The sequence below is a fragment of the Hevea brasiliensis genome, chromosome 2, assembly GCF_030052815.1.
Source record: "Hevea brasiliensis isolate MT/VB/25A 57/8 chromosome 2, ASM3005281v1, whole genome shotgun sequence".
Taxonomy (NCBI): Eukaryota; Viridiplantae; Streptophyta; class Magnoliopsida; order Malpighiales; family Euphorbiaceae; genus Hevea; species Hevea brasiliensis.
The window spans coordinates 106,976,536-107,098,431 of record NC_079494.1 but is presented as its reverse complement, the minus strand read 5'-3'; the positions used below and the strand labels follow the sequence as shown (position 1 = coordinate 107,098,431).

At 32.5% G+C, this 121,896-nt stretch overlaps 6 protein-coding genes and 1 pseudogene across 7 annotated transcripts; 2 read left to right on the top strand and 5 right to left on the bottom strand.

The window, feature by feature from the left end:
- Nucleotides 1–7,165: 7,165 nt before the first annotated feature.
- Nucleotides 7,166–16,094, bottom strand: LOC110648560 (uncharacterized). The gene is made up of 4 exons (XM_058137880.1): nt 15,227–16,094; nt 14,945–15,141; nt 8,019–8,093; nt 7,166–7,922 (listed from the first exon to the last, which is right to left on the bottom strand). Exons 1-4 carry the CDS (start codon nt 15,909–15,911, stop codon nt 7,524–7,526), a joined length of 1,356 nt encoding a protein of 451 aa, XP_057993863.1. The 5' UTR covers nt 15,912–16,094; the 3' UTR covers nt 7,166–7,523.
- Nucleotides 16,095–18,884: 2,790 nt separating this feature from the next.
- LOC110648535 (probable AMP deaminase) lies at nt 18,885–40,908 on the bottom strand. Of its 2 annotated transcripts, XR_009144766.1 has the most exons (21): nt 40,244–40,908; nt 34,273–34,466; nt 33,710–33,920; nt 33,069–33,244; nt 32,857–32,908; nt 30,361–30,488; nt 30,107–30,286; nt 29,908–29,975; nt 29,680–29,822; nt 28,663–28,724; nt 27,903–28,016; nt 26,889–27,029; nt 22,855–23,007; nt 22,215–22,268; nt 22,019–22,129; nt 20,867–21,040; nt 20,709–20,789; nt 20,415–20,513; nt 20,119–20,330; nt 19,532–19,592; nt 18,885–19,421 (listed from the first exon to the last, which is right to left on the bottom strand). XR_009144766.1 is itself a non-coding variant. In XM_021802809.2 (19 exons), exons 1-19 carry the CDS (start codon nt 40,731–40,733, stop codon nt 20,262–20,264), a joined length of 2,700 nt encoding a protein of 899 aa, XP_021658501.2. In that variant the 5' UTR covers nt 40,734–40,908; the 3' UTR covers nt 19,973–20,261. The 2 variants fall into 2 exon arrangements, 1 of the variants encoding a protein (XP_021658501.2); XM_021802809.2 differs by lacking the exons at nt 18,885–19,421; nt 19,532–19,592 and having other exon boundaries at nt 19,973–20,330.
- Nucleotides 40,909–48,134: 7,226 nt separating this feature from the next.
- Nucleotides 48,135–52,163, bottom strand: LOC110648544 (protein NRT1/ PTR FAMILY 2.12). Its single transcript, XM_021802823.2, has 4 exons — nt 51,632–52,163; nt 51,310–51,527; nt 49,795–50,375; nt 48,135–49,203 (listed from the first exon to the last, which is right to left on the bottom strand). Exons 1-4 carry the CDS (start codon nt 51,810–51,812, stop codon nt 48,324–48,326), a joined length of 1,860 nt encoding a protein of 619 aa, XP_021658515.2. The 5' UTR covers nt 51,813–52,163; the 3' UTR covers nt 48,135–48,323.
- Nucleotides 52,164–55,581: 3,418 nt separating this feature from the next.
- Nucleotides 55,582–70,244, top strand: LOC131177966 (protein PTST homolog 2, chloroplastic-like; annotated as a pseudogene).
- Nucleotides 70,245–82,988: 12,744 nt separating this feature from the next.
- LOC110645043 (uncharacterized protein At1g27050) lies at nt 82,989–84,512 on the bottom strand. Its single transcript, XM_021798043.2, has 2 exons — nt 84,015–84,512; nt 82,989–83,707 (listed from the first exon to the last, which is right to left on the bottom strand). Exons 1-2 carry the CDS (start codon nt 84,351–84,353, stop codon nt 83,465–83,467), a joined length of 582 nt encoding a protein of 193 aa, XP_021653735.2. The 5' UTR covers nt 84,354–84,512; the 3' UTR covers nt 82,989–83,464.
- Nucleotides 84,513–89,516: 5,004 nt separating this feature from the next.
- Nucleotides 89,517–91,436, top strand: LOC110645051 (uncharacterized). Its single transcript, XM_021798053.2, has 2 exons — nt 89,517–90,362; nt 90,701–91,436. The coding sequence occupies exons 1-2, from the start codon at nt 89,821–89,823 to the stop codon at nt 91,113–91,115; spliced, it is 957 nt and encodes a 318-aa protein (XP_021653745.2). The 5' UTR covers nt 89,517–89,820; the 3' UTR covers nt 91,116–91,436.
- An 11,616-nt stretch (nt 91,437–103,052) lies between these two features.
- Nucleotides 103,053–105,545, bottom strand: LOC110651691 (homeobox-leucine zipper protein HAT5). Its single transcript, XM_021807082.2, has 3 exons — nt 105,063–105,545; nt 103,984–104,381; nt 103,053–103,891 (listed from the first exon to the last, which is right to left on the bottom strand). Exons 1-3 carry the CDS (start codon nt 105,169–105,171, stop codon nt 103,484–103,486), a joined length of 915 nt encoding a protein of 304 aa, XP_021662774.2. The 5' UTR covers nt 105,172–105,545; the 3' UTR covers nt 103,053–103,483.
- Between the last annotated feature and the right edge of the window lie 16,351 nt (nt 105,546–121,896).

Sequence of the window (121,896 nt, the reverse complement as noted above, 5' to 3'; positions counted from 1 at the left end):
GAGATCGGAGGAGGGTTCTTATCCGGTTATCATTTAAAAATCTTAATAAATATTTTAAAGAGATCGAAGGAGAGTTCTTATCCGATTTCCAAATTAAATTTTAACAAATACGTAAGACGATCCCCCCAAAATAAAACAAATACGCAATAGCAACTCACTAAGGTTGTCTCATATACTTATGTATCTGGGTAATCCGGATTAGTGAAAAATCAAATATTCCTTTTGTCAAAAGGATTAACATTTCCAGTCAAACCCTCCTAACTATAAAGAACGTGAAGTTAAATCTGCTTACCCTCGTTGAGGGACGAGGTGGGGTGCCTAACACCTTCCCCGCCCGTTTACGGACCCCGAACCTAGAATCTCTGTTTTTGAAGTGGTTTCATTTTAATTTACTTTCACAAATGGTTTTCTTTAATTTCCCTCAAAATTAAAGTGGCGACTCCTCACTTTTCCCACTTCGATGAGTGTTCGTCCAAGCGACCGCAAAACACCTTGCGACAACACCTATAGAGTAAGACCATCTAGTCTTCGGTACGTTTTGCTTAGAGCTTAGTGAGAATAGTATATCTTGTTTGTATCAACAAGGTGTAAAGTACAACCCTACTACCTAGGGAAGGTCGGAACTATGAATTGATGATTTACAGAGCTATGATATGATAAGAGAGTTATTAATCTGACATGGTTTTGGCAAGTGGTAAATATAGTACCTTTGTTGCAGTAAGTTAGGGTATAATCCTATCTTTTCAGAAGGGATAGAAGGTTATTAATGATAATGATGACTTATGGAATAGTGTCCTAAATGGGACTATTGCGTGAGATAGAGAGTTGTTAGCTCAGGTATTTTGGAGATTGATACAAGTTCCATTATAGGAATCATATATAATCAGATCATGATGGATGTAAATCCTTTGAATTGGATGACGGGTTTAGGTGCCCGATATCTTAAGTTTTGGCTAATTGAGTAAACATGGAAAGAAATAATAATAATAATAATAATAATAATAATAATAATAATAATAATAATAATAATAATAATAATAATAATAAATTGCTGCAGAATCAGTTCTCGAGGTAGTAAGGGTATTATGTAAGCTAAAGGATAAAAATAGAGATCATACAATAAAAGTATAACTGCAATTTCCTGAGTTCCTTTCTAACTTCATATTGTTCAAAACAATAGTATAATATAATTATAATAGTGTTAAGAGTAATAAATTAGCAAAGATAAATCACAGAAGGTCAATGGATAGAGAAAGTGCAGAATGAAAGTTTGGACAACTGATTGCAGATGCAATATAATCTAAACGCCAGTAGAAGTACTAGCTAGAGTGGTCAAAGGACCGAATCTGAGTAGCACGGACATATGATAACGCAATAGAGACTCTGAAAGATATAGTTAGCAAGTACAGCTGTCATGTTAGGAAGAAGAATAGAACCAAGGATAGAATAGTCAAGTTCTATTTTGGGTAAGACAAAGGAAATAAATGAAAGGATAACCTAAAGGGCACAATATAAAAGATGATAGATATGAATCATAGGTCGAGTATAAGTAAAGTTAATAAATTATAAAAATATTATGTCAAGAAGGACAATGGTATGGTAAAGGGTTCATGCAGATGATATCTTATAGGTATAGCACAATTGTGCTAGGAGATGATGAAATTTGAAGAGAAAGACCAAAAAAACATAGGTTAAACGTTATTATATGGACAATCGGGTATAGTTGAATATAAAAGGATATTTTTCTTTCTTTTCAAGTTTAGCTCGTGCTATTGGTTCTAGAGGGTTATATAAGAAACAGAGACTGAGTCAAGAAGACTTAGTTATTTGAGAGTTTGGTAGTCACCAATTCATACACAATTTCCTGATATGAGAATGACAGTAAGTGCATACCTAGTGTAAGTATGAAAGGACGATTAGAGTAATGACAGGAGTTAAATTGAGTTAGCTACTAAGGCTTGCAACTGTTTTAAACTATGAGCTGGAGGGAATACTAATTATGGATGAGTTTTAATAGATGAAATTGTTGCTAATGGGAAAAGTTGAGGCTGAAGTTTGGAAAGCTATAGGCAGTATTATATTAAGGAGAATGAACACATGAAGTATTTTGTTTAGAATTAAGGCATGGCACACATTTTCCACAGCCGTGTTAATTTAGATGGAACTTATAGTTTCAAGGGCTCCTATCCATCCAGGATGAGCAATTTCCTACTGAGGCTGGTGGGGAATGATAATGTTCTAATAGTTAAGTTGGAAAAAGGGGATACAAAAAGAATTTTCTATGGGTAATTATAAGTGTTACATAAGGTGAAGAATGTGCTGGTAGGAGTAAATCGTAAGGTTAAAATTCCTGAAGTAATGGAACTAGTAATCAAGATAGGACTAAGGAACGAAAGAAAGGCAAAAAATTGATGATAGGATGGACATCCTTGAAAGAAAAGGAATAAGGGTGAGACAGGACTAAGATTAAAGAATAGGTACAGCAGGTTGAAAGGATATCAATAATAGCAAAAATAGGAAAAGGAAGTGGATAAGATCTAAAGGACAGGAAGAAAGCTCGATAGAGCTAGTTATAATGATGAGGATAAGAAGGAATAGGTATGCTGGGAACACACTAAGAGGTGTTTAAAACAAGTTATTATGAGATGATAGACTAAAGGAGTAGTGGAGCCTCGATCTAAGTGCCAATGTGTCAGAAGTAGGCCACATACTAAGAAGCTATAGGAAGAAGTCTAAATATTTCCATTCCAAAGAAGGAGTGGGAAACGATAAAGTTGCATTAATTAAGTTGTCAGGGAACCTAAACACTTTTGTCACCTAGGAGAGACCCAGTTCACTTTCCAATGTTGATAAATGATACACTTGGCCCTTAGAGGGGACTCTACCTGACTGGTTATATAAGATGGACAGAGGTTAGTCTAAGTACCTTAGCAATGACACAAATAGATTGGAAATTTAAAGTATCAAGAAAGTGAGAAGATGCATTGGTACTAGCCGTTAAGGTCAAAGGATAAGTAAAGGTTTCGAACGAGATGTATATGATAGGTGCTACAGGAAAGCTACTCATAGGATGCCTTAAGATAAGGAGCATAAGTCATGTTTTGGGGAAACAGAGATTATTGAAACAAAGGAATGAGGACTGAAGTCACCAAGAGACACGTTAGGGCGTAATAAAAGTGAGGTAAGTGCCAAAATTGATTAAAGTTATCAGATATCAAGTCGAGAGTAGTGGAATTATAATGAATACTTGAGATGTCAGAAAAATGGTCAATGAATAGCTAAAAGATAAGAGCATCTCTAGAAAGAGATGATGACAAATAGGACACTATAGTAGAATCAGAGAGCAGTAGAATATCATATATAATATACGAGGAGTTTGAAGAATAAATATTTTACTAATCTCTGCATAGCTGGAGGAGTAATGATTACACTTGTTCTAACAATCTTCTTTTCCTTATCTCTTGTTTATTTGAAAATTCGAGGACAAATTTTTCTTAAAGGGAAAAGAATGTAACAACCTAAAAAAAAAAAAAAAAACTTAAAACGCTGTAGCCGCCCCCCCCCCCCAATTTCTCTCTCCCCAACTCCACTCTCCCCCTCACTTTCTCCCTCCCATTTTCGTCCGGCGTGTGACATCGATCTTAGATAAGGTACAGTGGCCTTCCTCGTGTCGGAACAACCACCAAGCGGCATGAGGTGAGGCAATGAGAGAGAGAAGGAGAGAGGAAAGAGAGGAGAGAGGGAGAGCGCTCGACCAGGGCCCGACTTTGCGGCGTCGCCCCAGCAGACTCCAGTGGCCATTCCCGGTGATTTCAATTGCCACGAACTCCCAAGATGATAAACTTTCAGATGAGACCAGTGGCACCCCGTTTGGTGGCCGGAGGAAAGAGAACCGACGAGGAAAATTTAGAAGAAAATCATATGGGTTTCTCGGTTCCGATCACTTTTTCGGCGATCCGAGGCCACCGATGGACTCAGGACGATGAGATCTTCGAGATAGGTTTGGTCCCACTCCGATTGGACAACGTTTGAAAAAGGCGATAATCGGACGGTCCAGATCGTTTGGTGAGATTTTCGAACTTTTTCGATTTTCAAAATTTAAAATAACTTTACGATAATTATTAACAAAATTTGGACTTAATTTAGGTGCGATCGGATCGATGATAGCTCACTGGCATCGGGACTGCATTTTCAGCCAGATCTAGCTGCCCGATGGCCCGTCTCAGAACATAGTCAATATTATAGTCAATCCTAGCATTTTCAGACATTTTGGATGAGTTTCAGGTGTCAGAATTGGCATAGGTAAACCCAAACTCCAAGTTGCTCATTTTCGGCTAATATCGATTTAGAATAAAATTCATAAAATATTCGTAGATGATCGAAAAATTATAATTCCTTTTGCAATAGCCTTATGATATTATTAAGGACCGCGGGGCAAAATTTTAGAATTTTTAGAGCTCATTTGGATAGTTTTTGCAAAAGGGCTAGTTATAGGGACTAAAACGTAATTTTTCAAGTTTATGACTATTGTCTGATTTGGAGGGCCCAGGAGGGGCCATGTGATGTTGATGAGATGTGATTGTGGAAATTTAGAATTTAGAAGTGTTATTTGAATCTTTTTACAGGTTGGGTAGGTTCCAGGTATGGAGAAAACTCTGCTGGATTTCCGGCATGAATTAGGCTGTCTATTGCTTTTTTAGAGTTTTATTTTGACTGAGTACTAATAAATTTATAATTTAATTATTAGGTGATCGATGTCAGCTATTCTCCTCCATCTAGCAGCCACAATAGTCCTCGGTGTATTGTGAGTAAAATATTAATTTTAATTATAATTTCAATATTATTATATATTCAAGCATGCCCATGCATCACTTATATGTATATATTTATGTAGTTAAACTCTAGGCACGTTTTATGTTGCATTCACAACTATTAAAGTGCCATAGATGTTGTTGTGGGAATTTGGAGCAATGTGCGTGCGTTGGCGTGCGTGTGATGTGTTGTTGGCTATGAATAGGACGGGTAGACACGACTTGAGATCTTCGCTAGGACCCGGTCCTTCGGGGTAGGCACGGCTTGAGTTCTTCACTGGGACCCCGATTTGGTTTATTAAGCGAAAGTTCGGCTTGAGTTCTTCGCTGGCACAGGTTGGATTAAAGAGAGCTGTATAGGGGATCAGCTCCTATATATTTATGATTTAACATTATTGAGTGTGTTTGTGCTCCAAATTACCTTTTTGCTGTTATGATGTGAAAATATTGCTGATGTTGCATTTCACTCTATAGGGTGCATTAGCTTTAGATAGTTATAGAGATTATGGTTAAAATTGATATTTTACTCTCTGAGTCGAACGCTCACTCCTTTTCATTATTTTCAGGCTACAGGAGGATTTTGTTGTGGTTAACCTGCTTTTCTCCTTTGCAGGTTTTTTTATTAATGTTTGTGTAATTCTATTAACTCCTAGAATTTTTGCATGTGTTAGAAATATTTATTTGTTTTGGGGACTATAATATAATTGTCATGTTGGGCCTATAAACTTATTATTATATGCATGTTTGTTGGACTGGATGAGGGAGCTAAGCTCCCATTTATTTTTATGACATTTGAGTATGTGGAGGGTGAGCTGAGCTCCCCAATTGATTATATATTGTGTTTACAGGTCGGGTGAGTCAAAAACTCTCCGTTGAAAGGTCCACTTTATGGCCGGACTCGGTGCAGTTGAATTCTTGAAATTGGACCCAAATGAGCCTTAGAGTTGGGTTAAGGAATAGTTAGGCTTACTACGGGCCTCGAGGGCTTTAGGCTGGCCCAGGTCCTAGTGTCGATCCGGCCCATAGGTTGGGTCGTGACACACCAAACATTTTTAAATTATTTGATTAATCCCATTTTAATCCAAATATTTTTTTTTTCTTGTTCGTTTAATAAATGTTAAAGGCAGACAGAATCAGATTGATTAGAAATCAATTGCATCATGCGGTGGCTGAGGCTATTGAGATTTGAGAGGCCTCCATTTTCAGCCTTTGTTAATAAACAAGGTTGGCACATTAGGACATTAAAATTAAAATTAAAATTAAAATTACCCTCTAATAGCTTAGATTAATTGGTTAATTAGAGTGCTTTAAACAATTATTTTTCGATTGGATAAAAATTTTAAATTAAAAATTGTAATTCTTTCCAATATTTAAGATCTTAGAGATTGTAATTTTTGCTGACTAAAATTATGGAATGACATTGATGTTTAAAGGTATTTTTAACCTAATAAATCTTGACAGAAAGAATTATTATTTTCCAACTTCTCAAAACAAAAATCTTTAATGAAGATTGGTGATATGTGATCATCATGTTAATAATCAAAGGTTACAGAAGATTTTTTGTGGACCAATGTGATGCCATTTCCGCAATCACAAGGTCAAATATCAGTGACTATTGGTAGCTGTTGTCCATGGCTGGATAGAAGCCTGCCTTCGACAACCTTTTAAAGCTAATTTCCTCAAATCCCCTTTCTAGAACTGTCTCTTTTTTTTTTTCATGAAAATTAAATAAAGAAAGAAACATAATGCTTATCTGAATAAGACCCTTTTATTTTTGGGGAAAATTCAATCGTATAGCTTTATTGTAATGAGTAAATTCTTTTTTTTTTTTTTTAACAAAAGAATAAATTCCAATTTTACCAACAACAATCATCGATATTTTAATTTTTATAAATAATAAAACAAATACAAGTGAACAGAAGAAGCTGATGCCTACAACACACTAATAATGATTTATTTCAAACTCACAATCATAATCATATCCAGAGAAATGGCAGCAAAAAATGAGTTGTTATTGAACTTCAAAGACTGTTATTAATTTGTTAGTGCCTAAAAACACTCCCAACCATTTAGTAATGAATAAAGAAAGAAGCTGCCGTGGCCTCTCAGAGACATCCAGTTCCATTCAACTATTTAAAATTAAATAAAAACACTCAACTTAAAGACATACAGTATATAGCACATTTTACGAGCTAGGGAATCCCTTGTTACACTAGCTGGCTTATCGAGCAGTATCACCCCCTTTGGTTCATCACAATTTTTTTTTTTTTTTATATTTCTGAACGAGTTTGCTTATATGAGTTTCTATATTACAATCATCACCATTACAACCAAGCATTCAATAAGAACTCTCATATCACAATTAAGCATTCATTATTGAATATCATCGTAATGGCCAACCAGTCTTCAACTTAAATGCACCTTGTTTTGATCCAGGTTTGGCAAGTTAACCAGAGAGCAAAAAAAATCAATGAAAGACATGTTTTCTTTTTTTCTTTTTTTTGGGGGATTTTCAACGGAAAATATTTCATTGAACGAACTACAATTAGAAAAAAAAAAAAAAGAGCCTAGACTAGGATGGTGCGTTCATCAACAGTAAACCACATTCATGACAAGTTTCTCATGCCAAAAAGAGGAGAGAGAGAACATTTTCACTACCCACCTAGAAAACTAGTAACACGACACCCTATAAACACCCAATAAGTAATGACGTCATGAGGCCACCCCAACATCAACTGGGCCATGACCACCCTGAACTGCTGAACCATGGTTATTATAAGGGTGCCCACCACCACCCCTGCCACCCCTTCCTCGATTATTATAGTAATTCCTCGGATAATAGTTTCCAGACTGCTCATAATATTGGCTGCGCCCATTTTGGTAGCCACCACCTCCTCTGCCGCCGCCTCCTCTGCCACGGCCATTTGAAAAACCTCTGCGTCCCCCGCCACCACCACTACGACTGCCTCTTTGGTTTTGGTAGTTCCTTCGAGCAAAATGTTGTTGCTCCTTGGGGTCTACCTCTTTTTGATTATGGTCAATTTCTGAAGATCTAGCCTGTTCCTGTTCACCATAGACCTCTTCTACTATAATTTCAGTCTCCAGTTCATCCTGCATTCGAAAAATGAGCCACTTATATCAATTCCAGAAGTAACATGTCATAGCCAGCCAAGGAAAAATGTTTATAGTATGACAAGAAAAAAGCACCTTCTGAAGTTCCTCATCAGGGCTGGACAGATTATCGCTAGTTTCATGTCCTAATAATTTTGCTGTGTCTTCGTCCTATAGAAAAGGTAGAATTTTAAACTAGACACTTCAAGCTTCAACAAATATCAAGATTCAACAAAATAAAGAAATAATTTAAATGTCATCAGGAAAGAAACTCAAACAGCATTAAAATTATGGAGAAAAATGAAACAATTAGCAAAAAGCTCCTCAAATGAAAATCCAATTACCCACATACAAAAATGTTGAAGAGAGATGTAAAAGTTCAAAAAGCAAAGCGAGTGACTTTTGCCCAATGACATGCCACCAATATAATAGAAAGGATTATTTGATTGATTTCTGAAAAATTGCAATCTAAATCCAAGTACATCCAAATGTGAATTACATCGCTCAAACAAATATAGCTTGACAGGGAGCACATCACTTTTAGAGTAACAAAGGATAGCCAACTAAGTTAAACAGAAATTGTAAGAGTCATGCGTTAGTCACTACTCACAGAACCACAGGGATTGAAAAATTGAGCATGAAGTAGCAATATTTACTTTTTTAAGAAAAAAAAAACCAACAGATTCAGAATTAGGTCAAAAGATTTCTTCTTTATGGAAGGAAACTTATGTAGCTTAGATAATGTAAACCTTATAATCAAGGTTAACTTCAAAAACTGAAGATACATAACCAATTCATCTGATGTGGTAGAATAAAACATGAGCAACACCTTATATCCTCCTGATGTCCTAGTTTAAAACTTTCATGCTCCTCCCATTCGAGGCAGGAAGTCTCTAGCACAAAACTACATGAAACTCCACTTGTGACATTTCATGAAACATAAATGTAGGTGCTACTTGGTATACATGATTTGCTCTCTTAAATACAAACATAGTTATTAAAGGCGTGCCTCACGCTTGAGGCTCACCAAGCTCCAACCCTAGTACCTCTACGGGAGAAAGGTAGGCGACATTCACTAGGCCCTCACTTAAGTGCCTAGGCATGCACCTTATTACAAGCGCAAGGCTCTAGAAAGGTGCGCCTTCTTTATTTTCACCTTCGACGAGCACTTTCAGTGACAAAAAGCACTAACACATAACTTGAAATTTGTCGATCTACTAGAATCCAATATTGACACACTAAGAGTAGGAAGTTTTCGAAATTAGTATTGCTAGTGATAACTAGTTGCCAAAATCTCATGATACCACCACACCCAGGATCACAAAGCTCTCATATTTCCATTTCAACACTACCACTCTCATTATTTTTTCAAAAAAAAAAAAAAAAAATTGTAGCATCTATACATATTTCAAGATCTATGCCAAATTAAAAAGAAAAAAAATCCACCACTAACTTGAGAACTAAATAGTACTCCTTCAATTCTTAAAAAGATGAGGAAGATGATGAAGAGATTGATTTTAAATATGAGTATTAAGAGGATGAAGGTGTAGAAGAAGATGAAAGATTATAATGCTACTCTTGATGAAGATTGAAGAATAGTTATTTTATTATTGACTTTAGTTTTGAGGCATTAAAAGACTATTCAATTTTTAATATATTAGTACTTAAATGCTTATTAGTTATTATTGATATTTTTAGTTTTATATTATTTGAAATTTGATGGAATATTTACATTTACTTTTTTTTTTTTTCCGGCCTCTCACCTTGCTCAAGCGCGCCTGCGTCTGCACCTTGCACCTAGGCTCTAGGACCCCTTGGTGCCTTAATGCGTCTTGAGCATTCAATAACTATGAATACAAATACACCAACATTCCTTAGTTTTCATGCCCCTGATTCATCTAGACAGAATAAACAAAACATTTCCCATTCTTTTCTTTCTTCAATGAAAGCCAGACCTTAATGGTCTCCGTATAAAAGAATTATTCAAAAAAAATGAAAGAACAAGACCACTGAAGTAAATCTGGTTGCCTACCAATAGAAATGACATGCAAAACAGATTTCCTCCGGAGAAGTCCAAAACAAACACAGAAAAACATGAGGCACATTTTCCCAGAGCACATTAATCCAATAAAAATTTTTGACAGGGGTAATATGCACATATCCCAAAAAATGTGCAAATGGCTGGATACAAAATAAACTCCTCACAACTTAGAGACCCACCTAATTTTTAACAGAGCTAGTAAGATTATTCTACCAGTTATAAATGCCTCGCAACTTATAAAAAAGAAGGGCTCCAACAGGTTCCATTATACAACACCTAAGCCCTCTTGAGTAAACTGAGTTTATACTCAACTTATGGTTAGAATGAAGGGAAAGGTAATGCAAAAAATGCTGACATCAACGATCAGGCATCAAATGAATTGATGCCACTATCTGCCAACCAATACCAGTTAATACAAGCCAATTTGTTCTCAAAGAAAGATAACAGAGATAGAGACAACATAAAATTTTTGGGAGTGATGAAGTCAGAAGTAGATGAAAAATGGAAGGACAAAGGCTGCTTTTTGATCCATGGCAACCACAACACCCCATACATCTTACAAAGTCACAGTACTTTACCTCATGTACCAATGTTTGACAGTGTAAAAAAATAGCATGCAAATAAAAGGCAGTCTCACAAAATCAGACCAATGAGGAAAAAAGTCACTGAACACAAACCAGTGTTGTTAAAGGTGACGATAGGCGCTGGATAAGGTGAGCCGATGACACCTCACCTGGCTGAGGCAAGTCCAATTGAAAGAGGCCAACAGCCAACACAGGTAAGGCGAGAGGCGCAGGGTGACCAAGGTGACTATTGAGCTAAATAACATACACTTTCCCTCCCTTTAATTTTTTTTTAAACAGCATAAAAAAAATTAAAAAAAAAAAAACCTAAGCTAAGTCTTCAACTCACGCCACCAGCAGCACTTTGAGTACGCCACCAGTTGGAGAAGACAGCCAAACCAGGTATTTCTTCCTTCATCTCTCTCTCTCTCTCCCCCCTCTTCACCTTCTTTCCTCTTTCTCCTCTACTCTTCTTATATATTTCTTCTCCTCTCTCATCTGCTCAGCCTAACAGCACCTGCATATCCAGGGTTTTTTTTTTTTTCTTTTCTCTCCTTCTCCTTCTCTTCTTCTCTCAGTCCATCTTCACTCCAGAAGTTCCACCACTTTGTTTTTATTTTTTTTTTTTGTTTCTTTTTAATTTTTTTTGTTAGATTTGTTAAATGGGTAGTGTGATATGCTTTCTATTAAATGGGTATAGTGATATGCTTTTTATTATATGGGTATTGTGTATTTGCATTTTGCAAATGGTTTTTTCATTTTGAAATGGTTTAGATTAAGGTTTCATTAAGTTCAGATCAAGAACCCTGTTGCCTTTCAACATGGATATAGGTTTTTGGCACAATAAATTTAAGTGAAGACATTTACAAGTATTGATTATGAAAATGATGACCGCCTTATACATGTCTCATTAAACTGTGACATGGATCCTTCTAAATGTTGCCTAATTGTATAGCAAAACCATTAATATATCATTCATAATTCTGCCAATGAAATTTAGTGATCTTGAATTTAGTCCCAAACAACCTGACCACATCTGCATAAAAACATGTAGGTCTTCAATTTAGCATCAAGTATTTCTATGCATATTATGAATTAAAATCTACAGATCCTCAATTAAACTAGTTAAAAGTAGGGGTCAGCACTCAACGGTTTTAACTGAAAAACCGAATTGAACTGATTTAATTCGGTTTTACAGTTCGGTTATTCGGTTAAACGGTTCGGTTTCAGTTAGTGATTTCAAAAAATTTTGGTTTTTCAGTTTGATTCAGTTATTAAGATTAAAAAACTGAAATAACCAAACTGAACCGAAAATATATATATACCCAATGATGCTGCATTGTTTTTCACATGCCATATATACACATTTCTTTTTTGCTTTGATGGTCTGCATCAGTGTTGTTAAAGGAGCCGGAGACACCGAGGTAAGGCACCAGGCAAGGCGACCCTCTAGCGCCTCGCCTGGCTTCGAAGAGGTGGCCGGCCCAGCAACAAAGGCAAGCGGCATTGAGGCATTGAGGCAACGCTTTTTAAAAGGAGCATTATTTTTTTTTTCTTTTTTTTTTAACCCAACTAAAATTAAAACCCTAGTTACCCTACCTCAATCTCTGTCACGCAAAACAGCCGCAACTCTCCTCTCTCCCACAGCAGCTCCTCTCTCTTACAGTAGCTCTCTCAATCGGGTATGTCTTCTCCTCTCTCTCTCTCTTTCTCTCCTCTTCTTCTTCTTCTTCTTTTTCTTTCCTCTCTTTCTTTTCCTCTTCTCCTATTTTGTTCTTCCTTCACAGCAGTATCATCATTTTGCCCTTTTTTATTTCTTTTTTGCTTATTTTCTTCTTTTTCTCTCTTCCTTCCTTTCCTTTCTTCAATTCTTCTGATCTTATTGTTCGGGTATTCTTTTTATTCTGTTCATTTTTTTTTTTAATTTTTTTTATTTTAATTATTTTGTAAGACATGTTTCTTCTTAATTTGTTGTTTAATTTACGTGGGTCTTTTCCTCTTCTTCTATTTTGTTCTTCCTTCACACAGTAGTATCATTGTTTTGCCCTTCTTTCTATTTTCTTTTTTACTTATTTTCTTCTTTTTCTCTCCTTTCTCTCTCTTCTTCAATTCTTCAGACCTGCTGTTTGGGTATTCTTCTATTCTGTTCAATTTTTTTATTTTAATTAATTTATTAGATATGTTTCTTATTAATTTGTGTTTAATTTACATGGGTATTGTGATATGCATTTTGTTAGATGTGGAATGTGAATGTTATATCATTTTTTTTAGCTAATATAATAACAATTTTATTTTAATTCTTCCCTAATTGTTTAGGCTACTTGTTGAAGATAAGCTAATTTTGATAAGAGTAATCTGCTGCAACAAACTTACTGTAACAAATAGCTAAGTTTAGTTTGCTGTGTGTTTATCCTTATCATGATGTAACTATAAATATCATTATTTGCACAACAATACAGATCAGTTAAAGGTGTATAGGTCACTTTTTTCAGTTTTGTGATATGCAATTTGTTTGATTTATGAAGATGATTGAGTTGATGATTTGATGTGGTCTTCCTTGCAATTACTTTATACGTTTCTTATTAGTGTACTAGTTTCTCAATATAGACATGGTGCAATATATATATACATATAGTTATTTTAGGCTATGGCGCCTTGCTTCAAAAAGGCCTCGCCTCGCCTCTCGCCTAAGGCCATAGGGTAACTTGTCGCCTTAGTGTCGTCTTTCGCCTTGATAACACTGGTCTCCGTTTTCTCTCTATTTCTCAACAAAATATCTGCTTTTTTCCTCAACACTTCAAAGCTCATAGACCCACAGATCTCCCTCACTCATGCATATCCTTCCTCACACCTCACAAATCTCTCTTCATCTCCCTTCCTCAGCCTGTTGCTCATCTTCTTCCCAGCAAGGCAGTCACAAGTTCCTCCCATCTTGCCTTGTTGTCATCCACTGAGATTGTTTCTTTGATTCTTCCTTGGCTGGTCTTCGTTCACTGAGATTGTTTCCTCAATTCTTCCTGCAACTATCGTCAACCTAACTCACTAAAATTGGGGTTTTGTTTTTAATTTGCAGAACACTAAAGCAATGGGTATTGTTGATTTCAATTTCTTCCTTTTGGGTATTGTTTATTTCAATTGAAGATTCAATTTCAAACTTGGAATTTTACTTGCATGGATCTGTTTTTGTGTTGAATGTACACCTATTTATGAATTGGGATGTTTGTTTGTTAATGATTCAATAGATTTTTTGGTTTGATGAATGAATTGGGATGATTGTTGAATTTGAGTTGAAAACATTATGAGTTTAGGCTTTCTTAAAAACCGATGGTTTATGACCGAACCAATTCGGTTCACTCAGTTCTTCTTTCAAATCGGTTTGGTTTTTAATTTTCAAGAGTTTAGTAATTCGGTTTTTACTGTTCAGTTCGGTTCAGAACCAAACCGACTAATTGCACAACCGTAGTTAAAAAAAGTATGTTATATATATATATATATATATATATATATATATATATTAGGCAATTTAGGCTATGGCACCTCGCCACACCTTGTGCCTAAGTCCATAGGGTACCCCATCACCTTTCGCCTTACTAACATTGACATGAACTAGCAACCACATCAGGAACTTATAAAAAGCTGGTTGCCAAAGGTTACCCAAGATAGTTAACATTTCTCCTTTCTTGAGGATAGGGGTTCCATTGATATCCACTGATCTAATGCCAAAAAATGAATGATGTTCATTTTATATTGGCATAAAAAGAATAATTTTATATTTTATTTCTCAAGCACACAGATGCAGAGAAGTCATAGCACACCCACAGCTTCTTTCCACCTCACTATTTTCAGAAAATCTAAGGGCCAGTTTTGGAATATCAATACATATACTGAAATAAGGATAATAATTCAGATGTTTGAAACATAACAAGTTGCAATGATGAGTAAGATGGTTTCATCCAGCACATCAATTCTGAGACCAATCTTGGCAATAACACAAGCAATCTTCTTAGATTTTGACCCCTACCCTAAAAAGAAAGAACAAAGGCACAAAAAAAAAATAGAGAGAGAGAAGAAGAACAAGTAAACTAAAGGGTCTTCATTCTTCACAAGAGACCATGTGAAAGAATTGTTTATGTTCTATGGTGTCAAGCACACGACAGACTCCTTAAAACCTCATCCTGCCAAAACATCCTTCAGACCAAATCTGACTTTATCTCCATTAAGTATACCAATAAAATTAAACGAGCTATAGCTATTAAGCTCAAGCCAAATGCCATAAGATGACAACAATATACATACATCAAACAAAAGAAATATCGGTCAAAAAAATGCGTAAAGAGCAAATGTGCAAGGCACAGTTCACATAGCTGCAAGCAAAATCATATTTTTGATATTTAAGTATACAAGAAATGAAGTTGTACCTTCGCTTCATACTGCTCAACAGAGCCTTCCACTTGGACTGGCACAGAGATAGGAACTCTATGAACAGGAACCTGGAAAGACGCATAATTTCCAGCCGCAGCAGCTGCAGCCACTTCCACTGGAGCTTTCATCTCTGGTGTGGTTGTGAAGTAATCAGAAGCCATAATCTTGTTCAGCCTCTCCCTCAGTTGTGCATCTGCAAAATCAACAAATCCAAAACATCAGTGAAAACACCCACACAAAAATACAAAACCAAACCCACAAATAAATAGAGAAATTACAAGTAGCGTTAGCATTGGGCTCAATTGGCTGGTCGGAGTTAGCGAGCCACAACTTGGCGTGCTCGATGCACCGATGCAACGCATTCTTATGAGATAAGCTAGAATCGACGGGGCGCGAAATCAGTAACCCGCCAAGCTTCGAAATCATGTCCAAATCCCTCTCTCCAAGCAAATCCGTAGCATCATCAGTCACATAATCGTAAGTCAAGCAGCAACCTCTCTCATGTGTCCGAGTCAACAAGGTGGCGGTGAAGTCATTCTGCGACTTCACATCGAACATCGTCCCAAAATACAACAAATTCAACAGATCCTCGACCGCGTAACCACAGTCACCAGGAGTGCCTTTATCGGACTCGCAGTTGCTTTTCTCGCTATCATCCTTATCCGGAATTGCATTGTCGGAAATGGAAGATTGTTGCTGGTGACTTTGGAGGGCGAGGGCGATTTCTTCAGAGACGGCTGTAGCGAGAGGCTGGCGAAGCTTCTCGAGCTCTTCAATTGCGGCGTAGACGGAGGGTTTAGAACGCAGAACGTCCTCTTGTTCTTTGTTGATGGGCTTGCCTTGGGAGATGGACTCTTCCATCTGGAGGATTCGGTTGTACTTCTTGCGGAGAGCACGGAGGCGTTTGTTAATAAAGCTGAGGACAGGTCCTTCTGTGACTTCTGAGGCAGCAGTGGCCGCCATTTTTTAGGAGGTTTGGGCGGGTTTTGTAGATGATCGGAAAAACACCACCGGGTGGGCGGTGATGGTGAGGGTTTTTGGGGTTTTGGAGCGGAGGTTAATGACGGAGGGCAGAGGAAGCGGCGAGGTGAGATTTTATTGAGAGAGAGAGAGCAAGAGCTGCAAAGGGAAGATTGGAAATGGTTAGTGTGGCTTAAATAATGGGTGCGTGAACGAGTATTGAGTCGGATTGCTGGATGGATAGTTTTGCGGGTTAACTTATTTTTCACCCAAATCCACATTTGGATGGGTCGGATGAGACGCCTATGTAAGTAGCAGGTTATGTATATAAAACTGTCCGAACTTATAGCACTAATTCAACCCATCATTTGAGTTATATTGATTATGAATTGAAAATTATATAAATTGATATATTTGATTTAGTTTTAATTTTGAAAATTAATAAATATATGCAACCTGATTATATATTTATTAAAGATAAGGATAAATTTTTTCAGTAATTACTCAACTTTATTAATTATTTCATTTCACTCATTACATTTTAATATATTTTAATAAAATATCTGATCTTTTATTTTTGTTCACTACCAATCACTCAGACAAAATTTTAATAGAATATTTGGTGAATTTCTCATATGACATGACTTATGTGATTTTAAATCATAAAAAATTTATTTTTTTATCATATTATATTAAAAAATTAAAGAAATAAATAAATTTAATCTTCATGCTTCTTATTACATTTACTAATCCTTATTTTTAGACCTAAAAAAATCAAAGAAATAATAAATTTTAACTTGACTTAACAAAGATATATATATTTTTTATGATTTAAAGTTAAGACATTTCAAATAAGAGTTTTACCAAAAATTCTATTGGATTAAGGCCCGAATGATTGTCGATAAACAAAAAATAAAAGATAAGTAATTTTATTGAAGCAAATTAAAATATAATAACTAAAATAAAACAAATAGCAAAATTGAGTGATTGTTGATAAAATTTATCTATAAAACAGTGAAAAAAAGAATCATAAATATCCTACTGTAAGTAAATATTTTATATAATGTATAAAGGAATTTATAAATACTTTATCAAGAAGTCTAATTTGATTTGAATGTGTTAAATTTATTTTTTATAATTCATAAATGACAATAATTTTAATTATTCAATTTAATATTTGCATGAGTAAAAGTTAAGCTAGAAAAAATCTTAAAGAAGTGTTGCATAAATTCAGATTTAAATATATATATAATTATCAAACAAAACCTAACTCAAATCCAACTCATTTTATTTTAAAACTTGAAGATATTAGTTTTCTAATTCAGTTTGTTGGTTTCGGTTCCAACACTTTTTCAAATCAACTTAATCTTTTTGATTTGGGTAAATATATTAAACCCAACTAAACTGATCCATCTATACCCCTAATAACTAGGGACGACAATTATTACTTTAATTAAAGATTGAGGGGATGGATTATAAAACTTTGGCCTTTAGTGTTTTTATTAAGATGAAAAAGACAATACTATTAGCTAATCTAACAAATTTTTTTTTATCAAAAATTTATACTTTAAATAATTATAAAAATAATTAATTATTAATAATTAATATATAATAATTAATCACTAATAAAACAGTTAATAATCAATATTATCGAATTCACTTTTAAACTCTATTTTTCTTGCTTCTCTCAATTAAATTTTATTAATTAACATGAACTCTTGTAATTGATTTTAATAATAATATATTATTATTTTTATTAAAAATTATTTTTATATATTTATATATTTAAATATCTTATATATTTTAAATTATAACTTATTTTCAATAAATAAATATATTATACAATAATAAATTAAAATAAAATCTTCTATGTAATGAAGGTAGAGAGTGATCTCCGCCGATTGCTATTCCTAGCTACGGCTGCACTTGCATGCATGCGCTATTGAAATTAATTAATTAATTAATTGATTCAACACGTTCTCTAAATGTTTGAAAAGACGGCTGACTCTAAGAAAAAAAAACTTTTTCTATGAAATTTTGAATTTAATAGCAATCAAAGTAAATTATTAAAAAAAGGTTTTTTTTTTTAATTTTAATTTTGTAAAAAATCAATTTTAATCCTTAAAGTATTTGTTACATTCTAAAATATATTAATAAATTATTATTTACTAAATAATTCAAAAAAATTTTCTATAAATTCATTATCTTTGTCATAGTTTAGAGAAATTTTTTAAACTATTTAATAAAAAATAACTTACCATTTTATTACAATTATTAATGAGAATCCATACATTAAAATATTTTTGTACATAGTTTAATTGAATTTAAATTAAAAATAAATTATAATTTAATATATTTTTATTTACTTTTAAAAATTAAAAAACTTATTTATCTCTAAAAAATTATTTGATATGTTTTTTTAAAATTTAAAAAATTTATTTTATTTTTTTCCAAAAATTGAACGACTTAATTGAAAATAAAATACTAAGAAGTTATACGATTATTTGGCCTAATTTTAATAAGCTTTTTTTTTATTATTTTTTTAATACACTTTTTAACCCCACCTTTCAACAGATACACTGAAATTCCAAGCAATGCAGAAACGTGTTGCACTAAAAAAATTGGAATAATTTTAATCCGACGTTTTTAAACTTAAAATGTTATAATAACCTCGGTTAACATAAAATCCTTTCAATTTAATAAATATAAAAGTCATTTTAACTTATAATAATCAATTCATTAGTTATAAAGCCGTTCTAAACTCAACAAAAAAATAAAAATAAAAGTCTTAAAATGACTTAATCGAATCATCTTCACCATGCCCTCTCCCCTTCTCTCTCTTCACCACTCATTGATCCAATAAAGCTTCTCGCACCTGTCCAACTCTTGTGCATCAAATGATTAATTGAAGGTTAAAAAAAAAAAAAAAACATGAAGCGAACATAAACAGAAACATGTACCTACAGAGAGCTCAACTTCATTCACCACAAATTGGTGATCTACATTATAATTTAAGGGAAGCAATAGGCAACACATTAGTTTAATATATGTTTATAAAAGTGATAATTTCTTCTCATAATACACGCACTATTATCATCAAACAATTCAGAAACTACAAGCTGTTGGTTATTGGCTCAAATATGCCAGAGTCACTAACCAGAATTTCACTCAAATCCCATTCCATATAATCCAAAGATTTCACTCTGCAAACGCAAGGCTCCAGCAGAGCAGCTAAATAATTTCTTGCATTATTGTGTGTTTGTTCAAGTGCTTGCCTCACAGAAGTGGATATCATAGTTCACACAATCTCTAGATCGAAGCAAACCAACTTGAATTTTAATCGAGGGACAGTGAACCTCACGAGGTATTCCATATTGGTCTCGACACCAAAAGTAGAAAAAAGCAAAAGATGAGATGAATTTATAGTCAATGGTGGTAAGATGAGCAAATATGATCATCCTCACTTGATAACCCATGCATCCTCTTTTGTCATTACTACTTGAACCCTCAATACTGAACCAACGCAAGAATTCCAAAATAAACCATTTTTCCAGCAAAGCAACAAACAACAATTAGAAATTTAGAATTACCTGATGTCAAGAACAATTAAAATTTAGAATTGCCTGATGCCAAGAAAACTATTGAGAAGGTGGGCTTTGGGTTCTTGGAAAAATCCACTGCCACCTGTGAAAGAGTGAAGCCGATTGAGATTGAAAACTGAGAAGGTAGAGGAGAAGTGAAGTGCAGACCGAAAAAACAAGAAAACATCAATTGAAGTGTGGATGAGAACGCAATCCAGGAATTAAAGGGCAATAATAAAAGCACAAGGAGGAGCAACAACAGCACCAGGAACAAAAATGGTTATTACTTTTAATGTACATTGTGAAGGAGACAATGAGCAATGATTTGGGAAGCAGTCACTATTCTTGAAAGGAATGAGTGACAATACTGTGAACTGTGAAGGAGACGGAGAGCAATGACTTGAGAAAAGGAGAGAGATGAGCAAGGGGGAAGAGAGGATTGTTTTAATTCGAAGGTATGTGAGAAATTTTAGTCGCATCAACTTTATAACTGAAAAACAAGTTATTATATATTAAACGAACTTTTATGTTTACTAAATTAATGTTAAAGGAATTTTATGTTACAAATCAAAATTTAAAAAAGAAGCTATCATAACTCCCTAAATTCCGGGATGATGGGTGAAATTTACTCTTAAAAATTGCCTCTTTGAAAATGGCATCTTCTCCTTAAATTTGGTAAAGTCAGAAACATGCAGAGGAACTGATAGCAATTCTCACTGAGAACCAGTGTCCACTTTGTAGTTGCTTTATTCGCAATCCAGTTTCATTCTGTTTAAAATTCTACTTCTTCAGGAAAAACAGCTCTTCCCGAGTAGACATACTGCATTTCCTCCTTCCACGTCTGCAAAAATGAAATCAGCTATGAAGGGTAGATAACTAGATATAGTATAGACTCCCTTCTTGGAATAAGTTGCATAAAACTTACCTCATGTCTGAAGGCAATCCTCATATGGGGTACATTTGTCTTGTGAATATCATTTCCCTCTGGACCTCTTAGAAAAAATTTGCTGCCAAGCCAATGCAACTGCAGAAGGAATCCAAAAAAAAAAAAAAAAGAGTGCAAACCATATTAACAGATTCCATACTTTGCTTCCCCCCCACAATAAATATTTTCCATTTGGTATCATATCAAATGAGCTAATTATATTGATTAGAAAAGTCAAACTAATAGATGTTATGCATATTTGCGCATGCCTGCAGTGTTCTTCAAATTCCTCACCTTTGCCACATGGGAGAATCCAGATTGATAAACAGAATTTCTCGCTATCTCGCACAAGTCACATGAACTGAGTTTCCACACCTATAGAAGGATAAAATTTTATCGCACACATCACCATAACACAATATTAAAAAATAAATAAATAAAAACAACCAAACCTTTGCTGCAATGCTATACTCTTCCACCAGTGGTTCCCTTGTTAAATGAATTTGCAAAGGATCATCAGATGAGAGTGAAACATTCAGACCACGCTGGAAGAACATCGGAAATGGGTTTCGATGATAATCCAGGAAAAGGGAATTGTTGCTCAATGGTGACATAGCCAATCCAATCTGACAATGGAAGGAAAAGTAGCTCATAAACAAACAATTTAACAGACTTTGGACTGATAAAATAACAATGTCAGGTGCAAGTCACCTTTTAATTCACAGGTTATGGTAATAATCACTCAACTTGTCACTTAATTTGATTTTGGTCACATCAATCAGCAGCTATTAGGTCATGTAACTTTAATTCTGTATCAATCTCGATAGTCTTGCCTAATTCTGGATAAAATCTAACTAAAGAACAGCAATATTTACATAGTTAGAGGGTCCGTATGCAATTAGGAAATGTATTCGTTTCTTTCTTTTTTTTAGAAATTTTTTTTATTGACTTGGGACATATATTCTCCCTTGCAGATTAGGAGAAAGAAATGAATTATTTTAATCAAAGAAGTGGTCCACGCCAGCATTTTGGAAAGGTTATGCACAGAATCAGGTGACAATACCAAAATTAAGCAAAATTAAAGTTCTATGACCAAATAGCAACAAAATTGAAGTTGTGACTGAAATGAAATTTAGTAACAAATTTAGTGACAAATTTTATAATTAACCTTGAAATTCACCAAAGTGAACCCCTCAAAACTCAATGACTGAGAGATGTAAACAGAAAGGCTTTCTGTTTCCTCTGAGGTAGGGTTCTGGGAGGGAAGATGTGGAGACAAGACAACCCTATCATTCAATACTTTAGTGTAAATTGGCTGCTCTCAAAACTTGAACTTGCACCTTTGTGGTTACAAGCCCAAGAATTTTCCTGATGCACCAAGCAGTGGCCTCGGAAACATTAACATACTTTAAATACAGTATTAGGATTGCAGATGCAATTGTTCTAGTTCCCCAAGTGACATGGATAGAGAGGAGATGCACAGCAATAAGATCATGCCAGTTGAGAGGCAGTTACTCCCAGAAATACAGTTAAAGAGTTGTTGCAAATCCCAAGCTTGTGCCTTATTTCAATTACAAGTGAATGCCAGGGCATGAAAAGCAAACCTGAGCAAGGTAATACAAGTATTGCAGAACAGGAGATTTCCGCAAGTTGATCCCATGAGATATGTTATGGCATAGAAGAAATGCAGCAGCCAAATGGTCAATATCACCAGCCTGCACAGGGTTGCAACTTGCAAGTATCATCAGCATCTCAGCAATATAAATTAGTCTAAAAGAGAGATTAAGGATAGACAAAAACCTCTCCACAATGTGGCCGAAATTTTATGGTCGGCAATCCTTTAGATTCACGAAGCTGGAAAGGAAAGGGTAAAATATAAGTAGATTCCAATATGATTCAGCATAAAATTGTCTCTCTCTTTCTCTCTCTCTCTCTCCCTCTTTCATTTTTTCCCCCATTTTTTATTGAAAGAAGAAAAAAGACCATAAAACAAGAATGACTGAAATAATTCAGTACAGCAATTCAACAAAATCAGCCGAATGCTTTACTTCATAATGCAGATGTATTTTGTAAAAATCAACCATTTAGGTGACTTCCACAGAAATCCATTCATTTTACTTAAAATCTTATCCAAGTAAATCTTTTATCCTCCATTCTGGTAAGAAATTGAATTAAGTTTGAAATGTTAGTGTTTCAATAGTCCCAACACTCAAATAATTACAAGTATATCCATGTATTGAGGAGATGATCAGATAAAAATCATACACAATAAGCACCAGCCCCCATTATAACTTGGTGATAGAAACAATCACACAGTGCTAAGGGACTCGCTACAATTTTGTTCTAAAATCAACGTTGGCACATTCAATCACTTAATAATGAACAAACTTCTCAATCATATACAGAATTGTTTAAAAAAGAAAGGTGCAAGTATAGAAACCTTATTCAGAGTATATAAGTTCGTATAGCAGTAATAAGCATAATAAGAGTAGGCTGGATTGAACTCATTGGTCCATTCTGCTGGTTTTGGCATGTGCTTAGTTGGACGCCTTTCTGGTCTGCTTTCATCATCAACAATATCTAATCCCACAACCTGAATCAAGAAAATACACACACACAATACATATATAACTAGCTTTCTTTTTGTTGATTCTGTCAGACATCAATATATTAGGTAAGATGTCAATATATTACGACTAGGATTGAGCAGAAATTGGTTTTTTACCCAAAAAACAAACTGAACTGATCTATTTCAGTTTTTTAATTCAACCAATTCAGTTATTAAGGTCAGAAAAACTGAAATAACCAAACCAACTGAAATATTTCTCAACTTATATCGGTTCTGTTGTTTTCGTTGATAGATGTTGTTTTATGGTGAGCAAACCCAGGCATAAATGTAAAATCCTTAAACCTAATTCCCAATTTGCATTCTACTCTCCAAACTCCAGAGAACATCTCTCAGCTCCTGCCTCTCGAGTCTTGCCGCTAGTGTCCACTGTCTACCTCAACCCAGCCACCCCTCAGTCTGTTCACCACTTCACCTTGAAACCAAAAAGAGCTTGCATTTTCCTATACCCTCTACCTTTGGCTCCCTCGCTCTCCCTCATCCATCGTATTGACCCCAGCTCTAGCTCTCTCTACCATCACTCACGAGATGCAGCTTCACCCAGACAGCCAAATCGAGTTGCAACCTACTCCATCTCCCTCGGTAAAGTATAGACACCCATTCCTAGGCTAGATGACATATTAGATGAATTGCATGGTGCTTGTGTCTTTTCGGAAATTGATTTAAAAAGTGAATACCACAAGATTAAGATGAAAGTAGGGAATGAGTGGAAAACTGCTTTCAAAACAAAATATGATTTATATGAGTGATTAATTATGCATTTTGGATTGACTAATACACCTAGTACATTCATGAAATTAATGAACCATATTTTGCGTGCATTCATTGGCAAGTTTGTGGTGGTATACTTTGAAAATACATTAGTGTACAGTAAAAATATGGAAGAACACATGCTTCATTTGTGGTGTGTGTTTGAAGTGCTTGCTTGAAGTGCTTAAAAAAAAGAAATTGTATGCTAACCTTAAAAAGTGTACTTTTTGCATCGACAAAGTTGTGTTTTTGGGTTATGTGATTAAGTACAAAAGGTATTGAGGTGTATGAAGAGAAGGTGAAAGCTATCTGTCACTGGCCGATTCCTACATCTGTTACTGAGGTACGTAATTTTCATGGTTTAGCTAGTTTTTATAGAAAGTTTGTTAAGGATTTCAGTACTTTAACTGCAATCTTGACTGAGATTGTTAAAAAAAATGTTGGCTCTACATGGGGTGAGAAACAAAACCGTGATTTAACTTAATCAAAGATAAGTTACGTTCTGCTCCATTACTGAGTCTTCCTGATTTCACTAAAACATTTGAAATAGAATGTGATGCTTCTGGGATTGGTATAGGTGCTGTTTTGATGCAGGAGAAATGTCCCATTGCATATTTTAGTGAAAAGCTGAATGGTGCGGCATTGAACTATTCAACGTATTGCAAAGAGCTTTATGACTTCGTGCGAGCGTTGGAGACAAGGCAGCATTACTTGTGGTCAAAGGAGTTCGTGATTCATTTTGACCATGAGTCATTGAAACACTTGAAGGGGCAAAACAAGCTCAACCGTAGGCATGCCAAGTGGGTGAAATTTATTAAGACTTTTCCTTATGTTATTCAGTATAAGCAAAGTAAGGAAAATGTAATTGTTGATGCATTATTATGCAGATATGTTTTTATCTCTACTCTTAATGCTAAATTGTTAGGTTTTGAGCATGTGAAGGAGTTGTATGCTAAGGATTCTGATTTTGTTGTTGTTTATGATGCATGTGAGAAAACTGTTTTTCAAAAGTTTTATAGGTATGATGGGTTTTTATTTCGTGAGAATAAATTATGTGTGCCTAATTGCTCTATGAGGGAGTTGCTTGTGCGTGAGTCACATGGTGTGATCTCATGGGACATTTTGGGGTTACCAAGATTTTGGATACATTAAGGGAACACTTCTTTTGGTTTCATATGAAGATAGATGTGGAAAGAGTGCGTTCTAGGTGTATCACATGTAAGAAAGCAAAGTCTAAGGTCTTACCTAAAGGCTTATATACACCTTTACCTGTACCTAGTGAACCATGGGTTGATTTGTCTATGGACTTTATTTTGAGATTGCCTAGGTCTAGGGAAGGTAAAAATTCTATATTTGTGGTAGCAGACAGATTTTCTAAGATGACATATTTCATTCATTGCCATAAAACTGATGATGTCACAAATATTACTGGTTTATTCTTTATGAAAGTTGTGAGATTGCATGGCATTCCTAGGAGCATTGTTAGTAATAGAGATGTTAAGTTGCTAAGGTAGTTTTGGAAAATATTGTGGGATAAGTTGGGTACCAAGCTGTTATTTTCTACTACATGTCACCCACAGACTGATGGACAAACTGAAGTAGTTAATAGAACTTTAACAACTCTTTTGCGCGCTGTCGTTAAAAAGAACTTGAAATCATGGGAAGGATGTATACCATTTGTTAAATTTTCATATAACCGAAGTGTGCATTCTTCTACTAGTTTTGCACCTTTCGATATTGTTTATGGGTTTAATCCTTTTAACTCCATTAGATTTGATTCCTTTGCATGTGCATGAAATTTCAAGTTTCGATGGAAAGAAGAAGGCTGAGTTGGTTAAAAGGATACATGAACATGCTAAATAGCACATTGAGAAGAAGAATAAGAGATATGCAGCCTAAGCTGATAAAGGAAGAAAGCGAGTTACTTTCCAACCAGGAGATTGGATTTGGGTGCATATGAGGAAGGAAAGATTTCCAATTCAAAGGAGGTCTAAGCTTCATTCTAGAGGAGATTGTTCATTTCAAGTGGTGGCCAAGGTTAAAGACAATGCTTATAAATTGGACCTTCCTGGTGAGTACAATGTGAGTACTACTTTTAATGTTGCTGATCTTTTCCCTTTTGATGTGGGTGAAGATTCGAAGACGAATCCTTTTAAAGAGGAAGGGGATGATAGAATACTAGGAATGTTTGTGAGATGATTCAAGATGCAATTGCATAAGAAGCTCCAATCACAAAGACTAAAGTTAAGAAGATGCAAAAGTTGATTAAGGAAGCAGTTGCATAAGAAGCTAAATATACATATACAATCAACAAATTGAGATTACAAGAAGATGGAAAGTGGCTTAATTTGATCCAAGTTTGCATGGGAGATAATCAAGAAATATTTGGATAGAATTGTAGGATTTCTACGCAAATTTAGTGTATTTTTTTTTTATCTAGGACAGGTCTAAATAGTTTTTTTTAATTATTTTGGCCAGATTTATGCATTTTGAGTCTTATTTATGTGTTTTTGGACCTTGGGTAAGAATGCAGCCCAATCCAGCTTTTTTATTAGCTTTTAAGTTTTTATTTTATTTTTTTTAGTTTAGTGATTTAGGTTTCAGCCGCATATATAAGGCTAACTTAATACTTTTTCAAAAACATTACTTTTGATTAAATTAATACAAGAGAGGAATTTTTCCCAAGTTCTTTCTTGAACTAAACTAAATTCTCCAAGAGTGATTAACCTTGTAGAGTTTAAAAATCTTGATATTCTTGGTTCTTATTTGATTATAAATTTTGGGTCAAGAATTCCTTAATTCTATCTTTGAATTATCTTGGTTTTCAATTCTCTATAATTGATAGGTTAAGATATTCCTTGGTGTTTGAACTTGATTTTGGCTTTCTTGGAATTATAAACCAAACCTGTTCGCGTATTTCAAGGCGTCGTTCTTGAGGTTCGCATCTATGTGTCTATCTTTGAACCTAAGGTGGGGGATAGTTGTGAATGTGTATAAATTACACATCACGCATGAAAGGAACAAAAACTTGCCAACCATATCAATTACAATCTACATAACTGTCAAACTATCAAATTCCAATAAATACATAAATTTACCTGCATGAGGAACACATGTAGCTGAGGATGAGAGCTTGGATCTATTGTGACTTCAAATAATGGAATGAAAACATTATCAAGAATATTCTGAAAGGATTTAACCGTTCCCATTTGCTTGTACACATTGTATAGCCGTGGTAGCTGTGCATTTAAAAAACACTTAAAAAGAATTGAACAACTGAAATAAAATTGCAAAGCCCAGCAAAAAAAACTTTTCACTGGCAGGCAACATATAAGAATCAAGAACATAGCACTCTTGGCACTAAAAGGTTGCTAAGAACAATAATACTTCATAGGTTATTGATACAGCAACAAAACCATTTTTGTTGCTTTTTTCTAGCAGTAATCAAATGGTGTCTTAAAATGCTTCAATTTAATATAAATGGCAATAAGACTGAAGATTGAACTTTTTTCATCTTTTAAGCAAGGAGAAAAACAAATACGGTTACATGTTTAAAGGATTCATCAAAATCCAAGGTTGAAGTAAATTAAAATAAGAAATGCTAATAATTCATAACATTTTATCTTTTTGCATAACTTATAAAACCAATTAATTGTCACATCTCAATGCTATTGAAGGAACAATAAAATACTAGACTACAATTGTACATGCATGATAGAAAGAGATCACAAACAAAATCCTAATATCCTATGCAGATAGTGTTCAGCAATCCTCACATCAATACAATTCTTTGAAGCACTTTCTGGGAAATGGAGAAAGAAGAGACATAAGGGGATGCGACAGGAAGGGTAAGAGAACCATCTATCAACAAATTTAATGCATGAAAATAAAGGGAATTTCTTTACACTACTATTATACAACAATGTGTACAATTCTAGTCAAGGAATTGTATATGAAGCCTCACTTCTTCTCTAACCAACTGGAAGGGCCTCAATGGCCCACATCATGTTACAACTGATTTCAGGCATGCCACTGTGATCAACTGAATGCACAATTATTACATACATAAAAATGGAGCTACCAGAATAAAAGGCATTGGTATTGTGAATTACCTGTATTAACCAGACAGCATTCTCACTACAAATTGCATTGTTAACGAACCAACTTGCTAGCTGGTCCCATTCACTTTGTTTCCTTCCATAAATAGAGACCCTATACTCAGCCATCTGAAATTTGTAGCAGGAGAAAAATTCCACAAAATGTTACAGATTAAGTTATTGTAAACTCAGGTTGTATTTGACATAAAACTGCAAATTAGACCCAAACGTCATTAAAATAAAGATACAACTTAGGGCATACTGCATAAAGTAGCAGCAAAAGGTTCCTAAGATAAAACCAAGGATCAATGGTAACATGTGTCCCAATTTTGAGTTAGAATCAATAGTTTGACTATGTGCAATCCAGATTGTCTCCTGAAGGACACTAATTTAAGGGAGATTATAAACCTGCATTGTGCTAAAGAGAACCCGCATGAAAATATAAGCAAGTCCAAAGATAACCTTTTTTTTTATGCTGTTCTTCATATTCTTACAAATGGAAAAATGATTCTCTGCTCTATTTAAGTGCTCTTGATAAAAAGAAAGGAAGAAAAATCAATTTCCTGTTCTTCCAAAGCGATGTCCAGAGAAGCGCTCACACATGTATTCTAAACCTTAACAATAATTGATCCACTACAAGGGAGCAGCAGTGTTTCTTTGAAAAGCAATATCCTGGTCCACTGTGTCATAGATTGGAAGAAACAGCATGACCTAAAGAATAAGAATCAATGGCACTAAAAGTTTCAATCATTTGTCTATAGTGTGTAAATGAAACCTGGTATTTGCTTGCTTCAAGATCTGATAGAACTTCTTTTGTTACTTCTGCCAAGAAACGTCCTGCAATAATTCACTTAAAATTTACTACTTTTTTTTCTTTCACCTAATATAATCTGATAGTACACATATTCACTTCAACATTGCAACAAATACAATCATACAAATGATAGAAAAACAACAGTACTCCTGTTAGTTGAAGATATATTTGATATTTAGGTTCAAAAAAAAAAAAGACAAGTAAAAACAAATTAAAAGCATAAATAACATTACTCCCAAACTTCTTTTGGAATTGATGCTTCCGTCATGATTTTCACAAAAAATATTTTATGCATTTTTTGGTGTTTGGGACAAGTAAAAAAGTTGGTCAACAGAAGATGTTTTACTTGTCAAAGGGAAATGCAAGGAAAACAATTTCTTGTCTTCAAAGTAGAAAGTCATTTTCCAGAATTATACAAACTCGTGAAAGGAAAAGAAACTGTAAAAAAACATATCAACTTATGTCGGCTAGTCAAGAGACCACCAACAATTATGGCTGGCTCTCAGTCACCACAGACGATTGCCCACAACCACAAAAATGTATGTTCCCCTTTTTAGTAATTCTCTCTCATATTCAACTACAAATGTAAAAGTCCATGACTGAAATTAAAGCCTTTTCCCTTTACGTTTACAGACCAAAGATGATTTGGTTTTAAACCGATAGCATAGATGAAGAAATAGCCCATTCCAGTTCCATATCTAGAAAATTGAAGCCCTTATTGATTCAAATATTATCATAGCTTTTTGCATTGATGGAAAATTATTTTTCCAATGCACTATTCCAGTCTAAACATTAAAACATATTTCTTAGTTATTTTTAGCATTATAAGTTTACAAAAAAAAAAAAAAAAAAAACCATCTTCTTAGTAAACGTTCTCTACATAGAATATTTTTACAGATTATTTATTGGTGAAAAAAAGAAAAAGTAAGATAACAAGTATCAGTCCACCAAGATTTATGCAGGAATTAAAATACTAACCTTGAATTAGATTATCCTGCTTTAAAAAAATCTCCCGAAGTCTGCTTTGTCCACAAGGATTGTATTTGAGATTAAATTTATCAAATCGATGAAAGGTACTTTTATCAGCATGGACATCCAACAAATCAACATTCAAATCATACCTGACATCCAATGCTCAAAAGGTTATGAAATTAACAGAACAATTGCTGATAGGAAGAGAATTGATAAAACAATGATAATCCTTACCCAGTCAAGTCCAAACTCTCAAAAACCTCCTTTAGTGTCATGTATTTTCCATCTCTAAATATAACAACCTGCAGATAATGTCAATAGTAATCATGCAAAAGAGTTATTAACATATTAACAGCATATAAAAACAGCGAAGATTCTGACTAAAGTAAACAATTGGCTAAAATTAAAAGATTGGCAGGAAATCAAAATTTACCTCATCTGGTTCCTTTCTTAGCTTTGACTTAATGAATCGCAGGAGATGCTTCTGGTTCATGCAAGCAGAATGATGCACATGTGTATCAACTTTTCTGATATTGTAGAAATCGCGGTGGGGAGCACTCTTCTGAGCCAAGAACTCCCTATCTGCATTTACTAACAGATGAAGGCGGAATTTCTGTGTACATTCAGATATAAGTTACAAGAAGATGCCCTAAAGTATCAATCCAAACTGAAGTCTGGAGAAACTACCTCCTCAAGAAATCTTAGTCTGTGATGGCAAGCAGTACGAACATTTCCAATAGATATGATTCTTAAAATGTGGTGCATATCTGTAAAAAATGTTGTTGCACTAGCAACAGGGAAAAGATCTACAGTATCTGAATTAAAAATTAGAAAAACCATGATTATTCACATGATCAACAAAGTAGATAGATTTTCAAAAGCAAGTGACCATTCAAGTCATATAAGAATCTTTCAAAACAAATTATCACGCCATCTTCTATTTTTAATACAACACCTGAGAAATTATCCTAATTCTTTATAGTAACATTTTCCATACACCTACAATAAGCCTTGAGTCTTCCTCATGATTATCATAGTTATTAAAGGCTTAAGGCGCAACAAGGCGCTAAGGGTCCTGGAGCCTAGGCACAAGGTGCACGCCTAAGCAAGGCAAGGCACCTAAATAAAAAATTCATAAGAATAAATTATATAAGTAAATTTAATTAATATAATATGAATTACATATAAATATATATGATATATTATTTATTAAATTACTTATTTTTATTTTATTGCACAATCATCATTGTCAATTAAATTGCATATATGAGTGAAAATCATCATTAAAATGCATTATATTAATTTTATTTTTAATCAAATATAGCATTGAAATGATAATTTTAATTTTATATTACATTATAATTGTAATTTTACTATATATTTAATTTAATGATATATCTTACTAAATGACTTAAAATTATTTAAATTAAATTCTATAAACTTATTAAGAGTAATTCTGTATTCAATATAAAACTAATTTATAATTAATATTTAATTTATGAAAAATAGAATTAAAAATACATTAAAAAGACACTAATAAGCACCAGCCCATTTATTTAAACCATTAGCCCATTAAGAATAACAACCCATTACTCTTAACGTGACAGCTACCAACCCATAAAAAGAAACCCAAGCAATAAAAAGAAACCCATTAATCTTAACTTAGCACATGCCAGCTGCCAACCAATAAAATACAAGTAAGAAGGAAACCAGCCAGGTACGTTTGCATCTCTTTCTCTTCTTCTTCTTCTTCTTCTTCTTCTTTATTTTACCAATCGACTTTCTGCAATGGTGGAGTGGAGCTGACCTCACTGGGATGCGCCTAGCACCTGCCAGCGCTTGGGTGCGCCTCTGTGAGGTCACCCGCCTTTGCAGGTTTGAGGCAATGTCTTCCTTGCTTGGTGCACCTCTTGCCTCAAGCGAGCCTTTCACAACTATGATGATTATAATCTACTTCCCATCATTTTGAGTTTTGAGTTTCCATAGTTCATTCCTTCTGATGTTTGAGTTTGGCATGACAACTTCATCCTCTATTTACCCTATGTAGGCCCAAAAGAACTTTACTAGGTAGCAATTTTATAAAAAGAGATACCACACCAACTAATTTGAATGGATAGCTATAGTAGGCCAACTTCAAGATCGTTTACATGGGAGCATTACCAAAATAATGGCAATAGATCATGACTGTGTAATTCATCATGGTTCACAGTTCACACCTTATCATTTGTGGGGGACGAATGAAGATAGAAAGGCATCACACATATGGTCCTAAAAGGTTCAGTTTAGAACTATTGAGAATTATGGATCCAAGAGTATGAATATCAAACTCGTAGGCTACACGTTAAACTAGGCTCCCCATCACAAAAATAGCCTAAGCCATTTTGATTCGGTTTGCTTACACTTATATGCCCCTTAATTTTCTTGTACACTACCGATATGGGACTTGTTCCTACAAGTAATATTCCAACACTTCCCCCTAGTGGCAACTAGGACATCCGATTGACGCTTGAAACCTGAAACTGAATGCAGCAGCAACATCAGGAAATCGAATTGAAACTGAAATTGAGCCTGACCTACGCTGATACCATGTTTGAGAATTATGGAACCAAGAGTGAATATCAAGCTGGCAGGCTACCCATTGAGCTGGGCTTAAAACTGGGCTCCCCATCACCAAAATGGCCTAAGCCATTTTGGTTTGGTTTGCCTACACCTATATGCAACTTAATTTTCTTGTCATCTGTTTCCCAAATTTCATAGATTTTCTCCACAAATTTGAAGTGCCAAAAGTACGAAACCCATGAATGAATATCCTTAACCAACATGGTACTTAAGGGTACAATGAAGTATAGGAGGTTCTAACTTCTAATTGCAAATGCATGGATCAAAATAATACATCATTGACATGAAAATCTGTTTTGCAAAGAGATTCATACAGTCATCACTGAACCTTATTCAATTCATTTTACAAGAACAAAGGAAAAGGATTGACCACAACTGAGTGATTGAATCTAGTGATATAACAAATTTTTTTATGGCCAAATTGGATCTTATCAGATAAGCTATCAGTTGACAAGCCAACTTTTGAAAGAAATCAAACCACATCTAATGGCCATGGCTTTAATCGCTTAATCTCTAGTATAACAAGTTTCAACTTAAGTGCTAAAAATTAATGCAATTACTTACCTTTTTCACTAGCATAAACATGTACAACTCCATCTTCCATCCTAAAGTGATGCTGCACAAGAATATTTTTTTCAAATATACAAATCAGAGAAGCATAATGGATAAATGAGTGGCTTCATTTGACTGTATGGATATTAAAAAGAAAAAGAAATTCTTATGCAACAAAAAGTTATAGCTGAGAGCTTGACATTGATAAGCAGAAAATAACATACTGTTGTTGCTGGGACAGGTTCAAAGTGAAACGGATCTGATTTCAACTTTTTGGTACTAAGTTCAGTAACATCTTGCTTCCATGGAGCAACCACTTCCCTGTAAACATACCTATTCCGCAAATCCAAGCATTCACGGATCATCTTCCGCACTTCTTCCTCTTCTATATTTACTGACTCTGAATGAAATTGTTTCCAACAGAAAGAAAACATTTATCAACCATCAAAAATCTCACCTTATATCCAAATTTCAAACAAAATTCATGCTGCACATAAAGTGCCACTTATGCTTGGATTGACCATCTCAACTAGCTGACAATTTCATTAACATTGGAATTTGATTATGGGGGATAAGTAAAATTGCATCAATAGCACCAACACAGATGTCAACAATTAATACAAGCCCAAGCTTAATTTCAAAAAAATAAAAAGCACCAAATTTATCCCTTTTCACAATTTTAGCATGGAATTTTAACTTTTTCAATAAAATGCATCAATTAATCAAACTTAAACCATCAAAGTTTGTGTTGGAAATGTGAAAAGCGCTAAAGCTGGTGCTTTTTTTAACATTAGGCCATAATACAAACAACAAATTTTGTGAAAGAAAGACAGATCTCAGAGGAGGACTATAAATTTGAGAATACCATGCATTGTTGTTCTCAAAGGTAAAATTGTGCTGGCAAAAGCAGCTTCATTTCCCACTTGGCGCACTGAAGCTATATCTACTTTTCTGCTAAGCATATCAACACCAACTTTTGCTTCAGCTCCAGGATCTTCAATATTCTGACCTTTAATAACATTTGCAGTGTCACCTCTAAATAGCAAAGATGAGTTTTGAAATTTTGAATCAACCTCCTGCAAACTCATTAGCAACAATATCTCAGATTGATTTTAAATGCTTGATTTCAGTTATTCAACCAAGCAACAAAACCTTTACCAGAGAAATAGATGATTACAAAGCAAAGAAAGTGACACTACATTGCTCTCAACTATGTCACTACCCATCCCAGAGAAAAAGCATGCACACTAGACCAGTAAATTATCTTCTTTCCAAGAGCATAACATAAGAAATAGGGCATGAACATTTAAAGCCAAAGCATCTATATATCCAAACTTGCAAGCAACTGCATCATCTGTTGAGTAAAATGGATGTCCAGGACAATAAACTAATTATAACCAAACAAAAATATGTAAAAGATTTGCACACATTAATATGATCTGCAGAAGAATCCATGTTCCCATTGAGGAAAATAATGTCATCTTCATTATACTCTGTTCCTTCCTCATCAGAATCCCACAAGCTTTCAAGGGCATTACCACCAGGGGATCTTGGAGTATTTAGCCGGCCAAGAGATGCCATCCTTGTAACAGAACTTGAGTAGTTAACAGATTTATTCTCTCCTACAAAAAGCAGCAAGCAAGCAAAATTAGTGTGGCGCAACAACTCAGCCAAAAATGCAACAAAGCCAATTTTCCTGATTTGTTTTAGTAGACCACGGAAAGCATACTGGACACATTTCCTTATGCTCTCAGTTCAGTATAGAGAAAGCAATGCTCAGCATATCAACATGTAGCCAGGAAAACAAGTGGAGGTTACTATTCAGTTAGTTGTAAAGAAAATTTCCATGACTGAGTTCCTTTCCTAATGGCTCCCGCTACTGGCTTCAAGTTCCTAAAAGTGCCCAAGAACAAAGCCATTACATGAAATTTTGAAATATTTTATTGGCAGTTTCGATTGTGAATCACCAGCCTCATATCGCAGAAGGCCAGGGTTCAAACACCGGCACGCCCTTCCCGTTCAAGAATTTCCAAAGTACCAAAACAAAAATTTGAAATACAAGATGCTAACCACAAATTTCAAGCAGTCTTTACCTTTTGTTAAATGTTAGTAGTTATCAGGAACATTAATTATTGTTGAGGTGTTTGAACATACTGTAACGTTCATTGTTCAAAAACATTCACCAACAAATAATGCACAAACCTATGAACTCAGTTAACTACATAGCAAACCACAACATGGGCATAGCCAGCTTAAGTTGACCCACTCAACTTTGTAAAAAAAAAAAAAAAATTAAAATATATATAGCAATGTTATTAAAGGCGATAAAAGGCACAAGGCGAGGCGCTGGGCGAGGCGAGGCGAGCCCATGGCGCCTCGCCTAGGTGAGGTGAGGCGAGGCAACTTCAAGGAGGCGCGCGCCCCAGATTGTTGAGGCGACGGGCGCTGGGCAACCAAGGCATCGCTTGATTGAAGAAAGTCCATTTTCCCTTTTTCTATTTTTTTTAAACAGCATAAAAATACAAAAAAAAGGAACCCTAAACTCACGCCACCAATAGACTTGCAGAACGGCACCAGACCAGGTATTTTTCCTTTCTCTCTCTCTCTCTCTCTCTCTCTTTGCCCTCTTCACCTTCTTTCCTCTCTCTCTCGTCTATTCTTCTTCTGTATTCTTCTCCCCTCTCACTTGTCGTTTTCCTCTCACCAACAGACTTGGAGAACGCCATTTTTTCTCTTTTCTCCTACTTATTTTCCCTTTTTTTCCTTTTTATTTTTTTTTCTTATCTTTTCTATGCTTTTCTCTCTTATAAACAATTACGCCATTTTTATCAAGCAGTAGCACTTTTTTTTTGTTAATTTGTTGTTTCATATTGTTTATTATATGGGCACTGTGATATGAATTTTGTTATTGTCAATTGTTATATGATTTTTATTAAATGGATATTGTAAATCTCATTTAGAATGGTTAATTAATTTAATTTTAAAATGGTTTAGGTCCCATTAATGGGAAGTTTGATATGCTCCTCTTGGTTTAGAATAAAAAGGTATTGTGCATTTGCAAATGGTAATTTAATGTGCTTTTTTACTTATTAAACCAGTTAAATGAATGAATTTTTATGTTAGAAGTATATTAATATATATATATATATATATATATATATTTTAGGCAATTTAGGTTACAGCGCCTTGCTTCAAAAAGGCCCTCGCTTCGCCTCTCGCCTAAGGCCATGGGATACCTTATCGCGCCTCAGTGTCACCTTTCGCTTTAATAACACTGATATATAGTATGTAAAATATTTTTGATAGTTTTTAATAAATAAATTTCATTGGAATTAATTAAAAAAATAAATTAGGGTCAATTTTATATTTTGAATTAACATATTTAAAAAAGTTAAAATTCAGACATTTTGTTACAATATAATTTATTTATAAAATTTTGTTTTTAATCATTTAAATGATATATAAAGGTTTAGTATATATATATATATATATATATATATATATATATATATATATATATATATATATATATTAGTTAGCATAGAGAAGGAGAGAACTACTCTTAATATGCAATCATAATTTTAATATCTTTTATGTGCTAAAATAATTAACTCCGCCTAAGTAGTTTGCGTTTAGCCGGTCCCAAGCCCGGATAAAGGAGGAGGGTTGCGGTAGGTGACAACCAGTGTAAAAATTTCGTCACACCCTATGATATGGATTCAAATGATATAAACGTTGGGGTGTCCTCTACTAACGACGTGCTACATCGGAGCTCGGGTGTAGTGAAAAATATGCAAGAGTGTAGGGCGTTCACCGAAAGCGACGCACCATGCCAGCGGCCAGGTGTGGTGTTAAAGAAGTTAGTCCATAGAACAGATAGTAGAATAAATAGTGGAACAGAACACAAGATAGACATAGAAAACAATAGAAGATATCATAAAAGGAGACCAATTAGGAAGGAGCAAGATAGGAGGAGGATCAGGGTTGGTACTTGGAATGTTGGATTACTTACAGGAAAATTAATGGAGCTTGTGGATACCCTGAAAAGGAGAAGGGTGAATATTGCTTGCATTCAGGAGATTAAATAGGTAGGAGAGAAAAGTAAGGATGTAGGTAATTCAGGGTACAAACTGTGGTTTACCAGAAATGAGAGAAACAAGAACAGAGTGGGCATAATCACAGACAGGACATTGAAAGACGCAGTAATAGCTGTGAAAAGAGTAGGAGATAGAATTATACTAGTCAAGTTAGTACTAGAAGGAGAAACAATAAATATAGTTAGTGCTTATGCCCCACAAATAGGACTAGACAGTGAGAGTAAATAAAGGTTTTGGGAAGATATGAATGATTTAATGCAAAGCATACCGAATGAAGAGAATGTTTTCATTGGTGGAGATTTGAATGGACATGTAGGAAGTGATAGACAAGGTTATGAGAATGTTCATAGAGGTTTTGATTTTGGCAGTCGAGATAAGGAGGGAAAAAACATCCTTGATTTTGCTATGGCATACGACCTAATACTAGCAAATACCTACTATATAAAAAGAGAGTCACATTTAGTGACTTTCAAAAGTGGGCAACATAGAAGCCAAATCGACTTCCTCTTAATTAGGAAGACAAATAGAGCTCTATGCAAGGATTTGCAAGGTCATTCCAGGAGAGGCTTTAACAAGTCAACATCGACTGGTGGTCTTGGATGTCAAGTTTAGAAACAATTCAAGTAAGGTCATAAGAAATAGTGTAACTCGAAGAAAGTGGTGGGAGTTCAAAGGAGTAAAGCAAGTGAAGTTCAAAAATGAGCTTCTCGAGTCCGAAGTATGGAAACTGAATATGGAGGCCAATGATATGTGGATACAAATGGCATCAAAGATTAGAGAAGTAGCTAGAAAAGTACTTGGAGAGTCTAAAGGACATGGACCACCCTCAAAAGAGAGATGATGGTGGAATGAGGAAGTACAAAAGGCAGTGAAGAGAAAAAGGAAATGGTATAAGAAATTATCTAAATGTGATAATAATGAGACATATGAACAGTACAAGATAGCAAAGAAAGAGGCAAAAAAGGCAGTTAGTCAAGTAAGAGCACAAGCTTTTGAAAAGTTATATGAGAAACTTGAAACTAAAGAAGGGGAGAAAGATATTTATAGATTAGCAAGGAGGAGAGAAAGGAAATGTCAAGATCTCAATCAAGTTAGGTGCATTAAGGATAAAGAAGGAAAAGTACTGATGAAAGATGAGGACATTAAAGAAAGATGGAGAAATTATTTTAATGATCTCTTTAATAATAGTCAAAATGGTAATAGCGTGAATATAGATTATAGAACAATAGAAAAGAATGTGAATTATACTAGAAGGATTAGATCTTTAGAAGTAAAGGAAGCACTTAAGAGAATGAAAGTGGATAAAGCCTGTGGACCCGATGAAATACCAATTGAAGTGTAGAAGTATTTGGGAGATATGGGAGTGGCATGGTTAACTAAATTATTTAGTAAGATTCTAAACTCAAAGAAAATGCCTGATGAATGGAGGAAGAGTATTTTAGTACCTATTTTTAAAAATAAGGAAGACATACAGGAGAATTAAACTCATGAGCCATACTATAAAGTTGTGGGAGAGAGTTGTGGAGCATCGACTACGTCATGATACTTCTATCTCTCTCAATCAATTTGGTTTCATGCCCGGTCGTTCAACTATGGAAGCGATCTTTCTCATTAGAAGCTTGATGGAGAAATATAGAGATGTGAAGAAAGATCTACACATGGTTTTTATTGATTTGGAGAAGGCTTATGATAGTGTTCCAAGAGAGGTCTTATGGAATGTGTTAGAACAAAAGAGGGTATCTATTAGGTAGATACAAGTATTGAAAGATATGTATGAAGGAGCAACTACTATTGTGCGCACAGTGGGAGGGGACACAAGAGATTTTCCGATCTTAATTGGATTACACCAAGGATCAGTCATAAGCCCTTACCTTTTTACATTAGTTTTAGATGAACTGACGAAACATATACAAGAGAGTATTCCTTGGTGCATGATGTTTGCGGATAATATTGTTCTGATAGATGAGACACAAGAAGGAGTCAATAGAAAGCTAGAACTTTGGAGAAGTACTCTAGAGTCAAAGGGTTTTAAGTTAAGTAGAACGAATACAGAATACATGCATTGCAAGTTCAGTGAAGGCCAAATTGGTGATAGGAAAGGAGTTAGTTTGAATGGAGTGGTACTGTCCCAAAGTAATCACTTTAAATATCTAGGCTCAGTTCTTCAAGTAGATGGGGGATGTAAGGAGGATGTTAGTCATAGGATTAAAGCCGGATGATTGAAGTGGAGACGTGCCACGGGAGTTTTATGTGATCGTAAGATTCCCAATAAATTAAAAGAAAAATTTTACCGTACAGCCATATGACCGGCTATGTTATATGGTAATAAGTGTTGGGCACTTAAAGAGTCGTATGCATCTAAGATAAGAGTTGCAGAGATGAGAATGTTAAGGTGGATGAGTGGCCATACTAGACTAGATAAAGTCCGTAATGAGAGTGTTAGAGAAAAGGTAGGAGTGGTGCCAATTGAAGATAAGTTGAGAGAAGTAAGATTGAGGTGGTTTGGTCATGTGAAGCGTAGACATACGGAGGCTCCAGTTAGACAAGTAGAGCACATTAGGTTAGGTTAGAGAATAGAAAGAAAAAAAATGGTAGACCTAAATTGACTTGGAGGAGAGTAGTGCAACATAACCTAGAAGCATTATATATTTATGAGAATTTAACCCAAAATCGTTCAGAGCGGAGAAAGCGAATCCATATAGCCGACCCCAAATTTTTGAAATAAAGGTTTAGTTGAGTTGAGTTATATGTGCTAAAATAATTGTAATTACTTGAAAATTAAAATTTATCTTTTGATTTTTTTTTATTTATAATTGTTTAATATATTTAAATTTTAATAGTGATTAAAAATTTAATATATTATGATATACACATGTAAATTTAAAACTATAGCAATAATTTATTATTTTATATATTTTTTTATAGATAATTTATTATTATACATAATATTTTTCTTTTGAATGAGCAAAATAAAATTTTTCTACCCACAAACCCAATTTCCTGGCTCCTTCCCGCAACCCAGCATCATCAATAATATTAAACCAATGAATTTTTTCCACGGTATTTCTGTTTTAGCTTTCATATTGCCACTGCTTAATATGACACCATGACTGCTGTGCATTTCTTTTTTTTTTTTTTTCATTTTGAAAGGTTATGTTTTCATTCACACAATACAACTATTTCAAGAGCAAAATAACGATTAACCACTTCAAGATATTAAAATTTACAAGAAATAATCAGTAAACCTACTTTTAATGGAATTCCAACAAAATTACAGTCCGCTGCAGTTATTTCAAACTTACCATCTCTTGTAGACATTTGCAGAGGCGGCAGCCCTGAAGGAACGAAATTAAGCCTCTCTCCCTGATCCTGAGCACTAAACCTCGATGACTGCTGACCAAACTTCACATCCTCATCGAACCAATCATTGTTCAATAACGCATTGGGCATCGAACGTGACATTCTATAATTGCGAAGGACACTTTTATCGTCCAACGACCTCGATGCACTCCGGCTCCACATTTTTCTCTCCACAGCCACCTCTCCATCCGACCGGTAAGCTTCATCCTTATATCTACTCGCCTCCTCATTTTCCTCCTCTTCGGAATTCTCTTCGTCAGTGACGACTGATTTCATTTTGGAGCTTTTAGGTGAACCGAGGCGGATTTCAATGAGACGATCGAGTACTTGGTCGACAGTGCGCTTGTGAATGTAAAAAGCCGAAATCGCCATCAATGAAGCACCAACTAGAGCCGCCATGGCTAGGTGCAGAGACGACAACGACGAATCCATGAAGATCGGAGACGCCGTTTTACAGCGGATGACAAACGGAGCCCCACTTTCTCTTCTGCCCGGTGATGAGGGTTTAAATGGGAATCTTATAGGTTTTGGTTTGTACCGGGGGAAAACAGAGTTGGGGGTTTTTTTGGGGTTGAACAAGAGATTTCCCAAATTCAAAGTTGGTGGGACCTAAATGGAGAATACGTGTACTTATAGGTTACAAGCTGAATTTGGGCCTGACCCATCTCCTTCTAGAATGTTTAATCCAAGCCCGCTCTTTTTTTTTTTATTAAATTGACGAGCCCGCTCAAGTCAATAGACCGAAAAAAAAAAAAAACTATCGGTTTCATGGTCACATTCCTGAATTCTTTTCAATTACGATCATTAATCTCGCAAACTACTTTTCAGAATCCTCCAATAAAGCAAGGATAAAGAGAAGGCATTAATTTTACCTAAATTAACCTCATTATTGATAATATTTATAATTATATTTTTATTATTTAATTTAATTTTATAATTTATATAAATTTAAAATTTTTAAGACTTAAAATTTAATTGTCTGTATAATTTTAAAATTTATATAAATTTAAAATTTTTAACCCTATTTATATTTAAATTTAACTTAATTAAATTTTTATTATAATATAGTTTAAAATAAAATTTTATAAAATTAACATAATAATTTATATCATTTATAAAAATAAGAAAGTATTTTATTTATATAAATCACTTTTTTAATAAATTATAATATATTTCTATTTTATAATTATTTATATAAAAATATTTTAATGTAATTATATTTGAATTTATATAAAAAAATTATAAAATAAATTAATTTTTACTGACTAAACATATGAATTTTTTTATTAATGCAATTATATTTGAATTTACATAAATAAATTATAAAATAAATTAATTTTTGCTAACCAAATATATGGATTCTTTTATTAATGTTTTTGAAGTTTTATTTTAATTTACTTTCTTATAAGTTTATTTCAAAAATATTTCATATAAAATAAATTTGTATTTTTCAATTATAGATATGTTTTTAAAATTTTTAATTATTGCATGAATATATAATTTAGTTTTAATTAAAATTGAATTTATAAATTCTATGTAAATCCTGCTACATTTGTTGATAAACTTTATATATGTATATAGCAATGGAAAAAATATTATAAAAAAAAATCATATATGTTGATTTCTGAAAAAATATTTAATTAGTATGTACTATATAATAAAATTATATGAATATAAAATTTTTAAATAATATATAATTACATACAGAGTATATAAAACAAATTATATACATAAGTAAAAAATAAATAAATAAATATATTATTTAAAAAATTAATAATTAACATAATATTTTAAGCTTGAGTTTAATTATAAAATTAATAGAATTATAAAATGATTGGAATTTATGATATTAATTTTTTTATTTTAAAATAGTACATTATTAAAAATTGTAATAATACTAAATGTGTGTACATATAAAAAAATATAATATTTTTTAATTTTTTTAATATTATAATTTTATTCTAGCATGACAAATACTAGATACGTACAAAAAGAATTATGAATCATATTTTGAATGTAGAATTATTTTTTAATTAAATAAATAAAGTTATATTTAAATATAAATACAAATTAATATTTTGATTTAAAAAATCTAATTTTTATATGAATATAAGTATTATATTATTTAATAGAATTTTTATTTATTTGGATTCAACAATTTTATTTATTAAAAATAATTACAAAAAATTAATTTAAAAATATATTATAAGTTAATTTGACAAAGTGTTTTATTGTAAATTAAATAATTATCTATATTTTTTTAATGTAATTATTCTAATTAAAAATAATAATGTACCAATGTCAATATTTTTTTTAACTCTATTAGCATTGATTTTTTTATTTTATACATAAAAAGAAAATTTTTGTTATTCATTTATTATTTATGAATAATTTGTTATTATTAACATATTTATCAATCTTATTTTTAAAATTTTTCACCATATCATAAAAAAAATATAAAATTATATAAAATATTATATATTAAATAAAAATCGATAATATTAATACTTATTGATATAAGTGTCCATAGTTAATTTTATCAAATAAAATTAAAGAATCGAGTTGAAAATAATTAGACATTTAATATTATATTAAACTATATCGAATTGAGTTTATTTTACTTTTATATGTAAAAATTCTTAAATGGCATTAACAAAAATTTAGATTTTCACGTTAATTATGTGTTATAAAAAATTACATAATATACGAATCAACAAAATAATAAATAGTTAAATTTATATGTTTATAAAATATTTATAATTACAAAATTATATTATAATAATAAAATAACAAAGTGATGACTTAAAAAAAATTAGCAAAAAAGAAAAAAAAATCATAAATTAAAAAATAATTACGACTTTTTATGTTTTCTTTTAAATTATTTATTAAATATTAACATAATTTTAAGTAATATTTTTTAGCATAATTTTTTAGAGTAACCTTTGAATTTATTTATTATTATTTTTGATATTATTAGCATATCTTTTAAATTATATATAATTTTTTTAATTACATTTATACTTCAATAATATTTTAAAAAAATAATTAATATCATTTGAGAAATGAAATTTTAATTTAATTTAATTTGAATAAATATATAATTATTCATATATATATATATATATATATATATATATATATAATGACAAGTTGTGGGTTATAAAGTTGTACGGAGAGTTCCTTAATTCGAAATCTTTAAAAAGAAATAAATTTTTTATACGCAACGAAAACATATTGTGATTAAAGTGATGGGTGAGAAGGACTAAGTAGTCATACATTAATCGAATTACTATTATTAAAGTGATAAATATATAATTAAATGTTTATTTTTTAATATTATTCCTAATATTCAATTTTTGTAAAATATTTTAATGAATAAAAAAAATGTGAAGACAATGTTCCTTGATTTTCCCTTTTGTTCTTTTATTTTTCAATAAAAGCAAATCTTTTGAATATGTTAATGTATACTTTTTGAATAAATCAGATCACAATGCTTATCCCCTGGCCCAAATGATCAATCAATCACCACAAATTGGTATCCGTCAAAAGTAAAGATTTTTTTTATTGATTTTAAATTTTTAAATGCTGAGAAGTATTTTATTATATTTTTATATTTAATAATTAATATAATAATTATTTTTATTAAATATTTATATATTAAATTATTTTATAAATAATTAATCACTAACTATTAATAATTATTTATTAATAAAATAATGAATAATTAATAATTATTAAAATAATTGATATTATCGAATATATTATATAACTAAATAGATACTTTTAAACGTAATTTTAATCGACACTTAAATATATACACTCAATTAATTAATGATAATTATTTTAATTAAAATTACAATAAATTTCACTTAAAAATATATATATAAATAATTTTTTATTAATTAAATGTTTAAACACCTTAATATAAATAAAAATTTTTTTTAACCGTCAATTCCTCATTGGAACATATTTAATTAAGAACTAAAAATTTATTTTCATTGTGATATATGCAAATAATAATTTTTTTAATAAAAAAATGGGAAAAGGAATCAAAGTTACAGTTTGAATGCAAAGACATTTCTCTGCTGTGTATGATAGGCACAGTGGTGGATCATTCACACAAAATGCAGAAATTCAATTTCATGATGATCCCAAGTGGGTCAAATCTAAAGTGACATAGAAAATGGTGCCTTGGACAGGATTAAGCTGCAGTACTACCAGCCATTTTCTCTTATACCGTACCTGCTGTGGCGGTGGCGGTGGCGGTGGCGGTGAAGGTGGATGTTACACACTAATCTGAGTTGCACATGAAAAAAATGGAATTAGAATCGAAAGAATCTTTCCATTCACTAACAAGTGAGTGTGAGTCACCACTAGTAAAGATTGTGAAGATAAAGTGACAGGTATTTATCGTCACCTTAACTCAGACGGCAGAATGAGAGGTATGGTATCTATTAAGTTTAGAGAATTGGAATTATTTTTTAAATAAAATTATTATTTTAAATATTATTAAAAAAATAATTTTAAAAAAATAAAAATCTAAATCTGTCACTCTCTTTTTATTGCTGTCCTTCTAGGCAAAAAAGACTTTCTGGATGCTTAATTACAAAGTTAAAAGCAGAAAGCTAAAAGCAGTAAAATCGATAATAAAAAGTAAAATGGTAATTTAAAGGCTCAAATTAAAACATGCACGTATAAATATATAAAGGCGAACACATTATCGTTCTTTTCTACTTCAATTATTAAAGAATTTTTTTTTTTAATCTAGGAAAGTCATTGTTCATGGAGAAAGGGTATAAATACATATCATGGAAAAAAAATTTCACTCCATTTGTTTTATAAAAAGTATTTTTTGAAAAATATTTTTTATATTTTTTTTGTATTTGAGACCCTTAAAAAAATTAATTAAAGAAAAATATTTTATTGATACAAAAAAATAAAGTCATTCTTAAGGAAAATAACTTTTATTTTTTTAAAAAAATTATTTTTTATTTTTTAAACTTTAATAATTTTATTAAAATGTAAACACATTTATATATATATGAAATAAATAAATATTATTAATTTAATATTGTAATCAAATAATATAAAATATTTTCACGAAAATTTTCTTTTAATATTTTTTGTAAAAAATATTTTTTGTATATAAATTATTTTTCATGAAATAAATAAGGGCTCTTTAAAAAAATAATAATAAATAAAGTATCTCATTAGATAACAGCCGCAACAACAATCCAACCATTGCCTCCCAAAACTTGATGAATATCATGCATCTGAGTTGCGCATGCTTTTGTGCAAAAAGTGGAATTAGAATTCAAGCAAGATTTGAATATTAAAGGATCTTTAATCAAACAAGTGACTGAGTCACCACTTATAAAGAGTGTAAAGACAAAGTGACAGGCATTTATCGTCATCACAACTCAGAAGCCCACTGAGAGACAATCTTTATGTAAGGTGTGAATATTTTATGGTGCAATTTCAGCAATGAGAAGTAGTGGACCACTTCGATTTCAAATTGAAATTCCAGCCACGTTAAGATTCTTAACAATGATTATCTTAAAGTGGGTAGGAATTATGGCTTTCTACAATCATTCATCAGTCAATTAAATCAACACAACTAAAATGTTGATCTACCATGTTTCATTCATAAATTTATGCACATTAAAGAACCTTAATTGTATAGTTAACTAAAAAAAAAATTTACATAAATAACATGAGAGCTTTGGAGAATAGCTGATGAAATTAATTCTAAAGGTGAACACTTTAGAGGTCTTTTTCCACTTTAATTATTAACATAATAAACAAGATAATGAGAAGATAACATTGGAAAAATGGTCTCAATGAATATATCAAATGAAGTTTCTTGTCAATTTGACGCATACCTAAATCTGCAATTTTAAGATATATATATGGGGAAAAGAAAACCAATGAAATTTATTGTTTATTATCGATATCATGATGGGATTATTCTTTGGAGGAAATTAAATTAATGGAGTTCAATCGATGAACATATATCTATTGCTTCATCCTATTTTGAAATAGCAAATTAGGTTATTGGAGTGCAATTTCTCTTAATATTTAAGAGTTATGTTATAATGATCATATGTCTATTCACACTAATTTTATAGATATCCTTATATATTGAATTGTTTTAACCAATTAAAAAAGGAAAAAAATTGAGTTTGTTCAATGGGTGAAACACATAAAATTTGTGTCTATTATGATTATACTTTCACTAGAGCATAGCCAACAAACGAATCCGAACAAAATCCATCAACAATAGCCGCAACAATATTCTAAGCCTTGCTTCCCATAAGCGTAAGCTCCAGGTCGATGCGGTGTAGACGAGCCCCAGGAGCAAACCGTTGTTTCTCGTTTCTTGGTTGGAAAAGGCAGAGTTCCATTTGGTGGGTGGGTCTAGGGCGAACGAAAGAGACGTGTGGCTGAGGGCAGGTGAGGCATTGTGTCAAAACTAGTGGCAGTTGATGTAACAAAATCATAAGTTATCAAGATGAAGATTAGCTCTTTTTGCTCTCCAATGGCGGGGCAAAGTGCAAATGGCCTGCAAAGATGAGCCATTGTCAGAGAATATGGCATTAAAGAGGACAAGATCGGGTTTTGGGATGGATAAGAAGATAAAACCTGCGTGAGAAGTGGAGTTGAAGTCGAAGAGCTTGTGGTTGTACTTGTGTTCAAGTGGAGTGGAAGATATGAAGTGCCCGTCTCACGTTCAGGTTTTAAGGCCTAAATTTTTTTAGAGAAAAAAATATCATTTAGATATTAAAAAAATAATTTTAATATTTTAATAATTAAAATTTAATATTAAATTATTTTTTAATGTTATCTAACTATTATATTAAAAATAAAAACTTTTCTTAATAATATTATCGAATAGACTCAAATTTAGTGTGAAGATCTAAATGTGAATTTAAGTTAAGTGAAAGAGGGAAATTGTACAAATATAATTTTTTTAAGCTAATGAAAATTAAAATTATTAAAAGTCATTAAAATATTTAATAGTTAAATTTTATTTTTATTTTTATTTTTATTTTTAAAAATAAATTATGATATAATTTGATCCAATTAAATTATGCCAAATGAAGCAATCAAATTAAAAGGGAAATTCTATGTACATTGAAGGAACTCTAAAAGCCTCCATAAATAAAGTGACTTTCCCATTTTTAAATGCAAAGATCAAAACCTTCCTCTCTCTCCTTCAATTTAACGTTGATTAAGTTCAATTGTTGAAGACCAAAAGAATAGACGGGCTCCATATTTTCGTCACACTAATCTGAGATAGGCAGGCTCGATTGCTTTTAAAGCATGCGCTCGCTGGCGTATGTACGAAGAGAAGCTTCCAAAATTAACCTGTAAACTGCACCGCAGGCTTGTAATGTGTTAGGTTTGGTTGGTGCGTTTTCCACAAGTAGTGGGTCTGCTTTTGGATTTTTATTTGGTGAACTCAATGTAAATGCAACGTTTTACTATAATTATTAATCATGATGATATTTATATGAAACTCATTCTAATTAATTATTATAATAAAATTATTATATATATATATATATATATATATATATTTTTTTTTTTCATAATATAATTATTCATCATGTGATCGCTATTTCTTTACAATAAATGCAACATTATTATTAAGTGATAAATTATAAAATATATTCTGTATATTAAAAATAATAAATCAGATATTTATAAAAATTTAATTTTTTCAGGAATCATAGATATAAATTCCACATCATTATAGAAGAAGGACGTGTACGTGATTTCCGAAGCCAGAAATGCATGGTACCAAAGAATTATTTGCAATGGGGCATCTCATTATCAACAAGAAAATGCATTCACTTTGATATATTCAAGTCTCCAAGGCCAATCCATATACTGCTTTCGGTTACAGTAAATGAACTAACTTAAAGAAGGCATATCCCACAACACTATCTTATTCATCCCCCAACACTCAACTCAACAGAATTATAAAATATTATGTATGGCTAAATGAACATTTTGACCTTAGCTTGTGATCTTTTTGCTCAAGCTTAGCTCCACATCGTGGTAGGATTTACCTTCTATTTGTACATTAGTAGTACTTTTGTAGCGATACCGGCAAGCACAGAACAGAAAATATATTAAGTTCACGCTACCCATTCCTGCTAGGAGGAAGTAGAAATAATCCAATTTTCCAGCATTTAGATCTTTAGTTAACCAGTCAGGGTGGTCTTTTGTTCTTGTAGCTTTGTGCACCACCGTGATCACCAAGCTGCTAAGGTAGCTTGCACCCCCAAATGAGCAAAAGAAAAGAGAATTAGCCACACTTCTCATGTGTTCAGGGAACTCCTTATTGTAGAATTCTATTTGTCCGATAAAATTGAATGCTTCACATAACCCCATTATGACGAGCTGAGGAGCAAGCCACAGGACTGACATTTGAGCACCATCAGGATGCGAAATGGCTACAGCCCTTCTTTCCCTTTCAACCAATCCAGAAACTACCATGGCTAGAATGGACAATACAATCCCAATTCCAATTCGTTGGAGAAGTGTGATTCCACCTTCATGTTTGGTGATTCTTCCAAGAGCTGGTACTATCATCCTGTCATAGAATGGAAGCCATATTCCTATTGTTATCATTGAAATAACACTGATGGAACCTGCAGGAATTTGAAACTTGGGTCCGAGGTGTCTATCCATTTTCAGGGCTTGTGATACGGTAAATGTTCCTTGCTGTGACATGGAAGTGAGGCTAATAATACCAGAAGCCCATATTGGACTAATTTTGAACAGACACTTCACCTCTTCTATCTGTTGGATACTGCAGAGCCTCCATTGATTTGCACAAGAACCATCAGGGTTCAGGTCGTCTTTCTCTATCATGACTGCCTTGTTTAAGAACCTAAAAGTGATGAAATTATGGGTAAGCAAATATAGCAGATAATCATCAAAGCCACACAATATTTCCATTAATCATAAATAATTAAACCATTTGATAATAACCCAATAATCAAGCAATTATCTCATAATACACGAAAATAATTTAGTACATTTGACAATAACTTTTAGAACAATAATGTTGATTAATTATGCAGTCCATAATAAAATTAGGTTAATTTAGAGTTAATATCAGAATTCGACTCTCATTAATATGATCTCAGCACTTAAATAATAATAATATTAAATAATAATAGCATGTTAAGAAAAAAAAAAAAAGCAAGAATGCTAGATTATTTATTTTGGATTAATATATCCTCTCAAATCATCTGTCATATTAGGATGATTGATCCTTCCTGATACGGTTAACCAACATCTTTGAAAGTTCAAATTTTATTTTTATGAAAATTTTAAGATTGAAGTTAAATGTGGGGAACATGATATAATAATTACGGCCACTGGTCATGTTTCCACTCATTCAGATCCATCTTTTTCTCTGAATGAAGGCAAATCATAATTACTAATGATAAAATCTTTGATGAAAACGACATATTACCTGAACTGATTTGTGAGAGGGAGCTTAGACAATACAGTCTCCTTCACCGGAGGATCATAAAAGACCCCTTCAACCTCCACGACTCCATAATCAGGAAGCTTAAGCCCTCTCTTTCTATAAGCAGCAACAAACACCTGAGCAAAGCTAGAAAAAATGCTTCCCTCTGGCTTTACATGCACATAAATTCTTGTTCCAATGAAGAAAAGGACAATAGAGCACAGCATAAGCACAGTAGGAATCCCAAAGCCAAGTACCCAGCCGACAGAATCTTGAATATATACCACTACAGTTAAAGTGATCAAAATCACTACTGTGAAAGTCGTGTAGTACCAATTGAAGAAGCTATTAATCCCTCTAATTCCATCTTCAGTCGTTGGGTCAAATTGATCAACCCCAAATGGAATACTGCATGGCCTGATTCCAGCAGTTCCTATAGATAAGAGGCCAAGGCCTATGAATAGGACACCGAATTGAACTGCTGTAGGACTCTCACAGTGATCAAATGGATGCCTTTCTTCTGGGTGGCATTTAGGAGGATGGAGATAAGGCAGCCATGCCGTTAAGGTCATAGTCACCATTCCCTATCCAGCAAAAGAGATTAATTACACTATGATATTATAATATTCTTTACTTTTTTTTTTATCAGAAATATTCTTTATTTATTTGGGAAATAGAGGATTGGACATTGAAATTCATGATGTAAGCCTTCTAATAATTATTACCGTTTTGTTGGATTTGAATTTTTTTAAATTATTTACTAGATTTAAAAAAGTATAAAGTATTAATTATTTTTTAATTTTATCATTTATTTATGTAAAATTTAAATATTAAAAATAATATGTATTAATTTTCCCAATTTGTGTGCATAAATATTTTATTATAAAGATTACTCATGGTGGGACCAAATTAATTAATGCTTGCTTGTCCCGGTCTACAGGTGTTATGCATGTGTTGACCTATAGTAATAATTATTCTACTTTCTTTTTTTTTTCTTTTTTCTTGTCTTTTTCCTTTTATTTTCCAAATATCATTAATATATATCTTCCAGTAGGAATTAATTGCAAGGAATAAAACCCCCAACAATTGAAAAGATCTCATAACCTAACATGCTTATTATTTATTTATTTAGCTCTAATTGTGCTTGAAATCAAGATTTCACAGCACTAAAGCTTTTTTTTTTCTTTTGATTTTTAGCATTGATGAAGGATTATATTAAACAAATTTAAAATTTGTGTTCAATCCTAAATAACTTCACATTTATACTTTTATCGCTAGATTAAGACATCCATTTCTTAATTTCTTCTCTTTAATTTGTAACGAAAAAGCTAGTAACATCTGTATTAATCTAATTTAGATGAATTTAACCTCACTGTGTAGATCATCCGATAGAAAAAAAATATGGACATATACGTAGAAATGAAATTGTTAATGCAGTGGTGCTATATATATTTTAATATTTATGGGCTCATATATGAAAGCAAGATGAACGTAGAGTTACAAAGAGAGAGTAGATACCAGAAAAACTGCACAGGAAGCAAAAGCAATCGTTCTAAACCTGCCCACATAGGCATCGGAGATGAAAGCGCCAAGCAGAGGAGCAAAATTGGTTATACCGGCCCAGATGTTGATAACGTTAGCCGCTGACACTTGCTCCATGTGAAAGACTCTCATCAAATATACCATAAAGTTGGCTAACAATCCAAAAGTAGCCAGTCTCTCAAACGTCTCATTTCCTGCCAGCACAGCTTTTCTGTTAGATAAACGACAAAACTCTGAAACAAGTTAATATGAAAGATTGATCAGAGACCCCGAGAGAGAGAGAGAGAGAGAGATCTACCTAAAATATAAGGCATAGCTCTCCATCCTCCAGGTTTCTTCTGTTGGATTATCTTGGAATTATTATCAGATGATGATGAGACGTGGTTGCCTTGGTTTTCGTCTGCTGGGAAGTTTGAAGCTGAAGTTGAAGGCTTCTGAAAGCATTTTGCGCAGCCGTAGAACCAATCACCAAACACCATTTTAACAGCTTCTTTAATTTGTTCAAGAGCTCATCAGCCAGAGTACCTGCCGCTTTCTTTCAAGGCATTTATGTGAAAATAGCAATTACTCAGGAGCCTTGAGTTATTTTCTTTCCAGGCCAATTGGGCACACCTATTTATACAAGGATTGTGTAAGAGTTAATAAATCTGGAAGACAGATCACAGGATATGGTGATTCTATGGGTGACGAAATGATAATACAATGATAAGAAGAGGACAGGAAAGTTTGTGGCTTTCATAAAGTTCTACCACATGCACAAACTAGCTTGGCTTGCCAATTTGCGTGTTCCATTTGAGTTGGAAGCTGGGAAGTGGGGCAGGAGAGTGTAAGCGTGGGGACAATTTTAAGTTCCTACTAGTGATTTGGAGGTTTTAAGTATCCATCTGATAAGATTACAAATTCATTTTCTTTCTGCATGCTTTTGGACTTTGGTCTTCGACTGTTCCTCTTATTCGTTTCTGAATTCAAAAGTACTTATGTGGGGGATTTCTTTCTTTTACTGGGGAAGGGGGTTAAGGAAGATATTGCTGAAATTTAATTAATTAGCTGATATTTTCTTCATTACTTTTTTGGAACAAGTTCTTCATCATTAGCTACTCCTAATCATTTCCTTTACATTATAAAATTTTGAGATAATTTAGGGTTGGCTTTGAAATTCTTATTATAGCATTTATTGTGCTACAAGACTAACAATAGTTATGGAGAAGAAATTAAAAAACCTATAGATATGATTTTTTTTTTTATTCTGTCAAAAGCAATTATAAAAACAAGAATAAAATTTTCCTTATGTGATAATCTTAACTTAGAAGTAAGTAATAATATGGTACATAAATTTTAATTTATGATACAAAATTCTTTACTTTTTAATTTAAGTAACATAAAATTTCTATGATCTTTAGCAGCCAGTTTCTAAGCTATTTTTGTTAACGTGTTATTTATCAAACTAAAAAAGTTATGTTTTCATGAAATGGTAGCATCAAGTAAATAGGTTTTCGATTATTAAATTATTAATCTGTACAACAAATTGTAAAAACTATGGATAAAGAGAGTATAATTATTTTTTTTCTTAATAAGTTTCAAATTAACGGAGAAAATATAATTTTTTAATCAAATAAGTATTGCGTCAGTAAAAATGACCTTATAAAAATGGGCTATTGAAATTTATAGGGGTTGTGATTTTACTTAAAAGAGGTATTGTTAATGTAATTTATCCATAAAATATTAATAACTTATTTTATTTATGGTTTGACTGGAATTATTTCAGATATTATTTACTTTGAATTAAATCGTAATTTCATTTTAGATATATATCAAATATTATCTTGGAAAATTATTTCAAATCATTTAAATTAATCAATTCATATATTATTCAATCACGACATATATTTATTGTATTGGATATAAGTTTTAATAATTTTTTTCTTTTGTTTTTTCCAAGAAAATTCAAAGAAAATTTTATAAATCGTCATTTATTTGTCCAGTTCATAGGGATATACATGAGATTCAAGGACTAGCTACGTACCCTTCCATTTCAAAGCTTAGGTCAATTGTCTTCCCTAGCTCACATTCGTGTTACGTTTATAGTTTTTAATGGTTTGGATATGTATAAAAAGGCATAATTTGTAATGGTTTTATGGTGAGTTAATGCATGGTCTGTGCACTGGGGTGGTTATTTTGCTTACAACTGGAGGAAAGAGCTCACGTCTTCTTGTGTTTAGTGAAGATTTATTATTTACCTTCTCGAATTTCCCATATTTTTAATGCGGGGTAAGTTGGCTACTTCTGATTTCCCCTACCATTTTGTGTTTATTTGTTTGATATTGGAATCTATTATGTATCTGCTGCTCTTTATCATCGATCTTATTGCTTTTTTGGTAGAACCGTTCATGCTGCTGTGCTTGGTTTCTCTTCAATGTTTGAAGTATATTTTGTTGCTTATTGACTCCTCATTACCAGACTTCTCGATCGTTAATTATAGTTTAGATGTAGCATTATGATGGAAATATGCCTGTAATGACTGTAATATAATGGTATGGTAATATAGCTTATCATCATCATATCTTGTATCTTGTATTTAAATTTATTGTGCTTTTAAAATTTATGCACTTTATTTTTAAAAAAAAAATTATAGAGGAACAATAGTATAAAATTATAACTTTTAAAGAATATAAAATTACAAAATTATCTTCATTGACACACGTTAAATATGAATCAACTTTATCCATATAGCATCACTCTTAATTTGTGATTACCACAAAGCGTGTTAATTTGGTGAAATGACCTTAGCTCACCCTTGTTCAATTTTTTTCACAAGCATGATAACTAAATATTATCTCTTCTTAGGAGTACAATAGAAGGAGGAGATAGGAGATTATTAAATGACTTTTATTAGATGCTACTTCGAGTTTAGTGGTAGGCTCCTTTTTATGAGATAGAATTAAATTAAAGACATCAACCGGTGATATTGAGCCTCAAATTTAAAGAGGTTATGATCGTCATACTCAGAAAGTCATTTTTTTTCATTTAAAAAAAAAAAACCTCTTGATTTGTAATTGATGCTTGGAAGTCACTTGTGAATAATGCCTTTCAAAGACAACCTAAGTCTTGCTGAGAATGCAGGCTTTTTTTTTTTTTAGACAATTTAAGTTGATTGATAAAGAAGGGGTTACAACCTAATTCATAAAGCAGGAAATTAACATGGGTTAAAGAAAGCCCCATCTTTATAATTCCACCCCGGCCCAGCAGTAGTACGTAAAACCAGATCCAACACAACCCAAGTCCTAGGACCTGAACAGCCCACCTATGAGCAGCCAAACCGACAAAGAAGCAAAGTAGCTCGCCGAAACCTGGGCTCTAGTTCCAGGCAACGACCAAAGATGCAAATAGTCGCACTCGGTAGAAGTGAGAAGAAGCTTCCATCAAAGGTAGAAATTCGTGAACAACATCAAAGCCTTTTCCCCACAAGAAAGGGACATCTCGAGCCAAGATAGGGCCGAAAGACAAGTCATCCGGGTGACAGGTAGAACTCAGTAAGTCTTTCTATTTTGATCATTTGAGGAATTGAAAACTTTAAGTAAGCGTTGGTCACGTCTCCCGGAGATAGCATGCTCATAAATTGAAACCTGAAAAAATAGATCAACAAATCCATAGGCTAAGAACACCCACCACACCAGTCATCACCCTTAGTAGCTATAAAGCTTTAGGTAGGAGTGAAGAACAGATATGTGAATGAAGAACAACCTGCAAATCAAATCACAAGAGATTCAAAAATATGGGGAGGGAGAAACCCACTCTTAAGCAAGGGAAAAGGAAGCCATCCCACCCAAATGAGACAAAGGAAAGCCGCCCTCGACAATGGGAAGGCTGAAAACCTCACAAAAAGACGAGTTGATAGGAAATTCTCTCTTTATAGAGAGAGAGAGAGAGAGAGAGAGATTAGAACCTAGTAGGCAGGCTAATTTACGTTAGGACAGAATTTTGGGCATCTTTTAAATAATTAGCCTAGCAAGTTGGCTATCATTCTCCAGTTGGGTGGACAGACGAAAATTGAAATCTCAACCACTTTTAATTTGCCATTTGTAGAGCACTGATCACTGATATGGATCAGGGAAAAAGGCATGATCCCAAAAGTCAAGAACACCGAAAAAGAAGAGACAGAAACTAGCTAGGTGCCTAGGAAGTAGAATGTAAAGACAAGGAGACAGCTATACATCATCTTTTCAAGTCGAAAATATTTCTCCTATGGACATGGCCGTCATCCTGGACTTCTCTTCGTGTTAGCATCCCAAGTATATTCCCCAGAAATTCCAGAGCATTCATATTGCTGATTAGAGGAGAATTAATATGTTAATTAGCTTATAAGGTCTTGTTAATTACATTTGATTGCAAGGGTTTATGTTAGTATTAATTAGTCCTTGCACTAGGTTCCAACAAAAATGCATATTTTTTTCTCACCATTTGATATTATAAATCCTTTTATAATCACGACAAGAAAACAACAAAAATGATTTGCATGCGACACCACATAAGATACTGTTACCTTAATTTATAATAAAATGACCAGCCAGACGACACTTAATTGCAAGTTCGACTTATTAGGGCATTCTTTGAATAGTCAGTGTAGATTTTTTTTTTCTTAGAATATTGTTGTTGTTTTAATCATGTCACTGTATCATTGCCAAATTAATCCTAATCACTAGAAAGAGATTAATTTGCCACTTTAATCATGTGAACTCATGCTTGCAAATTCAATTAGGCACTTTAACTATATGACAAATTTTCTCAAAGAAAAGCGAGGATTTTGTTCTTTAATAGTAAATTAGACCTATAATTATAGCTTATACCTAGCTAATTAATAACATCCATATTTTCATCCCATGTTCAGGTCTTCACTGAAATTACTCAGCGTCAAGCTACAGGGATTTCCACTATCTATGCATAATTGTAATGATATTGGTTGCCACAGATAAAAAAGCGAAATAATTTAAGCAATCCCAACCCTGCAATCAGAAGAAAGTAATAATTCAATCTTGCATCATTAATAATTCAATCTTGCATAATATTGTCATTTAGCCACCTTTAGCCATTTTTGTGCTTTTGCATTGAATAATGGTGATCAACAGGCTACCCAAGTAGTTGGCGAGTGGCCAACGATGACTTGAGAAAGATTAGAGAATCACCGATGGTTCTCATGTGCCCATCACATACTGCAGCAATTGCAACAGTCAAGTGCATGCTTTGTATTATTGTTAAAATTACTATTAAGTGCATGCTTTGTATTACTGTTAAAATTACTATTAAGTAAGTTATTTTTTTTAAATATATTCGTTAGAGGGTATTAAAAAATAATTTAAAAGTAAATTTGATAAGTTTTAATTATAAGAACATTAAAATAATAAAATAATTTTTTTCAAACTATTTTTTTTCAATAGCATCTAAAATAATATTTTTTTTATAAAAAATAATTTTGACCTCCCAATCTCAATGTCAAACAGACACTAAGGGAGTATTTGGTTCACCTATTGGGTACAGCGATAGCTGATAGATACCCAAATATGTGAACTAGAGTGTTTGGTAAGTTTAAAAAAATAAAGCTGATAGCTGATGGGTAGTTGATATGGTACCTGTGCGATAAAATCGAAAATCAAAAATAAAAATTTTAAACAAACCGATTGATAAGAGAAAATCGAACCGATAAATATCGGTTCGATTTTAAACCGATCAAACCGAAATTTATAAAATTTCATATTTTTAACATTAAATCTAAATAATAAAAACATAAAAACAAAAAAAATTAGAAATCAAAACTCAAAAATCTTAAGGTTCGGTTCGGTTTTCTTTGATTTCGGTTTGATTCGATTTGGTTCGATTCAATTTGGTTCGATTTTTTTTTATTTCCTATATATATTAATAATTTCGGTTCGGTTCGGTTTTTTTGATTTTTTTTTATGAAAATAACCTAACCGAACCGAACAGATTAAATTTTAAAGCACACCCCTAATGGTACCCATTAGCTGCAGTTTGTATCAGTTCTGTTTTTAGAGCTGTTTCTCATCAGCTGATAGCTGATTTGATTTTATTTTTTATTTTGATCATATTTTTTTTATTTAACTCGAAAATTAATATTATTAATATTTTTATATTTTTTATTTATAATTTTAACATTTTAATAAATACATTTCAACTTTGTTGAAATATTTTTTATTAATAACATAAAATATAAAATATTTATTTATATAAAATAAAAAATCAAAATCGATTAATTTAAATCGAATCGAGCCGAACTAAAATAAATTAGTTTGGTTCGATTCAATTTTTCATCCATTTCAATTCGATTCGGTTTATAAAATATATAATTTGATTTTTATAATTTAATTTTGTTCAGTTCGATTCGATTAAATTTAAACTGAATACTCACCCCAATTTAAGCTAATGGTTTTTTTTAACTCAAAATAAAATTAAATAATTTTGTTATAATAACTTAAAGTTGAGAAATTGACATAAAATTATTTGTACACACTAAAACGCTACCCTGAGTTATGGTTCGCTGGAACAGTGAATTGGGTAGAGTTTAAATACCCAAACTGCCCAAGGACTCTGATCCTTTCCAAATTCGGAACTTGCTGATTGTTCTGCAATCTTGAGAGGAAAAAGACCCTTTTACCACTTCTAAGCTGATTTTTGTACAGTTGCAAATTAATTTTTATTAAAATCTAAAGAATGCGGTCCATTCATTAATAGTAAATTAATAAGCAGGTTTCTTAATTATATCTGTACTTTTTTATTTTTAATTACCAATTTACTCTCATTATTCACACCCCCTTTCACTATTCTTTAATATGAAATATTTTATTATATAACTAATATAATTAAATAATGTATCTTATTTCCTTTAATTAGTAAGTTGATTTTCAAATGTAATATCTTTGAGATTTCTAATATGAATGAAATTGAAATGTTTACTTAACGTGTACACAGCTCTGGACTGGGTTCAGCCCTTCAATTTTGTCATTTTGGGCCTTTTAAACTGTCGAGTGTTCAGATTTGACAGACTCTTTATTGTTTATTCTTAGAATATTTTTTTTATTTAAGAAAATATATAATTTAATTCTTAAATTTTTATCATTAATTATAATTTAATTCCCATACCTAAAAAATTAAATAATTTAATCTCTCGATAAAATCCAAGGTCCCTCCACCTATTTTATTTCAACTTGCCGTTAAATTTGAGTAAGAAGACGAAAACGCCCCTCATTAAAATAAAGTTACTAATTTGCGTTCAATTAACAAAAAATTGCACAGAACCCCAAAATCTCTCTTTCATTTATGAGCTTTCTTCCTTTCCCTGTTTCGATGGCCATTTCCTTTTCCAACTCCTATGAATTTTTTAAGTTTCCATTTTCTGATGGATTGATAAACACCGGCTTTTGAAAAAAAGCCGGTAACTTAAAAAAAAAAAAATTTAAATGGGGTGACTAGAAAAATATTTATTAAAAGAAGAATTGTGGGTTACGTGAAAGAAAGAGAATTGATCATTAACATCTCATAAATAAAAAAATAATAATAATAATTATTAAAAAAATAGCTAGACAATGTTTAGAACGTTACTTTATGAAGCATTTAATTTTTTTTATCTTTAAAAATATGAAATAATTATTTTAAGATTATTAAAATAATTTTAATTATAAAATTATTTATATATTTTATAAAATAACCTTAAATATTATATCTATTTACAAATAAGTCATTATATTTTTATAATTAATAAATATATAAAAATTAATTTATAAAATTAAAAAAATTAATATTTATTGTATATAAAAAATTTGAAAATTGTACATAAAATTAATAACTATAATATATAAAAAATTTAAAAATATAAATATTATTTATATGTAAAAGAGCATTAATATTTATTTAGCAAATTAATAAAATTAGTATAAAGAATGAATTATATTAAATATTTTATAAATATTTGAAAATTGGTATTATTTTGGTATTTATTAATTTAACAAAATATTAAATTATGATAAATATTATTAATATGAATTAATTAAAAAGACATGAATAAATAATTGTTGAAATAAATTAATTAAAAATAAATAAAATAATTTATAAATATTAAATTAATATTTGTGAAATATGAAATTAAAAATCAAAATAAATAAAGTAATGTATAAATATTTTAAATATAGTTTCAATATTTAATAACATAAAATTTTGATAATTAGTTTATAATAAATAGCTTTTAAATATGAAATTAAAAATCAAAATAAATAAAGTAATAAAAGTAATTTATAAATATTTTAAATATAGTTTTAATATTTAATAACATAAAATTTTGATAATTAGTTTATAATAAATAGCTTTTAATAATTATTAATTAACGAATTATATAGAGAAAAAATTAATAATTAGATAATAAAATATAAATAAATATTTGCATTAATTTTTTTGATGTTTATTAAAATTTAATTATTTTTTAACAAATTAACAAAAGTGAAATAATTAATACAAGAAAAACAATTATCCCAAAATTAAAAAAAAACTATTAAAAAATTAGACAAATAATTTGAACATACCTGCGATATCATACAGAACATCACTAACATAACAGGTGGGATATTGTTTTGCATTCTATAGCATAAAAAAGACAACCGAGTATTTGATTATATTTTTAAATTATTTTATTTATTTTATTCTTTATATTCTCACTAATTAAATATATTTTTATTAAAATATTTATATATTACTTATATTATTTTTTTTCTAAGTTACCACCTTTTAGCAAAAAAGCCTAAGATTTATAAAAATCCACATAGAATTCAACCAAGAATTCTTCATTTTTTTTTCTTCAGATGAAGATTTCTTCAAATTTATATATATTAAAATTTATAAGATAATTCAATTTTTTATGATTGTGAGACTTTATTGAACTGCCCCTAGTCTCTAGATTTTAATGTAAATTCTAATTGTGATATAATTCAAACTTCTCATGAGATTGTGATATTACCCAAATCTGATAAATTATAAATTAAAAAAATATTATAAATTAAAGAAATAACATATATATACATTACTTTTATTATTTTATTTATTTTGAATTAATTTATTTCAACAATTATTTATTCATATCTTTTTTATTAAATCATATTAATAATATTTATTGTAGTTTAATATTTTGTTAAATTAATAAATATTAAATAATACCCATTTTCAAATATTTATAGAACATTTAATATAATTCAGTCACTATACTAATTTTATTAATTTGCTAAATAAATATTAATGCTATTTTACATATAAATAATATTTGTATTTTTAAAATTTTTATATTATATAGTTATTAATTTTATGTACAATTTTCAAATTTTTTTATACACAATAAATATTAATTTTTTTAATTTTACAAATAAATCTTTATATGTTAATTAATTATAAAAATATAAAGGCTTATTTATAAATAATTATAATATTTATGGTTATTTTATAAAATATATTGATAATTTTGTAATTAAAATTTTTTTAAAGAACCTAAAAGTAATCGACCCATATATTTTAAAGACAAAAAAATAGTTGGACGCGTTCAACAGCTAAATGCAATTCTAAATGACGTCAAGCTACTTTTTAATAATTATTTTTTAATTTTTTATTTATTATATGCTTCTTATAGTTGTATCTAACAGCTACGCGCAATTTTAAATGATCTCTAACTACTTTTCAACAATTTTTTTTAATTTTTTAATTTTTTATTTGCTAGAAGCTAGTTATTCTGGAGATCAATTATCTCTCGTCTCTACATCAATCAAAACACTCCTTTTGTAAATATTTTTAAGTCAACCCTTTAGTAATTTTTTTTTTTAAATCGCCACCTTTTAGGAAAAAAAAAAAAAACCTTGGGTATTTTTTGATCCATATTTTTTTGCACTCAGAGAAACAGCGGCTGAGGACGAATCTGGGATTCAGGGTATATTAAGTCGATTAGAGGAAGAAAGGAATATGCATTTTGGGTTTGGTTTGAGAGAGAAAGCAGAAATTACTCACGCTCAAAGTCATCTTGAACACAACTTGCTTTGATTTATTAATTTTAAAACAATGATAAGTATGGTTCTTCTATTCTATCTTTGCTGGTTGGTACATTTGTGAACTAGTAGGTAACAAAATGTACATTGCTTGTGAGGAGAAAATGAACTTATAAATTTCAAAACGATGAATTTTATTTCTATTAATTTTTATGGCAGCATGAATCTTTTTTTTTCCACATTTTGTTTTATTTATTTGTTTGTTGGATGGGGGGAAGGAGACAAGATATTCCATTGAGTGCAATCTTTTAAAATGTGATAAGGAAATATTAAAAGGAAAAGAGATGAAAAATGAAAAACATTCGGCATGGAAATGATTGAGCAGCAGTTGGATGTTTGTTCTAAGCCTAACTTCTGCGGTTTGTTACGTTGTAGAAGACAGTTGCTGGCCTAGAAAGGAACAATAGACCTGCATCATCAAACAGTAACAACGGCACAATCAATGATTCAAAAGGCAACCTCAGTCGCAGTACATTTCTATCTAATATTGATGGTTTCAGAAGTTCACTTACGCCAGATAATTGAAGAAAATAGAGCATTAAGAGTGCAGGGCTTTCAGAAATGGAATTTGAAGGTATTCCAATTGCTAGTTTTGGGTGGCTTCATTGTTTAAAATTATGTGTATGCTAACCTATATATGTGATCATGTCTTATGGAACTAGTAACAGTAGGTGGGATCGACGCTGTGGGAGATGAAATACTTGAAAAAAAGGTGCGTGCTACAGCATCTTTAGAAAGAAGGAAAGATAACTCTTCACATGAAATGATTAACATCAATGACATGCGAAGTTGCCTTCAGCACTTGGAGTCTGAGCTTTCCTCTGTACTTGACACATTAAAATCAAACACTAGTGGAAATTTGTCAGAGAAATGGGTATCTGATCTCCTTCTTCTATCTGCATGATTATAATGCAATATCTTCTGATAATGTCTTCTAATTCTTTTTGACCAAAAAAAACGACTGAAGACTTTTTCTGTGGCCTTAGGGTCATGTAAAATTTTGGTTACTGGGACACAATATGGAAAATATTTGGAAAAAAACATGCTGCTCCCAAATCTCTGTACACTTTTGAATTACTCAGTGATAGGCCTATGAGCTTGATACTCATTTCATAAATTTTAATCTAAGATTTCTTTGTGTCTTACTTTGTCAGTAATACAATGCTTTGCCATATGCTTGAGACTGAGAAAGATATTACAAATGCATGATATTATCTGTGCTTCTTCTTTTAATTGCCTATATTTGTCTCTCTTTTCCCTATGTCCTTCAAAAATATCCAGACAATACAATGGCCTGCAAAGTGTATTTATCAAATTTAAAATGATCAAAGAATACCATGACATATTCTGGCATCATCTATAGTATTCTGGAATTTAATCCACAAGTAATAAAGTTTCCTTTCTTACAAGGAAGAAGTAGAGTTCCACACTTCTGATGTCATTTTCATGTTCTTAATTTGGGTCCATTTTGCATGCAATTTATTTAGAAAACTTTATCATCAATGCGAGCAATTTATTTAGAAAACTTTATCATCAATCATACAACCGTATTTTGAACACTTTCTAATCCCCTTTTAATTCTTCACCAGATTCATGAAAACTCTTCTGATGATATGCTGAAACATTCTGATGATTGGGAGTTTCAAGCAAAGTTAGCAGTATTAGAAGGCAAAATGGCGCTTGCAATAATGTATGCACAGTTTTATGAATTCAATGACAAATAACTCTAGTTTTCTTTCCTGCTGACAATTACTTGTTCATAATGCAACAGTGATGCATACAGATACAGGAAGAGAAACAGAAAAGGGATGATAGGGCTCAGAGAGCTTTATGACTTATTTGTACTGCTACATAGTTTGGCCTAATTCAGCTTCAGAGGTGGTCTTAGCTGGATCATTTGATGGAGATGGGCCACCAAGGTTTGATCCCATCTCAAATTAGTTAGAAATTTAACAATAATGAGTGTTCTGAATAAGCATAGATGTCGCAAGGTGTTTTGCGGTCGCCTGGACGAACCCTCACCGAAGTGGGAAAGAGTGAGGAGTCATCACTTTAATTTTGAGGGAAATTAAAGAAAACCATTTGTGAAAATAAATTAAAATGAAACCACTTCAAAAACAGAGATTCTAGGTTCGGAGTCCGTAAACGGGTGGGGAAGGTGATAGGCACCCCACCTCGTCCCTCAATGAGGGTAAGCAGATTTAACTTCAAGCTCTTTATAAACGAAAATTAATAGTTAGGAGGTTCGAACGAAGATGTTAATCCTCTTGGTAAAAGGTGGTAAAAGGGAATATTTAATTTTTCACCAATTCGGGTTATCTAGATACATAAATAAATGAGACGACCCTTGGTGAGTTACTGTTGCGTATCAGTTTTGTTTAAAGGGGTCATTTTACGTATTTGTTAAAATTTGATTTGAGAATCGGATAAGAACTCTCCTCCGATCTTCTTTTAGGTGAAAATTTAGATTGGAGATCGGATAAGAACTCTCCTCCGATCTCTTTTAGATATTTATTAAAATTTTGGGTGAGAATCGGATAAGAACTCTACTCCGATCTCTTTTAAATATTTATTAAAATTTCAGGTGAGAATCGGATAAGAACTCTCCTCCTATCTCTTTTAAATATTTATGAAAATTTTGGTTGAGAATCAGATAAGAACTCTCCTCCGATCTCTTTTAAATATTTATGGAAATTTTGATTTGAGAATCGGATAAGAACTCTCCTCCGATCTCTTTTAAATATTTATTAAAGTTTTTAGGCTTGAGAATCGGATAAGAACTCTCCTCCGATCTCTGTTAAATATTTGTTAAAATTTTAGATTGAGAATCGGATAAGAACTCTCCTCCGATCTCTTTTAAATATTTATTAGAATTTTTGGTTGAGAATCGGATAAGAACTCTCCTCCGATCTCTTTTAAATGTTTAAGGAAATTTTGATTTGAGAATCGGATAAGAACTCTCCTCCGATCTCTTTTAAATATTTATTAAAGTTTTTAGGCTTGAGAATCGGATAAGAACTCTCCTCCGATCTCTTTTACTTGAATGGGAGTCGGATAAGGACTTTTCTAACCTCTTGAAATCTTACATATCGTGAGAGCCTAAGGCTAAGGGTTCTGGCATTCAAAGATGCCGGGGACCTGAATAAGGCTTCTTTTGACTCATTGGTACCCCATGACTTGACAGGGGGTACAGATAGAATTTTACCGACCCCCTATGTAGTCGCCTTAACAGCACCTTTTGGCAAGCTATACCTGATCTGTCTCATTTGCTTATCTAAGGTTTGGTTTTACTCCGCCTTGTGACGTCTTACCCAATCGTCTTTTGTGTTATTCTAGCGATTCGACTTTACTGTTTTCCTGACTTATTATTCAGACCTTTTATTATTTTAAAGAGACTCTTAAGATACAGTTACCTACATTTTATCCAACCACTTATACGCTACTCGAGATTAGAACACTTGTATTTAGAAGTAACAAATATTAACAAAAAGAATGGACTGATTAACGAGAAGTGAACTCGAGAATAACCTTCTTCGCGTTTTTGACACAATATAAATTTAGTGAAAATTACAAACATAAAAACAACGGAAATACGTAAAAAAAAAAAAGCACTTGATAAAGCAGCGATATAAGCACTCACCTGTAGGGAGCCGAATCTATTGAACTAACTACGGAATCACAAAATGTAATAGGACTACGGGCTGATAGCCTGAGGGCTAAGGTTCGCCTTGAAATGAAGGATACTTCGCTAAAATGCAGTCAGGTCAAAATAATAACTGAGTTTGAATGAAGTTGAGCTTGAACAACGGGAGTGGAAATAAAGATAACAAAGACAAAACTGAAAGTGAGAGAGTGTCACAGAGTAATGAACGAATTGAAAAAGGAGAATTTCAGTATTCAAAACCCCTTCCAAGAGAATACTTCAGAAAACTGGTTTCTAAAGTTTTTCTATGAAAGCTTAAAAATAGCAGAATAACGAACTGAATTAAGTTTCAGAGTTCTTCCGCTATAGTCACCACCTTTTTCTTCGTCCTCCTTTGAACAGTTTTCATGCAAGTATTTATAGGAACCGGGTGCTCCCCATGAAGGGTCAAGATTTATTTTGAGGGAGATGGAAGGTTAGGATTTTAAAGGACATGATCTGAGGCTCGGGAATTAAAGAGAATCAGAACGAACAGCTGAGATCCCTTTCAGAATATTTCTCCTTTCTCTCTTCTAATCTGATGGCCCAAAATTTTCTTGCCAAGGGCGATCCGAGGGCTGGGAGTGAAAGGCGCTGGTCTTGTCGTCTTCTTCTTTGATCCCAGGGCTCCGGGCTCGTCCTTACAAGTAAGATCAACGGTGGAGATTGGGATGTACAGCACTGTCATGACATACTCTGGCACATGTCAGTAATGTGGGTGATTCTGGGGCGTGCGGTGGAGATTTCGTCTGCAACGCTTTAACTACCTCAGCTCTGGTTATGACGACAGTTAGCTGAAGTTGTCTTATTCCCTTTGTTTTCCGACCTCCCCTCCCTTCCGATCTTTCTAACACGACCCTTTTCTGATCTCTCATGCTGGGCTCCCCTCTTCCCACCTCTCCAGCTCCGATCTTCTCCTTCATCCGGTTCGGTTAAGTCAAAGCATTTATTCCTTCGATTTCCGAGGCATCTGCTTCGTTTTCTGCTCACAATAAATGCTCAGATTTTCCCTATGTATATACCTTCAACGGGAAAGCCCTCCGCATTTGATTTTCTCCTCTTCCTTCTCACATTTCCTGTTCTAACTGCTTCGGCAATAATCCCGGCCATGATAGTGGCTTTTGATCTTTTTTTTATTGTCCTTTTTATTCCCCGACTGAAAATTTATGATCCCGGTGATCGGGAAATTATGATAACCTCATTTGATGATAGTGAGAGAACCAAACTAATTTGCCGACCTGGATCGAGGACTTCGATCGTGTCGATTTCGAATCGTTTAACCGATATAATCGGCGAACTGATTTCGAGCGAGGAGACTGCTAATATTCCCCTTAACATTGGTGACTGTCCCTTGAAGTTCATTTGGCTTCTCAACACATTGGGTGTCTCGACAGTGGCTCGGTTCCGAGCGATAACATTGATGACGACCCCTCTCATCCTCATGAGAGTCATAATCCCCCCATCTGAGCTGTACATCTGTCCAATGTCGATGGCTGGTCTAACACATCTTTTGATTCAGCCACGAGACTAGGCTTTGACATAGGTCTTTATTAGATGGGATATTCTGCCGATCCCTAGAGATCGCCTAAATGATGTAATTTGACCTTTAATGTAACCCGATCTCTGGAGATCGCCCAAATGATGTAATCCGACTTTTAATGTAATCCGATCTCTAGAGATCGCCCAAATGATGTAATCCGACCTTTTCAGAAATAAAATTTTATTTTGACAACTATCATTTTATTATTATTGCATTGACTATTTTTCAACCTCTGATGTGTTCATCTGATCCGGTTCCTAACTGAACAGCCCTTAACCGATCCTCACTTCCAAACATCCGCCTTAATTCACCGATCTGTAACTAACCGATCTCTCCTTATCATGGAATTTCTGGAATATTCGTGAGACATGTCAGAAAAAGACTAGCGAATCTCACTAACCGATGCACCGCCTGGAACACTGTAAGCATTAAATGCTCAGACGGGTATAAATAGGGGATGGGTCAGCCAATTGCTCTCTTATGTCATTTTCAGCATCCCGCGAGCGATTCCAAAGTTCTCTCATTTTTTCAAGTTTTTCCGACACCGATCACACTCCGGTAAGGGTTTTGATCTTTCTCTTAGTTTAAATTTCCTCTTTTCTTTGAAAATGAGCAGCGCTGAGGGTCAGAGAGCGGCAAGCCCCCCTTCCGTTCAGATCTCGTGGTCATCTGATGAAGTGGAGGTGGTCAGACCAAGCGTGCGACCTAAACCTCCTAGGGCCTCTATTCCAGCTCGGGGGCAAGCAGCACTATCAAGGCATGTACATTCTTCAGGGAGAGAAAATCTTCCCATGGACGAGCTGCCATCAATCCTTCAAGAAACCGACCTGCAGTCGTTCAGCCAAGAGTATAACATTCGGCCTGATTCATACGAGCTGATTAAGTGTCACGTCGATCTTCGTGCCAATCACTTCTTCGAAGAGAATGATATGATCATGGTATACGAAGAGCAATTAAAGGCCGGGCTGCGGTTCCCCCTCGATGACTTCTTCAAGGAGGTTATAAAATTTCACCAAGTGTGCATAGCCCAAGTTCACCCGAACTCATGGCGGATCCTGGTAGCCTTCAGAGGCCTTTACCGAGCCAAAGGACTCAGCCCTACAGCTAAGGTGTTCGCCGAACTACATAGGCTGACTCATCGAAAGGACAATGAGTATTGGTTCTTCCAGGCGAAACTACATTGTGGGCCTTTTACCGATCTGCCCTCCTCCCTGAAGAATTGGAAGAATCGCTTCTTTATTCTGAGGAGCAAAATTCCGAACAGCTTTGAGGGTTTCCCTCGCAGCTGACTGCACCAGGGCCCCTTATTTCCGAAGCGCATCATCCTGAATAGGGAAGAAGGCCTAATGGTGATGGAACTGAAAGATCAGGCAGCCAGAGAGAAGTTCTCTTGTTTGGATGCAGTAACTGCCGAACTGCATCATTGGACCATACAACTGATCATCGGCCAAGAACGCGAGCTTCAGCTCTCTGACCTCAGCCCCGGTACTTTCTATATCTCTAATCTTTGGGCCTTAGCGATCTCACTGACCTCTTCTTTGTGCAGGTATGGCAAGCGGTGAGGCTTCCAAGGAGAGCCGAAAGCGGAAGAGGGAGGTCTCCCGGAAAGTGCGGGAGATGAAGCGTTCCGAGCTGCTTCAAACACCCAGTCATGATCCCGAAGAGATGCAAGGAGGCTCGTCTCAACCCTCGGGACCGCCGGTCATAGAAGTGGTCCGGTCTCCTCCTCACCAAGAAAAGTCGCCTCCACCTCTTCCAGTCGCTTCGAGTGCGGAAGGGGGCCCTTCCCAACCTCCTGTGAGGACCCTTTCCCGCGGCGCTCAAGTTTTGATCCACTCGCTGCAGAAGAACCGGACTGTTTGGGAAAATCTGGGCTTGGCCAAAGTGTTGGGGGCCTCGATCTGCCTTCAAGAGGATCGGGATAGGTTATCCCCGAACAATCTTGATGACATCCTGACCCGGACAATGAGCCTGAATGTGGAGAGTTTGGTGAACCAGCACATTGTCCGGGAGAAGGCTCACCGTCTGAGTAAGGAGGTCGAGAAGATGGGTCATGAAGTGGCTTCCCTCCGATCCCAACTTTCATCCGCTCAAAACTACATATCTGAAATTGAGGGGCGAATGAAGTTCTACGAGGATAAGCTGGCCGAGCAAGCTCAAGTTCTGGCCGAGCAAGCTCATGTTCTTGAAGAAGTTTGGGCGCTCCGAGCTGGTGAAGTTGCTCACCTCACTGAGGAGTTCAAAGCAAAAGAAGAAGAGGCGGTGACAAGGGAGGCCGGCGCTTATGTGAACGCTCATAGGGATCTCTTAGCCGAGCTCAGGAAGCGATATCCCAAGGAGGACTTCTCTTGGATGGTGGATCTGGCTCCCCAGGATGAAGGTGAGGATAGTGAGGAGGAGGCTGAAGGTGAGAGAGGGAGCGAACAAAATGTAGATTTGACTTGTATAAATTTTAATATGAAATGAAATGAAATTCCCTTTTTGTTCAATGAATGGATGGGATCGAAAAGTATCTGAATTGCCTAAGCACTTGTCTGATCATATCACAACAACTAAAAGTGATTATTAATCTAAGTGTAAGAGGTCGGAAAACACTATAAGCATGAGATCGGCTGAGAACAAACGCTAAACGGGACTCGATTAAAATTGAAAATTTGATTAAGATCGGAATCATCATTAAACTGGATTGGAACCTTAACTTGATTATTCCCAAACTTTTAAAAGGGAGATCAGCAATAAGACTGATGACATGAAGGCCTAATGTTGGTTCAATCTCGTTTGACAAGAGAGATTGAAAATGTAATTAACTGGTCAGGGAGACTATGTGTTGGGGATCGGTTTCAGAGTTTATTGATTTCGGGGATCGGCCAAAATATGGTGTCGATAATAGAAAGAAGGTCTATAATCAATTGCTAAAATTTATAGTTGGTGCAACAAGAGTTGAGAATTTTGTAGGTTCCTGGCTACCTCTGTTAGTAAATAACGGCAGCGACAGAAATACAATGACTGCCTGATCTTAAACTTACAGAATGAAAAATGAAATAGGCCTGTATTAGTAAATTTAAGTTTCATTGGTTTATTTAGGAGCAGCTCGTGGAGTTTGATTTTGTTCTGTTTTGATAAAGAGTAATATGTTTGTGGAGGCTTAACTTAAGTAGTTCTTTCGGGGTTTTGAGAATAGGGTTCAGGAACTGCTAAGGGTTTTGCTACTTTATTTATTTGGTTAATTTCAGTTCCACTTAATACCTGTTAGTGCTAGTTATTACTGCTAATGTTATGACATTTTGCTCACTTCTTTTCAGAAACCCATCTTGACCATGATTAGTAACTTGTATTGCTCTGTTGCAAAGAAAAATGCAAAAGTCGAGAACAGGCATCTTTTCTTTGTAAATAAAATTGTATCCAAGCAGATATGAGGTAAATCACGGTTGCAAGATTGATTGTGATATATTATTGAAACTTGAAAGATTCTCTCAGACTAAAGCATTCAGCATTTTACATTGTGGTATAGATCAAATTCATTGTTGATGGTGAGTGGAGGACTGATCACCTACGCCCCATTGTTCAGCATGATGGATATGAGAATAATTTACTGATTATCACATAAAACAGAAGGCATGCAATAGAGTGTTAGTGTATGTGCACTGCAGCCAATGTGTTAGTTGCAAGTGTGATCACTTAATTCATGCATATATACTTTATTCATTTATAAAAGGCTGCTTTATCTTTAATGTTTAATTTAATTTTAATGAATATTAATTAATAAAGATAAAGTTCATGGGACTTATATGCATAGCAGTGAAAATTATAATGTTATTATAATTATGAGATTCTGACTGCATTATAGCATTGTTCCAAAAATGTTCCTGGTCAATGTTATATCAATATTTGACATTGATATAACTGTTGAGACCAGTACACGTTGCATTCTTTCCTTTATGAAATGAAGCAGTAGTTCTCATTAAGCTGAGGTATGTGGGATACCTAGAACCAACGTGTAAGTGCTTGTGGTGACAAGTTTACTGAACTGACCCACATGAGAATTCCATATGGAAGTTTACCTGTGTCTATGGAAAGACTCACGTGACAATCGTGTAAATGATTCTTAGACTTGAGACATTAAGTTATCTTATATAGGAATTACTGTATTTTGATACTGCTCACATGTCATTCTATATAAAGATAACGAATGTGGCAGCTGTTGGATATAGTATGAACTATGTGGAGATATTTAATTGTCAAGATAGAATTCATCACCTTAGGTAATTAAGGAAAATATTTTAATTGTTCTTGGCCAGTATGGATTGTCAAATCCTTGCGCAAGGTAAAATAAGATTGAGATCTTATTTAATTAATCAATCATACTGGGAGGACAGAAATTATTTATATATAGCAGACACATTCCATGTATTAATATATAAATCGAAATATTATGTTGAAGGGATATTAATTACACTGACAGACTGATCACAGAAAGGTTAGTCAAACCACTTTGACAAGTTCTAATATTTAGGTGGTCGTTACACATTGCTAGATGTCAATAATGATCTAAAATATAATTAATCAATTGTGAATTAATGATAAAATTAAAGTATTAATTTTATTTAATTATATTTGTTGACAACATATTAGGAACATAATGGGTCGCACACATAAAGACTGTAAGTGAGGAATTAAATTGGATTATAAAGTTGGACTTGATAAAAATAATTCTAGATACTTAAAACTGAAGTATAAACTTTATTTACACTGCTTAATGTCCTAATAATTAAGTGTAGACTTAATTTAAAGTTTCTAAAATTATAGGAATTAATTATGTGAATTATAATTCCTATAAGGGGTCAATTTATAATTAACAAATTTAAAGGGTTAAATTTATAATTATAAAAGGTTGTTCCCTATAAATAGGGAAGCTTGTCTTCCATTCTTGACAAGTGAGAAAAGAAAGAAAAAGAGCTAGCACTCAAAACTCCCAATATTCTCTAAGAGTGTCTTGGAGAATTTCCTCACAACCGGTCTGTGTGGATACCATCAGAGGCCGGATATCTGGACGGTTGGTGGTTTGCTAAAACCCGGTCCAGTGGTCAGAAAATTCCACAAGCTGTTTGAGGTAATTTGCTAAATAATAAAATTTTAATTATCATCATTCCATAATTAAAGTTGATCTTGTTTAATTGAGAATTAATGCTTCCTAACAGTGGTATCAAAGTCATTTTAATTAATTGTGGAATGGTTTATTGTTGTTGGTGTTAGTTTGAGTATTAAATTCATGTGATTATATATTGTTTCTCTCAAAAAAATTTTTTTCTTTCCACTGCTCAAATTTGGATCTGAAAATTTCGAAGATTTGGGTTTTGTTTCTTATAGATTTTAATCTATAAAAAATTAAAAAAAGGAAAAATCTAGAATTTTTTTTTTTGTTTTTTGAAACCCATTTGAGGGTCTTCCAGATCGAGCAAGGAAGCTAGTTTGCTGGAGATTGGCTGCGCCAAAGGACCATCCGGAATGCATGTTGGATGTCCGGTGGTCTTCCTGGTGGCGATGCGTCGTCCAGCCGCCTCAAATGCAACAGATTTATGGCTATCAAAGCCATGCGAAGCTACTGGTTGTGCGACAGGAGAATGGCAGCTTGATGCTGCTGTTGGCTGGTTCTAGCAGTGTCAAGACGCTCCTGTGGCCGGAAACAACCATGGAGATGGCTGGTTATGGCTGCTGAACCTGTTACACTTGGTGGTTTCAAGTGTGAGCTGCTGGTTTTTTGGAAAACCAGACTGGACGAGGAAGGAGAAAGGGGCAGTCTGCTACCCCTCTATTTCATGATATTTACAGTTTTGCCATTGGGTAATGCTGCCATTAATTTTGCTTGTAATTGCAAAACTGCCATTGCTATTTATTTACAAAATTGCCACCGATCTTGTGGCTACAAATAGGTTCTTGTTTTAGCAGAATTTGCAATTATGCCCTTATGATTTCCTTATTCCAGTTTTGCCCTTGAATTTCCTATTGCTAAAATTAATAATTACATAATATTATTTTATTAAAATTAATTCTACTTTTGGTTTTTAAATAAATAAAATTGTGATTTTATTTTAGTTCAATTGGAAAATAAATTAAAATTGTTTAATTTAATATTAATTTTGGAAATTAGTTTCTAAAATTAATTTAGGGCGTTTGAAATAAAGGAATTTATTGAATTAAATTGTTTAATTCAATATCAATTTTGGAAATGTGTTTTCTAAAATTGATAGCAAATTATGTAGCGTCTAAAATTATTTTAGATTTAATTATCTAATTAGATTAGATATTGAATTAAATTGTTTAACTCACATATATATAATATTAGAAAATTGTTTCTAAATTATATATTGCATTGGGTAGTATAAAATTTGATTTAATTGTTTTGTTAAATTAATAGGTATTTAATTGTGATTAAATTACTTATTAATTAAAGGAAATTGTTTCCAAGACAATTAAATGGAATTATTTAGTGGGAGGAACATTATATATATATATATATATATATTATTTAATATTTCTAATTGTTAAAAATATTATTTTAATTACACATGAAACCAACAATAACAATGAGGATGATTAAATTTATTTATGCATTTTAATTTGATTATAATGCATGATGGATGGTTATGGACTAAAGACCAATGTGATTGCTCTTTATATGGTTAAATGTCTGTATATTCATAAATAGGGACTGTGTTCCCTGCGTTCTCTTATATTCTGTGTTGTAAATTATTTTCTCATCTTACTCCCCTCGAATGTAACTCGAGGTTTCTATTCCTAAAATATGTAAACGTTATATAGTTTTTAGAAAGAGTAGATAAGGAAATTATTTGTGAATGTAAGCAGAAAGAGGAGTTGATGAATATACTTCAAGGAGCTGCTAAGAAGACTTATGAAGTCCTACAATGCTACTACCTAGGTTTTTGACCTTATAATTCTCTCAAATGGCTCAAGAGAATTATTTAGTAAAGTCCATAATCATCCAATTAGAAATGCATGCTAAGGGTGTATGTTATATATATGTGATGTATGATATTGCTAGCATGTTAATTAATGAGACCTAAAAATTGGCATAGACCTAAAATCCCTCATTCAAATATTAAGTACATGTTATGAACATGATGCCTTCCATTGTTATAGTATAAATCTGAGTTCTATATTAAAGTTAACTTGTTGAGCACACTCAAGGTTGCTTTTCTCTCGAACATGTTTATGGCTATGAAATATTGGATATTTTTGAACAATGGGTTTTACTTAACTGATTTACATGATTTGGATGAGCACTGTAACACCCTAGGCAAATCCCACATCGGCAAAACACGGGAGAGATGCTGAATTTATAAGTTGGCGGTTCGTAACCCCTAATGACGCGTTTTAAAACCGTAAGGGCTTCGGCCCAGAGCGGACAATATCACTAGTGGGTCGGGCCATTACATTTGTGGTATCAGAGCCGCTCCGCGTGCAACCTTGAACGATGGTACTCATGATCATGTAGAATCAGAGGCATAGTTAGGAGAAACATAAAATTATGTTTAGACAAATAGTTGTCACCTAACTGATCTAGGAGTCACATAGAGATGTGATTGATAAATAGTTATCTACCTAATTTAATTTTATTTTGATTTTTTGAGCACACTCAAGGTCAAATAAAATTAAATGGGGTCCTAGCCCACTAAGTAAATTAATGCGATAAATTTCCCTAATTAATGGTGAGGGCTATTAATTTGAGTAAAATAGTGGGAGACCAAATGGATATTAAAGACCTTATATTAATTTGGTTAATGAAAATCATATACATGAAATTAATACAATTTTATCTTTGCATTTGTAGATCACTAATATCACCATGAGTAACAACCATTCCCTACGTAGCATACTGGATGCTAATAAGTTGACTGGACCAAATTTCTTGGACTGGTATAGAAACTTGAGAATTGTTCTCAAGCAAGAAAAGAGGCTATATGTCCTTGAATGTGCCAAACCCAGTATTCCTCCTGTTGATGCTCCTGAAGAGGTACTAAGTGAGTTCATTCGTCATACAAATGATGATGAGCAAGCCACATGTGTGATGTTGGCTAGAATGTCTCCTGAACTTCAAAAGCAGCATGAGAATATGGATTCACGAACTATCATTTTGCATCTCAAGGAGTTGTTTGATTCAAAATGCAAGAATGAGAGGTATGAGGTATCAAGGGAATTGTTCTGTTGTAAGATGACAGAAGGATCTTCAGTGAATGTTCATGTTTTGAAGATGATTGGCTATATTGAAAAATTAGGCCAATTGGGTTTTGTCATGGATCATGAGTTAAGTATTGACTTGGTCTTACAGTCTCTACCTCCTAGCTTCTCACAGTTCATAATGAACTTCAACATGAATCAGTTGGAAGTTACATTGCCTGGACTGTTGGGGATGCTAACTACTGCTGAAGGGGAACTTAAGAAGAACAAGTCCCCTGTTCTTATGATTCAATCTTCTAAGACCAAATCCAAAAGGTCCAAGAAGAAGAATAATAAGAAGAAAGGGACTTTCCCTAAAGCACTTAAGCCTACTGGGGGCATTAAAAAAGACAAAGGTACTTGCCATCACTGTGGCAAAGAAGGTCATTGGAGGAGGAACTGTGCTGATTATCTTGCTGCACTGAAGGAGAAGAAGCTTAATGAAGCTTTTACTTCAGGTATGTTTATGATTGAGATAAATTTATCTATGTCAAATTCATGTTCTTGGGTATTAGATAACGGATGTGGATCTCATATTTGTAATAATATGCAGGAACTAAAAAGACTTAGACCTTTACAAAAAGGTAAAATGGACCTACGGGTTGGAAATGGAGCAAGGGTTGCTGCTTTAGCCGTAGGAACATGTATTTTGTCTCTGCCTACGGGCCTTTTGCTTGAACTTGATAACTGTTATTTTGTTCCAGTACTAACTAGAAATATCATATCTGTATCTTGCCTAGCACTGAATGGTTTTAAATTTGTTATTGAAGGCAAATGTTATTCCTTTTATAATAATGATATTTTCTATGGATCTGGTGTTTATGCAAATGGTTTGTATATACTTGATCTTGAAAGGCCTGTTCTTAACATAAATAGCAAGAAATTAAAATCAGATAATAAAAATCCATCCTATCTATGGCATTGTAGATTAGGTCATATAAATGAAACAAGAATCACAAAGTTACATAAGGAAGGATATTTTGATCCTTTTGATTATGAATTATATGAAACTTGTGAAGCTTGCTTAATGGGAAAAATGACCAAATCACCCTTTACTGGAAAGAGTGAAAGATCTACTGAATTGTTGGGCATAATACAATCAGATGTATGTGGGCCAATGACTACTCATGCTATAGGAGGGTACACATATTTCATTACATTTACTGATGACCATTCTAGATATGGGCATGTATATCTAATGAAATATAAATCTGAATCTTTTGAAAAGTTTAAAGAATTCAGAAATGAAGTGGAGAAACAAACTGGAAAAAGTATCAAAATACTTCAATCTGATTGAGGTGGAGAATACTTAAGCTAGGAGTTTCTAGATTATTTAAAGGAGAATGGGATTCTTCACCAGTTGACACCTCCTGGAACGCCACAATGGTGTTTCTGAAAGAAGGAACCGAATCCTATGAGATATGGTGCGAACCATGATGAGTAATGTTAACCTTCTAGTTTCTTTTTGGGGCTATGCCCTACAAACTGCTGCATACCTTCTGAATAGAGTTCCATCCAAATCTATTGAAAAGACACCATATGAGATATGGATGGGCAAGAGATCTTCACTATCACATATAAAGATTTGGGGATATGATGCTTATGTGAAGCGTCAAATATCTGATAAGCTAGGTTCTAAATCAGATAAATGAAAATTTGTGGGATATCCAAAACAAACAATTGGATATTATTTCTACCATCCAACTGAGCAAAAAGTGTTTGTCTCAAGGCATGCTACTTTTCTTGAAAGGGAATTTATTCTCAAAGGTAGCAGTGGGAGTAAGGTAGATCTTAAAGAAATTCAAGAACCATAAATTGCCATCCAAATGGAACCGATGGGTGAGACTGTAGCATCAGATGCACAGCCTGAAACTCAAGTAACACATGTACTTCGAAAGTCTAGTAGAAGACGTCATGCTCCTACAAGATTGGATCTTTTAATAGAAGCTGATAATGACATATCACTCTTACCAAAAGAGCCTATTGACTTTCAGGACGCAATGTGTGACATTGACTCCATGAAATGGCTCGAAGCCATGAAATCTGAGATGGATTCCATGTACACTAACCAAGTATGGACTTTGCTTGAACCACCTGAAGGGATAAAACCCATTGGGTGCAAGTGGGTCTTTAAGAGAAAGGTTGACATGGATGGCAATGTACAAACATATAAAGCGAGGCTAGTTACTAAAGGTTACAGGCAAAGGCAATGCATTGACTTTGATGAAACCTTTTCGCCAGTAGCTATGTGAAAATCTATAAGGATTTTGCTTGCTATAGCTGCATACCATGATTATGAAATTTGGCAAATGGATGTCAAAACCGCATTCCTAAATGGGAATTTGCAAGAGGATGTGTACATGACACAACATGAGGGGTTTGAATCCAAAGAATTTCCTAACAAAGTATGCAAGCTTCAAAAGTCCATTTATGGACTAAAGCAAGCTTTACGAAGTTGGAACATCTGTTTTGATGAAACAGTCAAAGAGTTTGACTTCATTAAAAATGTGGATGAACCTTGTGTTTACAAGAAGGTTAGTGGGAGTGGAATCATTGTCCTTATTTTATATATAGATGACATATTATTAATAGGAAATGATGTGCCATTACTCCAATCTGTAAAGATATGGTTATCTAAGAAATTCTCTATGAAGGATTTGGGAGAGGTAGCCTATATTTTGGAAATTAAAATCTATAGAGATAAAGGCTCATTGGTCTTTCACAATCTATGTACATAGACAAAGTGTTAAAGCGGTTTAATATGGAAGAATCAAAATGAGGATTCTTGCCTATATCGCATGCTATTTCTCTTTCCAAAGATATGTGTCCTAAGACACAGATTGAGAAAGAGAAAATGGATAGGATCCCTTATGCCTCAGCTATTGGATCTATCATGTATGCGATGCTATGTACAAGACCAGATGTATCTTATGCTTTAAGCATAACTAGTAGATACCAAGCTAATCTAGGTGAATGTCACTGGACAGCAGTAAAGAACATTCTTAAATACTTGAGAAGGACTAAAGATATGTTTCTGGTCTATGGAGATGGTGAACTGGTAGTTCAAGGGTATTTTGATGCGAGCTTTCAATTTGACAAAGAAGATAGCAAATCCCAGTCTGGTTATATTTTCATACTCAATGGTGGTGCTGTGAGTTGGAAAAGTTCCAAACAAGAAACTACAGCAGATTCTACAACTGAAGCTGAGTACATCTCTGCATCTGAGGCAGCAAAAGAGGCTGTTTGGATCAAAAAGTTCATCACTGAACTTGGTGTGGTTCCTAGCATTGTTGATCCAGTAACTCTTTACTGTGATAACAATGGAGCCATAGCACAGGCTAAGGAACCAAGGTCTCATCAGTGATCCAAACATGTACTTAGGAGATTCCATTTGATCAGAGAGATCATTGAGCGAAAAGATGCAATGATAAAAAAGGTCCACACTGAAGAAATTTTGCAGATCCTCTTACTAAGACATTGTCCCAGCAAAGACACGATCACCACCTGCAGGGTTATGGTATTAGATACATGGGTGATTGGCTTTAGTGCAAATGGGAGATTGTTAGTGTATGTGCACTGCAGCCAATGTGTTAGTTGCAAGTGTGATCACTTAATTCATGTATATATACTTTATTCCTTTATAAAAGGCTGCTTTATCTTTAATGTTTAATTTAATTTTAATGAATATTAATTAATAAAGATAAAGTCCATGGGACTTATATGCATAGTAGTGGAAATTATAATGTTGCTATGATTATGAGATTCTGACTGCATTATAACATTGTTCCAAAAATGTTACTAGTCAATGTTATATCAATATCGGACATTGATATAACTGTTGAGACCAGTACACATTGCATTCTTTCCTTTATGAAAGGAAGTAGTAGTTTTCATTAAGCTGAGGTATGTGAAATACCTAGAACCAACGTGTAAGTGCTTGTGGTGACAAGTTTACTAAACTGACCCGCATGAGGATTCCATATGGAAGTTTACCTGTGTCTATGGAAAGACTCACGTGACAGTCGTGTAAATGATTCTTAGACTTGAGATATTATGTTATCTTATATAGGAATTATTGTATTTTGATACTGCTCACATGTCGTTCTATATAAAGATAACGAATATGGCAGCTGTTGGATATAGCATGAACTATATGGAGATATTTAATTGTCAAGATAGAATTCATCACCTTAGATAATTAAGGAAAATATTTCAATTGTTCTTGGCCAGTATGGATTGTCAAATCCTTGCGTAAGGTAAAATAAGATTGAGATCTTATTTAATTAATCAATCATATTGGGAGGACAGAAATGATTTATATATAGTCGACACATTCCATGTATCAATATATAAATTGAAATATTATGTTGAAGGGATATTAATTACACTGACAGATTGATCACAGAAAGGTTAGTCAAACCACTTTGACAAGTTCTAATATTTGGGTGGTCGTTACACATTACTAGATGTTAATAATAATCTACAAATATAATTAATCAATTGTGAATTGATGATAAAATTAAAGTATTAATTTTATTTAATTATATTTATTGCCAACATATTATGAACATAATGGGTTACACATATAAAGACTGTAAGTGAGGAATTAAATTAGATTATCAAGTTGGACTTGATAAAAATAATTTTAGAGACTTAAGGACTGAAGTATAAATTTTATTTACACTGCTTAATGTCCTAATAATTAAGTGTAGACTTAATTTAAAGTTTCTAAAATTATAGGAATTAATTATGTGAATTATAATTTCTATAAAGGGTCAATTTATAATTAACAAATTTAAAGGGTTAAATTTATAATTATAAAAGGTTGTTCCCTATAAATAGGGAAACTTGTCTTCCATTCTTGACAAGTGAGAAAAGAGAGAAAAAAAAGCTGGCACTCAAAACTCTCAATATTCTCTAAGAGTGTCTTGGAGAATTTCCTCACAACCGGTCTGTGTAGATACCATCAGAGGCCGGACATCTGGATAGCTAGTGGTTTGCTACAACCCGATTCGGCGGTCAGAAAGTTCTTCAAGCTGTTTGAGGTAATTTGCTAAATAATAAAATTTTAATTATCACCATTTCATACTTAATTAAAGTTGATCTTGTTTAATTGAGGATTAATGCTTCCTAACATAGAGATCATGAGAAGATAACTTTATTATTTCCTTTCACCCTTCTTTGTAAATACTGTGACAGATGATTCTCTTACCAGAGAGGATTAGGATATGTAGAACATAGTATCAGATGCAGATGCCCATGTTTTTCCCTTATTTCTTGTTTTTCTTTTGATGTAAACATACATGTGTACATCAATGCAATCCTACTTGATCAATTTCTTTAGAATTCTTGCAGCCTGTAATCTCATATACTTTCTGAATCTCATCGTGCAAATGTGAATGTGTTGCAAAATGTTAAGGGCTTTTAGGATTAGAAATTTCCTTGCCACATAATCGAATTGGGTACTAGAAATAAAGAAACTGGCGGCTTGCAATTTGCTTGCTGAATAAAGCCAAAGAAACTGGCGGCTTACATCTCAAATTCCATGAGCTCTCAGCAGATAATTTTGGGATGTGTAGCCCCTCTGCCAAAGTGAAAGATGCTGAAATCTAGTACATAGAAAGTTAAAAAGTTACAACATGAATCACCGGGAAAAAATCATATAGATTTGCCTTTGGAAAGTTGTCAATACATCTGAGGAAGCTTTAAATGCATCTTGTAGAAATCTCTCTTCATAGGCATTCACAAATGATCTACTTGAATTTAACAACTCACCTAAATTATAATAGCATTAACTCAGCTTGTGTATAAAATACTCGGTAAATTCTGCTTGCCCTATTGCATAGCTTCAATGTAGGCAAAATTGATCTACCTTCAATCCCAAACAAAGTGTTATCCAACTATCTTGACATTGGGACAAATCTCAGTTCCTTTTACTAAAACTATCAGATCTGATTCCGATGATTCCCATGCACAGCTGCATATCTCCAATTCATTTTCCTGTACATAAAGCGTCAGTGGGTGCCATGGCAGATATCTCTAAGGTCAAAGGATGTTTTTGGGATGTCACCTGTTTTAGAATACTAAATAGGTCACAAATACATTTTGACTTCTATCCTTTACCTGAAAAGTCTATTGACATCCAACATTTAAAAATGTGTCACATTGCAACTTTTAAAAGGTGAAATTAGGTGAACTTTGCAATCCTAGTCAGCATCAAAATTGAATGAGAAATTGGACTAATTGAAAGCATCACTAGGCTATTTTTGGGAAAGGTCAGGGTTAATTTATTTATTCAACCTTACTAAATATCAATTTGGGAGCTTGGAAAAATGTCCATGCCCAGTTGCTAAGTAAATAATCAGGGACATAATGGCATCAGCAACTTTTTTAGGAATTTAAATCTTAATGGCCGATCAACACAATCAACCACGTCTTCATTATTCATTGTTTTATAGAACTGAGCTTTTAAAGAGCTAAACTGAGGTCATGGAAGCTTTGAGATCTGATTCTTATGAGCGCGCGCGCACACACACGAAGGCAAACAAATCAACAGTAATTTTCTATTAACACTTAAAAAGAGTCTCAGCCATGTAATATCATTAATGAAATAGAAATAAACGCTTATACGGCAGAAAAGCCATTGGGAACATTCTTGATTACAAGTTGCACAACAGATGTTCCAAGTTAAACTGCAGGAAGAAATTCCAGGGCTAAGACTCGAACAAGTTGTCCCACTACAAGCTATTGTCTTGTCCTTACTGTGTGTTTTTGTTACCTATCATCCTAACAATAAAAGTTCAAGCATCCCACTGTAGGCCATTTTGGAATATCTAGAATTCTAGATTCTAGAGCTATTGCTTCTTCAGCAGCTGAAATTAAATCATGTTCAAACTCTAATCATTTTGCTTTTCCTAAACAAGAGTTAGGAATAAGTGTTGCCGCAAAACGTTTAATTTCTCTGATCCCAAATCATGAAATTAGAGAGGCACTTTCAAGTAAAAGAGAGCCACAGAGAATAGCCATATACCTTAATCCGTCCCTCTTTGTTTAGCAATGATTTCCACGACCACTCAACTCCCAAATTCTTGCTCACAGTCTCGTAACGAAGTCTGATCACATCACTATCAATCCTATGCGACACCGGCAAGTCCCAAGAATTCTTCGCAAAGTCACAGCCCGGCTCTAACGCTGTCGACGGTGGAACCATTGCCAGAATGAAGCATGTCTAGTCATCCTTCCAACTGCTAGTTTAATTGCTTTTAGCTGTTGGAGCTGGGATTTAGGATTTGGTTGTCTAATTTAGATTTGTGCGGTTCCAATCCTCGCCTCTTGAATTTCAATATTTCATTATAGCGGGGGTATTAAGTTTGGTAAAATGCATCTCGAATGTGTTAAATTTTAGAGACTTTGCCTTTTCATTCCTCTTGTGTTGGATCTCCATTTTTGAAATTTGTTAAAATGACAATTTTATAAATATGCCAAAAAAAATTAAAACAAATATCTCACCCTTTTGTTCTAACACGAAATTTTAGTAGAATATTCCCCTTATTAATTATTTTCAAATAACTAGCATTGCAGCAGTAATTTTATTATCTTAACTTGCATTTACAAACGAATTATTAAATTATAGTTTCAAAATAGCAACCCTACCCCTTCCAAAAATAGCAAGTCAACCGAAGAGCATTTTGAAGAAGGAAAAATGCTGGAAGGTGTTTCGTCCACATACCAGATGAAAATAATAAACAGAAGTAGGCGTATTGTGGCTGGCATGGGAAGGACTCATATGACCAAGGATTCCCCCTTGTACATAACATAAATTCCAGGGGGGAAAGACATGAAAACTCTGAAAATATCTAACAATAGAAGGAACATCCTAGCATAGGGAACAACAGATCAAAGCCCCTTGATTAGTCAATGATGAATTTACTGTCTTAGAAAGACATAGAATATCCAAAGGAAGCAATGTGAACTCAGCTTACATTATGGATTATTTTTATGTGTAGCTTACATCAATCACGGTTCACCAAGCTCTACCCTTTAGGGGTCACCGGTTTTGAAGCAGTTCGAAACCATAGACTGATCAGGATTCCGAACCAGAATTTAACCAGTCCGATTATCCAAAGGAAGCAATGTGAACTCAGCTTACATTATGGATTATTTTTATGTGTAGCTTACATCAATCACGGTTCACCAAGCTCTACCCTTTAGGGGTCATCGGTTTTGAAGCAGTTCGAAACCATAGACTGATCAGGATTCCGAACCAGAATTTAACCAGTCCGATTATGCTCCGAAACCGCCCTATGGCAGAGTCTACATTTATGTTTGCTGAAAGAAAAATAAATAAAAATTAAAGCAAACAAATTACAAAGCCCAGATTTAGAAAACCACAATAAAACAATGCTACATATCATATCATGACCAATATAAAACTAGCTTAAAAAGCCAAAGACCAATCAGTGTCCAAATCCTCTAGCAAATTTTTCTTAAGTTGCTAGCCTTGCGTGCAATCCTATGCATAAACAAAAAGAAGCACAAACTACTCGTACAAAAGCGATGCCCCTCCCCCTCCCTTAAGGAGAAAAACAAACGTTAGAGGATATCATCATAAGCAACTATCTCCCTGCCTTTGGACGGCACATCTGGCACAGCAGAAGTATCACCACTACTTCTCGGGTTTACTATAGCAGAAGCGAGCTTATTAACTCTGCCGTGTCTGCTTAAGGGTATCTCAGGCCGCAAGAGTTTGGAGGATGACCCATTTTCCTTGTTACCTCCAACCCCAACTCCTTCCCTCCACTGCGCAAGAGGATCCGTTGCCCATAACACCTGCACCTGCACCAAATCCTCTTTTTAATATCCAAAATCATATAAATCCTGTTTTGATAAATCAAATAATTGAGCTAGCAGAATTAAACTTAAGAAGCTCAACAGGTGAATTTTGAAGCTTTCAATGGCTAAGCAAAATCCAAAGAACGAAAGAGAAGTTAACAAGCGTAACTGTAGTGTTGTATTAAACTTAACTCAATTTCACAAAATACCCAAATAATTGAAAGATAGGGTTTTGATATTCCCATATTTTCCCAGCAGCCAAGCAGAGGCACATTACGAAAAATTGGGAAGGAGAAATTGAAGTGCATACTCTTTTCGAATCAATAGTGATGCCAAAGGAGGCGTCAAGGGCAGCAGCAATGGCAGCTTCGGCAGAGTCCTTGGACCGGTAAGTGACGTACCCGACGCCATCACGGTCGATGCGGATACGGGAGATTGAACCGTAGATCTCGAACCTCGACTTCAGATCAAGAACAGAGGAATTCGGTAGCAGACCCATAACCACCACAGCAGGTGGCGGAGGCGGCTTCACGGCTGGCTTGTCGTCACTCTCTTCGGCGGACTGTGGAGGAGGCAGAGGGCGACGCCGTTTCGGGTAGGGAGCACGGTCGTGGCGAGAGAAGTATGGTTTATCTCTCTTGCGACTCATTGTAGGCGAAGAGGAAATCGAATTGAGGAAGTGATTGGAGTTTAGTTTTGGATGCAGAGAAGGAGTTGTGAGCTGAAGGTAGATGCGTACGTGTGAGTTACTAAGGTCGAGGTTGGCCACATGTGGCTTCGACGTTATACGTGGTCAAGGCTCAAGCGCTCTGCCGTTTTAGTGATCACCAATGAGTAGTAACACTTGACGATTTATTTAGAAGAATGCATTTTTACCTTTCGCATGAAATTTCTCAATAAAAATATATTAATAATTAATTTAATTACATTTGCTTTATTTAAAAAATTATATAAATATTTATTATAATATTTAAGTAGATATAAATAATATAATTTAAAAAAATAATTAATATTTCTTAATTTTTTAAGTATGACAAATATTTTAGATAAAATAAAAAATCATTATTTTTTATATAATTAATTTCGATTAAAACTGTACCTAGGAAAAAAAATTAAGTAAAACTGAGATACTTGATTATCAATTAGGGTATTGATGACAATCGTCAAATAGACATTACACTAAAAATTGGTCAATTTTTAGGAATTAAGAAATTATTCTATGTAGGGTGGATATGCAAATTCACCAATATTAATTATTAGTGAAATACCGATGCTATGCACTATGATAATATATATATTTTTTTAATTTAATATTTTAATTATAATTTAAAATGTATGTCTTAATTAATTTCATCTTTTAAAAAATATAAATTGTTATTATTATTATTATTAAAATCGATATTCATTCAAATTTCTCTTAATTAATTTAATTTAATTTAAATAATTTTTTAACTGTTTTAATAATAGTTCTTTTTTATATATAAATTTCACACTAATCGATTTTAACATGATTTTTAAAATTATTACTTAAATATTTTTTATTCTAAAAATTTTCTCTTATTTTTTTTTTTTACAAAATTTTTGGAAATGTGATTTTAGGAGATTTTTTTAAATATTTTTTATAAATCTTTTTAGAAATATTATTTCTTTAAATTATTTTTCATAAAGTTTTTCTTAAAATTTCTTTTGGGCTTTCTTTAAAAATATTATAAAAAAATTTAAACAATTTTTCTTTGAATAAATATGTAACACCCCAAAATTTTAAATTTTATGAGCATTTTTGGTATTTTAATTTTATTTAAATTTTAGGAATTTTTTTGAGATTTTTCGGATTTTAAAAATTGGGTTCGATTTTCCGAAAATATAAACTTTGATGATTTTTAAAAATTAATTTAAAGAGCACGTGGCAAAACTAAAAATATATTTGGAGTCTACGTATTTTTCTGAGTTTTCTGAAATTTTTTCGGAATTTTTGGACCTCGTTTTCGGTCCCGAGGCAGAGTAAAAATTCAAAATTTTGTATCTTGAATCGAACCGGCCGAATTGAACCAGACCAGATCGGACCGGTCGAATCGGACCGGCCTTTTTTCTTTTTCTTCTTCCCTTCCCCGCGCGCGTCGACCTCTCTTCCTTCTCTCTCTCTTTTCTCTCTCCTCCGCCCTGCCAGGCCACCACCTCCTCACCCACCGCGGCCGCCTCCCACCTCACCCGCCCCAAACGGCAGTAAAACGCGAACTCCCTCCCTTGCGCGTGCGGCGTTTCGACTTCCCCGGCCAAAATCCGGCCACCAATCGAACCGGGTCTTGTGTCTAAAATCATCTACTCGGCGAGAGCTTTCCATAGACACCAAGAACACCGAAATCCATCGAGCGGTTTGTCCAATTTTTGCTCGGGAAGTTTTTAGCCAATTTTGACTTTTGGGCTAGATTTCTCGAAAACCGTGAATCCCACGAGAAAACCGAGGGTACCAGCACGCTCCACTCTTCGAGAGCTTCGCGGCGACATAAATTTCGAATTTTTTCGACACCGTTTTTCGGTGGGTCCCACGGAACTTCGCAGTGTTTTTCCGAGCGTTTAATGAGCTTAGAAAATTCTGAAAAAAATTTATGTACTAACCCCCGTGTTATGGGCTTCGTGTAGGTATCCTCAATTCGCGGAAATTCGACAGTTGTCCGGGTCTGTGAATTTCCGGCCACCTGCACTGCTACGAAAAGTCTCCGAATTGGAGCGAGGTTTTGGCCACCCCATTGTCGACGTCCCAGCGTTCGAGGTCGGAATCGGCAAAGGTAAACCCGAACCTTACTTTTTCGTAATTTTCTAGTGCTTAAATAGGATTAAAAATCTATAAAATATTCGTGGTAGCTTAGAAAATTATGATTCTTTTTGCAATAGCTTAGTAATATTGCTAAGGACCGCGGGGCAAAGTTTTAGAATTTTTAGAACTTGTTGGGGCAGTTTTTGTAAAAATGATCAATTATAAGGACTAAATTGAAATTTTACATATTGTGATGAATGATTGATTTGATGGGCCCAGGAGGGGCTGTGTGATGTGGTTGAGTTGTGGATATATGGATTGTGAGTATAGAAGTGTGTTTTGAGCTCTTTTGCAGGTTGGGTAGGTCCTAGGTATAGGGGAGACTCTGCCGGATTTTCGGCACGACATGGGACGTATTTGGTCTTTTTCCTTGTTTGCATGGGGTCAAATTTATTAAATGATTGTAATAAAAATTGTCAGGTGAGCCGAGACAGACTTCTTCCTCCGCCCAGCCGCCTCAGTGACCACCGTCAAGTCTGTGAGTAAAATATTAATTTTAATTGTAATTTCGATATTATTATATGTTCAAGCATGCCCATGCATCACTTATATGCATATATTTATGTAGTTAAACTCTAGGCACGATTTATGTTGCATTCATAACTGTTAGCGTGCCATGGATGTTGTTGTGGTAATTTGGAGCAGTATGTAGTTAAACTCTAGGCACGATTTATGTTGCATTCATAACTGTTAGCGTGCCATGGATGTTGTTGTGGTAATTTGGAGCAGTGTGGGTGCGTTGGCGTGCGTGTGATGTGGTGTGGACTATGGATAGGACGGGTAGACACGGCTTGAGTTCTTCGCTGGGACCCGGTCCTTCGAGGTAGACACGGCTTGAGTTCTTCGCTGGGACCCCGATTTGGTATTTAAGTGGAAGTCCGAGCTGAGTTCTTCGCTGGCACCGGATTGGATTTAAGAGAGCTGTATAGGGGATCAGCTCCCATATATTATGATTGATGTTACAGGGTGCGTGAGTGCTCCAAATTACCTTTTTGATGTTATGATGTGAAAATGATGTTGATGTTGCATTTCACTCTACAGGGTGCATTAGTTTTAGATAGTTATAGAGATTATGGTTAAAATTGATATTTTACTCTCTGAGTCGAACACTCACTCCTGTTCAAAAATTTTTCCAGGCCACAGGAGGATATTTTTGAGGTTAACCTGCTTTCTCCCTCGCAGGTCGATTATTAATGTTTGTATAATCTTGTTAAATCTTAAAATTTCCGCATGTGTTAGAGATATTTAAATGATTTGGGTCTGTAATATAAATTGTCATGTGGACCTGTAAAATTATTATATGCATGTTTGATGGACTGGATGAGGGAGCTGAGCTCCCATTTATCTTTATGATAATATGAGTATGTGGAGGGTGAGCTGAGCTCCCCAATGGATTGGTTATTGTGTTTACAGGTCGGGTGAGTCAAAAACTCCCCGTTGAAAGGTCCACTTTATGGTCGGACTCTGTCCGATTGGTTTCTTGAAATTGGGCCTAAATGGGCCTTAGAATTGGGTTAATGAATATTTAGGCTTACTACGGGCCTCGGGGGCTTTAGGCTGGCCTAGGTCCTAGTGCCGGTCCGGCCCATAGGTTGGGTCGTGACAAAATATTTTTTTAAAAAATGTTATCTTTTATTTATGGTGGCTGTTATTATAATTACATGTGCATTTTAAGTTTTAAATGTTTTAATTTATAAATTGATTAATGAAAAAAAAAAAATAAAGGAACGAAATGATTATGACATAACTTTAGAGTAATTTGTTGAAAGTTATGAATTTGATATTTTTATCAAGCAAAACTATACTTGTGCTTATAAATTTTTCATTGTTTATTAAAAACATCTCATAAACTTTTATTTCTTTAATCTTTAAAATTTTACGGTTATAAAAAAAAATTATTTAACTGAAACAGAAAAATAATTAATGCATGAAATAAATAAAAAAAAATAAAAGAATTACTAATCCATTGGAATGAAAACTTGAAAAATAATTCTCAACTTAATTTAAAAAAAAAATGCATTGACCATATAGAAAATGTATGTCGTGTATTTGGGTGGACTCTAACTATATATATTTTTTTCGTAAAATTATTATAATTAATGACTAAAATTATTTTACAAGAAAAAAGTGTCAATATAATATATTTTACTAAGTAATTATAATGTATAAATGAATAATTTTTATGCAAGTTATAATTTAATATTAAATATAATTAATATTTAGTCAATTTTAAAATATAAACTATTAAGAATTATTTACTCTATTTAATAAATATTATATAACCAATATATTACATTTTAATCTTTTGCATGACATGATTTTATACTCTGTCTCTCTTCAGCGCATTGTAAATATTGAACAAAAAATAAGTGCAGGCCTCTACAAATAAATTATAGACACAATGAGGATATTAATTACAGGTATTATGATAGTAAAATTTTTAATGGATTTTAAAATAGTAATCAAACTAAGCTTAAAAAAAAATCTAAATGAAACAAAAAGAAAATTTCTGTGTTAACCAATTAATCATGTTTAAAAATAAAAAATAAATCAACCAAAAAATACAATATATATTTTATATTATTAATTAATACCAAATTAAACATATTGTTATTAAAATAATTAAATTTAATTAGACCATGTGGTTTCTAATTTTATTTTCAGTTTTTTAATTTTTATTTTTCAATTATTAAAGAAACTTAAATTGATAAAATATATTTATTTTGTTTTTTATGTCTTAAAATAGAAAATCAAATTATAAAAAAATATAAAAAGTTTTTTTTATATTTTTTTAAAATTATTTTTAAAAAAAGGTTTAAAATTAGACGATAAATAAAATTAAAATTAAAACAAAATTAATAGCAAACGGCAGAAAACATTGTAGCTTGGGAAATCCTCCCTACTTGTTGGTTAATGCCGTTTCTATTTATCTCTTTCGTCATTGGTTTCCACATCAAAATATTATCTTATGAATACCTTAATAACCCAAAGCGCCTACCTTGGCGGCCACTAGGTGGCACTAACAATTTGCCCATAGAGTAGTTGGAAACGAAGTTCTAATTTCATTTCCATTTCTCTCCACCTGATTGGGCTAAGAGAAAGACAAGTCTTTTATTATCTCTTCAAAAGGCTTATTATTTATACCTAATTGCCATTCAGATTCTCAACTCAAAACTGCGAAATGTCAAGCTAGATTATTGAGGGTCACTTGTAATCTCAGAATCTGCTTTTGTGTTACCAAAACCCCAATTTTGATGGAGCTGGAATGAATATTCTTTGAATTTTAAGCTTGCCTCTTTCAATGGCTGCCTCTGTGTCACCATTTTCCCTCCCTTTTAGAAATACCCATCTCAGAGCCTTGCCTAACCGTTTGAATACTAGTCCTTATCCTTCTATTTCCCATGACAAACAAGCTCTTTTCAAGTCCAAGCCATTCTTGGCATTTCAAACTGTGGATCTTCCTGGCTATCGTATTTTCTCGTCTGCTCCTTTCGCTTTAGCTAGATCTTCTTCACTTAGGTTTCTTGATCCTGCAGATGATGAAGAAATATTGCCGTCCTTTGAGGAAAGGCCAGCCAAATTTATGTTTTGGGTTGTGTTTTGGGCTTCTCTTTCTCTTGCTTGGTTTGCAGCTTCTGGGGATGCTAATGCAGCTGTCAATTCCATCAAAGCCTCCAGCTTTGGGCTAAAGATTGGCAGCGCTCTTCGAGGTTCGGGTTGGCCTGATGAAGCTGTGGTGTTTGCTCTTGCTACGCTTCCAGTGCTTGAGCTCCGTGGAGCTATTCCTGTTGGTTATTGGATGCAACTTAAGCCTCTAACGCTAACTGTCTTATCGATTATTGGGTTAGTCTCTCTTTGCTTATTACGGTCAATGCTCATGAATATGGATACTTTTAAGTATTTTTCAAGTTTTTGATGATTGATTAGTGGGACAAAATTGGGCTGCATTTTGCAATTGCAATGTGCCCATTTGAACTGATGTGTACTCAACATATAATTGAAGCCAAATCAACCTCTGTTAATTTTGTTTTTATCATATTGATGTGCTTGCGACTCGGAACAAGCTCAAAATCCATGTGTTAGCTAGGATTTTCTGTATCATTAATAGTGCAAAAGCACATTGGTTTAAGAAAAGAATCAATCAGCATGAGGTTAACAAATTTTGGGGTTTTTAATTGCAGGAACATGGTTCCTGTGCCTTTCATTATACTTTATTTGAAGAGATTTGCTTCTTTCCTTGCTGGAAAGAACCAGTCGGCATCTCGATTCCTTGACATGCTGTTTGAGAATGCCAAAAAGAAGGCTGGTCCTGTGGAAGAGTTTCAGTGGCTTGGCTTGATGCTTTTTGTTGCCGTCCCTTTCCCTGGTACTGGAGCATGGACCGGAGCCATCATTGCTTCTATTCTTGATATGCCATTCTGGCCAGCTGTATCAGCAAATTTTGTTGGTGTTGTATTGGCTGGGCTGCTGGTCAATTTATTGGTGAACCTTGGTCTCAAGTATGCAATTGTTACTGGTATTATCCTCTTCCTGATATCCATGTTTATGTGGAGTATCCTTCGGAATATTAGGAAGTCTTTGAGCTCCTCAAACTGATATTTAGGTGGTGGATTAGACTAAATATCCCTCTGATGAGCAGTAAACCAACAATCTATAATTTTCCAATTTGTATATTCAGTCACTTGGGAGTTGGTAGCAGTTTATTCCTTGTTGCAACCTTTGATTTTATGTAGGAAGTTGGTTTTCACTTTTCGCTGACTGTGCTGCAAAAAATCTACATATTCTTGAGGGAAATCTTGTTCTTTGGGAACTGTTCAGTGAGAATTTGATCCTCTCAAAACTGAGGAAAAATATGAAGTTCATCAAATCTCAGGGAGATTGTGGTTTTCTTGAGGTTATGAATGATTCCGGTTTTCCGGTTCTTTATTTTCATAAAATGAATAGATGAGATGAATGCCCGTGAATTTTGTTTGGAAATTAAAATTTATAACAGTAGGGTGGAACAAAGGAATACACACATTTATGCAACTAAACAGTCAAAGAAGCTCTTAAACATGAACTGTTTCCTGGGAGGCCCAATATTACTTTTTATTCTGATTGATGGGCGTGAATATGAAGGCAATCCTTCCTGCTGTGTTTTTGCAGTATTTACGATATTATGATTCAGTCTTACAGAGTCATATTTAATTTGGTTTATAACACGTTTGAACATATTCTAAACTTCTAATAAGAGTAACTGGAGTCCTTTGGTTAATATTTGGATCATCCTTAAGGGTTTGAGCATCAAACAAGGAAATGGTGAATACCTGAATGGTGTCAAATTTCTCAAGCAGCTGGACTACCTTGAGTAAGTTGCTCGTGATACTTGGTCATGTCCTTATTGTTTGATATCCTGTCTTGATTGAACAGAAGCATGTCTTCAGAGCTTTGCTTAATCTATGATACTGAGTCTACGGAAAGCATCTCTTTTTTGTCATCTTCATGGGGTTGGTGTAGTCAGTTCTTCTGGGAAGTATTTTCTCTATAGACCTTTATTTCTACCGACTCTTGTGCTCTGTTTGGAACAGGAAGGAAAAAAGGGAAGAAAATAGAATTAGCAATTTCTTGTCATTTTCCTCCCCCAAACATTAGCCATAGCCATGTCAATACAGCAGATCGCAATGGGCGGGGGCATGAACCTTTGTCATTTACTAATTGTTTCCAGCTTCCATTAGAGGAAAGTCAAGGCCATTGTCCCATTGATCAAGCCCAATCCTTCAAAGAATGATCAGGCTCAGCCATTGTACTTCTGGTCTTTGACCATCACCCATCTTCTTACTATGTGCTAGATAGATTAGGGTTTAACCCCAAGTCGCTAATGTTTTCTAGAGGATTATCTCAATTATTCACTTAATGGCTTTAATTAATTGACTTCTATGTGATTTTCCTCCCCCTCCCTACCACTTGATGAAATTCCTTTGAATATTTTTTTTTTATTTATTGAATTGGCTATATAATGATTATGGATTTTGAATGGAATTTGATATAAATTTCAAACCTTTATTATTAAAATGTCCTAAATGTTCTTTTGAAATTAGCCCTTCAAATATTATGATTTTACAGTTCTCTTCAATAAGATATAGAATTAAGATACATTAGGATTGGTATTATTAAAAAAATAAATTTAAAAAAAAAACCCACGCACTCAATGTTATGTTATTGATTTTAGTTGTACAATTGAAGATTTCAACAGAATTTGCCATGAATTTAATATAAAATGTAACTTCTTAAAAATATTAAATATTTTAATATTGAAATTTTTTATTTTAATTTTGAGATTTTTGGTAATTACTTGTTTTATAAATTTGAGCTTTAAATTTTTATTTATTATTTTAAAGGTCAGTCAATGCCGTTTTGATTATTTTATTATTTTAGAGAGTTATAAAAATTTGTTGTATTTAAATCATCCCAACGGGCAGGAGATGAAAAAAATTGAAAGAAAAAAAAAGTTCAATGACTCGGTTGAAAAGTTTTTGGACCTCCTTGAAATGAAGGTTTGGGCTAAGGGATTAAAGTGTAATATCATGAATAATGAAAGTAAAATTAAAAGATAGCCCCTCTCCTCCACCCACCCACAGTAGGAATGGCAACAGGGAGAGTTGGGAGCGGGGATCACTCCTCTTTTCTCCGCCCCACAAAAATTCGAGGTTGGGATAGGGGGCGAGGCGGGACAGGTTTCTCTGCAGGGAATTTTTTTTTTAATTTTTTTTTATTTATTTCATTTTAATTTATTAATATATAATATAAATTTATTTATTAAACATAAAATATAATTAAAATTGTAAGTTTTACATATTATTTTAATAATATATTTATATATTTGTTAAAATTATAATATTTAAATATATAAAAATAAATTATTTTTAATAAATAATAATAATAATAATAATAATAATAATAATATATTATTGTGCCGAACGAGTTATAAGCTTTTGGGGCGGGGAGAAAGTCTTCCTATTCCTGCCTCACACAAATTGAAGTTGGGGCAGGATTGAAAAAAATTGATCGGATTCGAGACTGAGCGAGAAAGGTTTGGGAACTTTTGCTATCTCTAACCCGCAGCTTCTCTCTCCATGGTTTCACTCTCCCTCCTCTTTCTCTGTCCTCACCCCTTCTCACCTTGCTTCACCTCTACAAACCTGCCTCCCACCTTCCACAAGTCTTTTCTGGCCGCAAAAACTCACCAAACGGTAGCAAGATGACAAAAATCAACGACAATTAAAGCCAAATGCCATTAGAAATGCAATGGCAATGGCTGTCCATTTCTCCCTTTCTTGGTGACAACAAGCAGTGATTTTGATCCCTATCAACTCGTTTGGGATCAATGAGCAAATTTGGAACAACGATATCCACGACTCATGGTTAGCATGAATCGAAACTTGGTAGATTCGGCTTTCGAAACTTTCCAATTATTTATCGACAAAATTAGAAACTCTCAAAATGATTTGGGACTGTCTTTAAATTTCTTATTTTGAGAACTTAAATTTAAGATCAACCGGAATGATTTCCGTCACCAAAAAAAAATTAAATGATCCACAAATAGTTTAGATTTGTCAATAAATCTTTAAAATTAATTATTTATTTTATAAATTTTAAAAATATATTATTTAGCCTTTACTTTAGTTAAATTATTTTATTCATTTGTCAATTTTTACATTAATTAATACTGATCAAACTATTATTTAGTTTCTCTATTTTAATGAAATTAATTAGTTAGTCAGTATATTTAAAAAAAACAAATTAATTAGTTTAAGTAATTTGACTCGGTTAATAATTTAGCCTCATAACTATTTTTTATACTTAAAGTACCATAATATTCTTTCACTTATTTCTCTCTTACCTTCTTTTATTTATCTCTTTCCATGATTTTTCTCTTTTACACTCACACTCTTCTCCTTTTCATTCTCTTTTTACTTTCATTTATTGATAAAAATGGTATAAGCTATCTACACAAAAAAGTTAATTAGATTTCTTAAATTTTTAAATAATTAAGAAAAATTATTTGACAGTAAAGAAAAAATAAAAATGGTATCCAAGGGATTAAAAATTTAAAAAAATTTTAAATTCAAATTTAGTATCACATTACAAAATTTTTATTTTTATCTTAAAATATATTTTTTAAAATATTATGTTTTTCAAAATATATTAGTTTCACCAAAATAGAGAAATTAAATAGTAGTGCTTTTATAGAGAAACTAAATAATAGTATTTTTTAAAATATAGAGATTAATTAATTAGCTTACTTAAAATAGAGAGACTAAATAGAAATTTGAATAAAATGAATAATAAAAAATTTATCGAAAAAACTAAAAAGTTTAACAGAAGACTAAATATTATATTTTTTAAAATATAAATATTAAATAATTAATTTTATTAAAATATAAAAATTAAATAATATATATATATTTTTTAATTTTTAAATCCTTCTGCTTATTATTTTAAAAGCTATTTTATCTTCTAAAGATAGAAATTCATTAATGGATTGGACTAAGCCCAATTACACGAGCCGAAAAAGCCAGAAGGCCTATAGGCAAGTGAAGCACATCTCTTAATACAATCACAATCTAACCCCAAATAAATTTAAAAAATATAATTTAAACAATCCAACAGAAACAAAAAGCCTAAAGCCCAACAAACTAGAGCCCTAGACTGCATCGGATCCTAAACCCAAGGAAGAGATCAGCAAAACAATGGGTTGCAAAAGCCACCACTGATGAAACCAGATGAGGTGTCGCCGGAGATCTTCGCCTTTCAATGGCCATAGATGGCGAGGATAGCAGTTAGCTACCAAGTAGAGATCAACCACGGTCTTCATAGAGCTAGCTCAGAGAAAAGCATAAGACCAAAAGCAACCAGGGATCCAAAGAAACTTGTTGCAAGTTGAATATTCTGTTAACGAGGGCGACTGGGCAAAGCTCCACGGCAAGCGAGCCTTATGGGTCACCTTTAAAGTCCGACACACGATCCCGAAGGTATCGCCATCCCGAAGATTTCAGTCACTTATAGAAGAAATGCATACACTGGGTTGCAAAAGGAGAACCTAGACGTTTAACACCTCTCTGGGAAGCACCGAAAGCCAACAGTATACAAACTTGCTATAAGCACAGAGCCAAAGAAGAAAGACAGGACAAGGCATATTCAAAGGAAAAACCTATCATTAAAGCTCAATATGCCCACAAACAAACATAGAAAACAAATATTTACACCCACCTAAAGGTCGTTTGAGTAACCCAAGATTAAACAGAAAATAGAAGCTTCTCCTATTCTAATTAGGTAGGGGAAACCGCTTAAACGATAGAAAATATATGACTAAGTGTAAGAACCAAAAATAGAACAAAAAGTAAGTTTCTTTCTCTAAAAAATTAAAGGTTTTGAAAACATTAAAATTTCCAGAGACTTCATAGGCTTTATATCAATCCAAATCTTAAATATGTCATATAATATCTCAAATATGAGTAACATTATAGGGAAATATGCTTAAAATGCTTTAATGGTTTACTTATTTCGAAATACTATTTTTTTTTTTTTAATAAACGGTGTTCTACGTTATTATATTCATTATATAATTCATGATTTAATTTTTTTATATATTTTTTATTAATTTTTTATATATTATATAATATTATCATAATATTATAAATATAATATTTAATTATTTAAATTAAAATATTAATTTAATGTCATTTTAATTAATTATATAAATAAATATATTTATCAATTTAAAAATTATTTTTTAATTCAATTATATTTTTTTCAAAAAAAACGAATTCATATAGCCAATTTCAAATTTTTGGGATAAAAACTTACTTAAGTTGAGTTGAGTTGAGTTATATGTTATATTATTAACATATAATATTAACTTAATCATGAACTTAAATGTAATATAATAAAAAAAGATATAATAATAAATTTAAAAAATATAAATAGGTGAAAATATTTAAAAATTAAAATAAATTAATAATAAATACAAATTAACTTATTGAATTTAATTCATTTAAACTCTATTATTTTATTTTTTAAAAAATTTTTTTGCATAACTTATTTTAATTTTTCATAATTTAAAATAATGTTAATTTTATAATGAAATTGTATAATTAATATTTGAAAGAAAATTATTCATAAAATTAAAAAATAAAATAATTTTTTAAATGAGTTTTTGTTAATTACTGTATTATTATAATTATTATTATAAAATTTTCATTTTTATTATCTTGAGATATTGAAATTTTATATTTCCATATTGTTTAATATAAAAAATTTTAAAATCTATTTAATATATTAATTATTTAACATATTTGATAAGTATTTTTAATTTTTAAATTATAGATTATATTATATATGTTATAAATAAATTATTGATTAAAACATAAACATAGATTTAATCATGCATATTTTAATTAAAATTGAATATATATATATATATATATATATATATATATATATATAAGTTTCTAATTTTAAATTAAAAATTATAACAAGATTTTTGTATAATAATTTAAAAAAAATAAAATTTATAAAAGAAAAATATAAATTTAAATTATTAATATTTATAAGAATATTTTTATTAGTTTAAAAAGTAATAACACTTATAGGATTATAATTATAGAATTACTACATTAATAATTATAATATATTTTTAATACAAGTAGAATTATTATTACAATAATATTAAAATTTTAATCTATATTAATTATTACAAATGTAAAAAAATAAAATTATTAAATATTTAGTGATAAATATTTCATCACTAAAAGTTATTAGTAACAATATAGTATATTGTAGAATTAACATCATAAAATATTTAGAGACAAATTTTTTGTTATTAAAAGATTAGCAACGACAATGTTTAGAATGTATTAATTACTAAAATTCTTAACGACATATTTTTTTTATTGTTAAATAGCATTAGCAACAAATTTATATGATTAGATATATGTTATTATCTTTAATATGCATTATTAGTAATAAATTATTTATTTGTCACTAAAAATATATAAATATTTTTATATTTGTATAAATAATAGATAGATTAATAATATTTTTTATTTCTTATTTCTTATAAAATTTTATATTTAATTGAAGTTAAGTATAAGTAAAATTATGAATTTTAAATTTATATAAATTTTAATATTAATTTAAATAATAAAAATATAATTACTTTTTATAAAATTTTATATTTAATTGAAATTAAATATAAGTAGAATTAAAAATTTTAAAATTATATAAACTCTAAAAAAGACAATTAAACCAATGTTATATATATATATATATATATATATATATATATATATATGAAAGCATGAAGTACTATAAACTTGCAACCGTTGTTTATCCTCAATTACCACCCGTTCTTCTTAAGCCCTATCATTGTTGGATTCAAATTTAAAATTAAAATTAAGAGTTCATTTAAAATGTGTAAACCAAAAAAAAAATAATTGTTATATATTTTTATATTTTTAAAATATTATTTTAAAATTAAAAAAATTAAATTATTTTATTGTAAATACAATGATTGATAAAAAAAAATTAATTGAATTGAGGTAAAAAAAAAATTATGTAATTTAGTTTTAAATTCTCAATTCATATATAAAAGTATCGATTTTAATTTAAAATAAAATCAAAACGAATCTGCAATAATATACAGTATTTAAAGCATGTAGACTTCCATGCAATTATTAAATGAATAATCACTACATCCATTTTAATCCTCATTTTATTATATTTCTGTGTCATATAATTATATTTTTATTTCACTTATTAAATTTAATGTACAGTTATTTTGTAAATTAAAGATATAATGAAATTAAATTAATATAATTAATTAATAAAATATTTAATTTTTTATTTTAGAAAAAAAATTGTTGGAAATGATCAGGGGCGGATCTACATTCAATAATATATATATATATATATATATATATATATATATATATATATATATGAGAAAATTTTTAAAAAATATTAATGGTTGTTCAAAAATTAATAATAAAAAATAATAATTTTTATTTTTTTAATAATATAAAAGCTGAAGTGTCATTAAATAAATAAAAAAATACGTTAAAAAGGATTAAGATTTTTTATATTTATATAAAATTTTATGTTAATCGAAATAAAAAAAGAAGTCTTCTTTAATATTCTATTTCGAGTAAGTTTATTCTAATATTACTTGTTTTATTTAATTTTTTAATTTATTTTTCTATCAATTGGTTTTATTTTTTTATTATTTAATAGTTCTTTAAATATATAAGTTGAAAAAAAATATTTTTAATAATATTGATAATGAAGTAATTATATAATATTTGTAAAAAATAAAAATACGATGAAAATAATTTTAAATTTAAGATTATTATAAGAATTTAATATTTTATAAAATTATTTTTATTTTTATATATAAAATTTTTTTTATACATTATTATTTTTTATTAAATAATTTATTATTTTATATAACAATTTTTTATTTTAATTGCATAAAATAATTTTTTTTTATCGCAATGACTAAACTTTTTGGTTTTGCCCTGAAAATGATAATCAATTTTTACTTCAATATGTAATCGATTATTTTTTTTTATTTCATCATATTTTTAATATTATGCGGAGTAAGAAAATTTATCCTTGAAAATTTGTTCAAAGTAATATCTTATTATTTTTATTAAAAAATAATTTACTTTTATCTAATTAAAATTTTAAATTTTAATAAAATGTATATTATTAAAAATATATTTAGAATTGAAATTTGAACTAAAAATTTATTTTTCAATAAATAAATTTATTTATATTCTAATAAATTTAAAAAAAAATCTTCGCCAGAAAACTTATTTTGCCCCACTCCCTGACGATGGCGGGGTCAGAAGGCGAACCCGTTCTCGATCTGTTTTATTTCTAATCTCTTACTGGAAATTAAAATTTTATATAAATTTAATTTAATCAATTTTTTATTAATTTTTATATTTATAATAAGATATTATAACGTAAAACTTAATTTTAAAGAAATAAAAATAAAAATATATTTATGAAATATTTTACCTCGTAAATAATTTATTTCAAATTAAGACTAAAAATTGCCATAGACAGGGAGAAATGGTGCGCACGTGGGTGGTGGGATCGGAGAAAAGACGGAACACGTGTGACATCAGGCGGAGACAGATGGAAAGCCCATCTTGAGGAGGCCTTGGGTCCCGCTTTGATACATCGTCTCTCATCTCATTCTTATTTGTGCCCGCTGTAACAGAATAAAAGAAAACGACACTTGTACAATGGACCCCACTTTCCAGACCGCGGGCTTTATTGACCACCATCTATTTGCTGCCACGTCGCGTTTCAACTTCTCAATTTGATAGCGGTATCCAATACATCAAAGCTTCCCTGGTGTGCTCGGGGTCTGGGGATGCGTGGCCGGTTCGACGTCGACACGTGATGGTCGACTCAGGATCTTCTGATCTCATCCGAACACGTGGCAGTAAAGGTTCTTCTCCGGTTCCCTTCTCAAATCCAGCTAGGTTGCCCTCGTGAGTACTCAAATCCAGCTAAAGGAATAATTAAAATAGTTTGGCTAATTGTGCTAAAATATCATAACATCCAACTTGAATGATTTATAAGCTTCAACAAATTTATTTAAATTAAATAATTTCCCAAGAAAATAGTCTTTATCTCTCTCTAACATTTTAGAGAGAGAATTTCTCTCATTTCGGTCTTTTTATTTTATTTTCTCTTGATTTAGTCGAGTTGCTCTACTTGATTTTGGGCAAGGGAAGGTGGTCTTTCTCACTAGTTGGGTATGGGTTTCCTCCCCACTCGGGCTTGGTATTATAGATAGTTGATTTTGAGTCTGTTTTGGCTGATATCTGGAGCTTCAAAGTGAGGGTTACATGAGGCAGATCAAGTATGCTAGTAATTGAGTGGTTTAACTTAGTGTTGGTTCAATGCAAAACGAGTCTAGGAGTTGCCGTTTACTTGAAGGGATGGCTTTAAGCCTTGCATGAATGTCTGCTACTCTAGGGGTAAACATATTTGAAGGTTGATCCTTAGGCTATAAGAGATTAAGAGGCCAGTGAGTTTGTGGCGCCACCCTCCTCTACCAGTCAGCGATTATAACGATTGGAGAGAGAGGTCCTTTGATGCTTTCATTGAGACCCATCGATGACCTTAATATGGTGGTTTTTTGTTTTTCTTGCTTTAGATGATGGTTTCTCTAACTTCCCATACGACGTTTCTAGCTTAGAGCAAGGAAGCAGAAAGTAGTTCTAGGATGCAAAGATAGCTGAGCCTTTTTTTCAACCATTGTTATCAAATTCCAAATTTTGAAAAACCCAATTAACTCGGTTAAGTTTAAACCGTTTGATCTGTTGATTAAAAAGACAAAAAATTGAAACCAGTGTGCATAGACATTCAAAGCATGTAAGGAATGAATGGTTTGTAATCGCCTAAATTCGGCATCAGGTTTTGTCATTCCTGATCTTTTATATATATATATATATATATATATAGATAAAGTGGAGAGCTATGGGTGAAAATTCTCCCTTGTGACCAACCAAAGAGATAAAATAGAGGAAAAGAAGAGGAGTAAAGAAGAAAATGAAAGGCAGAGGAGGAAAAGGAAGGAGTTTTCTTCCCAAAAATGAAAGACTCAGGTCTTTCAAAATTTAATGATTTAATATTTATGTGCAATTAATTTTATAATTTTAATAACTAAAATAGTGTTAAATATAAGATGTGAAGGGCTGAAAGTTGTAAAAAAAAGAAAGTTTAAATGAAAAATTATAGTAAAATAAAAATTCAAATGAAAAACTCATTTTATATATATAAAAAATAAAGCATAAAATCTATATATATCTAAAATTCTACATTATTTAAATATCTGGCGTTTACTAAAATTATAAATTCTTTAAAAACTTTTAACTCACTGAGTTAATTTTTAAATTAAACTCAATTGCCAAACTAAACTGATGTATGCAACTCACCAACTACTGCTTTGCTCTTCCATGGTTTCATATTTTCATTGAATAGTTTAAGTCAACATTGCTTGATGTAGTTGAACTCTCAAATTTTTTCTTGCAGGCATAAAATAGAACAATGAAACTTCATTGCAAAATCCCTAATGTGAAAAACAAATACAGATTCCAAAGCACTGTCTCTGTCCATAGGACTATCTACTTGGCTGGTTAGGTTTGTAATGTGAATGAAGGATGCTTTGTTAACCATTTTGCCAAAATAAATAAATAAAAATCAATTAAATAGCATGATCTTCTTGACTTTGAATGTAAAATGTCAAATTATGGTTGGTTGATGCTTCTTTCTTAATATTTTAATTCTATTGCAGATAAAAAAAAAAAACAAATAAATTATTTCTAATCATCATTATGACTAGAGAGGGCCACTAATTCTTCCAAGCACATATAATATATAATTAGTCTCTTTCACAAATATTAAATAATTAATTTGTTTAGCTCCAACACCTGATCATGATTTGCAAATAAGTAAGGGAAGTCAAATAAAATTAAAAATATTATCTGAAATTTTAAATTAATTAATTAATTAAATTGATCTATTTGATTAAAATTTTAATTTTATTTTAAAAAATTTATAAATTTTAATTATTAAATATAACAAAAATTAAATTAAATTAAAATTGAAAGAACTTTTCAATCTCATTAAGGTGATGCAATAGAGAAACATTATAGCAAATGAGTAAATATTTCAAGAAATTAATAAGTATTTTAACAAGTCAGATTAATCAGCAAACGTATGTGTCAGATGAATAAACCCTAGCTACATCAGCAAAATATTCTGTAACAGATGCAAATCTTGAGCAGGAATCAAATTGGATTTAGAAAAAATAAAATAAAAATTTTCTATCATTATTTAATCTTTCAAAGACCAATCAAGGCCTGTCAACATCTTCAATAGGCCAATGGAGTGCCAAGAAAGTCATAATTTCCAAGAAATTAAAAAAAAAAACAAGAGAGGAAGCTGTATAGAATATGAAGCATACCAGAATAACCTTGACCTGTAAAAGAGCATTCACTCTTCTTTTTGAACTGTGTGATTGTTAAAATAAGATTCAAACTTGGATTTGCTAGCTTCTTGAAATCTTCCTTTGGAAGTTTGTCCTTTTGGTGTTTGCTTAATATCCGCTGTCAAATTCACAAGCACACAGATTATTAGAGGTATATGCCTCCTCTTGTCAATACATTAGTTGGTGCCCACTGTTACAGTTAAATCACATGTTCTAATTGCTATTAAGCTTTATTCTTTACTTAAAAAGAGCTATCTATATATACTCAAGGCTAAAAAATTTTTTAAAAGATAATTTAAACAATTACACAATAGAATGAGCTTTATTTTCAATGATATTAGAGCATCAGGGGAGGCTCATTAGACTGGCAACCTAAAGTTTTAACTTTTACCGGATGGAAGGTAGAATGTGAATGCCTTTATTTTTTTTATTATTTTTTAAAAAAATAATAAAAAATTATTTAATTAGCTCAATACAAAAAATTATTTTAAAATTTTATTTTATCATACTTATAGTAATTTTTCGATTAATTTTACACATTAATTCACTCCAGGACAAGTCTATGCTTGTTCCATCAAGAAACAATCATTTCATTTTTCTTGGACATATTTTCCTGACTTCTCCTTGCGAGCTTGAACGGTTGAACTATGCATTTGCGACCCTCTTATGTGCTTGCTTGTTGCCACGGATTTGAGCAGATTGAAGACCCCATTTTCAAAAGAAGCATCTCAAATGTGGGCGTAAATGAAGTCTGATCACATTTAAAAGCTGCTTCTACCACGCAGGATAAGTCTTGTGGAAAGAGTCACAAGCCAAGCACAGGATATGGTAAAGGCGAGCACTTTTGAAGATATATATAATTACAACAGAGAACCTTGATTTGAATTCGCAGGCAATATGACATGAGATGAACTCAGTAAGTATAGGACCAAAATGGTTGATCTTCCACTGGGAATTCAAAACTACATGAATTTGCAGGCGGATCATGGTAGAGTTTTGGGAAGTATGGTGTGGGCAAAAAGCTTCTGCTAAGATCATCTTCTTCATCTTGTGAGAAATCTGATTGGTCTGGCTCAAAAACATGAGAAGAATCACCAGGCTCCAAAAATGAATGCGGGCTATCCGAATCCAACACATCACTTTTAGCTGAAGTTGCCTCTTCCTGTTTGGGTATCACCAATGGTGCATTGGAAACCACTTCAGAAACAGTTTTAGGAACTGCGTTTTGAAGTTCTACATTAGGTGAATTGATGGCTTCAACTGGTTCTAAATTTCCAATCCCTTTCTCTCGAGCCAGCAATTTCGCTTTCAGGGAAACAAGCTGTTGAACAGAGAAAAACAACCAAGGCATTAGTCAAGTGAGTTGTACAGAGGCAGTGCAAATTAGTACCACTTGAAAGAAAAATTGGTTACCTCAATTTTCAAATTCTCTTTCTCTTTTAGGAGATTGTCATAATCACCCTTGAGCCTATCGTAGCTGGTTTTCAAAGAATCATAGTCCTTTTCCAGCTGTTTGTTCTTAAACCGAGCCCGCCGATTTTGAAACCATATTGCAACTTGGCGAGGCTGTAACCCAAGTTCCTTAGCAAGTTGTATCTTTCTCTCTGGATCAAGCTTATTTTCTACATCAAAGTTTCTTTCAAGAAATTGAACTTGACCAGCTGTGAGCCTCCTTTTCTTCCCGGGTGGGTTAAGGCACACATCAAAATCCTCATCGCCATTTTCTTCTTTAACAATACCCTGGAAGAATGGCGTATCCATGGTGTCCTCTTCACCACCACCATTCTCAAAGTTAACCACAGATTTTGCACCTAAAACAATTGCACCAAAAACATTACCAGATCAGCATTACAGTCTAAAATTGCCTTACATTCATATCTCAGTTTACATCTCTAATGGAGAGCAAGTGAAATTGAAAACCCAAGAAAGCTACGAACAGAAAAGCACTAAAAGGCTTGTTGCAAAAGTAACTCAAAGCAGAACAGCCCCAATAAACAACAAACTTGCATATAAAAGATTAAAAAGAAAAGTTTATGCAAAAGCTTCAACCTTTCCTTTATAGTAAAACGAGTGCTCTGTTCATAAAAGACAGAACAAAAACTTTTGGTGAATTGGATTTCTGTATCTCCCAAAACACCGGGAAGATCAACCTTAGGATTCAGCTCACCTAATTAAACACGCCACTCATAGTATTGACTGAAAAAAAAAAAAAAAAAAAAAAAAACCAAATAATTAAATTTTCGTAGGATGATCCTGTTCCTAAGCAAGGACAAGGAACAAAAATTCAATCTTCTTAGCAAGGAAATGTTCCCATATTCATCGAAACTGAAAATCATAAGTTGTACTGATTTTTTTTTTAGAAAAAAAAGGAGAAATTTCATAGAAAATCAACGTTCCCAACAATATACAGAGCACGGAACAGTGTATTACTAGTTCAAATAAAACAAGAACGAGGAATAAAGGAAAAAAGAAGCAGAAGCAAGCTAAATTACCATGAACGATGGCAGAAGAAGTGGGAATCCAGAGAGAATCACATGGGAGAGTGTCGTTTTGAAGCAAAACAGTCATGTTTGAAACATCAGAGACTTTATCACATGCCATAGCTTTTCCTTCTGTTTCTTTTGTTTTACTGTTTTTTGTTATGCTTTTGTACTTTGAATTCCCAGAGGCTTAAAAGGCCATATTAATGAGAAATAATGAAAAAGGGTTCATGCGTTTAAGTCAGTGCAATCTAGGACCTATGACGATAGAAGGTGGTGATGAGGATCACGGCAATGTGGAAAGTCTGAGAGTAAAGAAAGCTCACACCCATCACTCAGAGGAAGAAGAGAAGGCTGGGGCATACGAAAAAGACTCTCTGCCTTGGAGACAGACACAGAGACAAAAGAGAAAGGGAGGTTTTTGAAAGTTGAAAACTTTGAGAGAGAGAGACAAAGAAAGAGAGAGATTTTTCTCTGCGAAGGAGGGCTAGATGAGGTTTATAGCAAGCTAGGTGAAAGGACATGGGGGGCTTTTCATTTCTTCTTGGCCCTGACAAGCTCAGTGTGGAATTACTATTTTGCCCGCACTCTCATAACAAGAAAATAAAGCCATCAGATTAAGCGCAATTGCATTAGTGGGTTTTTATTTTACATTTTTTATCTGAAAATCTTATTTTTTAAAAAATTGTCCAGTCGGAGTTTTTCTTTTTCATTTTTATCCTGAAATTTTTTTTTAAGTTGCCCATTCAAGTTAATTCAATTGGTTAAAAAAATATTTATCTCATATGAGAAATCTTATGTTTAAATTTCATTACTATTTTTTGAAATTATAATATATTTATATTTAATTAATTTTATTAATAAAAGTATCTTAAATTTTACTTGTGTTATAAGTGTGATAAGAATGCTTTAAAATTTACGTATATGTAAAAATATATTTTTATCCATAAAAAAATAAAGTTTTTGAGTATTTAGACTTAAAATTTGAAGTCTCTGATTAACATCATCGATTTAAACCAATCTCATAGAAAAGAGTCCATTACTAAATTTGAGATGACATCCAATGAGAGGAATTATTAGACAATTCGCTGTTAACTCCTATTATACTCCTAAGTAGAGATAATATTTAGTTATCATACTAATGTTAAAAGTTGAATCATAGTATAATAAAATCATCTCAAGAAAATTAATCATTAAGCTATCGTACTTGGTAATTTTCTTTTTGTCAAATATGTGACTAAAAAGTTGTATAAATCAGCAATTAGCATTTGAGACTATTTTTGTAAATAAATATATGACAATGTGAAATGATGTTGAATTTCAATAGACATTTAAATCTAATAATTCACGTTCATTTTTCTCATATATTTTTTCCCTATATATATAAGAAAATTTCTATCATAGTGTAAATTGTTTTGGAATGCATATTTTGTTACTATTTATTAAAAAAATGAATAAAATTTAACTCCAATTCAAATATTAATTAAAAAAAAATCTATCGAGTATGATATTTAATATATAATTTTTATCCTAAATTAATGTAAAATAATACTATTCACGTAATATTCTCAAAAATAATTAAAACCGCATTACAAAATTATTAACCAAATAATAAGTTTTTCCATAAATTTTATATTGAAATAATCATTATCAGTAATTTGAGAAAAAAAAATTAATAAATTAATGGGCAACGGTAGGATTTTCCATTTGATTTTTCCTTTTAAAATCTTCAAAATCTATGTAGTTCTTTATTGAGAGATTATGTGGTAGGGCTTCATTGGATAATTTCAATGTATTACCCTTTCATCTAAAGTTGGCAGCTAAATTCTCCTCTGTCACTTCATGTTCACTACAGTATTTAGCCATTAAAAACCATTTGCATAAGGCAAAATTGCTCTTAGTAGCTGTATCTAGCTATTAAAAAATTATCATTAATTTTTTTTTAATTTTAATGAAAACTAAGTTAATATTTATATTAATAAAAAAATTTTTAATTCAAATCTAGAGACTGAATTATTAGAAATATTAAAATTATAAATATTACCTTAAAATAAAAATATTAAAATTAATAAATAAATTAAATAATTTAATAAAAATAAAATATAAAAATTAAATAGTATATTTTTTAAAATATAAATATTTAGTGGTTAATTTTATTAAAATAATAAATATTAATTTTTAAAAAAATAAAAAAGAGCGAAGGGAAGCTAGAAGGAGGGGTAAAGAAGTAAAAGCATAAAGAAGTAGATGGCAACGAGGGAGAGGGAAGAAGAAAACAAAAGCAACCAGTCCAATCAATCCTTATCAGACGGGAAGGTCTTGTTTTTTGAGAGTTGATGACTCATCAGCCTATTCGCCCCCTACGTTTCTTTTTTTATTCTTAGTCTTTTATTATTTTTATATTTTACATTATTATCTACTTTTTTAAATAAATTAATTTGAAACAAAATTTTCGACACTTTTAAATAATTATTAAATCTAAATAACATTTCTATAAATTATTATTCACATAAAAATTATTTTTTTTACATTTTTTTAAACCTTGTTTGATACGTGTTCCATGTATGTAAATTAAATTCATCGGCTCTCCTCCTTGAATTTTTAGAGGTTGCTAAGTTTAGTTTTTAGGTGCGGTTGATAGGCGTTACTCAAACATTTAAATTAAGATATTTAATAAACTTAAAAATATAGGATTGATAATTAATAAATAATTGATATGATATTTATTAATTATAGTTTGTATTAATTATATTTTTTAAAATTTTTTTTAATTGAAAATTGATTTAATTTTATTTTTTATTTAGATTATATTATTATTTTTCATGTAATTTAAAAATTAATATTATTAATATTTTTTATTTTTTTATTTACAATTTTAACACCTTAATTAGTACATTGTAATTTTATTAAATTATTTTTTTATTAATGATATAAAATATAAAATACTTATTTGTTATAAAAAAAATATGTTTGTTAGCCTAAAAACTTAAAATTATAAATTTTTTTCCTTTATTGATAATAATAATTACTTTATTATTTTTTTAGAAAATTACTTTATTATTTTATAATTACATTTTTTAAGTTATTTAATTATGTTTTATTTTAATAATAAAATAAATAATATGATGTAATAAAATAATTATATATATTTATAATTTATATTTATTTCAATAATAAAATAAATTATATAATATATACTATTATTAGTCATTTTACATATCAACAGTAGCAATTAAACAAAGAATTACCAAATACTTAATAGAAATCAACTATCATCAGTTACCAACTATTAGCTAACAGTAACAGCTATTAGCTGCATTCAACAGCTAAACTAAACATGTCCTTAGTTTCTAATTAACCAATAAGTGTTGAGTGCAACCGTAAATAAATTGCACTCTTAGGGAAATAATTTAGTTTTGATTTTTGGAAAATGCATTATTATGAGAGGCAGCTACAAACTTTAAAAGGATTTATTTTCTATAAACCATAAAACAAATGTAAAGGGGTATTCTGATAAATCCAAAAATATATTTTTAATTTCCATGTTCAGTTCCATGTATGTAAATTTTGTCAATTAATTGTTTGAAAATTAACCGTGTGCTATAATTGATGAAATTTAAAAATTTAACTAAAATTGATAAATTAAAAGTTTTGGTCATGATACACTATCAAATAGGGTGAGCCTTCAAATGAATGGCACATATATTATGCATAAAAGTAAAAAATATATATGATCTAAAGAACCGCATACTAAAAGCCTGCGTACCTATGCAAGAAAATCATTTGTACACCAAATACTGATAGCTAAGATAGTAACATGCGAGCAAGCTATAAAAGAGGTAAAATTTCCTTCGCTCGACCCAACTCCTGAACCCGATCAGCAATACAGTTACCCTAGGCTAGGTTTCATCTTTAGTCCTGAATAAAAAATAGTTGGTTAATCCGCCCTAGAGATAGTAGAGCTCAAACAGCCTATGCAACGAAGAGCAGAGAAGCCATCATATTTATTACTCAGGAAATGATATTTGCAACGTCCTTTCCTCCCCGAAGCAGACTAGTCATATTAAAAACCTGAGATAAAAGTACTTGGAACAATGGAAGGGTGAATTAGTATAACATAAGGTATCCTGATAAAACCAAGAGATTCACTAAATGTCCAATACTAGATATAAGAAGTATGGTTCAGGGACAAATAAAGTACTCGAATTTGAGTTATGTGTCATTTCGACGGGTATGATCTCAAGAATTTCCCAGTTAATAGGGTGGCATAGCCACTCGTTCCAAACAAACCAACCGGATAAGCCATCTGTCGTGTCAATCCAACCGATTGAGAATCGATATAATCAGCTCACACCTATTAGAGCTATCATTATCTTAAAGATAACTTATTAGACCTAAAAAGACATTGGTGATTGGGACAATCCATTTGTAGGGGCTTTACGCGTTTCATGAGCACTGCTCCACTAATCCTATGAATAAGAGTCCTCCTTTAACTGTGAAGATCAAATATTACTTGGCCTTCATTATATCCCAATACAATTCTCCTTAGGAAAGTCTATTGTATAATCATGCCGTAGCAAAGTGGTCGTACTAAATCAAAAAATACCCATTCGTTCATATTGCCTCAAATCTCTTAGCCAGTGTCAATACCTTGTATGACCATCAACCCTAAAGTTATTAGGTTATTTTTAAAAATTGGGATAAAACTCATGAATTTTTTTAATAATTAGGTCCTCCTTTTGTCTAATTTGCATTAAAAATAATAAAAATAAAAATATTCATATTTTATATGTGAATTATAATTTAAATTTTTTATTTTTATACATTTAACGTATCTTATTCACTATTATTATTAAATTTGGCTCCAACCTTGGCATTAAGGTTGTGCAAGATTCTCGAGAGTTTCGAACTGAACTGAAAAATTATACCGAATTGACAGGAACTGTACCAAATTGAAGTTATTTTGTGTGTGTGTGTTAATTCGTAATTATATTGATACCTTATAGTTAAATATTACATAATTAATAAATAGTTTAATATATATTATATGATATACTTACATTATTATATAATATATATAATTTATAGTTAAAAATTATATAATTTAGAAATAATAAAAATATATATTATATGATATATTATGTATTAATAACCTAATTTAAAAATTAAATATAATATTTTAAAAAATAATTACATAAAATTATTTTAAAAACTAATAAGTAAATCAGAATCGTATCAAATTGAATCATAATTATATTGAAATGTTAGTTCAATTTCTACTTTTAAACATACAGAATCAAAATTAGAACTATACACCCCTAAGTGGCCTAACCAAAAAATCATGTGGTTGGTTTACTTATTTAATACGTGTATTATAAAAGTTAATTAAATATGCCTATTAAATTAAATAATTTAATTTAATTAATTAATTTTTAATTTTTTAAAATCAAATTTCAATATTTATTAAATTATAATAAAAAATAATAATATACATTTGAGAGTAATTTTACTATTCTATATGGGTCCCATGTACAATTTGTATACGGACACTTGTCCAAATAGAAGAAATTTTATAATAAAAGTTCATTCGAAATAAGAAGTTCATTTAACTTTTTTTTGTTTTGTAGCACTGTACTTTCGTTCAGTATAACGAGAGAATTAATAACTTGATAAGTTGACCGTTACAACAGTTAACTAAAAATTATCTCCAATCACTATGAGCTCTCGTGAGTCTCGTCATGGACGTCAGATTCCCACTGGGATGGGACCCGCAACGTACCCATCATCGGCCGTGTGGACCCACGCCATTATCAGCCACGTAATGCTCTTTTTTTAATGTAATATAATTTGCAAAGAAGCTCCTAATCCCTCATTAATTCATCATTAAATCATATTATTAATTCTATATTTAGGGAGGAATCCACAAGATTCTATCTTTTTTTTTTTGTATTATTCCATATGCTTTGCTAATCTATTATCTTGGATAAGTTTGAGATTGCATATCATATTCTGTTTTATATATTTAAAATTTTTTCTTTAGTGTTAATCATGATTTTTAAGAATTAAACTTAAAATAATAGATTGAGGAAGGGAAAGAAAATCTCTAAATAAAAATAAAATCAATTTTTAAACGCTAATTAAGGACTAATTTCTTTCATTTCAAACACTGCAAAAAAACACCATTTATTCATCATAAAGTTTCACCAATATAACAATTTATAAATATCATATTTTTGATTCATAATAGGATCTATTTGAAATTATAATTTATTTATTATTTTATTAATTTAATATATATACGCCCCAATGTGTACAAAAATTTATCTTTCTTTATTTTGATTATATTAACAATTATTTTTTTAATATTACAATAAGGTAATATTACGAATCAATTTTTGTATAATATATTAAATTTAGAATGAATTATCATTTAATCTCTATATTTTAATAAAATTAATTATTTACTTTTTATATTTTCAAAAATATATTATTTATTTTTTTTTTCATTGAATTGTTTAATTTCTTTATCATTTTTTTTCATTAATCAATACTGATCGAATTACTACTTTAGTTTCTTATTTTCATGAAACTAATTAGTTAATCTCTATATTTTGAAAAACACATTATTTAGTCTATATAATTTGATTATGTCAACTATTTAGTTTCATAATTATTTTTTATACCTATATTGCCCTAATCCTTGTACCATTTTTATGTTTCTTCCTTTCTACACCCGCATGCTTCTCTTTCTCATTCTCTTTTTATTTCATCTATTGATAAAAATGGTATAAATTATCTAAAAAAAAGTTAATCAATTTTCTTAAAATTTTAATTAATCAAGAAAAATTATTTCTCAACAGAGAATACAAAAATGATATCCAACGAATTAAAAATAAAAAAATATATAAATTCAAATGTAGTTTCCACATAGTAAAATTTTAATTTTTTTTAATAATATATTTTTCAAAATACTATATTTTTTAAAATACATGAACCAATAAATTAGTTTTACTAAAATAGATGGACTAAATAGTAGTGTTTTTCAAATACATGGGTCAGCTAATTAGTTTCCTTAAAATAAAGAAACTAAATAGCAGTTTGAATAGCATGAATGATAGAAAATTTTGCGGAGGGACTAAATAATATATTTTTCAAAATGCAGAAATCAAATAATTAATTTTATTAAAATAGAAAGACTAAATAATAATTTTTTCTTAAATTTATATTATTAATTTGATATCAAATTTATACATTCAAAAATTACCCTTAAGTACTCACAACGAAAATGAAATCCATGATAGCAGATAGCTGCTACTTGAATTAAACCTTTCAATTTATGATGGCCTTTTAACATTATATTAATTACAACTCTTTATTTTGGTGGAAGACATAATATATATAACTGAAAAGCTTGCGTAGAACTGGTGAATCATGAATTAAGATACAAATTAATGTGATTCATTTTACATATGAATTTCACTTTTCATATCATATCTTAAATTCACGATCATTAATTCTGGTAAAAATTTCCCATAATTAGTGGTTTTAAAGTTAAGACTGAGTTATTGATTTGAACTGCAATGGAAGCTAAATCTACCCGTTAAAATATTCGTAAAGAAAACAATTCCGCAGTTTAGCAGTAGGGGAATTGAACTTTGGAAGTGCAATACTGCCGCCATCTGATATGTGCAGGCATGCAGGCATAGAATTCTACAGAACCTCAAATAAATGCCAAGTTCTAAAGAGAAAAGTCGCATGCACCGTAGGTGAAAGTAAAATCCGCAAGAAAAATATATTAGAGTTTGTAAAAGTCAAGAAGAAGCCTTGAACGTCTCTTACACCTTTAAATCTCTCAAGAAAAATCAACAGAAAAATGCTTGGAAAGTGGTTGATTACGAGCCCATGGTTTTGGTTAAGTAGAAAGCTACAGAACTGCACACAATATCTTAAAAAGTCAAGGCAGGCTGTACCAAATTGAGCGTTTATACTTTTGCAGAATTCTTGCTTGTTGCCTAAAGTTTTGCTCTTCAAAATTCAAAGGGCATAATCATCTTGGAAAACTTGGGTTTAGAGTTAAGCTAGCTTGGCTAGAATTGAGCCATTAAGATTGGTCTGCAGCTGATCATAACACAGCTAGTTCAGTGATCTACATTAAAATATATATGTTGAAGGTCAAGATTGGGTTAATTTCATTGTAAGTTCAAATCTTGAATCAGTGGGAATGATGGCTTTAATGACAGAAAGCAAACTTGAATGACATCATTTTATACAAACACATTTAATCAGACAAATATATACCTGAAACATATCCATTACAGTACATAGGCACCACGAACTTTTTCAAAGCTAATGATTCCATACCCCAAAAAACTAAAAAAATTATACATGTTGTTTAAAGGAAAATTTGTGATTGTTCACAAGGAAAATGATTGTATACGTGTACTAACCTTGGAGAATGCCAAATCCTCATAAAAAACTTGGCGTTTAGCATATTGTTGTTATTTCAGGCACCAACATATACCAGAACTTTTCTTAGTTACACATGATTGCTGCTCGAAGCTGCTCGAAACAAATCCTAACATTTCAATCTAAATGTGAGTCTTTGTTTGGTAAACATTCTTTCACCTATCTTTTCAGGATCAGACATGGATGGTCCCAATGATGGGCCAGAAATGGAATATTAATAATGATGGGTAATTACCCAAGAATCCAAAGATCACAAAACTTTCCTTCATCAGTTCATTTACTGATGAGGCTGCAATTCTAAGGAGAAAGAGACGAGCTCATCTGAACTTGTTAATAGTTTTGGTTATTTACTGGGTTCCTGGAATTTTGAACTTTAAAGATATGTATATCACCTGCTACCTGCTGCCTTTGGAATATTTACGTTTTAAGGTGTTTATCACTTCACACTTTATTAAGAAGAGTTTAGCTAGCTGGATCCATTCCCCTGATCACTTTATGCAATTGTCTCCGTCATGATTTGCTGCTTATCTTGGTCTTCTCGAGGAACTATTGCACTTTCTATCTGCAACCCATGATGTTCACTGTCGATCATCTTCTTATTTCTTCTTTGTGGGTTCTACCAGCAAAATTACATCTGGTTTTGCATTAATACAGAATATTGAGGAAAGGAAAATAGGAATGGGCGATGCAATATCTATTTTTCTCCACTTAACAGGTGATAACAAAATGGTTAGGTTCCGTAGGCTACCCACGAAAATTACAATTCTATTAATAATTTCAATACTTAATTAAAATTTATATTAAATTATAATTATTATTTAAATAATATTTGAATATGTTTAAAGTTATATTTTTACTTAATATTTTATATAAAAATATATTTTTATTAATATTTATATTTTATTAGAAGATTAATAATTTATATTTTAAAATATAATTATTTTATAAAAAAAATTAAATTTTTATTTAAAAATATAATATATAAAAAATTTATAAATATTATTATAAATATATATATTTTATATTTATTATATATATATAATAAAAAAATTATATATATTTATATATAACGAATTTAAATAATAAATACCTCACATATAAATCCAAACTTAACATAAGTTTAATTTTTTTAAATTTAAACTCATTTTAAATTTAATCACATACTATCTAAATTTATCCTCGTAAAACTCAATCACATTGGTATCAAAAATATCTAGCCTACATACGTGCACAATTATTTTTTTATGCAAGGCTATTTTCTTTAAAAAAAAAATTGAGAACTGTTATTTTTCCTAATATAAGAAAAAAAAAAAATCATGGCCTGTAATTCACGGACATGCAAAGACCGTAAGCTACTTTTTTCGTTTTCTCCTCCAAGACCGTAAGCAACTTGAATTATCAGTCCAAAGCATAATTACATTATAGAATGAATCATGCTTATATTTGTATAATCTAGAGGGTTGAATGGATGAAGAACCTGGGTGGACCTTATGGGCACCAATAGAGGCACCTTTTAGCCCTGCTTAGCACGACACATAAGCAACCTCTGAAGTGCTCAAAAACACCTCCTTGTAACCAGTATATACTGCCAAAGAAAACCTCCCTCATTAGTTTTTCTCTCGGCCGAAAACGCAGTCAAGCTACTAGTTGCAAGATGTGGACACAATGGCCACATTTTGCTCTCTATTTGCTACTCCCGATAGTCATGGGCCTTTGGCCATAATGTCCACTTAAAAACTGCATGTTCTTGACCCTATATGGAGGCATGAAGCCAGAACCCAACTGCATGAGAATAATGGCATTGAGCCATATTGTCCCACGCAAGAAAGAGGTGAGATAGAGCACTTTGCTCTCCATATTCCTAGCCACAGGTATATGAGTCTTTTATATGACAACAAAAAATTTATTAAAATTATCATAATTTTAACAACAGTCCATTCTTGTCACTGAATTATCATTTATCATCTCTACGAAAAAAAAAAAAACTCCACAAGGAGGCTTGCTGTCCGAAGTCCATGGATCTGGATTTGGCCCATGATGGTGGACCCGCTCTCTATTTTATATTGTGTTATAATTAGACCTCATAAATAAAAGTAAATTCTTTATTTGTAAATAATTATTGAAATTTTACTTTAGATTCAGTACATCAGATTTTTAATCTTATAGAGATTAGTAAATTATGCTAATGTTATTAAAACAATATAAATTTTTTTTTTTTTTATCAATTAGAATGGCCATTATAAATATTCAATCTTCCGAAAGCAATCCACAAACGACTCTACACCTTTTGTTTGTGAAAAGAAGGGATATTACATGGGAGTATTTTAGTCAAAGTTGTGCTCAGTGGTCTTTACTTGCTCTTATTGTAAAGCTTCATACAAAGGTGGTGACATTAATAAAATTAAATATTATATTGTTGGGATTTAAGGTCAAATATCTTCATGCAAAAAGGTTTTTCATGATGTTCGTGATAAAATATAAGACTATCTTAAGCAAACATGGAGAAGACAAAAAGAATCTAAAATGGCTTACAAGCACACATATGGTGATGATGATGAATGATGATCCTTCACAAGCTGGTATAGAGAAGGAAGAAATACAAGAGATTCAGCCATCAAATTAAGAAAACAAAAATTCCACAAGTGGAGAAACTAGAAACGGAAGAGTAAGAAGGATGGTGCAATTATTGATAATTATTTTGCTCCAAGAAATCTTGATCCTGTGGTTTATATTAAACAACAGTAAATAGAAATTGTATATGCATAATAGGCATGTATCATATTCAAGAAAAAAAAAATTTGTTCTTTGAAAATTCAGAATAATTGACAACTTAAAATTTAACAAATTCTATGGTTATTCAAAATCGTAAGTGAAACACCTTACTACTTTCACACTAATCAAAATAAATGCAATCTTAAGCTTTCATACTATACATTTTCTTCTCAAAGGTTGTTCATTCCTTTGGCCTTTATAATTTGCCACTTCTAGCTATTGAGATTAATTTGGGAGTAACATAAGCATACAGGCAGGCAGCATGATGCATTGATTACTGGCCTAGTGGGGCAAGGTTTTTTTTGTTTTTGTTAAAACATCATGGGCAAGGTTACCCAACTTTAACCTTTTTATGCAATTTGCAAGCATGTTTTAAGCAAAAGAATCCTAAGTAATAGCTGAGGTATATGAGTAGAATAAACAATTATTTTTAAGGCATTTTTTTTTTATCGATAGCTGAATATCATTAATAGAACAACTTTATGGTTTGCAGACTCATTACAACAGAGGTTTAAAAAGTTAATAAACAAGAATACATCATCTAACTAAAAAACAAAGAAAAACTAGCTTGAAGTAAACTCTACTAAGGACAGTAGGAGGCCAATGCCCCAAAAGCAAAAAAACCTTAACCTAGAATGAGTCAGAGAAACTACTCGGATTGTAGCCCTACAGAGATCTCTCATCGTGCTGTACAGCTTCCTTCCGATGAAGGGAGCTCGCCTTCTCTCGGATTGAGCCACACAACCACTAGTGGGTGATAAAGACGAACTGATGCATACAGGGGACCAAATGTTACACTCATTTCATATAGGCATTTTAGGGTAGTTTTCCATTCATTTTACCCTTATATTTTAGTATATTTTATGTTTTTAGCTTTATTTTAGCTTATTTGTTAACTTTAGATACTTTATATTCAATTTTTGTAATTTTATTATTTTTGATAGGATTTTGTGGCAAATCGAAGATCAATGAGTGCATTAGGAAGTGATTTGAAGAAATTTGGAATTCTTTAAGCATGGAGGAAAGTTGAAGAAATCAAGCTTTGAAAGAGTAAGTTAGCCGAAATTTGCTTGAGACTTTGCTTATGATGTTGCTTAGGGTATGTCATACAAGCTTAACCTTAATCCTGTTCAGGCTGAAAGTCAAGCACGGCTTAAATCCTACATATTCAAGCTTTTACTCCACAACCTATCGTGAATTGCTTAAGATCCTGCTTAGGGTAAAGCGACAGTGCTTAAGGTGCAGCACAAGTCAAGCTAGAAGTCAAGCATGAGCAGAAAAGTCAATTTTACTCAAAATCTACCGAGATTTGCTGAGGGTGTCACGACCCAACCTATGGGCCGGACCGGCACTAGGACCTGGGCCAGCCTAAAGCCTCCGAGGCCCGTAGTAAGCCTAACTATTCATTAACCCAACTCTAAGGCCCATTTGGGCCTAATTTCAAGAATTCAACCGGACAGAGTCCGGCCACAAAATGGACCTTTCAACGGGGAGTTTTTGACTCACCCGACTTGTAAACAAAATAAATACTCAATTGAGGAGCTCAGCTCACCCTCCACATACTCATATCAACATAAAAATAAATAAGAGCTCAGCTCCCTCATCCAGTCCATCAAACATGCATGTGATAATAATTTTACAGGTCCAAAATAATAATTTATATTACAGACCCAAATCAATTAAATATTTCTAACACATGTAAAAATTCTAGAAATTTATAGAATTACACAAACATGAATAAATAACCTGAGGGAGAAAGCAGGTTAACCTCAAAAATATCCTCCTGTGGCCTGGAAAAATATTGAACAGGAGTGAGCGTTCGACTCAGAGAGTAAAATATCAATTTTAACCATAATCTCTATAACTATCTGAAACTAATGCACCCTATAGAGTGAAATGCAACATCAGCAATAAATTCACATCATAACAGCAAAAAGGTAATTTAGAGCACTCACACACCCAGTAATATCAATCATAATATATGGGAGCTGATCCCCTATACAGCTCTCTTAAATCCAACCTGGTGCTAGCGAAGAACTCAAGCCGGACTTTCGCTTAATAAACCAAATCGGGGTCCCAGCGAAGAACTCAAGCCGTGACTACCCCCGAAGGATCGGGTCCCAGCGAAGATCTCAAGCCGTGACTACCCGTCCTATCCATAGTACACACCACATCACACGCACGCCAACGCATACACACTGCTCCAAATTACCACAACAACATCCATGGCACTTTAACAGTTATGAATGCAACATAAAACGTGCCTAGAGTTTAACTACATAGATACATACATATAAGTGATGCATGGGCATGCTTAAACATATAATAATATCGAAATTACAATTAAAATTAATATTTTACTCACAGACTTGACAGCGGTCACTGTGGCGGCTGGGCGAAGGAAGAAGGCTGTCCCGGCTCACCTGACAATTACATTACAATTATTTAACACAATTGACTCAATACAAATCATGAAAAGACCAAATACGTCCTAAGTCGTGCCGAAAATCCGGCAGAGTCTCCCCTATACCTAGAACCTACCCAACCTGCAAAAGGGCTCAAAACACACTTTTATATTCGCAACTCATATATTCACAATTCAATCACATCACACAGCCCCTCCTGGGCCCATCAAATCAGTCATCCATCACAATATGTAAAATTTCAATTTAGTCCTTATAATTGATCATTTTTGCAAAAACTACCCAAACAAGCTCTAAAAATTCTAAAACTTTGCCCCGCGGTCCTTAGCAATATTACTAGGCTATTGCAAAAAGAATCAAACTTTTCTGAGCTACCAAGAATATTTTATGAATTTTTTTAATCCTATTTAAGCACTAGAAAATTACGAAAAAGTAAGGTTCGGGTTTACCTTTGCCGATTCCGACTTCTGGAACGCGCTCGGGATGTTTGACAATGGTGGGGTAGCCAAAACTTCGATCCAGTTCAGAGACTTTTCCGGTAGCGGGTCTGTCTGGCCGAAAATTCACAGACCCGGACAACTGTCGAATTTCCGCGAATTAAGGATACCGACACGAGGCCCACAACACGGGGGTTAGTACATAAATTTTACAAAATTTTCTAAGCTCATTTAATGCTCGGAAAAACACTGCGAAGTTCGGTGGGACCCATCGAAAAATGGTGTCGGAAAAATTCGAAATTTATGTCGTCGCGAAGCTCTCGACGAGTGGAGCACTCTGGTACTCTCGGTTTTCTCGTAGGGTTCACGGTTTGCGAGAAATCTAGTTCAAAATTCAAAATGGGCTAAAACTTCCCGGGCAAAAATTGGACAAACCGCTCAATGGAATTCGGTGTTCTTGGTATCTATGGAAAGCTCTCGACGAGTAGATGGATTTAGACACAAGACCCGGTCCGATTAGTGGCCGGATCAGCCGGATTTCGATCGGGAAGACGAAGGGGCGCGCTTGCGCGTCGCGTTGCTTCTGGCGCTGTTTTCTTGCGTTCCAGGCGACGGCCGGTGGGCTGGGATGGCTGGGGATGGGTGCTGGCAAGCTGGGGTGGCAGGGGAGGCAGCGGTGCGGCAAGGGGAGGAGGGAGGAGAGAGAAAATGGGAGAGAAGGGGAGGGAGGTCGGGACGCGCGCGGGGAGGAGGAAGAAAAAGAAGAAGACCGATCCGATTCGACCGGTCCGATCCGGTCTGGTTCGATTCGGCCGGTTCGATTTAGGATACAAAATTTTAAATTTTTACTCTACCTTGGGATCGAAAATGAGATCAAAAAATTTTGAAAAAATTCTAGAAAACTCAGAAAAATTTGTAGACTCCAAATATATTTTTAGTTTTGCCGCGTGGTCTTTAAATGAATTTTTAAAAATCATCAAAGTTTATATTTTCAGAAAATCGAACCCAATTTTTTTTAAAATCCGAAAAATCTCAAATAATTTCTTAAAATTTAAATAAAATTAAAATATGAATAATACTCATAAAATAATAAAATTTAAAATTTTGGGGTGTTACATTCTCCCCCCCTTACAGAAAATTCGTCCTCGAATTTTACACAAGGCAGAATAAAGTACATGATTACACATTGAACAGATAAGGGTACTTGCTACGCATGTCCCGTTCTGACTGCCAGGTGCACTCTTCCACTGACTGACTCCTCCACAAAACCTTAACCATAGGGATCTGTTTTGATCTTAGCTATCTCACTTGGTAGTCCACTACGGCTACAGGTTGCTCCTCAAATGTCAAGTTCTCTTTTAGCTCTATTACATCCGACTATAGTACATGAGAAGGATCTGAAATGTATTTCCTGAGCATGGAGATGTGAAACATAGGATGAACATGAGAAAGGTTGGGTGGTAGCTCCAACCGGTAGGCAACTGCTCCAACTCTATCAGTAACCTCAAAAGGTCCGATATACAGAGATGCCAACTTGCCCTTCTTTCCAAATCTCATGACTCCCTTCATTGGAGAAACCTTCAGGAATACATAGTCGCCTACTGCAAACTCCACATCCCTCCGTCTGGGGTCTGCATAACTCTTCTGCCTACTGAAAGCTGTTTTCAATCGTTCCCTGATTAAAGGAACTACCTCTGAAGTGTACTACACTAGGTCTACATCATGCACCTTTGCTTCTCCCATTTCCGTCCAACACAGAGGAGACCTACACTTTCTTCCATATAGTGCCTCATAGGGTGCCATCCCTATGCTGGAATGGTAACTGTTGTTATAAGCAAACTCCACCAAAGCTAGCTGATCATCCCATTGACCTCCAAAATCCAAAACGCTCATGCGAAGCATATCTTCCAGTGTTTGGATTGTCCTTTCGATTGTCCCGTCATTCGAGGTGGAAAGCCGTACTAAAGTTCAACTGTGTGCCAAGTGCCTTCTGCAACTTTCTCCAAAACTGAGAAGTGAACTGGGGTCCTCTGTCAGATATTATGGAAGCCAGAACTCCATGCAATCTGATTATTTCTCGAATGTAGAGTCAGGCATACTGTGCCATAGAATATGTAGTCTTCACAGGCAAGAAGTGAGCTGATTTGGTTAGACGGTCTATAATTACCCATATCGAATCATATCCTCGCGTGGTACGAGGCAACCCAGTCACAAAATCCATAGTGATCATTTCCCACTTCCATTCTGGGATAGGGAGCTCTTGCAGCTTCCCTGATGGTCTCTGGTGTTCAAACTTCACCTTCTGACAAGTCAAGCACTTGGACACGAAGTCTGCTATGTCTCTCTTCATGCCATTCCACCAATAGCTATCCTTCACATCATGGTACATCTTGGTGGAGCCTGGGTGGACATTGTACAGTGTATAGTGTGCCTCTTACATGATTTCATTTCTGAGATTGTCCACATCGGGCATACATATCCTAGAACCTTGCATAAGGGTGCCATCATTGGCAAACCCGAACTCACCACCTTCACCTTGTTGTACTCTTTCTATGATCTTCATCAATTGTTGGTCTCTGTGCTGGGAAACTCTAACTCTGTCCCGCAAGTCTGGCCTCACTGAAAAATGAGCCAACAATACCCCCTCATCTGAAAGATCTAGGATTAAACCTTGATCCATTAACTCATGTACTTCCCGAATCAACGGTCTTTTCTCTGCTGAAATGTGTGCCAAACTGCCAGAAGATT

Coding starts and splice junctions, on each gene's coding strand:
- LOC110648560 (XM_058137880.1), bottom strand. CDS start 15,911: ATGGCGGCCACTGCTGCCTCAGAAGTCACAGAAGGACCTGTCCTCAGC. Junction 8,094..14,944: donor TTGAGCAGTATGAAGCGAAG/GTACAACTTCAT, acceptor CCTTTTCTATAG/GACGAAGACACAGCAAAATT. Junction 7,923..8,018: donor CTGATGAGGAACTTCAGAAG/GTGCTTTTTTCT, acceptor TTTCGAATGCAG/GATGAACTGGAGACTGAAAT.
- LOC110648535 (XM_021802809.2), bottom strand. CDS start 40,733: ATGGATTCGTCGTTGTCGTCTCTGCACCTAGCCATGGCGGCTCTAGTT. Junction 34,467..40,243: donor GCAAATGTCTACAAGAGATG/GTAAGTTTGAAA, acceptor TGCTTTTTGTAG/GAGAGAATAAATCTGTTAAC. Junction 20,514..20,708: donor GATTCTCCCATGTGGCAAAG/GTGAGGAATTTG, acceptor TTCCTTCTGCAG/TTGCATTGGCTTGGCAGCAA.
- LOC110648544 (XM_021802823.2), bottom strand. CDS start 51,812: ATGGTGTTTGGTGATTGGTTCTACGGCTGCGCAAAATGCTTTCAGAAG. Junction 50,376..51,309: donor CTTCCTGTGCAGTTTTTCTG/GTATCTACTCTC, acceptor TTTGCTGGATAG/GGAATGGTGACTATGACCTT. Junction 49,204..49,794: donor CCTCTCACAAATCAGTTCAG/GTAATATGTCGT, acceptor CATCACTTTTAG/GTTCTTAAACAAGGCAGTCA.
- LOC110645043 (XM_021798043.2), bottom strand. CDS start 84,353: ATGAGTCGCAAGAGAGATAAACCATACTTCTCTCGCCACGACCGTGCT. Junction 83,708..84,014: donor TCACTATTGATTCGAAAAGA/GTATGCACTTCA, acceptor GATTTGGTGCAG/GTGCAGGTGTTATGGGCAAC.
- LOC110645051 (XM_021798053.2), top strand. CDS start 89,821: ATGGCTGCCTCTGTGTCACCATTTTCCCTCCCTTTTAGAAATACCCAT. Junction 90,363..90,700: donor ACTGTCTTATCGATTATTGG/GTTAGTCTCTCT, acceptor TTTTAATTGCAG/GAACATGGTTCCTGTGCCTT.
- LOC110651691 (XM_021807082.2), bottom strand. CDS start 105,171: ATGGCATGTGATAAAGTCTCTGATGTTTCAAACATGACTGTTTTGCTT. Junction 104,382..105,062: donor TTCTTCTGCCATCGTTCATG/GTAATTTAGCTT, acceptor CAATTGTTTTAG/GTGCAAAATCTGTGGTTAAC. Junction 103,892..103,983: donor AAGAGAATTTGAAAATTGAG/GTAACCAATTTT, acceptor TCTGTTCAACAG/CTTGTTTCCCTGAAAGCGAA.